The sequence below is a fragment of the Hippocampus bargibanti genome, linkage group LG04 (assembly GCF_051943395.1).
Source record: "Hippocampus bargibanti isolate YZ-2025 linkage group LG04, ASM5194339v1, whole genome shotgun sequence".
Classification (NCBI taxonomy): domain Eukaryota; kingdom Metazoa; phylum Chordata; class Actinopteri; order Syngnathiformes; family Syngnathidae; genus Hippocampus; species Hippocampus bargibanti.
In genome coordinates this window covers 19,727,735-19,850,000 of record NC_142737.1, presented here as the reverse complement: position 1 = coordinate 19,850,000, position 122,266 = coordinate 19,727,735, and the positions used below count along the sequence as shown (strand labels likewise).

General features: G+C 43.3%; 3 protein-coding genes and 1 long non-coding RNA gene across 12 annotated transcripts; 2 read left to right on the top strand and 2 right to left on the bottom strand.

Annotated features, from left to right (window-relative positions):
• The first annotated feature begins 604 nt into the window (after nucleotides 1–604).
• Nucleotides 605–32,682, top strand: LOC148899395 (uncharacterized). Of its 2 annotated transcripts, XR_016114725.1 has the most exons (8): nucleotides 605–1,106; nucleotides 1,197–1,355; nucleotides 20,600–20,800; nucleotides 29,459–29,571; nucleotides 29,916–30,105; nucleotides 31,296–31,501; nucleotides 32,255–32,423; nucleotides 32,544–32,682. It is a non-coding gene; the product is annotated as an uncharacterized LOC148899395 (long non-coding RNA). The 2 variants fall into 2 exon arrangements; XR_016114726.1 differs by lacking the exon at nucleotides 29,459–29,571.
• On the bottom strand, nucleotides 15,946–81,963 carry hmcn2 (hemicentin 2). Of its 2 annotated transcripts, XM_088994614.1 has the most exons (81): nucleotides 81,477–81,951; nucleotides 79,371–79,441; nucleotides 78,941–79,099; nucleotides 77,678–77,800; nucleotides 62,756–62,927; nucleotides 62,558–62,664; nucleotides 62,361–62,481; nucleotides 62,012–62,275; nucleotides 61,758–61,902; nucleotides 60,314–60,435; nucleotides 58,991–59,263; nucleotides 58,515–58,656; nucleotides 58,123–58,250; nucleotides 56,970–57,083; nucleotides 56,732–56,890; nucleotides 56,462–56,656; nucleotides 55,894–55,989; nucleotides 55,663–55,790; nucleotides 55,432–55,576; nucleotides 55,044–55,156; nucleotides 53,550–53,709; nucleotides 53,304–53,463; nucleotides 51,492–51,619; nucleotides 51,079–51,330; nucleotides 49,945–50,028; nucleotides 43,197–43,388; nucleotides 42,991–43,121; nucleotides 42,493–42,637; nucleotides 41,866–41,992; nucleotides 41,632–41,789; nucleotides 41,116–41,394; nucleotides 40,896–41,032; nucleotides 40,636–40,786; nucleotides 40,331–40,549; nucleotides 40,140–40,253; nucleotides 39,860–40,047; nucleotides 39,692–39,788; nucleotides 39,395–39,556; nucleotides 37,286–37,399; nucleotides 36,909–37,105; nucleotides 36,739–36,820; nucleotides 36,515–36,646; nucleotides 36,289–36,432; nucleotides 36,007–36,166; nucleotides 35,462–35,586; nucleotides 35,191–35,374; nucleotides 34,997–35,094; nucleotides 32,505–32,783; nucleotides 32,216–32,406; nucleotides 31,778–31,859; nucleotides 31,413–31,549; nucleotides 31,193–31,334; nucleotides 30,971–31,115; nucleotides 30,149–30,276; nucleotides 29,910–30,066; nucleotides 29,714–29,835; nucleotides 29,473–29,637; nucleotides 28,659–28,766; nucleotides 28,411–28,545; nucleotides 28,193–28,327; nucleotides 27,817–28,086; nucleotides 27,278–27,468; nucleotides 26,982–27,195; nucleotides 26,717–26,851; nucleotides 26,448–26,638; nucleotides 25,584–25,665; nucleotides 25,134–25,304; nucleotides 24,401–24,553; nucleotides 24,122–24,259; nucleotides 23,795–23,916; nucleotides 23,474–23,714; nucleotides 23,317–23,376; nucleotides 23,099–23,218; nucleotides 22,851–22,985; nucleotides 22,042–22,161; nucleotides 21,835–21,960; nucleotides 20,936–21,064; nucleotides 20,564–20,857; nucleotides 19,800–19,919; nucleotides 19,588–19,714; nucleotides 15,946–19,275 (listed from the first exon to the last, which is right to left on the bottom strand). In XM_088994614.1, exons 1-81 carry the CDS (start codon nucleotides 81,733–81,735, stop codon nucleotides 18,897–18,899), a joined length of 12,600 nt encoding a protein of 4,199 aa, XP_088850740.1. In that variant the 5' UTR covers nucleotides 81,736–81,951; the 3' UTR covers nucleotides 15,946–18,896. The 2 variants fall into 2 exon arrangements, with proteins under 2 accessions (XP_088850740.1, XP_088850741.1); XM_088994615.1 differs by lacking the exons at nucleotides 15,946–19,275; nucleotides 19,588–19,714; nucleotides 19,800–19,919; ... (7 more) ...; nucleotides 23,474–23,714; nucleotides 23,795–23,916 and having other exon boundaries at nucleotides 24,121–24,259; nucleotides 24,368–24,553; nucleotides 81,477–81,963.
• On the top strand, nucleotides 66,933–74,493 carry LOC148899394 (uncharacterized). 2 transcript variants are annotated; one of them, XR_016114724.1, is made up of 2 exons: nucleotides 66,933–67,491; nucleotides 72,384–74,493. XR_016114724.1 is itself a non-coding variant. In XM_088994612.1 (2 exons), the coding sequence occupies exons 1-2, from the start codon at nucleotides 67,458–67,460 to the stop codon at nucleotides 72,408–72,410; spliced, it is 1,215 nt and encodes a 404-aa protein (XP_088850738.1). In that variant the 5' UTR covers nucleotides 66,933–67,457; the 3' UTR covers nucleotides 72,411–74,493. The 2 variants fall into 2 exon arrangements, 1 of the variants encoding a protein (XP_088850738.1); XM_088994612.1 differs by having other exon boundaries at nucleotides 66,933–68,645.
• Nucleotides 81,964–84,184: 2,221 nt separating the features above from the next.
• On the bottom strand, nucleotides 84,185–106,425 carry ncs1b (neuronal calcium sensor 1b). Of its 6 annotated transcripts, none has more exons than XM_088994611.1 (10): nucleotides 106,109–106,425; nucleotides 105,392–105,501; nucleotides 104,438–104,559; nucleotides 100,502–100,526; nucleotides 94,349–94,487; nucleotides 92,554–92,632; nucleotides 91,371–91,459; nucleotides 87,747–87,824; nucleotides 87,172–87,279; nucleotides 84,185–85,356 (listed from the first exon to the last, which is right to left on the bottom strand). In XM_088994611.1, exons 3-9 carry the CDS (start codon nucleotides 104,499–104,501, stop codon nucleotides 87,181–87,183), a joined length of 573 nt encoding a protein of 190 aa, XP_088850737.1. In that variant the 5' UTR covers nucleotides 104,502–104,559; nucleotides 105,392–105,501; nucleotides 106,109–106,425; the 3' UTR covers nucleotides 84,185–85,356; nucleotides 87,172–87,180. The 6 variants fall into 6 exon arrangements, with proteins under 6 accessions (XP_088850737.1, XP_088850736.1, XP_088850735.1 ...); XM_088994610.1 differs by lacking the exon at nucleotides 84,185–85,356 and adding an exon at nucleotides 86,432–86,992 and having other exon boundaries at nucleotides 106,109–106,424; XM_088994609.1 differs by lacking the exon at nucleotides 84,185–85,356 and having other exon boundaries at nucleotides 86,432–87,279; nucleotides 105,417–105,501; nucleotides 106,109–106,420.
• Nucleotides 106,426–122,266: the final 15,841 nt, after the last annotated feature.

Here is a 122,266-nt window from a genome sequence, read left to right as displayed (position 1 = left end):
TTTGAGGCCAAACGTTGTTTTCCTTTTTCTTTTTTTCTTTTTTTGAAAACAGTAAATGAATTTATATGTATTAAACCCTTCACAGTTGTTATTATTTTTTTTCTCATTTTAAAAAGAGCATGCAAAAAATGTTTTTCAGTACAGATTTTGTAAAAATAAAGCAACCCAGCTGTATCAATGCGACTTGAGCAACTTCTCAATGGGTCATCATGGATAATAGATTCACGAATTGCTCTTTGTCCCAAGTTATGACTGACCATTTATCAGCTCAGTCTCTGTTTTAAAGAGGGCAAGCTAAATTTAAGCGTGGCTTGGATCTGAATTCAATATGCTCCATATTTTGAGTGCTGAGAGCCAAGGCAGAGAATTTGCTGCAGCTATGCCTCACAACGTGTCCCAGGGCATTACAAACTATGATGGATGGGAGTCAAACGCTCAATACCGAACCATTCCTGGGGGTTGCATTGCTGGAGCTCTTGTTTTCCTGGATGTCCGCCACAATGGAAAAACTCTATTAAGAGCATCCTGGCTACACTGACATTGCGAGGCGGACAAAGCCTGACTAATGATAATGCTAACCAGAGAAATGTTGCTCATTGTTGCTTGGCGTCTTTTTCCCTCATGAGTAAAACATTTGACTTGTGAGGACTACGTCTAAGAAGTTGTAGAATGTGTTTGAGTCATTTTTGTATTTTTCCGTAATGTTCCATTCTTCTGACCTGAGCTAATGGTGTGAAATTACAATTACTTCTCGCGTGTATCGACTGATCTGAGCCTGTAATTGCTCTCCGCTTTCCTGTCCCTGATATATACAATCTTATCCCTTCTCCAAACCATTTTATCCTCATTAGGGTGACAAGGGGTGTTGGAGCCTATCCCAGCTGTCTTTGGGCAGAAGGGGGGTAACACGCTGAACCGGTTTCCAGCCAATGGCAGGGCACATCCAGACGAACACCCATCCACTTCACCTAGCGCCGATTTGGAGTGTTCAATCAGCCTACCATGCTTGTTCTTGGAATGTGGGAGAAAAACGAAGTACCCGGAGAAAACCCACACAGGGAATATGCAAAGTCAGGGAGGATCGAGCTGGAATTGAACTCTACACTGTGAGTTTGATGCACGAACGAACCACTGATCGTAGGTGTGAGTGTCAGCCTGGATTTTTGTAAATTTCTGTGTGCCCTGTGTTTGGCCAGGAACCACTTCAGGGTTTCCGCCGCCTACCCCAGCTACTTGTACTGTAGTCTATTCAGTGCCACCATGCACTTTGATTCTTCCACTCAACGCTGTTGGCAAAAGTGAAGGGGAAATCTTACCAATGCACTTAAAGGAATGAAGCTGATGGATTCTGCGAGGTATTTCAATGTGTCAATATTGTTGAGGGTAATTAGCAATAAAAGTTTTTTTTTTTAAATAGACACTGTTGGATCACATGGTCATAATAATCCAAAAGGTGCTTGAGAAAAGCTTTATATGAAGTGGTTAAGTTATTCGGCACTAAACCATGCTATTTGCCCTTTCCTTTTTTTTAAGTGAAACATGGTCTTTGTAGATGAGAAAAGGAATTTCCTCATGCTGTTCCCACAAAGTCACAATCATTGAACTGACCAATATATCTTGGTAACATAACGAGTGAAGATTCAGAGAAAATTTTGTGTCCTAAACCAACTCATGAAGGATTTATAAATTGATTTAGGTTCATCAAGTCTAGCGTATCATATCCACATCTGTTTAACGTCTCACAAGGGGGCAGAACATTTACAGACAAAAATTATATGACATCTGGAATGAAGGAGAGGATCTGTGTTTCATCTGACTCGTGTTACTCATCAAGTTGTTTAGGGTATTCTCAGCTAAATTAATCAATTTTTGCTCTACACAAGGATTAAAACAACACTGAGTGACGCTGTTCTTCAATTTCATCTCTGCCTTGGCGTCCTTAAATTACAGTATTTATGACTAATATTTCCATCTCTGCTTTGATGGTTTGCCATTGCAGCTCTATGGATTACTCAGCAAGTATTGTGCTCCCTCTGTTGTGACTTAGTTTCTGATGTATGTAAGATATATGTGAATTAAAGCTTATCAGAAAATTGCAATACATTATCTTCATAAACATCACAACAGCAGACAAGAAAAGAACAGTTGAAAACTTTAAATCAAATAACAGCTTGAAGTTTTAGAAGTCATTTTAAAACGGTGTGATTATTAACGTGCTAGCGTGGCTTCAGATTGAAAACAAGGAGAATAAGGGCGCTTCGGGTTCCTGTTTTAAAGTCTGAAACATTAACATTTTTTTGCATATGATACAATGATTTTATGCCGTACAGGAGTATTGACATGAATTTTGGTTGGTTGTTATTTTTGGTTGCTTTTAACTCTGTGCCATGTGGATATTTTCCACTGCTTTCTTTTTGTCAAGCCCCTGGCCTATTGTGTTCTGTCAATGCCCCCCCCCCCCTCCTCCCCCGAGCTTTGACATGAGATGGTATTTCTTTTCCACCGTTCTCACACAACTTAGTCTATGTCTGAATGTAATCACCGATGCAACAGCGACAATTACCTGTCTACTTGGGCAGTGAAACTCAGCCGCAACAACTGCAAGTTCTGGCAATGGGAAGCTTTGGTCTCATGATACAGTGGACACAAAATATCCTGAGGGGCCAGGAACCTTGCTTGCTCTGCCAAATGTTTTGCTTGTTGGTGGCGGGCCAAGTTTGGGAGCTGCTGATACAATAATCCTGACATCCTTATCCTAACTGTGTTGGTATATTTGATTTTGATTTTTGGGGGCTGGAAGGCAATTTGAATCTACAGGAGAAGACATCCTTTGAACTGACATCCTGGAGTTTCGTCAAACTGATTGTGTCTTGCACACCCTGAAATGTTAACTGTTCGTCAGATCTTCGACTTTCAGTATTCAATTCCAGGTTTTGGAATACAGCTTGATCTAGGGGCAAAAGAGTTACTACGAATACATCTAAGGAATTTTCACGTATTTCTATGTTGAACTATAATGCGAGACTAAATGTATATTCACACATTGGAAGCAAGTCCATGTATTTCATATACGTATAACACCTCAGCCGTCAGTCTCAATCCAGAACATAAGCTTTGAGTCTATTAATGGAAAGCAACCAGGATTTGTGTGTAGGGTCTCTTAATTTTATTTTATTTTCTAAATCACATGTTGGGCTCTTACTGCTTTCCGTGTGAAATTTAAAAAAAAAAAATAGTTAGCTTTAGATACTCATCTAGTTTTCCCCACACTCGGCAGCCCCAGGGAGTAATGATAGGAAGCAGGACTTGGCTGGCAGATTGGGAAGCAGGATGGATGGAACTACTGTGGTCACCATTGTGGCAATGAAGTCAGAGTCTGGCCCACATTAAAACGAAACAGACGCAAGCACTCAGACGGCAGCTCCACTCCAGCCAACATGTTTAGAACACATGAAACTATTTCCCCTACAGACGGCATCTCCTGAGAGCAAATGTTTAGCAAGTGTGATGCTTTGTTCGAGTGAGCTGCACAACAGTGAGAGGAGATGTCGTTCGTTCTGCAGGTGGCCATATAAATCCATGTATAGGGCTGTAAAGTGTACCTCAAGCCTCTCATGTGTTCAGTAAATTGCTATCATACGTGTGCAAGAAATATTCTCAAGACGGATAAAACAAATGATCTGAAGGAATACAATGCACGCTGAGCAACTTTTTATTTACTGCGTCACCGAGGGGGGCAATTGCTTTGGGCTTCCTTTCAGCTCCTTCTTGTTCCCATCTTGTTTGTACTGTGGATTGCCATGATCTCATTGACATTTCTGCCCTCAACATTTTGGCCTCTCCACACTGTTTGAACATATCCTTATGAATGATGACTAAGATGCTTAATGAATGGGTGGACGGAAAGGTAACAAGTCAAGACATTAAAAGGCGATTTACCTTTCATTTTACATGATGTGTGTGTCAACTATGCGTTAGTCCACGCTTGTGTATTTTGTCACTGACCTACTTCTTGTGGTTTTTGTAGTTTACTTTTGCTATGGCAACGAGTAAATATTAACCAACCATTCTTTTCATCTGCACGGTAATTTCCAACAGATGATATGATTGCTCTGGGTAAGAAAACGTGAGCATTTATTATTAAATTATTTATTGGCTGGAACAAGCGGTTGAAGAGAGAAAGGCAATGTCATCTGGAACTAGGCTCCATTTTCATTTATTTCCAGACCGCGTGCAGTGTTGACACAGTGTGTTCTATTTCAGATTTAACGTGCGGAAGCATGTAGCTACTATCGCTGCATTTGGTGACTGCGAAGCACAGCCTGATTAAATTTAGATTCTTGGTATGGTGTGACCTAATTTTTCGGCGAATTCTGTTGACAAAAAGCATATGGAAGGGAAGTTGTAACGTTGACAATGAATATCATGTATTCATTGCCTAAAAATGTTCCAAAACCTGCCATGTGTGCACGGCCAATTGGTCATGGAGGCTCAATAAAGTTTCTATCATTATCACTACGCTTGCCTTGTTACTCAATCTTCTCAAAATGAGTTTGACAGCCTCCTGCAACTGTGGCATTACTCATAGCTGAACTGTTATTTTCCAGTAACACCCCTGCCAAAGAAAAAATGTCTTGGACACATCTTCCATCTCCTTGGAAAAAACTGACCTCATGTGTTGGTTCTCTGTCATATTTTCATGTCAATAATGCACTTTGGCCAAAATAACTATGTTTCATGACAACACTAACAAAGCTTGTGAGTGCTTAGACTTAGACCTGCCACCCACATACAAAGCACTCGCCCCAAAAGCACATACATATACAATAGCTAAGTCCCGACACAAGGACCCAAACTAAGTAGGGCTAACAGCTCATCTTCGTTTCTTGGTGGCTACAACACGATGAGTTAACAGTGACCATCTGTCGATTGAGTTATTCACCAAACGTGAATACAATAGCATTCATGAGAGCTCTTTCCAGCCAATTTTACCGTCCTCTTCAGTTTTCATGAACATTTAATGGATGTCTCTGCTTCTGTGCCTTCAAAAATGCAGTTTTGTCGCAAAGTATGACGCTAACGTTGTCTCTTTGCTATCTCGTGCATGTCACCAAGCATATACAGTATTCCATTTGTCAGAACAGCCTTACTCTAGAGCAGGGGTCACCAAACTACGGCCCGTCAGCACATTTGGCCAGGCCCCCTGAACAATACCAGAGATGCTATCAGATTATTTTCCTATTTAGCCTCCAGAAAAATAAAAAAAATCATTTTACAGTCAAAGGTCGGTTTTCGATCATTATCTGTTCCTATTTTAATCAATGTAATCAATGTATGTTTATAATCGTGATTGAACAATACAAACACGCCTGCTCACAACAGAACGCTAAAGGAGTCGGTTACAATGTGATGCGACGCAAGAAAGTGACGTATGAGGAAGTGGAGGAGAGTCCGGTGGTACATTCACGTGCGCTCAGTTTGGCGCTCTATTTGGTCCCAGACCCGTTTTCTCTTGTAAACCCTCCTGTCAAAGAGAGAATGGAATAATGGCGAAAAGGTTAGGTCAGAGAAAAATTGATTCAGAATGCAGGGTATTTAATCTGCAGTGGAAAAACAATTATTTTTATGTTCAATGCAAAGAAAAGGCTGTTTGTCTCATCTGTCAAGAGGCGGTGGCGGTATTCAAAGAATACAATCTTCGCCGACACTATGAATCCCGTCACAAAGACAAGTACGATAGCTTGCATGGCCAAATACGAGCAGACAAACTGTTCGGTTCTAATTCTTGTTTCTCATCTGGTTCGGTGTTCAACGAAGTTCTGTGATGGAAATATCAGCGAGGACGATAGATGGTGAACAAAAAGCTACTTTATTCTAGTGAAACAAAAGGAGAACATCTCTCGTCGGGACGGGAAGTCAAGAGCACACACACAAGAAGAACAAAAGCACAAAAAGCAAGAGCCCTCCCGCTCAATCTAGTTTTGAAAAGACACAGCATCGATCTGTTGTCCAATCAGCTACGGACAAGTATTGGAAGTCACACAGCAGCGATCTGTTGTCCAATCAGCTACGGACAAGTTTGTTGGGAGAACATTTAGACTGAAACTTGATACTTGTTACATTCTGCTTTCACAACTATTCAACTAATAAATTTCATAAAACCATGTAGACTAAACTAAACATGCAACAACATAATATGTACTAAGCTAAACATGGAATAACATAATATGTTTACTAATCTAAGCATGAAATAACGTATCACAAACTCTCAAAGCGAAAAGTGGACTACTATCTCAGCAGAATACATTTGTACGCCAAGCTCAGCGGAAGAAGGCATCCGTCCGGGCCAGCTTTTAGGTTGCTAAGATGATAGCAAGCAGCAGTAAGCCTTTCACGGACGGAGAGTTTGTTAAGAAATGTATGGATGCTGTCACGGAGGAGTTGTGTCCCGAGAAGAAAGATGCATATAATGCCGTAAGTCTGTCGCCGAGTACAATGACCAGACGCGGTGAAGAAATTGGGATTAATGTATATGCCCAGCTGCAGCAGAAGACAAAAGAATGTGACTTTTTTTCATTAGCACTGGATGAGAGCACGGACGTGCAAGACACAGCGCAACTCCTCTTCTTCTTTTCCTTTCGGCTTTTCCCTTCAAGGGGTCGACACAGCAAATCAGTGTCCTCCATCTTTAGAGGTTTGATCCACATGTTTGTTTTGGCCAAGCTTTTACGTCGGATGCCCTTCCTGACACAACCCTCTGTATTTATCCGGGCTTGGGACCGGCACAAGAAGACTTATGTCCCTTTGTGGCTACAGAACAAGCAACTCACTCAGTAAAAGGCTCCCAAACACAAAATGGTCATCGGCACAGCAACATTCAAAAAAGCAAAAACTATACTCACCATTTGATGACAATAATATAATAATAATAATAATAATAATAATAATAATAATAATATAATTAATTTGTCTGCATAACTACCTACTGACAAAAAACTCAAAGCGCTGGTCAATATTCTTCTTTGTTTCCGTTCATCTTTCATCTTCCTTTCATAACTTTGCTGCTGTGAACTGCTCATTTTTATTCGTGGAGTTAGCGCAAACTTTGAGATATGCGAGGAGCCGCCAGCTCCAAAGACCTCCAAAGTCTCAAAGGGACTACAACGGGAGAGGATATTTTTGACCAAGTGTACCAAACCATGGAGAAGTTGGACCTGAGTTACAAAATTGTGATGGTCTGAAAGACGCATTCAAGCCCAACACTCTCACTGACTTCTATGCCGCCCTCCCAAACGACACATATCCAAACATCAAAACGAAGCAATGAAAATGTCCACAGTTTTTGGCAGCACGTATATCCGCAAGAAAAGCTTTTCTCGCATGAAACTGCTGAAATCTCAGATGAGATCAAGATTGAGAAGAACATTTGAATCAGTGCTTGAGACTGGCTATAACTAGAATGGAACCTGATATTCAACTTCTCACCAGCCAGTTGCAAACCCACAGTTCACACTGATGAACATACATAGGTAAGCTCACTTTTCTGACTTGAACGAGTCATTCTGAGCATGAACAAATATAATCATAATAAAATCTACTGGGATAAAATCCATCTTTACATCCATACTGGTAGTGAATGAAATGTATTGTGTTGTGTAGGTGCCATATCACTCAGTTCACTTTTTCAACCTGCTTCCTTTGTGGTTTTCACAGGGAAGTCGATGAGAGAGAGCTGCAAACAGCGGTGTCTACAAGCCTACTGGAACCTACAAAAGGATTATAAGGAAGGAACACAAGAACTTTAAGAGACTGCTCATATGTGTCAGAGAGATTCTGCTCTGACAACTGAGCTGAACTTTTATCTGTTAAGATTGTGCATGGCACAACAGAAATTTAATGTTCTGTGGCTTTTTATTCTATGAAGAAGACAGAGAGAGTTATTTAGTTATTATTTATTTCATAGTGTTATTTATTTCCTGTTTTTCTATGAAGAACCCAGAGAGAGTTATTTAGTTATTATTTCATAAATAGTGTTATTTATCTCCTGATTTTTTTTCTGTGAAGAACTCAGAGAGGGTTATTCAGTTATTATTTATTTCATTAATAGTGTTATTATTTGTTTCCTGATTTTTTTTTCTGTGAAGAACCTGGAAAGGGTTATTTGGTTATGTGTGGCTTTCTGGAAAACATTTTTTTAAGCTCCTCTACGATCGTCACACTTTTTTTGGTACAAACTGACACCGGCCCCCCATCACAGAATGGAAAAGTTATGTGGCCCTGATGGAGAATAATAATTTATCATGTTTAAAAGTGCCGTGCTTTGCTGACCAACTAAACAATGGGCCTACAGTCAAAGTGCAGATGGCCACAGTAAATCTGAGTGGAACAGACACGGCAAGGTGAACTGTCGTCTCCATCAAGATTCTAGAAGGTCCGGCCTTGCACAGAATTTAGGGCTTGAGATACTCCTCTTTCACCGGAGTTATTTACGGCTTAAACATCCTGCACAAGCGCCAGATTACAAACTTATCAGTTTTTGGAAAAGACAACCAATTAAAATGTCTTGTGTTTTATTGCTTGCAGCTGTTGGTGCTCAGAACGCCCAGAGGTGTGGCATTATAATCAAGAAAACTATGTTTACTAATATATCACTGTAATTTGCATATACTCTCAATAAATAGCTTGGCAGAGGGGCGCACAATTCAGACGTATGTCATCTGATGACTGCGTCTCCTGCCGGCAGTGGGGACAATCTTTCTGGTTCTGAGTCTCTGTCCACGGTGTCTGTCTGTCATATCTCTGACAGGCCCTCACAGGAAAAAGTTTGGGGACCCCTGCTCTAGAGCAAGTGTGTCAAAGTCATTTTTCTCCATTGGGCACATTGTAGGTCCGGTTTCCTTTTGGGGCGATTATGAATTTGGGGAAGCCATTAGAATGTTTAATCCCCTCCACATATTACATATAGATTGCACAACAAATTCATGAATAATTAGTTTTCAAATTTGAAGTAAAAAATAATGACTGTTATTGTGGTTTATATGGGCCAATTTGAAATTTTGGCTCAAATTTTAGCAAGCATGATGGAATTTTACAAGCTTGATTTGCTTTTGCGGGCCGAATAAAATAATATGGCGGGCCAGATTTGGCTCTGGGCTTTGACACCTGTGCTCTTGAGAAGACTCGCTCGGCAGAATTGTGGGACCGAGGTAAGGATTAAAGTTGCAGACCATGAAAGCAATACTGGCTCAAAAGTTCAAATCAATTGTTTTGGATGAAATAACAACAGTGCCGCAGTTTGAGGTACCTACTCAAAAACAACTTTCAATCAGAGGGCACATTTTCAAACACAAATGGAACAAAGACAGATTTCCGTTAATTTCTGATCTCTATTCTGTTCACATTTTTTTTTGGGAGGGGGGGGTCATTTATTATATTTGCCATTGTGGCGGGCACTAGGACCAGGCATCTCACCCAGCAGGTGCAGGGGAGGGGGCAGTTCATGTTGCATGTATTGCACTGCTTTTGCTGTTCAGTTCAGATCCACTTGTTAGCCGTTGGAATAAACACGTCTCCACATTTAGTCGTGTGTGCTCATTCTTCAACGGCTACACTGGTGACCCAGACGATGGAAATGTTCATGGCAACGGACGAAGATGTATCTTCTACGGCCATGTCGCCACGACCGGCGCCCAAACTCGCAGCTGCCGCCTACGCCGCGAAGTTGCCCGAGTTCTGGCACAGCGACCCGGCTTCGTGGTTCCAGCATGTGGAAGCACTTTTCCACCTACGAGGCGTCACGACAGATGACCCAAAATATTACATGGTCGTGGCGTCCCTCGACCAACCGACAACGCATCGCATGATGCAACTTCTGCACGCGCCTCCACGATGCGGGAAGTACGACGCGCTCAAACAACTGCTGCTCCGGCGGTTCACGCTATCGGCCTCCGAGAGAGCAGACAGACTTCTTTCGCTTCCCGGACTCAGCGACGGAACAGCAGTGGATCTAATGGACAAAATGCTGTCGCTGTTAAATTCGGATGATGGCGGATTCCTTTTCCCCCACATTTTCCTTCGCCAGCTACCACCCGAAGTGCGCGCCGTGCTCGCTAACTCGACGTGCCTAGCCACCGGCAACTATCGTGGCTTGGCGGAAGAAGCAGATCGAGCGCTTCTGGCGATACGGCGGTTAGCCGTGCAAATCGATCCGACCGTCGTGGCCGCAGTGGGATCGCAGAATCGGCGCGGGAAAGCCACCTGCTATTTCCATCAGCGGTTTGGCGCCAAGGCTCGATGCTGCGCACCCCCCTGCTCCTACGAGACGACGGGAATCTTCAACGCCCGACACCCAGTAGCAGCCGTGGGCGCCAGCAACGAAAGCGAGCTGCTTTTCGTCACGGACTCCTCGTCAGGAAGACGTTTCCTTGTGGACATCGGGGCACAAGTAAGCCTGCTGACGCCCACCGCTGCGGACAAGATGGCAGGTGGATGCGGGCCTGCCTTGTGCGCAGCTAACGGCTCGCCCATCGCTAACTTCGGTTCCAGGTCGGTGACTGTGCGTTTCCACGGACGGGAATTCAAGTGGAACTTTATTGTTGCCGCGACCACAGTTCCCATAATTGGCGCCAATTTTTTTATGTGCTCACGGACTTCTTGTGGACATTGCCAACCGTCGTTTGATTGACGCCATCTCTTTCGCCACTTTTCCGTGTGAGGCCGGAGGGCTCGGGGCATTAACGCATGCACATTATTTAACATCGGGTAACGTTTATGAATGCCTGCTGACCGATTATCCGTCGTTAACCACACCCGCCTTTTCCAATGCCGATACTAAACACGGGGTAGAGCATTTCATTCCCACGGTTGGCCCGCCAGTTTTTGCCCGCGCTCGTCGCCTCGACACGGCAAAATTGGCAATGGCGAAAGGGGAGTTCGCGACGATGGAGCGCTTGGGCATCGTGAGGCGTTCCAGCAGCCCGTGGGCCTCACCATTACACATGGTGCCCAAAAGTGACGGTTCTTGGCGGCCGTGCGGTGATTTTCGTCGGCTTAATAATGTAACCACACACGACCGTTACCCAATTCCGCACATCCAGGACTTTTCCGCACGTTTGGCCGGAGCCGTGATCTTTTCCAAAGTTGACCTCGTTCGCGGTCATCACCAGATTCCGGTACGGGCAGAAGATGTGCCAAAAACTGCAGTAATAACCCCTTTTGGCCTTTTTTGAATTCCTCCGTATGCCTCTTGGCCTGAAGGGGGCGGCACAGACCTTTCAGAGACTGATGGACTCAGTCTTGCGAGGTCTTGATTTTGTATTTGTCTATCTAGACGACATCCTTGTGGCCAGCCCTTCACCGGAGGAACACCTGTCGCACTTAACCAAAGTTTTCAAGCGCCTTGATTCGCACGGCCTTATAGTTAACCCTGTTAAGTGCCAATTTGGTCTGTCCAATATCGATTTCTTGGGGCATCGCATTTCTCCACAGGGCGCCATCCCCTTACCCGCCAAAGTGCAAGCAGTGGTGGATTTCCCCCGCCCGGCCACAGTTAAGGCTCTGCAGGAGTTTTTGGGCATGATCAATTTTTACAACCGGTTTCTTCCTCACGCAGCCGACCTCCTACAACCCCTCTACGGCGCCTTGAGAAAAAAGAAGGCTAACGACCCCGTCGAGTGGGCACCGCAACGAGCACAATCCTTCCAACGGGCCAAGGAAGCTCTTGCGGGTGCAACTCTTCTGGTCCACCCAATCTCAACCGCACAGGTGGCTTTGACTACCGACGCGTCTGATGTTGCCGTAGGGGCGGTGGTTGAGCAGCTTGTGGAGAACTAATGGCAGCGCCTTGCATTTTTCAGTCGGAAGCTGCAAGATAACGAACGCAAGTACAGTGTTTTCGACAGAGAGTTGTTAGCACTCTATCTTGCAACGCGCCATTTTCGTTTCCTCCTCGCGGGGCGCCGGTTTACCGCATATGTGGATCACAAACCACTCACATTCGCCATGTCAAAGGTGACTGAACCGTGGTTGGCCCGACAGCAACGGCATTTGGCGGCCATTTCTGAATTCACAACAGACATTCAGCACGTGGCCGGCAAATGTAACCCTGTGGCCGATTGCTTGTCACGCGCGATTGTGTGTCCAGTCCAGCTCGGGGTGGATTTTTCAGAGATGGCCACCGCCCAATCTGAGGATCCGGACATCCACGAACTCAAGGCAGCAGGCACAGCCCTGAAACTTGAGAAGATGGCACTGTGTGAAGGGGGTCCCGCTCTCCTCTGCGATGTGTCTACGGGTCGCACTCGTCCCGTGGTTCCGCAGGAGTGGCGTCGGCGAATTTTTTATTCTATTCATTCCCTCTCACACCCTGGCGTCCGGGCGTCAGTCAAACTTATTGGGGCCAAGTTTGTCTGGCCTGGGTTACGGAAGGACGTCAGGAAGTGGGCAGCTGCATGCGTGGCATGTCAGCGCGCCAAAGTCCACAGGCACACCCGAGCAAACCTGGAAACTTTTCCAATTCCGGACAGGAGATTTGACCACGTCCATGTGGATCTGGTCGGGCCCCTCCCTCCTTCGCAGGGTTGCACACATCTCCTCACCATGGTCGATCGAACCACTAGGTGGCCGGAAGCAGTCCCCCTGTCCTCCACGACCTCGGCAGATATTGCCCGCGCATTTCTGTCGTCCTGGGTCGCACGTTTCGGCACGCCATCCGATATCACTTCGGACAGAGGCCCCCAGTTTGTGTCCGAGCTCTGGTCGGCCATGGCGCAGTCCTTGAGTGTGCAGGTACACCGCACTATGGCCTACCACCCGCAGTCTAACAGGATGTGCGAACGCTTCCACCGGTCACTGAAAGCCGCGCTACGGGCCGCGCTGTCGGACGGTAACTGGGTCGACCAGCTTCCGTGGGTCCTGCTCGGGTTACGTTCGGCCCCTAAAGAAGACCTTAACGCCGCCCCCGCAGAGTTAGTGCTCGGTCAACCACTCCGCGTTCCTGGTGAATTTCTGCCTGAAGCTTCGGGTGCACCTTCATTCCCCCTTTTGCCAGCAGAGCCCCTGACTCCAGCACCAATTCACCACTGCGTCCCCAAAATATTTGTTCCGTCTGCTCTTAGGTCAGCCCGTTTCGTCTTTGTGCGTCACGATGCCCACCGCTCTCCCCTCCGACCGCCGTACGACGGCCCGTTTAGAGTGCTCGAACACGGTGAAAAGAGTTTTGTGCTCGATATGGGTGGGCGGAGGGAGGGAATTTCAATAGACAGGCTCAAACCGGCTCATTTAGTTGCAGGCGAGGACGTTTCGCCGGCCCAGGCCCCACGTCGCGGACGCCCTCCGAAACCTCCAGCCTCACCGCGGCATGCCAGGGTTGAGTGTCGTTCCCCCACTGAGGTCTCGCCCGAATCACCTACACCACCTAATGACGGACTGCGTAGTCGTTGGGGCAGGCTGGTTAAGCCCCCTGCAAAATTTTCACCTTGACCTTCCTTCTGGATGTTCTGGGAAGGGGGGGGCTGTGTGGCGGGCACTAGGACCAGGCATCTCACCCAGCAGGTGCAGGGGAGGGGGCAGTTCATGTTGCATGTATTGCACTGCTTTTGCTGTTCAGTTCAGATCCACTTGTTAGCCGTTGGAATAAACACGTCTCCACATTTAGTCGTGTGTGCTCATTCCTCAACGGCTACACCATCATCTTTGTTAGCCTCCCGGTAACAATGGTGAATAAAAGTGAGCCATCCGCTGCACTGGAGGTGCATGTGTTCACCATGCATCCCTCCACCATATTGCCCTCAAGGGAATGGCAAGCAACAAAAATGTCTTTTAAATAACTGGTAACCACATTAACTTTAATCTGCCTATAACAGCACAATGGCAAAAATTTACTTTAGTCATGAAAAGGTATTAAAGTGTCATTTTGGTTTTCTATTTAATCCAGTAAGTATGTTGAACACGACTCCTGCTGAGAGCAATCTTAGTTGCAATGCTGTTCAACTCAAACAGTTATTAAAACCAGCAGCCCACGTTTGACAGCGATGACAGCAAAGAGACCCAACAGTGCTCAACACAGCAGTGCGGCTGATCCGTTAAAAACATTTGTAGAGAAACCTACTGAGAAGAAGAGGTACTGAGCCAACTTCTTTTTGGTTTCGAGAAAGATTGAAATCAAAGATATCTCAGGAGAAAAGATAAAATCACTATTCAAATATTCTTGGGGCATTTGGCGTATTGCTCAAAATAGCAAATGTGAAAAGAGTAATATAAAATATTAAATATTTTAATATTAATAATTATGGAAAAAAATATTTTATATTACAACGGAATATAAAATATTCCGTGTGATGCCTAATTTAGCATAAATATTGATAGCGTTCATACGAACTTTTGACACACTTGTACTGCCAAATTGGACCTACAAACTGATTTCAAGACAATTGTTCCTTAAGTGTTGCTTTTTTCCATCTGCTGTACACATTGAAACAGGTACAGTATAGTGTTGCACAATATACAGGAAGGTGTTTTGCCTTAGTATAACAGGTATAAAAGGCCCACACTCCTTGTTTAAATGTCCAGTTTTTGCGATATAACATATTTTTTGCACTATAAGGCGCACCGAAAAGCATTCAATTTTCCCAAACACCAACTGTGCGTCCCAAAATCTGATGTGCCTTATACATGGTGTCCCCATTTCTTTTTATTTCCTATGGCGCTGCTTCCCTGAAAGAGTTCCAATTGCATCAAGTGGTGATTATTAGCAGGAACCCATTGTAGTCTAAAAGAAAGAAACCACAAGCATAGTTAACTTCTGATTGAACAAAAAAGGATCAAACAAGCAAGACTTCTAAAGACATTTAGTCCCTTGTGGATGTGATCTCATTGAGGTTGTGTGCTTTTTTGTTGAATCAATTGTCGTGACAACTTTTGTCTTTCATTTGTTGTTTTTATAATGCCATTTGTACTTACAGTAAGTCTCGTTATATCGATATTCAAGGGAGTCCGAAAAAATATCGATATAACCGGGACTATCGATATATCCGACCCTGTTTGCATGTAATTTTCTCCGTGCGTGAATAGAAATAGTATCGCTATAACCGGGACTATCGATATATCCGATATCGATATAACGAGACTTTACTGTATATGTTTTATGTCATTGTTTGTGACCAGTTTCTTGTTACAGCTGTTGCTGTTGTGTGGGCGCTAGATGAATTGGGCCGAATTGTGGTGTATTGTATTCCGTTAATGAAGCTCTATCTAGTGGATGCATAGTGCACCTGCAGCTACTACTGTACTCTACTTTATGCGTCAGATAATGCAGTGTTCCCCAGAAGTGAGAGAGAAAGAGAGAGATAGAGAGAGCGAGAGAGAGACAGAGAGACCAACAGCACCCATTTGCCACCATTAATGTCACTTATCAATTTTTTTTTTTTTTTTGTTCTTTTGACTTGAGATGGCGCCGCGAGAGAGGGTGGCTTTACAGCAGCTCCTGCATTTTGTTTTTCTACTTATTTTCCTTCACTCTTCCTTTCATCACTTTGCTACTGTGAAATGTAAATGTCTCCAGTGTGAGACTAATAAAAGCTACAGGTATTTTATTCTATTCTATTGTTCATTTCAAGAAATACACATTTCTTTGGGGAAGCAAAATGTTATAGCTGAGTTAATATGGCTGCCCAATTGAACACACCTTATGACTTGAGATGAGGTTCTGTTCAGAATTACACAATGACATGCAAGATCATGTTAAATAGGAGTCAACACACACCTGCCACCATTTATATTATATTATATATATTATATTTTCTGATCTATGCAAAATATAGTTCAGATGTTCCAGTCGGATTTTCTTCACATTTTTGTAGTTGAAACTTAAATCACAAGCCCTAACCCATAGAGGGCTTCCACTACTTCAAATGGATCTCATTATCCACATGAATCATTCAGGAGAAGGGTACAATATAAGTTCCGAGTCATTTAATACACTGTATGGTTGAAGACAGATATCATCAAGTTGGAAAATGTTACATTGCAGTAGATGCCCCTCCAAAATTACCAAAAAAGAATAACAATGAGAATAAGAAAGCCTTTAATAGTCTCACATTTGAGAAATTTGCAAAAAGAGGAGAATTGGTCAGGGAGGGTTCCAAGATCCCAATACTGAAAGCCTTCACACTATGCTAAGCACCATGCAGCACACCGTCAAACACTCAATTGTGGTACCCCTAAAATTTCCACTACTCACATTTAATCAAATGCAACAAAACAGATTATGAAAGATAGAAAATTAGACTGATCAGATTAGAATCAGAAAACCTTTCATCGTCCCACAATGGGGAATTTTGCAATTATATAAGCCACTTTACACTTTACACTTGCTGAGAAAGCAATCAAATGTTGACCAATACCCTCATCTTTTGATCTCAAACCCAGAATACATTTCTATCATGTCTTGAACATTTTAATTCTAACTCATGGCGGTGGTGGATAGTAGTAAATTCATAAAGTTGTTTTCGTTGTTAAAGTAACTCAACTCTGAGTTACGTTTCGATATTTTAATATTTTGCAAAAACACAAGCCTTCCCCCATATGTATTACCTTATTAGGCTCCCATACGTACAAAAGACGCTCAGAGACCAACTTTTCATGGAAATAGTTGTTTCCTTATGACTTTTCCAGAGACCAATCGTTGACCTGGACATCATAGTTCTGCTGTGGAACGTAAAAGCTGTTTGGTGTACCTTGACTTTGCTTTGAATAGTAGGCAGTACAGGCAAGAGCACCGTTGTGCTGGGGCTCTGTTCTCCATCGCCTAATACAAAGCTGATTCAAGTCTGGATGTCCAAGCACTTCATCATGAACAAACACATTATTTACGAAAGACGAAAGGCATTTTCCACATTGACTTTTCATCTTCGAAACAGATGGTTGGCTGAGTATGTATCTGTTCATAGTTATCGTGTCTAGTGCGAAAGGTCATTTCATGAAAGCAAATGTCATTGTTCAAATAAAGAAGCCCGACAACATGCCTGTTGTGCTGTTGATCTGCTTTTTACTAATGACAATTAGAGCAACTGTAAACATGTTGCAACTGTAAAGCAACAAAAAATCAACTTACAATTAATTCCTTTAATAACTTTGCTGCTGTGAAATGTAATTTTTTTCCACTGCGAGACTCATAAAGGCAAATCCAATCCAATCTACCGTGAAAAATGTGTTAACCCAGTTTGTAAGGGGTTAACACATTCATAATTGTTTCACAGGCAAACATGGGTTGCAAATGACCTTTTTTCATCTGGTTTTGCATGTCAACATTGTTTATAATGCAATGTATTAAAGGACAACCGACATCACTTTTTTCTTTCCTAACTGACATCAGAAAAATGTTTTATAGCATCTAAAATACCCAAAACACGCAGTATGTTGTTTTAGTCAAATGCAAAACACCAATAAAAATTACTCAAAGTGTCCAAAATCTACTTCAAATTGAACCCGGAAGTGGAGAGTTTCAGAAGGTCCCGCCCCCTTGTTCGTGGTATCACCCCAAGACGTCTTGCCTTGCTGGAGAATCAAAACAATGGCTTCAGATTCGGAAAAGATGCTTTCTTGTTACTCATCCAGTTATGAATATGATTCAAATAGTTCTGAAGAGGAAAGCATACATGTTTGCAATCGATTAAAGAATTTATTCCGGTCATTTTGATGCATCTGGAGAGAAATGTAGTGACAAACTCTTTAGTACTCACAGTACCAAAAAAGGCAGAGAAGGGTGACAAAGCTCCGTGTAAATTGTTTCCTGGGACGTTCAAATACACTGTAGAAGTCTTGGCCCAACACACAATGATTCACCATCACGTTATTTATGTGTTTTCCTTCTAATTTCTCCATCAACACAGATCAACACGAAGTTTTCAGACAAAACAAAGTACAGCAAAATGCATTGAGGTGATGCAAGGTATGTCCTTTCTCGGTGAGGTGCGTTCCTTCAGTGACGTAGACTCAGGACTCGTCACCAACTCAAAAACAAGACATCCAGAATATTCAGCGTGAGTCTTAAAACGTAAAATATAGCTATATGCGATGGGATCTTTGTAAAATACGCTCAGTAGAAGTCATTTGAAGCGATTTTACAAATTATGGACACAACTTGTCCGGAGACGTCGGTTGTCCTTTAAAGGACTTGCAGCTGCACCAATCAACCCGTAAATGCAGTCAATACCTGCAAATTATTTTCTTTGTAGCACCAGGTGAGTCACATCCTCAATAAAGGTCACTCAAATACATTCAGAAAGGCACTTTTAAACACATATGTACATTCAAAAAAATGCAAAGTACAAAAAAAATGCTGAAGTGCAACACTATTACACATTGTTACACTTGTCTTTTCTGGTTTGTCACTTAAAACGAGTGGCTCAAGAGTCAGAGTATTTATTTTAAAATTGGAGAATAGGAAATTACTAATGTAAATATTGTCCTTTATCATTAATGCTGACATTTTTAAACAGACATCTGCAGTTTCATTTATGTGTCCTAATTAGACTTTACAAGAAACGGTACCACCAGACCTTGAATTACTTAACTGCCAGAAGTGCTCAGTTACTTTCTGATATTTTTGCAAAAACAATTGATGCATTGCAATTTCCATTTTTTGAAATAAGGATGGATTCAAAATTATATGGTCAAGCCTATTGGGCAGAATTATATTTAGTTCCTGTTTCAGTCACAGATCAGGATTCTCTTGTGAATCTTGTCTGACTGACTGTGTCCACCTAGAAAAAGTCTCTGTGTTGAGGTGTCTTTGGAAGGGCATAACGTACCGAGGCGAATGTTTCTGGGAAATTGCCTTTTGTTTGAAAGTATCAAGAAGACTTTTAGGGGCTATTCACTTGTGAGGCACCAGTTGCTCAGTAGGGAAATGCTGAAATGGAAATGTAGATGATGAAAATGCTCTGGGAGGTCACACGGCCCTGCTGTGAAATGGTGGTGGCCTGCACTTTGAGCCGCACCAGTTCTGGCCGATTAAGAATCCGTATTGTGTAGATTGTCCCGTGACCTGCTTCATCCCTGATGCCAAATGCTTGTCCCATCAACACCATTTCGGACTCTTGCTCGAGCATGATAAAGGACGTGTGCTCTTGCAGGATGCCAGACTTTGAGAAAGCGGACAGCCGCACTACGTTGTGATTGGCAGGTATGCCAGAGGGAAGCGTGAGGAATTTGTATTGCAGGATCAGAGGAGAGCCTCCTGTGGCACAGTCTCGGGAGCACGGCTTGTAGCATGTCCTTTTAAAGACGAGACGAGAGACATGTCGAGGCATTTTTGCAGAGCCATTAAATCATTAAATCATCACACACACACACACACACACACACACACACACACACACACACATACATACATATATATATATATATATATATACATACACACACACACACACACACATATATATATATATATATATATATATATATATATATATATATATATATATATATATATATATATATATATATATACACACACACACACACACACACACACACACACACACACACACACATATATATAGTTTTTTTTTTATGGGAACTTACCCTGGACTTCTTCCACGCTGGTAGGATGCAGGACAGGGAGTGTCCAGGCATTGATATCCTCCTCTGGTGTTAAAACACATCTGATTGTGACCACATTGAATGCCTTTCTCCAAGCACTCGTCAGTGTCTAGAGTGGAGATGAAAGTTCACTTATTGTAATTCCGGAAAAGATGAAAGATACTGTATATTATCACAAACTGGTTTTCTAGTACCTTTACAATTTCTTCCATTGGATAGCAGCTCGTAGCCTGAAGGACATAGACACCGGAAACTGCCAATGGCGTTTTGACAATCATGCTGGCATGGCTTCCTGAGCAGACATTCATCCACATCTACAGAAATGACATTTTAGTGATAAGTATGAGCATGCCGAACAAAGCTGATATATTTATTGTTGGTTTTTATATTTTTAGGTGTTCTTTCCAAGGGTGATGACAACAATCAAACCGAATCGATTAAACAGTTTTCAAAAACCATTCGAGCCTTTGGATGTTCATGTGCCTGTCTGTGGTACCCTATGCAACGGCGAGCGATTCTCGTGATAGCTCTAAGAGGTAGAATCAGAATCAAAAAGCCTTTAATAGTCCCACAATGGGGAAATTTGGAGGCTACAAGTGTGTGGTGTTACCAAAAATTGGGACTCAAAGCAAGACATTGCCTTTCATTACTTTCTATGCCTGTTGATCAAAATGTGTTTTCTTGAAACCAGTCCATGGCGCAAACAAGGATTGGTGAACACTGTGTTGTACTAAAAGGATATTAACAACGGCATTCATCAACCTTCTTTGTACTTTCTTTTATCACATTGTAGACAAAATAAAATTCCATGCTCAACTCTAGTTAGTATAATTCAGTAAGATATTGCCAGATTAAAATTTGTTTTGGCCAACAATTTGATATCACGGGTAGTGCTTGCTGTAGTGGCTGAGCACTGTCATCAAACTGAGGACACAGGGAACCTTTGAGAAAAGCTTACCAACACATTTGCCGTCTCTGCTGGTGTATCCTACAGGGCAACTCTGCCTGGTAATACGAGATACCCCAAGAGGACGAGACAAAACCGGCCTGCCGAGGGTTGACACCAGCTGCGGCCGAAGTCTCGCTCTGACTCTAGTTCCATTCGTGAAGAACTGTCCTCTCTCCAGCCCCGCACATGAGCGTCCATCCCCAAGCAGCACAGTTCCAGGGGGACACAAGCACCTGAAGCTGCCAGGTACATTGCGGCACTGAAAGGAGCATGGATTTGGTGTCTGCTGGCATTCATCGACATCTGCAAGTAAACAACAGTGTACATATAATTGTACACATATTTGTGTCAAATATGCAAGAGATGAAGGCAATGTCCTACCCAGACATGGCAGACCAATTCCTTGAGAACGGTACCCTCTGGGACAGAGACACCCATATCCACCAATCGTGTTCTGACAGATCTGAGAGTAGCGACACATGTGACTTCCATCCTGACACTCGTCAATATCTTAAAAACAAGTGAGAAAAGGGACATCAAGCTATTAAAAACAAGACTAGTGAGAGGGGGTTAAAAAGTAGTACTTATGTTGGGTGTCATTTACAGATTTGGAAATTTTTACCAAAATTCCAGAGCGACTGACTACTTTACTACTACTACTACTTTACTACTACTTTATATGGTCCCAGCGTAGTCACACTAACAGAATTTTTATTCTTCAGTTCAACTGAGGGAGAAGAAGAGGGCTGCTTTTTTAATGTGACTTTACTGTCAAAATAAATAATACAAAAAAAACAGTAAAACAGTGAAACATAACAGCCCAGTGCAGTGCTGCATTAATTTTAAGTTTTGTTTGGTTACACCCTCCTGCGGTGTAAACAATGTAAACAACGGTTTGCAATTCCAAATGTAACGTGGCGACCTGAACTAAATTGTACCACTTGTTCGAAATGTGGCTTCATATTTAGTCTGTTCGTATCCTGTTGAGTATCTTAATGTGGAATCAAATTATAGCATTGAAGCAAGTTTTGCTGACATTATGAAGGTGAAGCAATGACGTCACGCTCCCTCTAAGCAATGTGTCAGTTTTCCTGTGTAATTGGACTCTGTTACACAATGTCAAATGCAGTGTCTTTACCCACTCGAGAAAAATGTTTTTCTAAAATTTCCTGGAAACCTTCAACGATAATCTTACATAATCTAACTTCTGTAGACTAGAAAACTGGAATTGCTTTGGAAATTCTCAACAATGAATGAAGTGAGAAAGAGCAGACACTAACCCAGGCACACTCCACTGTCTGCTTTGGTCATGCCAGCAGGGCAGCTGTCGATACACTGGTAACCTCCGTCAGTGTTCTGGCATTGCTGGTGAGCTGGGCACGCATTCCTCATGCACTCATTGATGTCTGTGAAAAGAATTAAGTTACTCCATCATTCAAATGTTAATACCCATATCCAATAACCGCTTTTGTGTTGAAATGGCCGACCGATGCATTGGTGTCCTGACAGCTGGTACCCAGGGTGGCAGATGCAGCGGTAGGAGCCCAAAGTGTTGAGACACTGATGTTGACACGGTGATAAAGTTGACTCTCGGCACTCGTCCACATCTAAAACACAAATCTGGATTCATCAGTCTGCTGTGTAAGTGCCGTAGGTTTAATTTAGAGATTACGGTTCATGATCACACATATAGGAATTATGCCTAGGCACAGGTGTCAAAGTTAAGTCCCGGGGGCTAAATCTGGCTGCCACATCATTTTATTCGGCCCCCGAAAGCAAAAACATTTGGCGCACCCAAAAGCTTTGATTTTCTTCAAAAGATGACCCTGCGCCTTATAGGCAGGGCGTCTTATATGTGAAGTAATATTGAGTTCACAACTACTGTCAGCAGCCACCAACTCCATTTCCCTCTGTAGAAGAAGTAATGCATAACTCCAGCCTCTACTGTAGCGCCTTATAATGTGGTGTGATTCATATTTGGAAACCCTTTCTATATATTTATATATTATATTTGGAAAACTTTGGTGTGCGCTTTATACTCCGGTGCGCCTTATATATGAAAAAAGTTTGAAAATACACCATTCATTGGGGTGCACCTTATACTCCGGTGCGCCTTATACACTGGAAAATATGGTACAATGTGGCCCGCGGCAAAAAAATTGTTTGACACCCTTGCCCAAAGGGATGGATCATATCTACCTACATCTATTAGCTGACAACCATTGCAGTCTCACTCTTTTTATCCATCCAATGAATGTATGGAAGAAAGAGTGAACAACAATAAAAGGCAACTTGCCTTCACAGCTGTTTCCTGAAGTGCTGGGCTTAAATCCCGCTCCACACTTGGCTTGGCAGCGGTAAGTGCCCACTGTGTTGATGCATTTTTGGTTGTATTGGCACATGTGCAAGCCCTGGGCACACTCGTCAATATCTGTTGGGTCCACGTGAAGAACAAGGGGAGCAATTACATCTTAATACAAATTGCAACCTGTCAATGCAGTCCGTGTTGTGTTTCTTAAAGAATATCACGTGTGCTTGTTTCACCATGGCATGCGTTGGTCTCGGTGGAGATGGTAAAACCTGAAGGGCAGACGCAGGAAAATCCTCCCATGATGTTGTTACATGAGTGAGAACAGGGAGACTGAAGGGCACATTCGTCCTCATCTAATCAGAACCACACACTGAATTACGATAAAGTGGAACAATCACATACATTTAGAGTTAAATATCAACAATCTATTCGTGAGGTGGAGGCCAACTACCAGCACAGTATGAGGTTGTGTCGAGGAGAAAGCCTGTAGGACAACTTTCTTCATATCCATCTGCAAGCACAACAATTAAGCATGAAATGTTTGATTCCCCAAATGTATTTACTAGATGCATTTATTTGACATTTTCACCCCAAAAAAATCCTCTGACCTGGTATGAGAAGGCTGGCAGTGAAGTGGAAGTCCAATGTAAGAGTAAGCATATTGTAGACACTATTCATTCCGGAAACCTTCAACAGCTGGAGCAGAGGGCCCTGACGATTCTCCTCACCCTCGTAAATTATGGTGTGATTGCAGCGCAAGACCATGGGCCTCCCTCCCCTGTGGTGGTTCTGCACCGACCAAGAGTACATCTGCCCTTGGCCTGTCTGTACGTAGGACTCATCAAACTCCTACAAGATACACAATTCCATTTTAGAAATTGAGCCAACTGATAAAAATGCTCAGATAACAAGGGGAGTTCTGAACACACCTGGAGGCTCAGATGTGAGGTTGTCAATGACGGAGGAACAAATCCATTGATTACAATGTCAATCAGTAAAACTCCCTCGGAATCAAGTCCTCTGGCAACATGGGTGAGACGAAGGACCTCCCCTGGTTGAAGGAATTCCAAACGATATTTTACACATCCAATTGAGAGGATGCGGCCTTCCAAACACAAATCTGTAACGCCATCTTGTGGTTCTTTTGTAAATAACATGACGTAGAAGTCATTAAAAGCCTGACTGTCAGCACTGTTGCTATGGTGCTGTGATGTGGTGTGGGGTTAGGGGGTGAAGAAGTTGAAACAACAGAAAACCTGTGTCAAATTCCAGCTGAGAGTCCTGCCTGAACTGGCCGTGTGTGAAGGAGTAACCATTCCTCGTGGGCCCGTTCTGCAGCACAGTGGTCCAGTAGATCGGTGCAAAAACAGATACCAGCACCCGCAGCAAGGGTCCTGCCACGTAATCATCAATAAACTAAATTAGAGCAAGACTGGAATCTACGCGCAATCCACAATGAAGCGAGCAGAAAATGATGTCCCCCCTGGTGACATATACTCAACATCAATCTTTTCAGCGTTCTGTGTGCTACGAACCCAGACTTGGCGGAATGTTGTCAAGACGGGCCTGCAAAGTGCTGCTCCCTTTCTCTTTATTATCTGTGATATTGGCCTCGAGGAAGGACACACCGAACTCCCTTTCGTTGACCATGCCTATTAGGCTGCCTCTGGTCTTACGAGGGGCTTCACCTATCATGAGAAAAAAAATACATTACAGATGCATCCGAATACAACGTGGATAACTATGCTTGGAAAATGAGAAGAAGGAACATAACACTGTGTCTACTGTATACACCACATGCACAGATTGCTTGCGCAAATTATGTTATGAGGAAAAAAAACTAATTAGGAGCTCTAAATAGCTCCAACCATGGGTGACATGATAATGCAATTATAGTCGAGGGGCACTTGGTGAGTGTCGGCCCTTTTGCATGAAACAGGATAAGATGCAACATGACTTCTATTGTGCCTTCCATATGTAATACTAGATTGTTGAAGAGATGTACATACTGTATATAGCTGTCCAAATATCATGCAAATACATTGGAAATTGGATTTTTTACAAATTAACAAATCAACAGTTGACCAGCCTCACTGAACCAACATGTATACCGACTCCATTGCGCATCCATTTATAGAATGGCTTTTTTATTTTTTATTTTTTTTTGGAGGGCTGATTTTTTTATTCTACATAATGAGGATAAATATACTGTAGGATTTTAGTTAAACTTGACAAAGGCACACCACATTATAAGGCGTTTAGTTAAACCTGGACAAAGGCCGGCATGACATGTCCTGGAGTCTATACTGGCCCCAATGCATGTTCGTCCACCATTAACTGGTTCCGGGTTGTTGCAAAGTCGACTGCGCTCTTGGGAGCCTTGACCACAGATGCTACTACAAGGACCCCAGTCTTGCCAGTTGGAGTAGCCTCCATTAACTAAGATATAGAGGAAAAATAATAGTTTTCATTCGCAACATTTGAAGAAAATCCAGTCACAACCAAGAGAGCATTGGTGATGGAACAACCTCAAACCATAAATAACATAAATGACCAATGAATAGAATAGGACAGCTTCAGTAACATAGTGTGTGAAATCTGGTGGACAGGAGTTTTACTGTGTGTAATTTGACAGAGAAGATAGGCTGTGTGACAGATCCAAAGGATGCTCTTTCCTTAAACATGGTTAAATTATAATCAAGTCAACTGAAAACTCACTCTGAACCTGGAGAGTAATGGTCCGTTCAGCTGAACCTGCTTCACTCTCAGCCACACATTCATAATCCCCTTCATCTGCAGCCTGTCGAGTTAAATGACAGACAAGTATTGATTAAAGTCGTTCTCTCATAAAAACAAACCATTAGGACCCAACTAAGTCTTTAATTTAACCCAACAGTACATCTGCAATGCTTTTTCCAATGGGAAACGTGACTGCACCTGATCCTACCCGAGATGACAGGGTGAAAGACGGTGTAAGTGTAAACTCTGACCAGATTATACCAGGGCGCATATCTACAAACAAGCCTCCATAATCACAGGTAGGCCAATATTACTAAACAGGAGCCCCCCACCATTGACTCAAAAGCAAAAAGCTTTGTCATCATATAAGGTAATAAGGCATGAAATAACATCAATGGATGGACAAGGAAATAGCGCAATACACTGTTGGCTCGTTGAGAGTTGATGTGACTTGGCAAGGTATTGAAGGGCCAAGTTGAAGAATATCATAGTGTGGGAAGAACTGTCGTCTCAGCTGCAGTCTATGCAATTACGGTAGGGGTCAGGGACATAACGATGTTAGAGGCCAAGAAAGGCAGGCCAGAGTCTGGGAACATCCAGTTCTTTGTTGACTTCCTACTTCTGTTGATAATGCTGTTAGTTTCTCAATGCAGTGCCTCCAATCAGATTGTGTTGGAAACTGGGAAATGCCAGTTAGCCACACAGGGGAAGTCTGAATTGTATGAATGTGTTTACTTTCAGAAAATTAACTAAATAAATAAAAATCACATTCTCTCTTGTAAACGTTGCCAATTCAAACTTGACCAATAAGCAAGGAATAGAATGTGTGAAGTTTGTATTTACAGTGAGACTGTAAATGATCAGTGATCCATTGTGAAGTGGCTGCATGCGGACAGAGTGGCGCAAAGGTTTTCCATTTCGAAGCCAGCGGAGTACAGGCTTGGGATCTCCATGGACCGGACAGTCAAACACAGCGGAACCACCTTGAATGACGGTTTGTGACGTGTGGGCTTCACCCTTCAGCACGGGAGGCTCTAAGAAACACACATAGTATACAGAGATAATCAATCGCATGTTCAGTCAGAGATTTTTGCTAATCAGTCAGAGTTTACCTCTGACGCGGACAAAGGAGAGCGCCCGGATGGAGCCCACGCTGTTTTCCGCGACACACACGTAGGTGCCAGCATCACTCATAGTCACATTGTCGATGAAGATGGTGTTCCTGCCTGCATCATCTTCAGTGGCACCTACAAAATGTGGTGAATCAAACACATTATTTTACTGAGTATTACTCTACATTGGAACGCTATGAAACGTCTTTACGATCGCATTTTGCCAGGGGAGGGGCTTAGCAACACCATTCAAAGTAAATGATACCTTCGTAAGGTTTGTTGTTGACTGTCCAGGAGATGACAGGAGCAGGTGTTCCCTGTGCGTGGCAGGTCAAGGCCAGATCATGTCCTTTGTTCAAGGTTATATCACCTGGTAGCTCTTTAAAGGCAGGCCGCATGTTGACGGACAGATGAATCTCCTGTCTTGTGGAGCCTGCCGCATTGGTGGCCACACATGTGAACATTCCAGCATCTCCTGGCTATGTAAGGAAAGACAAATTAGAGTCATTCATTGAGCCAAAATTGGGCTGACATCGAAGCTGATGATGTTCTACAACTCACCTCAGCCCTCTCAATAATCAGCTCTCCGGACCTCAGAGTGTTAAATTTTCCCAGAATGTTGAGCAAAATGTCGCCATCCTTTTCCCATGAAACTGTGGGGTCTGGTGAACCGTGAGCCACACAAGGTAACAAGGCCTGAAATCCTTGAATGACTGACATCTCTGTTTGCCCAGGAAGAATCATTGGGGGGACTGAAAAACAATCAAAGGACAACTTTACTGTGACTCTGAGTTTCTAAAAGCTTTCATTCCCACCTGTCCACCCTTTCATGTGATTGCATCAAAGCGACTGACAAGGCATCGTTCCTTTCAAAACCATAATGGCTATATGGGTTTGCGTGTTACAATAGCAAAAACATTCTTATATCTCATCTCATCAATGCAGAAGAGGGTGTGAATTCCTCTCTTGCCATATATTTGAATGGCAACATTTTCTTTTCAGTCCGATGCTTGGCTAAACTATAATAATTGCAGCTGATTTTAATCAACAAATAATATGCAGTGCATTTTCATATGAACAAACCAACAGCCTTTACTCACTTTGAATAAGTAGTCTGATATCATGACTGGTTCTGCCAGCCAGATTCTTGGCAGTGCATGTGTATGTCCCTGCATCACTGCGCTGGGTAGAAGTGATCGCCAGTGTACCATTTGCATATAAATGAATATGAGGACTGTCAATTATAGGCCTCCTGACTTTGTGCCAAGTAACTTCCGGTTGTGGCTGACCATCTGCCGCACACTCCAGACTGACTGGTCGGCCCAATACGGCAGTGTATTCCACATGGGGCACACTCAACACTGGTGGAACTGAGCACACACAAGGATAAAAAGAACACGTTATCATCATGTCACGCAATTCGAATACACACGTTAATCATGTCTCGATCGATTTCTGAAAGAAAAAGTATACTACCTTGTAGCACAAGTTTAGTTCTACCCACAGCCACACCAGCTTCATTTTTTGCCAGGCATTGGTACAGCCCAGCATCCCCAAGTGTAACCCGAGCAAACTTGAGGGCGCCATTTGAAAGCACTGCCAGCCTGTGACCTGGAAACAAAATCAAAGCATTTTTGAAAGAAATACAGTATGTCGTTTCTCCTTTCTTACGATTCATTATGTATTGATGTTACCCGCTGCGATAGGAACACCCTCTCTTTGCCAGGTAATGGACGGTCTAGGAAATCCTTGTACTTCACAAGGTAGGACGGTCCCGTGATTTAACACTACTTGTACTTCCTCTGCCATTGGCCTGATTTCTGGGGACTCTATCGGATCAAGATAAAATCAGATTATCTTGTCATTTGTTTACGTGATATGCATTTTTAATCATACACATGATATTGTGTCAGATCCTTGTTGCTAACAAATGGCTACCCACCTTGCACCGTAAGTGAGATGTGTTTATGAGCCACCCCAGCTGTATTACGAGCAGAGCAAGTGTACCTGCCGGCGTGACTTGGTAACACGGCAGTTATCTCCAACACTCCTGCATAGAGGATAGCAGTGGTATATGCAATGTTCACATACAAACAGAGATGGTCTGCAACATATATTTTGTCCAGTGGCAGGAACAACGGCATGCGATCCCCAATAGAATGAAATAAAACACCCCTGACCTGACATAAAAGTACAGACTATGAAAAACAAATGCTACATCATGAATGTCATTTGCTAAATATGTTCACATTACAGCCTACACCTACTCCACTTTGAAGTTGACATTTCATCTCTATGTGATGACCGTTTTGTGGTGTGTCATGACTGGAAAAAAAATAAAGTTCCACTGAGAACTTTTTTGTGTCTTAATTTACCATATTTTCCGGTGTATAAGGCGCACCGGAGTATAAAGCACGCCTCCAATGAATGGTGTATTTTCAGACTTTTGCCATATATAAGGCGCACCTTCAATGAATGAAAAAAGTTATCCAAATACAGTATAATAATGTATATAAATACATAAAAGTTTTCCAAATAAGGCATACCACATTATAAGGTGTTACAATAGAGGCTAGGGTTATGCACTACTTCTTCTACGGGGGGGGGAAATTGAGTCGCTGGCATAGGCTACAGTCATTGCGAGTCCCAAGTGTATTTATCTGCCTCTTAATCGGGGTAATTGACGAGTTTTCTCTGTGTTTTACATGACACTACATGCAATAAATGTTATTACACATGTAGAGACGGTTCCTGACCAGTAGGAAGGATGCGATAACTTCCTCCTCGAGAGCTCAGTCTGGCTCCGCCTTTTGTCCAGGAGACTGTAGGCTGAGGTCGGCCTTTGACATGACAAGGTAACTCCACTGGAGACATTTTCACCGCAGTGACTGTTGTGACATCATCTTCAATAGATGGTGGGACTACAAAAGAAAGGCACATAAATACAATTACTGAATGTTTAACTGCTGTCTAATTGTCTAATCTCAAAATTCATACCTTGGAGATCGACCTCAATAACCCTGCGCTCTTCTCCAACATCATTCACAGCTGTACACTCAAAGTAACCTTCATCTTCATTAGATGGTGATAAAATTATCAGGGACCCAGACGATAATAACCTTTAAAAAGAAGGAATTACGTTTCACTGTTTTTATACTTATCACAGATGTCATTAAAGAAAGTATGTATTTACCTATAGGCACCTGATTGCTGGTTACCATCAAGAGGAGAGCCATTCCTTCTCCAAGACACTTTAGGAGGGGGTATGCCTGTTGTCTCACAGCTCAAGACAGCTCTGATGCCTGTGGTGACCGTCATGTTAAACGGACCTGGACTGATTGAAGGACCCACTAGCACGACACAGAGCAGATTCCAACATGTTGACCCAGGTCACAAATTTCAGTTTCATTTTTCTCTTTTTCTATTATTTACCAAAAACTCTGAGATTGATTCCCCGGTGGTCTGAGCCTGCCTGGTTTGAGGCTGTGCAGTGGTAACGGCCAGCATCGCTCAACTGAACCCCATGCACATGTAAGGAGCCTTCTGGTAACATGGTGTACCTGAAATATTTCATGTTGAATCCTTTTCGGAAAATACATCCAATAAGAGTTTAGTGCAAGTCATTCTCAGTCAGTGTTAAAGATAAAAAGGTTGTGGGCTTCAACATGAATGTGTATGATGCAATTTTATTCGTTGGAATCCTTGGACAAATTCCTGCAAATTAATTAATTGCGACATTGTTTGAAAATGCTTCCTCAAAATGCTTTTTGATTTTGATACTTCAACTAACAACGAAAAAAGAAGTTTGACTATATTTGAAGTATGTACAGTATTGGGTTTATCGTGATCGTTCGTTCCTGATTCATAGCTTTTCAGGGAGTTGATGGCAGAGGATGGTTAAATCAGCAGGAAGCCAGTTGTTGCACAGAATAAGTTAGTTTAATCTTGAAGACCGCGGAGACATTGTGGGAGGTCGGCCGAGGAGGAGGCAGGAAGAGAGAGAGAGAGTAGCGCGGACTGGGAGAGCATTTATATGACACTGTGCGACGCAATAGGATGTGACGTAATGGGATGCAACATCATGTAAAGGAGGGCAGGATATGACGTTTCAGGAAGTCCAAAACGTAAACAAAGATTAGAAAGAGATGTTTAAAGATGTTCGTATAGCGAATTACCCCAACATACAGTACATGGTTTACCAGAAATATGAAATTCAACCAAGCTGTTGTGGGAAAACACATAATAAAGACCTACTTGTTGTTATCGTGGAGGATAGGGAAGCCATCTTTTCGCCACATGATTGCAGGAGTCGTGCCATCCTCGACTTCACACGGTAAAACTGCATCCTGGCCTATATGAGCTGTCACCACTGTGCTCCTCTCCTTTATTACCGGTGGCACTGGGAGAAAGAAGTATGATTAAGGTCGACTGTGCCGGACGAGTTTTAACCAAATATCTGGTAAAAGAGCAATTTACAGAGAATCTCCACAATGAAGAAGAGACTGGTGCTTCCTGCTATGTTGCTAACCACACAACTGTACTGGCCACTGTCATCGGGTCTGACATCTTGTATTTCAAGGTACTGGCCTCCTGCAAGCTGCTGAATGCGACCACCCAGCTGATTGGAGAGAAGAATGTGACTGAGAGATGTTCTTCGAATTCACGAACTGTTTGTGAATGTGTTCACATCGTGTACCTGAATTTCGACCTCATCCTTGTACCACTCTATATCAGGAGGAGGCTCACTGTCAGCCAAGCACTCCAGGGTCAAATGTCCATTAAGCGGTATTGACAAAGTCCTCACATCTTCAGAGCCAACCAGGGTCGGTGGGACTGTAGCATGAACAATGTTTACATAATCACATACTTATTCAGAAAACATTAGATTGTGCAGTTCAAATAATGTAAAACTCATTACGCACAATATGCACTGTAATCTACATGAGTCCACACTCGATATGAATGTTAAAGTATGAAAGCACAATGTGTGAAAGGAGCATCAAGCCTTGTAAAGGGAGGCGTTAAAATAAAGTTGTCTCTTCAATCCAGAACTTCTCTCACCTTGTACTCGAACCCAAAAGTTTCTCCCATCCTCTCCAGCCGGGCTGCTGGCCAAGCAAGTGTACAGACCTGCATCCTCAACCTTGAAGGAGACAGTGTTTGACAGATTGACTGTCTTGCCCAGTCTCAAATTTAGATTGTGTGACTTTTTTATTTGGTTCTAGTCTGCAGAACTGTCCCATAAAAATAGTGAAGCATCATACTAGATTTTCTACAATGCGTAATGACAATTGGACAACAAAGACTAAAATGTGTATATATTCTTGATATATTAACAATTCAGCTGTTTTAAACGCAGATGTCTGCAGATCTCTGAGATTATTTTATTTTCTCTTTCAAACCAGTAATTCTTTCAGCCATGCTCTATTTTTCCTTGGTACAATTATGACCGCACATGCACTGTAGCGTTTGTGGCTGTTAGAAAATGTTGGTGCCTACCTGAATTTTGCTAAGACTGAGAATGTGTCCCGCATCCAGAACGATGTCGTTTTCACCCAGCGGACGACCATCTTTAAGCCACATCAGGGTAGGGGGTGGGACTCCCTCTGCAGAGCACTCCAACTCTAATGGGCTGTTTACTGCAATTGTCAACTCTTCTGGGGTACTAGACTTGGAAATCTTTGGTGGCTCTGCATCAGAGTTAAAGGTGCTTTGTCGAAACACGTTCAGGCAAAAATATAGACAGCATCCAGCCGATTATTATTATTATTATTGTTGTTATTAATACCAAGTATGGTGAGATTAAAACTCTTTGTGCTGCTTCCAGCCTGGTTACTGGCAACACAGCTGTAGAGGCCTGCCTCTGAGGGTGACACATCAGGCAGCTGCAGTCGTGTCTCCTGTCCATCCAGCAACAAGTTGCGGTGAAGTGACATTGGCTGGCCGTCCTTCATCCACGTCAATGTTGGAGGAGGAACGCCACGGGCCTCACAAGTCAGCGTTACGAGGGATCCTTGCACAACTGTCACAGGTTCCACTGGTTCTACATGATCTACACCAGGTGGCACTGTAGAGCATATAACCCTGTGACATACCGAAATGCTACTAACTGTAGTAATAATATAATAAAATAAAATGAAACATTTGAGTGCATATATTATATAACTACTGCACTGCATTTATAAGTGCATTTATTCATGTTGAGTGGTAGTGGTGGTGGTGGGGGAGCTGTTGGTGGGGGGAAATTAGTTTTGAAAGCTGATGGGAACTACAGTAAAGTCTCGTTATATCGATATTGGTTATATCGATAGTACCGCTTATTACGATAGTATTTTCATTTCCCTTGCACGTTTCTAGTCTTTTTATGTATAATTCGTACCGTTTAGTACGATACCCGGTTATTACGATAATCCGGTTATTACGGTGCTCCTTTTCATCCCCCGCCGGCCATTTTTGTTGTTTATATCGATATATCCGTCGCGCCATTGGTCAACTTGGTCACGTGTCTTGTTACGTGTGCCGCCATCGGTCGCGCCATTGGTCGACTTGGTCACATGAGCCGCCATCGGTCGCGCTATTGGTCGACTTGGCCGTGTGACTTTGTCACGTGACACGCCATCGGTCGCGCCATCGGTCGCGCCATTGGTCAACTTGGTCACGTGTCTTGGTTACGTGTCACGCCATCAGTCGTGCCATTGGTCGACTTGGTCAGGTGACTTGGTTACGTGCCCAGCACCCGTGTAGCAGAGCCATTTTCATTTTCAGACGCTAGCTCGTGTGTAGCAGACGAGATTGAAGTGTTTGTGTTAAAAGGTAAAAATGGGAAGCAGAAGATTGATGACTTTTTTAAATTGTATACATAATACAGTAAGATGTAAGCGTTGCAGTTTCCCTGTTGTGTTATGTACATGCCCACTGTACTGTATATGAATGCAATCGTTTTTTGCAACAATGTTTCTTGTTTTGTCTGCTGAAGCGCGATGATTTAGAAAATTATTAACATTCCATACTGTGTATTAAAGGACAGCCGATGTCACTTTTTATTCAAATGCAAATAAAAATGACTTCACGCCAAGACGTCTTGCATTGCTTGTGAATCCAAACAATGGCTTCAGATTCGGATAATATGCTTTCTTGTTACACATCCAGTTATGAATATGTTTCAAATACACTGTAGTTCTGAAGATTAAAGCATACATGTTTACAATCATTAAAGAATTATATGTGCCATTTTGAGGCAACATTGGGGGAACATCTCTCACCCAAAAAAAAGGGAGCTAATGGCCAGCTCCGTTTCTTATATGGCGCTTGGCTGCCCTCTTTTGGCGGCTTTTGTTTAATGCAGTTCGGCGCAGGATCGGATATATCGATAGTCCCGGTTATATCGATATTTTTTCGGACTCCCTTGAATATCGATATAACGAGACTTTACTGTACTTTGTAAATGAGTTCTTGGTAGCTGCATGGTTGTTGTGCATTAAACATTAAAGGACAACCGACGTCACTTTTTTGTTTCTTAACTGACATCAGAAAAACGTTTTATAGCATCTAAAATACCCAAAACATGATATTTTTATTCAAATGCAAAACACCAATAAAAATGACTTAAAGTGTCCAAAATCTGCAAAAAATTGAGATGCGAATTGGGCCTTTTCAGAAAGTCCCGCCCAATTCGTGACGTCACGCCAAGACGTGCTGGAGAATCAAAACAATGGCTTCAGATTCGGAGAATATGCTTTCTTGTTACACATCCAGTTATGAATATAGTTCTGAAGAGGAAAGCATACATGTTTGCAATCGATTAAATAATTTATTCTGTGTCATTTTGAGGCATCTGGACTGTAATGCAGCGTCCCAGAAAAGAGGCAGAAAATGGCGACCAAGCTCCCTGTGAGGAATTAATCAGCCCGTTTCCACAGCTGATAAATTCCTTATATGGAGCTTGGTCGCCCTCTTCTGGTTCATTTTGGTGCAACATGACGTTTTCAGACCAAACAAGCACAGCAAAATGTATTGACGTGATGGAAGGACTGCTACACTGTGTCCTTTTTTCGGTCAGGGGCGTTCCTTCAGTGACGTCACGTACGGACTCGTCACCAACTCAAAAACAAGACTTCCGGAATATTCAGCGCAAGTCTTAAAACGTAAAATATAGCTATATGCGGTGGAATCTTTGTAAAATACGCTCTGTAGAAGTCATTTGAAGCCTTTTTACAAATTATGGACACAACTTGTCCGGAGAAGTCGGTTGTCCTTTAAATGTGTGTGTACTGATGGTACCTTGGACCTGGACGTCATAGCTAAGCTCAGCAAGACCAGCTCGACTGCGAGCTATGCATGTGTAAACTCCAGCATCTGACAAGTGAACGGGAGAAATCCTAAATGAAACAAATGGACAGTCAGCATCAAGTTAATCGACAGTAGTAGTAGTAGTTAGCAGACAACATACACAGTAATTAGCACTGCAGACAGACCTCAGTACTGAATCACCAGAGATTAAGCGTGTATTGGGTGATAAAAGTAGAGGGTGTCCATTCCTGAGCCAGCTGATCTGAGGTGGAGGATTTCCATCAGCATGGCACTCAAGAGTCAACACACTATCCTCTATAGCCTGCACCATTTTTGGTTCGATGGTCCCGCCCAATATGGATGGTTGTACTGCAACAAAAAGTAAATAAATAAACAAACAACAACCGATACGTAATGTTTAATCGAAAATGATGGCAGTTGAATGTTAAAACTGACCAAGAACAAAAAGTGTGAAGATCTTGCTCTCCTGGCCAGCAGGACTGACAGCCAAGCAGGTATACGTTCCAGAATCCTCAGGACTAAGCTTTCGTAAAGTTAATGTGCTGCCATCAGGTGTCACACTAATAAATAACAAGTACAACATAGTTTAAATGCTGTGAACACCGGAATAACATTATCATTATTATCATCACTGCCTCGCGATGTTCTCACGGTCAAAAAAATGGTTCTTTGATACGCTTTCATTTATCATAAAGGTGACCAAACATATATATACATAACATACACAACATATTTCCATACCAGATGCTGTTAATGTTCTCCATAAATAAATCAATTGGTTTCTCAACACATTTATCACCTATGCTTACAAAATTGGATGCTAATGATGTTTTTAGTTTATTCCACAAATTTTAGGGGAATGACAACGATGAATAGATTAGGCTGTTGTAAAACAAATTGAGCTACTTTGTGAATGCAAACAATGACCTCATCAAGTACACTGTTGTTCTGTCAGGGAATGTAGGCTGGAGTTAACTCACGCAACGTGATGTGTATCTGACTCTTCCAAAGTCAAGCCATCTTTAAACCAGCTAAGGTGAGGTACGGGGTTTCCAGCGGCTTTGCACTCAAGTGTTGCGTCTTCTCCCATGGGTGCACTCACCTCGGATGAATGATCAGACTCCACAATAGTTGGCAACACTACATCGGAAAAAAGACAACTGGTCAATTCAAATAATATTTTGTTCTGTCATGGATGACACTTTAATTTCATATAATAATGTATAGCCATTGTTTTAATACATGAATGTCAGTTTTTTTACCCTGCACTGTGAGAACATAATCCTTTTGTTCCTGTCCTTCACTGTTCTTAGCCACGCAAGTATAAGTTCCCGCATGAGACAGAGTAAGAGGTCCCAATTCAAGGCGATTCCCCCGAATAGACCATTGCCACTGCTGGCTACTCTCTGGAAAGAGACAATTTTTAATTTTACGCTGGCTGATACTTACAGGAACTGTCGTATTTCAATTTCTTTGTCAAAGTCTAACCAATAGGTGTTCCATCCTTGAGCCATGTGATGCTTGGCACAGGGACGCCTGAGGCCTCACATCGAAGGGATACGTGAGAGCCCAGGGTGAAGTTTAAGGCATCAGGAAGAGGCTCATCAAGGACAGGTGGAACTGTCAAAATAAAAGTGGGCATGATGGTTAAAACAATGACCACAAAACTTGCTTCACTGTAGTCGTCCGTCACGCAAAAGAGATATTCGCACCATGAACTGCCAGTGTGAAAGTCCTGTCGACCTGTCCAGCCACATTGGATACTTTGCAAGTATAGGTGCCCCCGTCCGCCACCTGGGAGCAAACAATTCCCAAAGGAATTATTTCTTGTGTGAGAGTCAAGTTTGACAATTTGTGTTTGAAAGCTAAAAGTTTTCCTGACCTGAACTCCTGTGATCTCCAGCTGATGACGATCTGTCTGCAGTCCATTGCCTGGAACTAGTTGGAGTCCATTTTTATACCACGTGACCTCGGGTTCAGGGACACCATGCGCCTCACATTGTAGGGTTACAGAGGAGCCAAGCTGCGGGGTCAGCACATCTGACTCGGCATCAAGACGAGGCCTCAGCGTGGGCAGGACTATTGGTTTGCATTTGGAATGAGGACATGATCTCATTGTGATTCATTGCTAGTTGTCACGATTTACTTTCTGGCGATATATTCTCGGTCACAGCTGTGGTCAACATTTTTTATTTTTTATTTCTGAGACAATGCCTTGAAATGTGATCATCTGTTTATGAAGCCGATGTGTACACTCACCACGAACACTCAGGAGGAGACTCTTTTGGTCCTGGCCAGCTGAGTTGGAGGCTGTGCACACATATTGCCCTGCATCCTCCACTCTTGCCCTTGGCAGTTGAAGCATCTGGCCACCTGTATTATTATAACATGTTAAATACACGTTGTAATTGTTCATGAACAAACATTTGTATTGTCTTGACTACCTGGCTTCCTATCAAATGTGAAAAAGAGTATTTTCTTACTTGCTATTTCCATTTCCAACCCTGCTACAGTGAGACCTTGGCTTACGAACTTAATTGGTTCCAAGACAGAGTGTGTAAGGTGAAAAGTGTGTATCCCTTTTTTTTCATAGGAAACCATTAAAATGAGAATAATCCATTCCCAGGTCTCCATAAAATATAATTTTCAACTAAATAAGCCTTAAAACTACACACAACATACCTTATTCTATGTATAATAAATGTGCTGTTGTATTGTAATAAAAGAAATATACTGCACTGTATAATAAAGTCACTTTATTTACATTTTTGATGGTCGTTGATGGCTCTTAATTGACACCTGTTGCTTTGTGACTTGTAAGGTCTTACAAAACCGAGGCATCACATCATCATTCATCATCATTTGCTGCTGTGAAATGTAAATTTCTCCACTGCGAGACTAATAAAGGCAAATCCAATCCAATCCAATTATGTTGATGATTCTCATAGCCACAGTATTTTCTGGATGGAACTGTTCAATAAAAGCCTGCACATCATTTCACTTAGCAAATCAAATCCTGTGTGTTGAGGACCTCATTATGGTCAGCAACAAGCTTCTCGAGTTCATCTGCATCCACTTCACATCCCATGTTCTGTCCAATGGAAACAATGTCGTCCAAAACAACAGTCATGAGGATCAAATCCTTCAAAGTCCCTCTCAAGGATGCATGCGGGCCACAAATTCTTCCATGCTGCTTTCAAGGATTGAAGGGTAACATCATGCCAATCCTTTTCTACAAGCTGAACACAATGATACACATTGAAATGGACTTAGCATATCGTGTTTCTCAATGATCTCCTTCTTCTACTCGACTGTAATTTTGTTTTATGTCTTCTTCGGCTGAACACTTAGCCTGTGGTGTCTTTTTCGGTCCCAAAAAACCAAGACTATCTGTAAAAAAACTCCTTGGAGACGATCAACGTGTGTGTGTGTGTGTGTGTGTGTGTGTGTGTGTGTGTGTGTGTGTGTGTGTGTGTGTGTGTGTGTGTGTGTGTGTCTCTCTCTCTCTCTCTGTCTCTCGCTCGCTCTGGATCGACGTGTGCATTCAGAGGATGGGGGTGTGGGAAGGCAGGCCGGCTGGGGCGCTGTTCTGTCATGTGCTTTGGTGTTCTTCCGCGGAAGATTACTCCGCCAGCCGTGGTGGAGGGTGTATCGCGAAAAGTAGTGTGTAATCCAAGGTTTAATTTTCATAAATTTAACGTTCGTAAACCAAAAAGTTCGTAAGGCAAGGCGTTCGTAAACCGAGGCCCCACTCTACTTGCTTCCCTGTTACTATGATTACAGTGATGGGTATTGTACACACCGAATAAGTCATGTAATGAAAATTGCACCAATGATCTAAGATGGGCCATTTGAACCTTTAATAGCTTATGATCTATTACAGTAAAGTCTCGTTATATCGATATCGGATATATCGATAGTCCCGGTTATATCGATATTTTTTCGGACTCCCTTGAATATCGATATAACGAGACTTTACTGTATTTGTATATATGTAGCAGAAAATCAGAAATGTGGTTTGTTTTTCAAAAATTGTTCCGTAAAAATGTCCAATGACCCATATATTTTTGAAAAGACATGCAATTCGGATTTTTTTGGCCAGATACCAGTGAAATGCATGTGTAACTGTGTAGCCTGGGTACAGGAACCGCATCGATGTATGCACTGACAAGCCCTTACCCCACATCACCATGCTCAAAAAATCTATATTCAACAATCATCAAAACATTCATGATCCTTGGGGTGCTTTGGCAAGCTGTATCATATTATCCTCTCAAGAACAAAAGCAAACAACAACAATAACAACAAAGGGATAAAACGTACAATTGAAACATTATTATCGACTATTTTTTGGTTCTTGGACCTAACCTGGCAATATGTGGATACCGGTGCTGAAGTGGAGGATCTGCCCGTCTCTGGTCCAAGTGATTTCTGGTGGGGGGTATGCTTGGACGTCACACAGTAATGACACCATGTGACCTTCGGTGACACTCAGCTCTTCCTCCTTAGGGCCTAATATCTTTGGTGGTACTGGAACAATAATAACAACAAGAAAAACATACATACTGTAGACATGAGTTACTGAGTCACTGTCAAAATAACTGATTATCAAAACTCAGTGACACTGAATGCAATGGGAAAAAATATATACATGTATATTTTTACCTTGAACAGTTAGACTGAAGAGCTTCTCAACTGACCCAACTTTGTTTTCTGCAACGCACAGGTACCCAGCCATGTCTGAAACCTGCACACTGAGGAGCTATATAAAGAGGAGTGTTATTCCTCAATCATAATTCCACCTCTTGGCTGAAAGGGACAGCATTGGTTTACCTGCAGTTGTGCCTTATCCTCACTGATAAGATGCAGTGAATCTGTGTGAACTGGCTGTCCATCTCGAAGCCACGAGATGGTCGGGGATGGATGCCCAGTTACCTCACAATGGAGAACAACAGTGCTGTTGACCACTGCTCCTATTTCCTCCATAAACTCGTCCGATGCCCCCGTGATCACAGGTGATACTGACAATTTCAAATGGCGGAATTGATTGTTTTTTTTGTCATTTATTTTGTAAGTTTCATTGCAACATAATGAGGCAAATATTCATGCTTACCCAAGACATCCAGTTTAAAATGCATTTGGTCCTCTCCAGCCTCATTGACAGCCTCACAGGTATACATTCCTGCATCCTCTTTCTGCACCCGAGCAATTTGTAACACCTGCCCACCTGAGAGGACAAACCGAGATGAGCAGCTGGGTCTTTCATAATCAAAAGTGAGCTCACACAATGACCTCTAACCTGACCTGGTATTAATGTTGCTCCGTCATCGCTGGTGAACCTCTGTCCATCTTTGTACCAATTGAGTTTGGGTGGCGGTATTGCATTACTTTCACAGGACAGGCTGATGGGGTGGCCGAGAACAACTACGCGCTGCTCCACCATGTCCTCATTCTCTTCATCCTCCCTATCCTCCACACCCCAAGCTGCTTCTCTGTTAGTCACGCGGTGGAAGACCGGAGGAACTAAACAAGTGACACCAAGTTTTTTTTGCAAAATTTAGAGCCATGTTCAACTAGTATGTGATGTAATTTGATACAACATAACACACCTTGGATGGAAACATGGAAGTCTCTCTTATCTTCTCCTGCCGAGTTGGTGACCACACATGTGTACTGACCTTCATGGGACAGCATTGCATTCTCTAAGTGTAGGTAGACCCCGCTCTCCTGGATGCCAACATGGTTGTTTCCTGTCAATATCTTAATAGTTTTTAGAAAATGAATTAGATTACAGGATGAAACATTCAAGGTTATAAAGCTATGAGGTCTCTGGCACAACAGTGATTTGGAAATGCGGTATCTCACAAACCTGTCCATCTTTGAACCAGGCAATTTTGGGCTCAGGGAAGCCTTTTGCAAGACAGAAAAGAGTTAAACTGCCATTGATTCGTACTTTCTCTTCCTGAGTGCCTAAAGATGTTGAGTCCCTCTCTATTTGGGGGGGCACTTGAAAGGGAAGAAAAGCAAAATCAGACTTTACAGTAACATTTAACAATTTAGCAACTTAGACATGTGGAACAGCGTCCTACCCAGAACACGAAGAGAAAAGTGCTTGACAGCAGTACCAGCTGGATTGGAAGCTCGGCAGGTATAGAGACCTGTGCTGTCACCTTGTGCTGAGCCCACCATTAAACCCTGCCCACCTTGGGTGTACGTCAGCTGGGGGCTCGACACAATGGGTTGGTTGTCTTTCAACCAGGTGATACTTGGCAGGGGTGAACCTTCTACATCACAGAGAAGAACTATCGAGAAACCCAGCACCACTGTAACATTCGGGGTCTCACCGGGACCCTTGATTGTCGGAGGAGCTGCAAAGAAATCAAACTTATCATGCAACATTTGAAATATTGAAACGTAAAACCAACATTGAACACTTTTGCAACTATAATCGCATCCTCAATGGCATAGTAATCTTTTTGCTCGCTCTCATTTTGTGTACAGTACTGTAAACACAATAATAAATGCACTTAAGGATAACATTATACATCACTAGATTTAAAACAAGCTTCTCATAATTATGTGTAGATGAGAAAATAAATGGAAACCTTGCACTGTTAGTCTGAACTGGCGCATCTGTGTCCCTGCATTGTTGCTTGCCAGACACTGGTAAAGTCCTTGATCTCTCAACCGGACTGATTTCACTTTCAGCACCTGGCCTTCTGCCAGAAACTCCACATGTGGATCTCCATCACGGGATAGTACTCTGAGAACAGAAAGAACCCATTGAGGATATCATGGCCTTGGAGTTATTGAGGAATACAACGTCCGAAAATGCTTACTCTCCGTCGCGACTCCATTCCACTTTGGGTGCTGGTCGCCCACTAACTCTGCATTGAAACTCTAACTCCTGGCCAAGGACGGCTGTTATATCCTGTCGTTCTGATGTTCCTGAGATCACTGGCGGAGCTGCAACAGTAGATTAACACACATCAAAGGTGTGATTCACTGAACTTTGAATGTACAGAGTATTGGTAACTTCACAAAGGGTGACTACTTTAGTTCGGGAAATATGAATTATTTGCTTTGTATACACTGGAAACAATAACAGCAATAGGCAGAGCAGCAGTATACACGGTGACACAATGTTTGAAATCCAGTGAAGCTGCTGTATCAATCCATGAAATATTCTGGTAGGAATAGAGTGTAATGCAATACAACATGCAAGGAAGCAATCAGAATATGTATACAGTACTTTATTAAATAACCATGATACCATTGCTGTAAAAATGTAAATAAAATGAATGAATATGATTTTTTAAATACATAACACAAGTCATATTTAAGAAATTAAATTCCGCAGGGCGCTAATGTCAGGAGTGATCAAAGTAAGTGATAATTTTTCACCAGTTTTTCACCAAATCTCTGGCACTTAACAAATTGGCAAGGTTACTGCATTGTGAGCTCACCTTGCACTAGAATATGATATTCTCTTTGTGCCTCTCCAGCAGAGTTTTGAGCAGTGCAAGAAAATAATCCTGCATGTTCTGGCTGGACTCTGTAGATTCTGAGCAGACGGTTCCCGTTTTGAAGATACAACCCAGGACCATCGACCTGGATAGATGAAAAGAACCACACTTTATCCCACGGTCCTCACCGTCCTCTTATATTGGAAAGTCGGGTATGTTGCAGGGCAGGCATGTCCAACTCCGGTCTTGGAGAGAGAGCTACTGTCCTGCTTGTTTTCCATCTCTCCTGGTTGCAAAACACCTGATGCAGGTGATCAGCTCATTAACCATCTTTGAAGCGGCATGAGAACGATCCTGATTATTTGAATCATGTGTGTTACTCCTGGGAGAGCTGGAAAACAGACTAAACATGGGCCCTAGCGCACCGAGGTTGGAATCCTGTCGTAGGGCTTGTGTCTGTTAATGCGGATCAATGCGACACCAGTGTCACAAACTCACAGGATGACCATCTTTCGTCCAGGTAATTGTAGGTGAGGGAATACCAAAGGCATCACATCCTAGAGTGAGGGGCTGCTTTAAGGTCACAGTCAGGTTGTATGCCTGGCCATCATCTTGGATTTCAGGAGGAACTGAAATAATACAGGACAGCAGATGATTTCTCTTGTGCTAGGCACTTCCGGATAGAAGTGGGTAAAAGGTCTTACCATTCACTTTCAATCTGGTCTTCCTGTCAACAGAGCCCGCCTCATTCGTGGCCACACACTTAAAGTCGCCACTGTGATTGGCAGAAGCTCGGTTAATTACAAGAGCTCTATCCCTCATCACAGAAAACCCTGATTGTCCAGGACGTATCTCCAGGCCATTCTTGAACCAGCGCACTTTGGGATGGGGAGAGCCTGCAATACAGAAATGGATAACATTTAAAATAATCCTCTGAAAATAAAAACAACAACCATTTTTTTATTCTCCATGAGCATTGGACAACTTGCCCACCACCAAAATAAAAAATAAAAGCATGTATCTTTTAGAGAGCAAGGATTGGCTCACTTTTCCAGAATTCAATGGTCCCTTGCCTTAAAGCAGGTTTCAGAATCAGAATCATCTTTATTGCCAAGTATGTAGAACACACAAGGAATTTGTTTCCGGTCGAACACGCTGCATTAGTATCATCAGCAAAAAAATTGCAAAGAGGCACTATACAATTCCATTTGGGCTACTGTTCAAAGAGTTAATGGCTTAGGGGAAGAGGTTGGTCTTCCTCACAAAGATCGATCATCTCCAACTCCGCCGCAGCTTAATCAGTGAAGCCATCATTGTTTCTTTCACATCTATGCCACGGGTTGTCTTTTAATGGCACAATATCAAGGAGTTATTCTTTGATAACACAATCCTTTTTCACAGACCGTGCAAATATTGCCAACTGATGCTTGTCTTGTATGTCACAACTTTCATCCAATGCGACACTAAAGTACTCACACACTTGAAGGTCATAGTGCTGTGATTCAATAGCCGTGCTAATGTCTGATAACTCATATTAGAGTCTAATGTGATGTAATGTAAGGCAAGAGATGCCCATTTCACACTAAGATCAGAGCATTGTCATCAAATGGTGAGTATAGTTTTTGCTTTTTTGAATGTTGCTGTGCCGATTACCATTTTGTGTTTGGGAGCCTTTTACTGAGCGAGTTGCTTGTTCTGTAGCCACAAAGGGACATATGTCTTCTTGTGCCGGTCCCAAGCCCGGATAAATACAGAGGGTTGTGTCAGGAAGGGCATCCAATGTAAAAGCTTGGCCAAAACAAACATGTGGATCAAACCTCTAAAGATGGAGGACACTGATTTGCTGTGGCGACCCCTTGAAGGGAAAAGCCGAAAGGAAAAGAAGATCTTTTAGAGAGCAAGGCAGGCATCTCAACGTGGGCCCATTTTTCTTTCACTGCCAGATAGAAATTCAAGTGTACCATGACAGAAAGAAATGACAACCAATATGTAGTATTAAGGTTTAATGAAAAATCTGTCCGACTGTTATCGAAATCTATAACCCAATGCTGAGAGCACGTGTGAATCAGCAAAAGTAGTTCAAAGGCACAATACTCTGTCTCAGGAGCCTGACACAGATAATTTCTAGAAGTTAGTGGGTAAGTTAGTGGGAAATACCAGACAGTCACCAGACGAACGTTGGCTATCGATTCATCTCATGATTCCACCCACCTGTTCCCGCTGCTGAGGGTTAACCTGGCCGCTGCCTCTCTCTGGTTGTTGCTGGTGTATATCATGTCGCTTCTCCATCTACCTGTTGGACGGCTGCAGAACTCGGCGGCGGAGCTGCTCAAGTTCCACCGGCTCAAGTTCCACTTCCCGGAAATCGCTCGTCACCCTTTCCGGAGGTATACCCCACGGATCACGTCGTGGCTTTCACCTCGATGGCTCCAAGGATATCACCCCCTGTGGTCATCCGTCCGCCAGCCGCACAGAAGGAGGAGCCGCTCCGTCGATCACCGTATGTTAGCCGGCCTGGGTAGGTCGGCTAATGCGTCTCGAAGTGGGGTCGCCACCAGCGTCAACTTCGGCCTCCTCAACGTCTACTCGCTTACGAGAAAGGGGTGTCATACCCAGTACATTCTAAGTGACCGTAAGCTTGACTTTTTCTGTATTAATAAGACCTGGCAAACGACGGGAGACTTCTCCCAGCTCAACGACGCGACTCCGCCAGGCTTTGTTTACATTTCTAAGCCCCGCCTCTCAAGCCGCGGAGGTGGTCTCGCGATAATTTACCGCGAGAACTGGAAAGTCCTCCAAGTTTCACTGCCCTATCATCTGAATGCCTTGCATGTAAAATTTCCGGACCCTCTCCCACAATCATAGCCACTGTATACCGTGCACCAAAACCACATTGTGACTTTCTAAAAGAATTCTCTGATGCCTTCACACCCCTCTCCACTCTGTCACCAAATGTAATTATTCTCGGGGACTTCAACATTCACATGGACAATTCCACTCTTCCCCTTACCAAAGACGTCACCTCCTCACTTGACAGCTTTGGTCTGCATCAATTCGGGGATTTCCCCACCCACATAAAAGGCCACACCCTGGACCTCATTTGCATGTCTGGCCTTACCCCAACTAACTGCACAGCAAATTAACTTTCTATAACAGACCATATCCTGGTTTCATTCAACGTTTCCATCACCCTCTCCCCAAACCACCCCGCATCATCACATATCACAACATCAAGGACATAAACACTGCAACCCTCGCCGAGATGATTGCCACCCTGACTCCGGACTACAACTCCTCCCCTGATGAACTTGTTTCCCGGTACAACGTGGACCTCACAAACATCCTCAACCCCCTTGCTCCTGTAAAGTCCCAGTCTGTCCAATTCACCCGGTCCGCCCCCTGGTTCACCTGGCAACTGGAAATGCTTTACAGGAAGACTGGTCTCACTACTCACAAGGACATGTACACAGCTCACCTCACCCATTATAAGGACTCAATCTCACGCGCAAAATCGCAATATTACTCTGGACTCATTGACTCAAATCCTGGAAACACACGGGACCTCTTTTCCCTTGATCACAAAATCATACACACTCGCACTTTTATTCCTCTGATACCTGCAACACTCTGTGCAAGTTTTTTAGCGAAAAGATCAACAAAATCCATCAGCACCTCGGCTTCTCTGTCCCCCCCTCCCAGCCTTTCTACTCCTTCCCAACTCCTATCCTCTTTTGAACTCCCCCATCCCTCTATAATCTCAGAAATAATCACCAAATCCAAGAATTCCTCGTGTCAGCTCGACTCCCTCCCTACTATCCTTATCAAGTCCTGAATACCCTCTCTTCTCCCATTTATTTCAACCATTATTCACTCCTCATTATCAACTGGAATTGGAATCAAAACCCCAGCTGTTACTCCAATCCTGAAAAAAACTGGCTCAGATGCAAACGATTTCAATAATTTACGTCCAATTTCCCATCTTCCATTCATTGCCAAAATCCTTGAAAAAACGGTTGCCTTCCAGCTTCACTCTCACCTCACTCACAATAACCTTTACGAACAATTCCAGTCTGATTTCCGCCCCCGCCACAGTATTGAATCGGCTCTCATAAAAATCACGGATGATCTTTTCATGGCAGCCGATGCTGGTTCACTCTCCATCCTCATCCTTCTCGACCTAACCGCGGCTTTTGACACCATTTTCCTCCCCCATCCTGCTCGACAGACTTTCCACCATAGGCATCACCCCCCCCCCCCCCTTCTTCGCTGGTTTCACTCCTATCTCTCTGATCGCTCACAATTTATCCAAATCAACTCGTTCACCTCACGGTCTTCTCCTGTGTCCTCTGGTGTGCCCCAAGGGTCTGTCCTGGGGCCCCTTCTCTTTATTACCTACCTTCTTCCTCTTGGCAATATTTTCCGCAAGTTTGGCATTCACTTTCACTGCTTTGCGGCTGACACCCAACTCTACCTCTCCAGCAAACCCGACGCCTCTCTTCCACCTTCATCTCTTTCACTTTGCCTCTCATAAATTAAATCCTGGCTTTCCCATAACTTTCTCAAGCTTAACGGTGAAAAAAATGAACTTCTCCTTGTCGGTACCAAATCCACCCTACACAAAACAAACAGTTTCTCTTTCACCATTGACAGTTCAACCGTGTCTCCCTCCCTTCAGGTCAAGAGCCTGGGTGTCATCCTCGATAGCTCACTATCTTTTCACTCCCATATAAATAACATAACTCGGTCTGCATATTTCCACCTCCGTAACATCAATCGTCTCTGTCCCTCGCTCACCCCTCACTCCGCTGCTATCCTTATCCACACTCTCGTCACCTCCCGCATCGATTATTGTAACTCACTTCTCTTCTGTGTCAATCAGAAATTTCTCCATAAACTCCAACTCAAAAATTCTTCATCCCGGATCATCACTAGAACCCCCTCCTTTCACCACATCACCCCTGTCCTCCAGCAGCTCCGCTGTCTCCCTATTAAACATCAAATCAAATTAAAAATACTTCCGTTTACATTCAAAGCCATCCATAACCTTGCCCATCCCTATCTGTCTGACCTGCTTCAAATCTCCATTCCCTCTCGGTCCCTCAGATCCTCATCCTACCTTCACCTCTATGTGCCCTGTGCCCGTCTCACCAAGATGGGATGCAGAGCTTTCAGCCGCTCTGCTCCCAAACTCTGGAATTCACTTCCACCCAAAATCCGTAATATTGACTCACCTATTTTCAAGTCCCACCTCAAAACCTATCTATTTAAAATTGCTTTCAATGTCAATCTGCTATTTTATTATTTATCATTTTACTTATGGTTTTATTGTTGTGTGCTTTGTTTGTATTGTTTTTATTGGAAAGTGTCCTTGGGTGTTTTGAGAGGCGCTTGAAATTAAATGTATTATTATTTTGAGTGAAAGGCAGAATGGGGATAAGGTGGGGGGATGAGGTACCGATTCTCGTCGCAAATACTCACAAGGCAATCGTTGAGAACACAGTGCAGTATCCAGTCGACTAACCAAATGATCTGTCTATTTGCAGAGCGGTTAAGGATGGAGACATCATCTATCCTCAACCCTCACAAATAATTCCCATGAGTCATGCAGGGAAAAAAGTCATGTTATCATCTGGTGTCTTTCTGGACACATGTTTATGGTTAAGGAGCTCGGAAGCAAAGTTATCTCATTGCTAGAATTAAATACAAACAGATGTTCTGTTTTGCATTAATTGACTCTCAAATTTATTTGGAGTGACCGATATAGACTGACTGATACCCATCATGTGTGTCTGAAATGATTACCCGTTAAATGCAATGCTCTTGTGGGTGATTTAATAACACCTCTCAGGCAAAACTGGGCTACATCTTTGTCATCAAGGAAGTTATCTGCTGAAGAAGCTTTTACTTCCTGCAGCCGAATGCCTGTTTCACATTGATGCGCAGAGAGGTAGGTGCCTTTCTGTACATCACGGTGCACCTCAGACATGCCGCATAAGCCCTTTATCTGCTTGTTGTAACCTGTTATTAGGATTCCTTTCCCAGCAGGCCCGCATGCAGACCGGAGCACATGTGGCTAACGGGTGCAGCAGGCAGGCGGATGCTCCAGCTGTTTTTTCATATTCAATACCGCCCTCCAATTATTCATTTGAGGGTTATCAGGTTAGTACAGAACAGGAAAATCACTATTAGCATTTATTTAGATATTTTTGTTTGTTTACTTTTGCATGAGCTGTCATATGGTAAATATGCACTAGTAATTCTGCTGATGAAAACTACCTGCAATGTGTTAGCAAAAACAGTAAACATATACCAGTGTTTCATAATGATGAACGTTTTTTTCCCACTGTATTGCACTACAATGACAAAGAAAAAAAGACTACTGGTTTCTTTTACCCAAAATATATTGATTCTTCTCCTAGATTACATTTCTAATGCAGGGCAAGAGAGACAGTTTGCTGATTTGAGCCTTCACCCACTTTTCAACTCGCGGTACATTTTGGGGCCCAAGTGGGCAGAGTGTTGTGAAGTCTCTTCCCATGGGTTCGCCATTTGTGGGAAGTGCTATTGGGGTCTTGTGCCATGAGAATTGAGCAGCGGCCGGAGGCTACAGAAACTCGCACTAGGGATTTGAAACGTCACCGCTCTGTCAAAGAAGGAGCACAAGATGGTTTACGAAGATGGGAAGTCCTGACTAGAAAATAAAGATAATGGGTCTTGCCTGCATACAAAGTCTGGGTTCTCATACCAGTCTACTCAAGTATGGTTGGACTATCTTCCACTCTGGGTGTTGCCCACAGAGAGAGGACCAAGCAGGTGTGGATGTACTATTGCCCCCAGACTCCGTAAATTTACTTTGTGGTTCAAGGTAGTGGGGTCATAGTAGGCCTGCTGCCCTTTTGCAATGAGAGGAGCCAAATGAGGTGGCTTGTGCATGTGATCAGGGTGCCTTCAGGAAGCCTTCCTGTTCAGGGATTACGGGCCATCCCAATTGGAGTCCCCAGGTACGACCAAAGACACACACTCGAGGGGCTATGTCACCTGAACACCAGATTTCTCTGGAAGGGTCGGATGAAGTAGGTGGGAAGTCCAGGCTTCCCTGCAAAATCTGGTGCTATTGCGACCCGACTCCGGAGAAATGGAAGAAAATGGATGGATAAAGATCATCGTGATGTTACTTTCATATTAAATTACTTGGATTACATTACGTGCTACATTTTTTTCCACTAGAAAAAAAAGTCACATTTTTAAAGTAACCCGCCCAACCTGTGTTTTTGTGAGGGATGGCGAGCTCACTACCTCACACCTGAAGCCTAATTTATTCACAAAGAATCAGAAAACAAAGTGAACAGCGTCTCTGAGGCAGAGTACTAGTAAAGTTATTTGATGCGTACAAGGATGCTGCAACATCAACAGTACTAATGAATGACAATGAATATTTAATTTTGTTGTTACCTTCAGCTGGGCAGGGGATGATGACTTTGCTGTTAGCTATTTTCTCCATGACCGGATCTCCTGGTTCTGCAAAAGACGGGGGCTCTGCGGAACAAAAACATGGGTAAAGGCAGAGTATCAGACTGAGAAATGGTTGCAAAAGTCAAAATGGCATCACGGCAGACCAAGGTTTCAAATCACACTTTTAATGGATTGGATTTGCCTTTATTAGTCTCGCAGTGGAGAAATTTACATTTCACAGGAGTAAAGTGATGAAAGGAATGAAAGTGCCTCACCAAGACCCAAACTTCAAATGAATTTATCAATTACATAACACCATATTTTCATATGAACTAACCAAGTATTCATTGGAGCAAACGTGAATCAAGATACATTTTCCAAAGCGATTAAGTTCCTGCATGGTGGGCAAAAAATGACAGCATTTTACTCTTTTGATGTCCCAATAAAATTCAATGTGGAGCTTATTTTGAGGTTGGAAAATGTGGCATTAGACATGTACATCATATTGTACTGTTTACATTTATAGTATAAGTCAACACAAGCACAAAAGATATAACAGACAGACAGACAGACAGATAGATAGATAGATAGATAGATAGATAGATAGATAGATAGATAGATAGATAGATAGATAGATAGATAGATGGGTTGAGTGAACGCTGGTGCACGTGGCTGCCGCTGCTCACCCACAGAAAAACTTATCTTGTGACTGAAAAAGTGACCTTGAGAGTTTTGAAAGGCGCTTATAAATTAAATGTATTACAGTAAAGTCTCGTTATATCGATATTCAAGGGAGTCCGAAAAAATATCGATATAACCGGGACTATCGATATATCCGACCCTGTTTGCATGTAATTTTCTCCGTGCGTGCATAGAAATAGTATCGATATAACCGGGACTATCGATATATCCGATATCGATATAACGAGACTTTACTGTATTATTATTATTATTATTATTATTATTATTATTATTATTATTATTATTATTATTATTATTATTATTATTATTATTATTATTATTATTATTATACTGTAAGTGGTTGACTCTGAATCCAGACTTTTTTAAAAAATGTGGTTTTCGTTTGTTTGTTTTACTTGAGCTGTAAAAGGCTAGTAAGTAACAGGAATTCACCAAGAATTTCCAGCATGATGTCTAAAGTCTCCAGTCCAGCGCTGTTGCGAGCCACGCATTGGTAAGTTCCTTTGTCAGCCATGATGACGTGCTGGATCTTAAGGGGTGACATGTCCTTGATTCCAACAGGAAGACCATTGTGAAACCAATTGACCTCTGGGCTCGGCTCCCCCTGGACCACACATGGAAGCGTGACTGTTTGTCCCACTAAGGCTTTCAGTAGCGGGGATGCAGGCTGAATTCTGGGCTTGGCTAAAGACAAAAGAACAAACTTGACATTTGTTCTTTTATATCTTTTCATCATGTCAACAGTTCAGAAATAAGTGACATTATGATGAATTCTATCAATATGAAAGTGCTCTCAAGGAACATGTTATTGTTTCCAACTTTGTCATAAATCCCCACAAAGTTACCTTGGATGTGTAAATTGTAGCTTAAGGACACATTGCCAGCTGGATTCTCTGCAGTGCACGTGTACAATTTACTATCAATGAGGCGTACATCAGTGATCTTCAAGGAGCCTGAGGGCAAAATAGTGAACCTGGGGAATGGTGAAGAGCAGAGAAATGACACAATAAAACACACCACTTAATGATTCAAAGAAGATGCCTTTTATAGTGATAGAAAGAAAGCTAATCTTGTTTGAACAAAAAATGCTTTCTTTTGTTTTTAGCAAGAAACACTTGTAACTCTAAAAGGTCTGTTTGGAACAAAGATTCTTCCTTGAATGCTGTTGTTTTTTGTTTTATTCAAGAACACCTGTTAACCTTAATAAATAAAAACGTAATTTAAAAAATGGCTGCCCTGAAAAAAAATGCAAGGTCTAAAAAAAGTTTCTCGAGGGTCAAGCGATCTCCCTTGTGACTTTTTACCATCGTCCAAGGTAATTACAGTGTAAAGGGGCAGCCAGAGTTCAAGTTGATAAAGTCAATCTGGGAAAAGTCACAGAGATGCCAATATCCATACAATTAAAAAATGTGTTTGGTCAATCACAATGGCGTCACACGTTATCTGATTTAACGAAAGGCCTGATTGTGATGCTAGATGCATGGACATACATGACTGGGATATCTGCTTGAGAAAGGAACATGCCAAATTAGCTATCAGTTTGCTTTTCAGAGACTAACAAAAAGTATGTTGATGGCTAAAACATGACCAGCGGTTTGATGTTTAAAGGGGGTTAAAGGCTGCTTGGTAACTTGAAAGGTTTGTGTTCGTCTGAACTGCATCAAAGTGGAGTTGTATAAATGCAAAATACACACTTACATAAACAGACCTCCCCCAGTTATGGTAGATAAGTGTTTTTGCTAAGCAACTGAACTATAAAACAATAACATGTTTATTTCAGTGGAAAGCAAAAAGTATCTTGTTCTTCCATTTTATCGCAGTACACCAAGTCCTCCAGTCATGTGAAGAAAAGCAGTGACATTTATGGCGCCGAGTGACGTGCTTTGTGCAAAATATTGCTTTGCGGGGTTCGACAAGCTATCGCAGACAGGACAGGACAAGACAATGTGGGAACTGATGGGTTTTGAAACACAAGACCCACCCCTCTCTTTTACATGATGCAACAATCAGCACCCCGTTGGTCTCTTCAGGAGAGTACAGCTTGCATAGTATCTGCAGTGGCTCCATTTACAGCCCATGTGGGGGTTGTTCACAAAGGCATGTTATCCTCATCAGCCAGGGCTAGCAAAGAGTCAGCATGTTGTTTTATTGCTAAGGCACCCCAGGGATTCCCAACTTCAGGCAGACAGGGCTTGTATCTCTTCCCTGTCAGTTAGCTTTCATCCCCTCTTCCTGGCATCCCCCACACCACCACCCACATTTCCTTTCTTCCCGGCCGCAAAGACAAGCCATACGGCATTTGAGTCACCGTTGCTTACACGTCCCAACGTCATCTTCCTCTCAACCTATTTAGTCGGAGGGTCTGTTCACTTGCCTGTGAACTGAGTCTGGCAGCCTGTCTGCAGCCCATGTGACCACACATGAATGTGAGCCATGAGGGGCCAGATGTTCCACCTCAATTTAGTGAGTAAGTTAAGCCTTGACATAGGACCCCTGCAGACGGTTGGCCCCTCTGACGAGCTGTGCTTTAAAGGGCATCACTAAAAACTTGGTGTAATGAATGGCAGGCATAGATCAGACTTAAGGCGTGCTGAGAACCTTTGTCTTTCACTACACATGACGCTGTTGCCACAGGGTTGTGAAAACCTTCCACTTACCCTGCTGTGACAGGGGGGATGGGGTGACCGTTTCTGTTCCAAGTGACAAGTGGTGTCGGACTTCCCTGGGCCTCACAAGGTAGAATTACCTCTGCTCCCACCTCTGCAGCCATTTTTATTATGTTGTCATGGTCACTTGCACCCACTATCTTCGGTATTGCTGTGAAAAGAGAAATAACTGTGAGTCTTGCCTCACCTGGAAACTACTTAACTCGGATGACGGCGATAGATATTTATTGGCCTTACTGTTAACACTGAGTTGGATTTCGCGACTCGCATAACCCACAGAGCTAGTGGCAGTACACACGTAGATCCCTGCATCGTCAGTGGTTGGTTGAGGAATGTGGAGGTATCCATCTGGGTCAGTCTTAAGCAAGGAACCATCCTGAGGTACAGGTTGTCTTCCCTAAAAGCCACTGAATGCATTAAAACCACAGCACTCCCTTTTGTTTGTAACCCAACCTTTGATGTTTCATATAATTACAAGGCTCCCTTCTAACCTGCTCCCTGACTCCAGAGTGAACATCCAAGAATTCAAGCTACTGAATTTGCACTTGGTTTGAACAGCTTTTACAGATTTATCCTTATCTGGCAAGTAGACTGCGGTAAGGAATTTGACTACGCAGCACGCTGATAAAATTGTTTCGGAAAAAGCAAGAAAGACAAATAAATCTGGCTCAAAGCCCTAATGTGACATTTATAAGCCTTTTTACAGCCTTTATGTTTGACAGACTTGAAAGCTGCTTAAATGATAGCGGCGGTAAGCAAAAAGGATATGCCTGAGCACTTTGCAGTAATGGGTGTAAAGAGAACCCGAATAGTTATGGGCGAGTACAGCATAAACAAATGGATCTAGATTGGGATTTTACACGAGGCTTGTAAATGCCGTCATCATGGGGATAATTAACAGCGCATTGGAATGAACGTTGTTATATTGACCTCATTTAAATCTGGCTCTTTTCAATGTATTCATTAGCAAGTGCGAAATTGTGTGTGATTATGCACATGCAGTGCATTGGAACATATAGTGAGCATGTCTCCCTCACAGTCAAAGGATGTAGGGTGAATCTTAGCTCGGGGTAAACATATATTCCCCTCAAAAGCATCCAAGGTGTGTTTCAAACCTAGAAACCTTAACTGTGAGGCCAATGTGCTAACCACAATATTGACTGCGCTGACAGAAATTAAGTAATAAAATACAATTAGTCAAATGTGCCTAATTTTATATTAACAATAACATGGCAAAGAAAGATGGTGTCCGAAAGCAGTAAACCACTATTTGATATGTTGGGAATATGTGCTCCTTTAATTGCATCTTTTTTTCTGTGGCTGATTCGATTCAAGGTCAGAGACTGGACAGACTCTCGCAGACGTAAGGAAAAGACAGACACTCTGGACTGATCCCCAATCGACTATAGGGATTCTGTGAATGGCAAACAGCAGCTTACCTCAAGGTTCATGCTTGTGCAAAATGGTCATGCCATTAACAACATATGGTCAAAGCTCTCTCAAAGAAAGATTGGGGAATTCTCTGATCTGGATTGCAAAACGTTGCAAAAATACTTAACTGACAAATATGACGAGTGACTCTGGGAAAATCATGTTTGAGCACATTGTAGAAATAAAAGTTTCAAGTCAGCAATGCTACACTGCAGGCTCATTTTTTTACAGGAAGGCTGGCAAGGCACGTAGGAACCAGATTGAGGAATACATGTAGTCAGAATAACAGAAAAGTCTTACCTTGGACCAAACCACAACTGGTTTAGGAATGCCACTTGTCTCACATGATAATGTGATCGCAACGCCTTCGTTGGCTATGTAGCGGTAGGGCCCAGCTTTCATTTCTGGGGGCACTGTGAAGAAAGCAGGCCACAAAGCACAGCTGACTATTTGCTCACACATCTCAATGGTCTTACAAGGCTAACTGGATCGGCGCTTGAGGCATTTATTCATTACGCCGCTGATGCATCATAATCTGGCGTGTCTGTCATTATCCTCTGATGAGCCCCACTGCTCAAAGCAAATGTCGACAGCAGGTGGTCAGGCTCCTGAGTTACAATGCTTTTCTATCACGACTTTACTTCAAAGGTATCTCGACTCAAGAGTATGAAAACAGAAGACTACTTACCGTGGACCTCCAAGATGACTGTAATATTCATAGAGCCTGCTACATTCACTGCTGTACAAACATATGCCCCAGAATCCTCTGGGACAGCTCTTTCAATGTACAAACTTCCATCACTTCTCACAAATATTCTCCCGTTCAATTGAACCTTTGCAGATTCACAAAGACACATTACATAATCTGTATAGTACTGTATATAGTTCCATAATCAATCTGTTCTTCACGATATCTTACATGTTTCCCATTTAGTGACCACTGTCTTTCTGGGAGTGGTATGCCTTCCAGCAGCATACACGGGATGCTCAAAGACTGCCCGATGCCAGTCGTAATGATGGGGGCACTTTGCGCTAAGAGAGGGGGCTCTGTAATTGAAATTGATGAATAAACATAATTAGGTTTAGGCGTTTGCACTTGGCAGGGATACAGTCAGGCGCAAAACCAAAATTATACACTAAACAAGCCTACCCAGTCCAGTGACACGAACTCTGGCCACAGCTTTGATGGTTCCAAACTGGTTCTGGGCCTCACAGGTGTACAGACCTTCATCATCCAGCCAAACACCTGAAGTAAATTTCAACATGAATGATGTTTCAAACACAGCAACATAGCACCCCCGACACCACAGAAACGAACAGACTTCATGAAAAGTGCTCTGATTAGTTTGTTTAAGCTGTTTTGGGGATTTTAAAAACAGAAACTTCGAGATTCCCGACTTTAGCTTTGGTGCCTCACTCAGTCTTGCTGGGAGATGAACAAGTTATTCAGATCAGGGGTTAAGATTCTCGAGCCAAATTTGAAAGAGCCGGTGACTGGACATTCAACTTTAAAAATTGAGAAAATGTGTTGTTTGTGTCTAGGTACCTTCATAAAAATAAAGTGGTGACATACCGTTGATCAGGACCATTTGATCGACCAACATCAATTGTACCGTAATTTGTTTTGTTTGCTGATGGGAAAATCAGTGACACGTGACACATTCTAATCATGCAGATGAAAGTTTAGGATAAAGAGCAATGCACAATGAGTAACTCACTCTGAATCCGAAGGAATCCATTCTCCAGTTGCATTTTTCTACCGTGGTTGTCTGTCCTTGCAAGAATCTGTCCACCATTTTGAGTGTACCAGGTCACGGTTGGTTGCGGAAAACCTCGAGCGGCACAGGGAAGAGTGATATTTTCCCCTACATTAGCTGCCATGTCAACCGGGACATCAGAGAACAAAGGTCCCACTGTGGTGCAAAAACAAGTAGTCAGAGATCAATTTTCCTTGAGTTGCCTTGCCTTAGAGGTCAAGCTGGTCTGACCTCCAACCTGCAGACTGACTGTCCCAGAGGATGTCCCAGCAGGGCTGCTGGCCACACAGGTGTATAGACCAGCATCTACATCCTGTACCTCTCGAATGTGCAGGTTCCCGCGGTAGACATCCTGCTCAACGAAGGGGGCGGAGCCCACTTTAAGTTCCCCTGGAAATCCAGAATAAAATCAAGCCTCTCTTCTTCTTTTGTTTTTCAATATACTCAACCAGGTTATACTGTGAGTTACCTTTAAACCAATGCACAAGGGGAAGAGGGACACCAGTAGCCTGACACTGCAGAGTAGCATCATCCCCGACAGCGACAAGTAGGACCGGTTGCACCACTGTTATGATAGGCACCTCTGAAGGAAAATAGTGAGATTCAAATGTGGTAAAAGTGCATAGTATAATGTATCTAAAGGCTTCCAACACTCCACAAAGGATCTTTTTTATTATAAACTTAAACAAGTTTGTAGTTTTCCACTGTAAATAACTGAATGTTAAACTTTCACGTATTTCGTCTTATTTCAACTAAAAATAAAGGGTCCAGCAGCATCAGAATCAGAATCATCTTTATTGCCAAGTATGTAGAACACATCCCTGACAAAGTTAACTGAAAATTGAAATCAACAGTTCAAAGAAGGCAACCCACTTCAAAATGATCTTTTATTGGCTATCACATTAAATAAAAATTAAAAAAACGAATGTTGACAATTAGTCTTCCTGATAACCAGTTTCTCCAAAATCAATGGTACGAGTACCATACTTGGAGAATCACCAATGTCATGTATTCATATATATAACATATACAACATTGAGATCCAGTGTGGTGGGCTGTTTCAGAAAGTCCTTTGGTAAGGACTTTTTGCATGCATGCTGCTTTAAGCTTATTATTTGAGGAATGGTGAGCTAATAAGAACTGACAACCGGATCCAAAGTTCTGTACCACGGATATCAAACTCACGGCCCGAGAGCCAAATCTATCCTGCCAAATAATTTTGTGTAGTGCACCAATGCAAATCATGTGTATCGATTTGATGCAGTTCACCACAATCATAAATATTGTTTTCAACAGAAAGTGCCCGGTGGACAGGAGGTTAGCGAGTCGACCTCACAGTGCAGAGGTACCGGGTTTGATTCCAGCTCAAGCCTTCCTGATTGAGGTTTCCATGTTTTCCCCTTGCCTGTGTGGGCTGTCTCCCATTTTTTGGGGAGTATGTGGGGAGACATCTCCTTTAACTGATAGCCGTTAATGTAGTAGATGTGTGTAAAACAAGGGATTTTTTGAAGAGGCCACATTATCTACTGTGCTTTACTTGAAACATTGTTAAAAGAATAATTGAAATCTAAATACACTGAGGAATGTATTCTTAGCAACAGACAGAAGACATACATGGATACCTGCATAAGTAAGTAAGACAGACTGTGAGGCAGTCCCAGCCAAATTGCTTGCCAGACATGTGTAGTTCCCAGCATCCTCCGGGATAGCCCCTGTTATGGTCAAAACTCCTGGCTGGTCTCGATTCAACCTGCATCACACCATTGGCAGAATTCATGACACAGTCTCACACTGATTACATGTGCAGATGTAGTGAAAAACAAACATTAGTTTGTTTCTCTTGAGTATCAAGAAATGTTGTTTGCCTCAACATGCACATAAACAGTACTTAGCAAAACAATCTTTATACCAGAACAATGATTGCAGCAGAATGTGGCAATCTCTCTTGGAGTAACAGCGGAATGTAATGAGTCCTTTGTGCCAGAGGTGTTGAGTGGCTTGAGAGTCCTCTTACCGCGGCCGATTAGCAAGGAACGTGTTTCCATGGCTCCAGAAGAGCAGGGGAGGGGGAGTTCCGGATGCTGAGCAGACAAGGCGGATTTCATCCCCCCGGGAAAAGACCTGGATCTGGGGGTGAAGTACCACAGAAGGTCCCTCTGCAGTGCAACGAGCCCCCCAAAAAATACAACAAAACACCGACAGTTAGTCGGGACCTCGTTGATACCATGTCATTTATTATTAAGGCAACTAAACAAATAATCTAGCCCAGGAGCACTGTTTGTGAAATTCATCAGCAAAGTCAGAGGTAATGCCACAACAGAAACCACACATTTTAACGTGCATCATGAGAAATATTTCTTGACAAGGTTGCGGCTAAATCTGTCTGTAGGACGGCTCAACCTGTAATGGAAACCAGATGACGGCGTCCTGACAGGAACCAGGAGGCTAAATATTTAAACAGATGCACATTGGAGTGTGATCGTAAAGTACCTGGGACGAAGAGCCAAACAGTGGTTCTGCTGTCTCCATGGGCATTTGAGGCTACGCAGTAGTAAGCCCCAGCATCCTGAAGCTGCACATTGCTAATCTGCAGGGATGAGTTAGACAGCAACCTCACCCTCCCCAAACGAGGTCGGATGGCGCGGCCTGCTCGATGCCAGGTCAAGTTGTAGCGCATGGTGCCCTCGACCTTACAGGTCAACACAGCCACGCTTCCAACTAAAGAAGTCACATTGACTCCTGTCTTGAGTACAGGCGGAGGCTCTGTTTTGTCCGAAAAAAGATCAAATATATTAAGCTTGGAACAAGAAAAAAAATGATACCAGTGCAATATAAAAAATCATGTGGAAAGTGATTTCAAAACTTGACTTTCCTGTGCTTGCACGATAACGGGAACTCAGATAGGTTAATTTGTTTCTATAAATTGCTACTACACAGGATGCGGGATGACATATTTGGTTGCTTTTTCAGAGGACGTGAAGGATGCCAGAATACAAATCATAGAGTACCACACTTCCATCAGACAGGGCGATCAGAAGTCCTTATTTCATTTTTACATTTTTGAGGACCCTAAAAAAATTAATCCAACTAGATGTTTTAAATTGTCCTGTATTGCATTCTTAAATTATTATTTCTTTATTGCACAATCACTGAATATAGAAGTACTTCAGCATCATTGACTGGCATCTCCTTTGATTCAGAATTTCCCCATTGTGGGACGATTAAAGGTTTTCTGATTCTGATTATTTGTCCACTATCACATCAGGCATTCATGATTATAATATAATAACATTACGTCTGTGTAAGCTCTCAGTCGTACAGGAGTGGTCCATCGATGAGAAGGTTTCTTCAGCCGTCATCTGTACAAAAGTGAAGGTTTCGGACGTTTCGCCTCCTATCCAAGAGACTTCGTCAGCGAACTAAAGTCTGACTGGTCGTATCGGCCACACCTATCATAGCTGTGTCCGGCGCCACTAGGTCTGGACATTAGGGATATATAAATGGGGCCGATACGACCAGTCAGACTTTAGTTCGCTGACGAAGTCTCTTGGATAGGAGGCGAAACGTCCGAAACCTTCACTTTTGTACAGATGACGGCTGAAGAAACCTTCTCATCGATAATAACATTAATAAAATAGTTGTATATTTACTAATATTTATGAGTTGTGGATTAGGTTCAGCAATTGGTTGATTTTTTTCTGAAATGTCATGATTTTAACTACGCAACATAATAAAACATGTACTGCACAAACCATGTTTAGCCAAACTGAGCTGTACCCCGACTGTGGCTTTGTCATAATCATTGTTCAGTACCTGCAACAGTCAGCTGGGTTAAGGCATGTCCTTGTCCTGCACCACTTTGTGCTATGCACTCATAGAAGCCCTCATCCTCTGCTGAAGCATGCTGAATCTCCCATGATGCAGTGGCAGATTTCCTGATCCAAAGAGAAGCTTGGTTCAGTCACTGAGTATGACAGTAGCAACAAGATCTTTCTTCTTGTCATATTCTGTTAAAATCTCAAGCACACACAGGAATTTTTACCGCAAGTACAGTGGGACCTTGGCTTACGAACTTAATTGGTTCCCAGACAGAGTGTGTAAGGCGAAAAGTGTGTATCCCAAAAATTAATTTCCCTTAGGAAACCATTAAAATGAGAATAATCCGTTCCCAGGTCCCCATAAAACATAATTTTCTACTTTCTAATTTTCTGAGCCTTAAAACTACACAAAATATACCTTATTTTATGTATAATAAATGTGCTATAGTATTATGATTAAAGAAATAAACTGTACTGTACAATAAAGTCATTTTATTTACCTTTGTGATAGTCGTTAATGGCTTGACGGAATGGAGTGTCCGGTTTCGTCAGCATTAAACACTTGATGAGGAACATAGGCACATAGTGTACAGCTGACTTGTGCGGGTTATTTGTGGAGCCTGATTGATGGGATATTTAACCTTCCAGTCTAGACTCTGCTTTTGAACTATGGGTCCAAATTTCACTGTTTTTCTATCCATTTTCTCACCATTTTACTTGTTTTCCCCCCTTTCCTTTTTTTGGTTCAAGCTCTGTCCTCTCCATTTCGTGTGTTTGTGTTTTCCCTCTCTCTGTCTGCCTGTCTCTTTAATGTTTAACCCCCCCCCCCCCCCCCCACACACACACACACACACACACACACTGCTGGGTTCTTGACCAATCACGTGGCTTTAACCGAAGACGCCATTTTGTTTTTTGGAGAATGGCTTCACTCTCTCTGTCTGTAACCCGATCACCCACTGCTGCGTTCTTAACCAATCACGTGGCTTTAAACAACGACTGGGGGCGGGGAATAGGGGACAAAAAAAGTCCGCTGCCATTTCCTTGTTTGGAGAACGGGCTCATTCACGAACGACACATCACTCATTGTGGCAGCTCCGTGTGTATCCCGAAAAATAGTTCGTATGCCAAGGTAAAATTTTCATAAATGTAACGGTCATAAATGTAACGGTCGTAAACAAGTTCTCACTGTAAATCTCAGGTAATTGAAACCAGAGCATTGAACTAGACATATGGGCACATTACTAATTGATCAAGACAAGTGAGTATACACTCCATGATCTGATTCCCTGTGACATATGAGGCAATAATGCTACCCAATTCCAAGCCTGCTTGCTGCCAAGAGTATGTGTGGCAGAGATAAATTTTCTTATTAGAACTGCAGAAACCTCTGAAAGGAGAATTCAACAAATTCTCCAAAGTTATACAAGAAAAATTACTGGAAGAATTTCTCTGCTCCCAGTGTCCTTCCACTTCTTGTGAATCTTAGCCTGTATGGTATGTCGCTCTCCACTGAACAACGAATCATAGCAGGCTGCATGTAGACACCCTTCACCACATTAGGCATTGTCACAGCTGGGGGAGCTACACAAGGGAGGAAACAAAGGTTAAAGGCCGATCTAGAGATTTATGAAGTGTGAGAACCTAAGCAGCATCGCCAAGGAGACATGTGCCAAGGAAGGTAGAGTCTTACTTGGAACCATGTTGGTGTACGAAACACTCGACAGTCGTTGGAAGCGATAGCCCGCCTCATCTCTGCCTGTTGCTTTGATGAAGAAACTCTGTGAAGGGGTTTGTATCTCTGGGACACTCCACAGCCCTCGTTGCCCAAGGTCAGAGGGCAAAGGCACCTGGATGGTGCGGAGGGAACGTCCCGAGCCAGACATAAGCTCGACATGACTCAGGTGACCTGGTGGTTTCAGGCCTGTGCATTTCAGCAAAACATATGCTGGTAGTCCTGTGAAAGGTACACAAATCGATCAAACATTCATTACCTGAGTGTTTTTTAACAGATGAATAGCAAAGAGAAACACTCGCGGCACCTTTTATTGGCCTTTCCCTAGTATGGTTGAACTCTTGAACAGGAACACTTGAAAAGCCAGCACGAAAATCCAAATTGCTGACTCCCGTGACCCTCAGGGTATGACGACCACTACAGCTAACCTTTAGGGTGAAAGCAAAATTGATGAGCTTTGTCATAAGATGTAGGGAAAAAGTAATAAATGATTCAGAGTGGCACCTTCAGGTTCCATGCTCCAGGCATGGGAAACTTCAGGTTGACAATACGAGCAGAGTTAGGAATGTTCAGAAGCTCTTTAAGACCATGCTCAACACCTACTACATGGCCTGCAGAGAGTCGATAATACAATTTTAGCTGTTTGATGTTTGGAGACACACTCAGCACCGTTCATTTGTCTTGAACTGTTACGATGTATACCAAGTGGATCTCTGAGCTCAATTTGTGGAGAGGGCCCGCTGAGTGACACAGTGACCTCACGGAGGCTGGGGTCAAAGGGCACTTCCCAAAGGTTCTCCTGGGCACTGTCGTGATTTGAGGACAGTAGATGGACCTTCATCGCCTGAACAGTTTCCTCAACCCACTTCAATACCTAGGAAGCATAGAAAAACTCAGTAAGAACATGACATTTTCATTCAGAGACATAAGATGGACCTGCAGTCTGTCAAACATTATCTGTGAAGGTTCCGCTCTCAATAGGATAAAAGCAAGAAGGACATGATCATGACCTTTCCCAGAAAGTCTGTTCCCCGCCAAAGCAGCGGTCTGCTCGCTGTCTTTGGACTTTTTCATTTTAATCATCACAATTGAATTTCTCAGATGTTTTTTTTAAATAGCTCCACTGCCAATAGAGTAGGCCCAAATTGTGTGCATTTTCAAGTCTATATTCTCATGAGAATGTCATCTGCACCACAGCTATTATGAATCATGATGCTTGTACAGAAGCAGAGAAAGTAGTTGTCTCAGTGTTTCACAAATCCAACACTTTTTACTCGGTCTGTTGTAGGTAGGCATTTCCCATGTGTCTGCTGAACATATTAATTATATTTGTTCCCCAAGTTGATTTAAAAAGGTCTAAAACAATGTGTCATGGCCCAATTTAATTCAGAATCAGTCATCCCAGATGCTAATAACCACCTTGTAGCTTCCCATAAAAACATCTTATGCTATAGAGTTACAGTTTGGACAGGTGATTTACTACAAGTCCCTTTTGTTCTTTGATAAATGAAAACAGCAACAGCGAGAAAAGAAACACACACTCAATTATCACGGTCTCATTGCAATTGCCACAAAGGACCCTCTGTCCTCCAACTTCTAAATGCTTAACCAGCAACCGCTGTGTTGTATTTGTTCTGACTTTATATAGTGACGCATTGCAGTTACGCTGCAAGAAAAGAAAACTGCAGTGGGCCCTTTTTGAGAGGAGCCAAATGCAACAAACACATTTGTAGACATTTATAGAAAACCCCAAAACAAGTAAACCTTTGCTAAGATAATCATTAGGACTACATGATTATGTCTATGATGTCTACCTTTTGCTGACAGCAGCTGGTTCGTCCCGATATTTTACAACTGGAAACAGCTGTAATGCATGCCATATGTGCAGTCATCACCTACAGAGCAGGAAACTGCTAAGAGGTGACCTACATCTGGCCCTGAATGGTGTCTATAGCCTCCACAAAAGAGCACAATAGGAGTGTGCATCAGCCACACATCACAGATAAAAACAAGTGGAAGGCACACATGGGAGTATGACCGTCCATGCAACAGTGCTCATCTGAAGCATGCTGAGCCCCACAGCTACCCCCTGTTGCAGCTTGTGGAATGCAGAGGATCAAAAGTCATTTGAAACATCATCTAAGATGTCTCAGTTGAACAATTTTGCAGGGCTCTCACAAAGACTCAATTTGCTATTCATAGAAGCATGTACCGATGTGCTAAATCAACTGTTGGGACTCCATTGAATTTCATTGACCCCATTTGAAGAGCTGTCAGTAATACAATTGGTGGTGCAGCTGTTAAACCAGGACAGCTTGAAATCACACCGCTTGCTGGGCAAAGGGCAGTTTTGTTCTTGTCTGGGTCTACAAACGACACTCATGAGAATTTGCAAGAACCAGTCCCACTTCAAATCAAGCTTATTAGTGGGAATCAGTCCCAGATGGACCCTAGAGAGGACTAATTGATCTGCTAAAACACCTGCCAAGACCTTTTATGTGAGTCCACCGGTTTTGCAGTAAGGCCGCCTTTGTATTGCACACAGAAAAATGACCTGAGGATAAGTATAACGGTTAAAGAGGTTGAATTCCTCTGTCAACCTAATGAAAAAAACATTACAGCGATTTTACCAACTTCTTTAACACAAAAAAATGGGTATGTGCAGAGGAATCAATTAAATATTATATTATATTTTGGTTTAAGCAGACCATCTTTATGCCTGACCAGTGGCCAGGGCTTCCACTGACAATTCCAACATTTTGTATTGAGCAACAATATGATCATAGCTGCTCTGTATATGACACTGAGTTATGTCGTGCTGAAAGTTATTATTAATGACTGGTCAAACTGCAGTACTGTAGAGAATGTAAAATGTAGAGCTGACAATGAGCTGCTGTGAGAAGCCAACACAAGCCGCATCGGGCAGCTGTTCGATGGAGGAAAACCATGACAGATCATATCCGGGGATTAAGGAGTATTATAAGATTGCTCGACACTCTCCCGTCATGGAGACCATAGACTGAGACCCACTACTTAATAATGATTTGGACACATTTTATTAAAAGCCTGTTCATGGTTTTGGGGTTAGATGTGTTCGAATAACTCTAGTTGATGGGGTATCCCACTAGGGTGCTCGCAGGTCCCGATCCTACATGTTTTAAAATTGCTGCCTCCAACATAGCTGGTTTAAATTTTCCAGATCATTATTAGATTTCTGCAGAGCTTGCTGATAAGCTGTTCACTTGATTGAGGTATATTGGAGGAGAACAGCTAAAACAGTGATGAAAAGGTTTCTTCAGCCGTAATCTTTACTTTTTTGAAGGTGTCAGATGTTTCGCTCCTCATCCGAAGAGCTTCGTCAGAGAACTAAAGTTGTGCTGGTAATTCTGGCCCTATATATATCCCTATTGGACAGAGGTGGCGGGGCCAGACCTCTGCTCTGATAGGTCCCTGCTCTATGAAGCTCATACAGTGGTTCACAACCACTGGGGCATGGCCCGGTACAAAGCTGAACAAAGTTGAACAACTCCACATCAGCCTATATTATTCCATCCATCCATTTTCAACACCACTTATCCTAAAGAGGGTTGCATGCATAGCTGGAGCCTTACCCAGCTAACCTTGGGCAAAAGGTGGAATGACCACTGAACATGTTGATCACAGTGCACATCGAGACGAACAACCATACACACCCACATTCACACTGTCACTGAGTGGGAACCAACCCATGCTGCCCGGACACAAGTCTGGTGAGTGTACCAGCTCACACTCTTGAAAGAATTAAAAAATATTGCAACAGTTGGTGACCCCCAAGTTACAAGGCGAAATAATTTGCCTTAATTGACGAACCAAGACCTGTGAACAAGACTTCATGAATTTTTAGATTGATGTTTACATGGAATTAGAACATGTCAAGATGCTTGTACCAAAAAAAAGTTACATAGTGTTCAGGTATAACAGCTCAAGTCTTTTGTTCAGTGCAATAAAACAAACCAGTACAGTACAATACAGTAACTGACATACAGGAAAGGAACTCTTCCTTTGGGCTGGGTTATTGAGTCCTGTATGTTTGGTTACATGAATGCATGGCTTGACGGAAAACAGACCTACCTCTTGCCCCCACTAATATTTACCCCACCCACACTAACACATCCACACTAAAACAAGTTTGAGGTCACAGTAGGTCACCAGATCACAGAGCTGTTGGCAGGGGTTCCGCACTGCCACACCCACTGTGTTGGCAGGCAGGATACCAGTATCAAATGTAAAGGAAAGACAGGCCTCTTTTGTGTCCGCCTAGGAAGTGAGCGCGACTGTCCGAGGCAGTTGTCTGATATTCCCAGCATGTTTACCTACGTCCATGGCAGTCGTTTTATTACAATATAAGAGGGTAGAACTCTGAGGCTCAGAGGTACAATCCTTACAACACAATGGATACAGTTTAGGTTCAATTCCTGGTGTTATATTTTCTCATTAGCCCTCCGTATGGCGAACAACTTCATTGTCCTACATCTGAGAAAGACAATTTCCCGTGAGCCTATCAAGAGTTAAAATGTTCTATAGCCAATCAAGTGTAAAAACTAATGTTTTTTTTTATAATTTAAAGCAGATTCTTTACTTACAGACAGTGTAGGTGCTCAAATACCTGACACCTGACAAATTAAAGAAAAGAAAAAAAACTACATGTGTTAATTATACCCATGCACACTCAAAGGACAGATCTTGGTACACCCAAAGGACAAAATACACCCGGAAAATAAATGCAACTCAATATATGAAATCCCATGCAAGCCGTGCAATAAATCATACATCGGGGAGACAGGAAGGAGTTAAAATACAAAAAAAAAGAGCACAAGAATGAGTGTGAGAAGGAGACAGTGTGACAGGTTGTAAATTATCGTATTTCCTATTTTGGTTACATTCGCGTAGTTCTATTGGTTTACAAATGATATATATCGAAAATGTTTATTTAAACATGGAACGCCTGCTTCGGTTAGTGTTTCGTGTCGGACCGATTTAGATCGTTGGACCGGAAATTGTTGTGCGCATACGTTTGCATTAGATCGGGGCATTCGAAGTAAACCACTGTTGAGTCAAGACGTATCACATTTCTTGTCTTGTGGTTTTTTCTGGATCCCACAACACCGTATCTCCCTTACTATAGTGGAGAGCGCAACATTTTGGAGGCACCGCTGGGATATTTGCGTTCGAGTGTTGTCTACTCGCCGTGGGTAGAAGCTCGCGCCGAATATCCCCAATCAACCCAGTCGGAGAGGCGTCGCCGTTTACTGGTTTGTTTCTACATGTGCTCTGGTTGCATCTCTGTGCGTACAGCCACCACTAGAGGGCACTGGAAGACTTTGAAGTGAATCCGGCCAGTTGAACTGCGTCTACCCTCTCGAAAATGGCGTTGGAGGAATTACAGTTGGACATCAAAGGCAAGTTATTTGGACTGAATTTTCAACAGTTGTCAGAGTTATGTGCTGAAATCCAAATATCTGGACTGGAAAGAGAGCAACTTACAGGAAAGACTCGACGCCAACTAATTAATATTGTGTCAACCTATATTGAAAGAGCTGAATTAGAGCTAGAAGATGGAGGAATGTCAGGTTTGCTACGTGTAAAGGACTTGATGGAAAGTATAAAAGATTTTGAACTAGGAATAGCCAAACCAAGTGAAAAAGGTCGGGATGCAGTGCGAAAGAGAAGCATAGTGCCCCCAGACACTGCCCCCTGGCGCAAAGATTTCAAAATATCTGGACAAATAGGTGAACTGGGACAAAAAGATAAACTCACATTTCCTAATTTGGTCAGACAGATAGAAAGTGGGCTCAGTAAAGGCTACCAGGGGGATGAGATCATCGATGCAGTGGTTCGTGCCATAACACCAGGTCTGCAGTTGAGAAGCTACCTCGAAGGGAAAGAAAATCTCACCCTACCTTCTTTACGAAGGATTCTCCAATCTCACTATCAAGAGAGAGGAGCCACTGAATTGTACAAGCAGCTCTCATCGGAAGTGCAGACTAATAAAGAGTCCCCACAGAAATTTCTACTGCGTGCAATGGATCTTCGTCAAAGGATTCTTTTTGCATCTCAAGAATCAGGGGTGAAGTATGATCCCACGTTGGTCCAGAGTTTATTCCTGCACACAGTTCTGACGGGGTTACAGAGTGACAATGTAAAGAGTGACATGCAACCTTTCCTCCTGCTAACCACCACATTAGATGAAGTACTGTTAGAAAAATTAAACATGGCATGTGCAAATGAAAAAGAGCGACAGGAAAAAAAGAAAAATGCTGCTGCACGGGTGACAACGCTGAACACTGTCCAGTTAGATGACACACCAGTCCCGATTGGGAAGAAGACAGTCTTAAAGCAGAATACTGTTACTGTGCCGAATGAACTCCTTTCAGAGATCAAAGAGATGAGGTCAGAGATGATGCTGTTAAAAGAGCTGCGTGCAGAAGTGTCCCAGATCAAAGAGACTATTCAGAAACCAACAGCCACTTCTCAACCCACCAGCGGAGGACCTGAACGCCTGCCTGACCACTACCCTGAACAGGTCGCCTTCACTCCACCTTCACAATATCAGGTAGATCCACCAGCCAGGCACTACTACACCCAGCACTCCCCATCAGCTCTTCAGCAGTACCACCCAGCACCAGGCCCCAGGTCGATGAGGGGGGCAGCACAGTTCCAGCAGCGGTTCGCCCCTCAGCAGTACTACATGCCCCGTCGCCCTCAGCCCAGGTGTTATTCTTGTATTCAGACAGGTGAAGAATATTGTCAGCACTGTTTTAAATGTGGAAGTAGTGAACATTTCAGAGCAGGCTGCAAAGCACAGAACTCAGCTCGGAACCATGCTTTAAACTAGAAAGGGTTACCCCAGTGGGACATGGTGTGACCACAGAGACAGATAGGTCCCAGCGTTACAGTGGTGCTATGAAAATGGAATGTAAGCCCCACACATGTGGCCCCGTTCAGAAGAGACATAAGCAGTCATTTGTCGAGCGTACAGATAAGAAACAGTGTGGCAAATTACCTTCGGTCAGGGAGTTAGTGGGGAAGAAATGTCTTATTCGGTGCTTTTTGGGTAACAAAAGGGTTGAAGCACTCTGGGACTCGGGGTCCCAGGTGTGTGCTGTAGATGAGTTATGGAAACAAACGAACTTACCTGACGTGTCATTGAAAAATGTGAATGAGCTTATTGACCCTGATAACACTCTCAATATTGTGGCAGCTAATGGAACGGATATGCCTTATGTAGGATGGCTTGAGATACCATTTAAATTTGGTGCTAATGATCCAGGGCTACTTGTACCAGTATTAGTACTAAAAGGTGACCAGCAACAGTGTCCTATCATAGGGTTTAATGTCATTGAGCGTCTTGTGTTAGATAGCCTCTCTAATGAGTCACAAACAGGGGATACAGAAAAGCTCTTGAAATCGGTTAGACTAGCTTTTCCCCACCTTAAGCGCAATAAAGCTGCCACTTTCATAAAAGCAGTTAGTCTGGGACAAGCACATGAGTACCGTGTAAAAACAACAAATGAGAGATTCACTATAGCCAGGCATAGCTCACTTATTATTCCATGCAAAGTACAGGCTAAGCCAGGCATGGGCAAACTACGGCCCGCGGGCCGCATACGGCCCGTTATGCTTTTTAATCCGGCCCGCCGAACTTGCCCAAATTATAGTAAAAACAGTGTCTGAAACTCATGACAAAAAGTTAGCAGACAACAGGCCAGATAACTGAAAAGTTGCCTGCCCCATTTTTCACAACTTGAAACACAATGAGACAACTAATCACATTAAAAAACATTGTCACGAAGTATAAAGTTTTTTAAATCAAGAATGTACCTACTACAAATTCTACCTTGCTTAATTTACGGTAAATGTGCATGGCTGTAGATTTTGCTGTAGTAGTCCATTCTCATTGTGGTGCACAACGCAACGTTTGCATTGCTTCCTACGAGCCACGAAGCCCCTTTCATAAGTCTCACGTACACTTTACAGTCACGGTTTGATATAAATTTACGTTTTATAGCGTCACACATGTTGTTAGCTTCTTTTGAATCTTCTGGGCTGAGGTTCTGTGCATCTATTTTGGAAAATGACTTTATAACTTTATAACGCTTGCGAAAGTCCGGAAGAAAGAAGCAGGCTTCTGATTGGCTGCCGTGCCGAGTATGCAAATTTCAACTGCAAGTAGCCTATGTCTGTGTGCTCGGCGATCGTACACGTGTATTGTTTGTGCGTGAGGGCGAGGGCGTCAGTGGAGAGTTTGTAGAGCGCGCGGTGAGGACAATCCATCCATGATTTGGCGGAATTTAACACAAGTAGGTATTATTGAGCTTGAATATTTCGTTGTGTAATATGTTTTGAATGTTGAAAGTGATTCCATTTTTCAATAAATGTTGATTTCTTTAACTTTGCCCCTTCGATGAAAACTTCAATGAAAATAAAAACAGACGCGATCTTGATAAATCACAGTGCATATGTTATTTTAATCTCTTTCCATTTCCACCTCCAAGTATCTGCGAAATAGTATGTAAACGCCATATTCTTTGAGACAAATTTATTAACTGATCAGGGATATTATTCACATTTGAAATACATCGATGAGAAGGTTTCTTCAGCCGTCATCTGTACTTTTGTACAGATGACGGCTGAAGAAACCTTCTCATCGATGGACCACTCCTGTACGACTGAGAGCTTACACAGACATTTGAAATACAGTTAATAAATTGGGTTGTAGTGTTCTTACTGTGCTATTAGGTTTGTACACACTGCATTTAAAGGACAACCGGCACCTTTTTTTTTGTTTCCCACTGAAAAACGTTTTATAGCATCGAAAATACCCAAATCAGGCAGGCTGATATTTTTAGTTCAATGAAAAACACCAATAAAGATGACTTCAAAATGAATCCGGAAATGGCCAGTTTCAGAAGGTCCCACCCCCTTGTTCGTGACGTCACGCCAAGACGTCTTGCCTTGCTCGAGAATCAAAACAATGGCTTCAGATTCGGTGAAGATGCTTTCTTGTTACTCATCCAGTTATGAATATGATTCAAATAGTTCTAATGAGGAAAGCATCAATGTTTGCAATTGATTAAAGGTGTCCTCCAATATCAATTCGAGCCGTCAATGACAGCAATGTAGCACCCAGAAAATGCAGAAGATTGAGCCCAAGCTCCGTTGGAAATGGGCTAATTTGTCAGCTGGGAATTTGTGTCAGCGAATATCAAATAGTTGTCTTGGTGCAACACACAACCATTGCGTTATGTGTTTTTCTTCTAATTTCGCCATCAACACGGATCAACACGAAGTTTTCAGACTAAACAAAGTACCGCAAAATGCATTGTGTGTCGCTTTCTCGGTCAGGGGCGGTCCAAACGTGACGTCACATGGGGATCGTCATCAACTCGAAAACAAGACTTCATGAATATTCAGCGCGAGTCTTAAAACGTAAACTATAGCTATATGCTGTGGAATCTTTGTAAAATACTCCCAGTCGAAGTCATTTGAAGTGATTTTACAAATTATGGACATAACTTGTTCGGAGGCGTCGGTTGTCCTTTAATTCTTTAGGTTTAGTATTTCCGGCCCAAACATTCCCTCCAAATGCTCGTGGCCCGGCCCCTCTGTCAAATTTTAGAACCCAATGCGGCCCGCGAGTCAAAAAGTTTGCCCACCCCTGGGCTAAGCCCTTTAAGGAAGATGTTACATTGGTTTTTGAGCCAAGTGAAAACCCACAGTGGCCAGATGGCCTCGAGCTTTGTGACTCGTTGGTCTCAGTAAAGGCAGGTTCCATCCCTAGGATAGTTGTTAGTGTCCAGAACCCTACTAATCATGATATTAGGTTTCCAGTAAAGGCTATTATTGGTACAGTGCAGTCAGTAGGGTCTGTCTACCCAGCTAACATATTTAAAAGGGACCTTCCTTCAGCGGTTGTCAATGAGGTCCATGTCCAGAATACCACCATCGCTCTCAGTGAGCAGTGGGACCCCCCAATTGACCTTTCTCATTTGGACGAAGATAAAAGAAAGACCGTTCAGCAGATGTTGAGAGAGGAATCGGCATCATTTTCAAAATCGGACGACGACATAGGGTGTGTGGAAAACCTACAAATGGACATTTTGTTGAAAGACACTGAGCCCGTTTCAAAGACATATATGTCTGTCCCAAAGCCAATGTACAGAGAGGTGAAAGATTATTTACAGGACTTGATAGCGCAGGGGTGGGTGGAAAAGTCCACTTCCTCCTACTCATCCCCTGTCGTCTGTGTCAGGAAAAAAGATGGTACACTGCGCTTATGTATTGATTACAGAGAGCTGAACCGGAAAACACACCCTGACCGGCACCCCATCCCACGGGTACAGGACGTGGTGGATAGCCTTGGGGGTAACACCATCTTCTCGCTGCTGGACCAAGGCAAAGCATACCACCAGGGGTTCATGTCCAAAGGGAGCCGACACCTGACTGCCTTCGTGACCCCTTGGGGCCTTTATGAATGGATTCGAATCCCGTTTGGACTCATGAATGCACCAGCAGCGTTCCAGCGGTGTATGGAACAATGCCTGGAGGGGTTACGGGACGAAATATGTGTCCCCTATCTTGATGACATTCTTGTTTTCAGCGGGACATTTGACAACCACGTTGAGGACGTTAGACGAGTGTTGCGACGTCTCAGGGAAAATGGAATAAAACTCAAAGCCCGAAAGTGTGACCTCTTCAAGCCGGAAGTGAGGTACCTCGGCAGGATTGTCTCTGCTGAGGGTAGCCGAATGGACCCGGCAGATACAGCAGCAGTGCGTGCCCTGAAAAACAAGCAGCCAGGCACTGTCTGAGCTTCGAGCCATTTTGGGACTATTAAGCGATTATAGGCAATACATCAAAGATTTCTCTTGTATCGCTAGTCCCTTGTATGCTTTGCTTAAAGCCCCTCTGAATGTTGAGACTCAGCAGCATCAAAGACAAAAATGGAAAGTGAGACATAACAGTGTGTCTTCCAACACACGTATTGAGTGGAGTGATGAGCATCAGTCAGTGTTAGAGCAGCTAATAGACTGTTTAGTTCAACCACCAGTTTTAGGTTTTCCTGACTTCGCGCATCCTTTCATTTTGCATACAGATGCCTCTAACCGGGGTTTAGGTGCTGTGTTGTACCAAAGACAAAATGGCAAACTTCGCGTGATAGCCTATGGCTCTCGGACATTAACTGCAGCTGAGAAGAATTATAACTTACACTCGGGCAAGTTGGAATTTTTGGCGCTTAAGTGGGCGATCACAGACAAGTTTCGTGATTATTTGTACTATGCACCATTCTTCACTGTGTATAGTGACAATAATCCACTCACTTATGTACTGTCGACTGCTAAGTTAAATGCAACTGGGTGCAGGTGGGTCGCAGAACTTTCTGATTTTAATTTTACTGTTAAATATCGTCCCGGTAAGGAAAATGTTGATGCAGACAGTTTATCTAGGATGCCCCTTGATATGGTAACATATATGGAAGGATGTACAAAAGAAATGTCATATGATGCTGTGAGTGCTGCCGTACAAGCGGTTGACCAACAGAACGAGTCTAGTGCAGCTTGGTCTATGGGAATCTCAGCTACGTGTGCCGAGGTGTCACTAAACACACCGATAGCCCCATTGACTGTTGGACAGATCAAGCTAGATAAAGAGACTGACCCCATTATAGGACATATTATTGGATACAAACTGGCGGAGACGAAACCGCTAGGTACTGAACTAAGAAAGCATTGTCCTCAAGTTGTTTGTCTTGTGAGGGAATGGGACAAGCTACACTTTAATGACAGAGGTGTTTTGTACAGAAAAACGGCAAACAGAACCCAACTACTGCTTCCTGAAAAACACGAGGTGACAGTGTTAAAAGAGCTGCATGATGAAATGGGCCACCATGGTGTAGAAAGGACTCTTTCCCTTGTAAGGGATCGTTTTTACTGGCCCTTTATGCAAAAAGAAATAGAGGACTATGTACTGAGAGAGTGTGTGTGCCTAAAACACAAAAAGCCCAACCGTGAGACCAGAGCCCCTCTCACTAATATTGTGACTACTCAGCCTTTTGAACTTGTCTCCGTTGACTTTTTGCATCTCGACAAATGTAAGGGTGGTTATGAATACGTGCTTGTGCTAGTAGACCATTTTACACGTTTCGCTCAAGTTTATGCTACAACGTCCAAATCTGGCAAAACAGCGGCAAACAAAATCTTTAATGACTATGCTTTAAAGTTTGGGTTCCCCCTTCGAATTCACCATGATCAGGGTGGTGAATTTGAAAATCAACTTTTTGCTCAACTGAAGGAATATTGTGGGGTTGCGGGTTCAAGGACAACCCCCTACCATCCACAGGGAAATGGACAGGTTGAACGATTTAATCGAACACTGATCCAGATGTTAAAGACACTGACAGAGAAACAAAAGAGTAACTGGAAAGACTCACTAAACAAACTCGTTTATGCTTACAACTGTACCAAAAGTGAGGTGACAGGGTTTTCACCTTTTTACTTACTTTATGGACGTTCACCACGTTTGCCAGTTGATATGTTGTTTAGTTTGAATCCAGACTCTAACCAGGGTGACACCAACCAGAAGGACTATGTGAAGAAGTGGAAACAGGGCATGGAGGAAGCGTATGTGATCACTCAAGAAAATAACAACAAAGCTGCTGCCAGGAGTAAGAGACTATATGACAGTAAACTAAAGTATTCTACCCTGTTGCCCGGTGATCGTGTTCTGGTTCGAAACTTAACCCCACGCGGAGGTTCAGGCAAACTGAGAAACCACTGGGAGGATGTTGTTCATACAGTGGTTCGTCAAGTCAGCCAAGACATTCCAGTTTATGAGCTGAAACCTGAGAGGGGGAAGGGCAGATCTAGGATACTCCACCGCAATCTCTTGCTGCCATGTGATCATTTGCCATTAGAGACTTCACTACAGTCCCAGTCCAAGGAAAAGTCCACTCGGCAACGACCGAACAAGATGCCGGAAATGGATCCGGAAGAGGATGATGAGGAGGATGAGTATTATCCAGTGTTGCATCGCCAGAGCACCCGACCAGACTCACCAGAACCGCGGGACGTGAGCTTTGTGGAGACAACCCACCATGATGACAATCAACTGGGGAATGAACTGCCGGGGACAGAGCCGGGAGCTGCGGAAGTTGACCAATCTCAGGAGGGCAACATTGGTCCGGAAAATGATCCGCCTGTGACAGTGTGTCCCCCTTTTCCCCAGCCACCCCCCAGTAATCCTGATATTGGGGGAAATCAACGGCCACGACGAGAACACAGGAGACCCAAGGTATTCACGTATGATCGCCTTGGTTCGCCATCTTGCTACAATGTAGGGACAGTACCATATCATGGTGAACAGACAATGCCTTGGATGTATGGCGCACACCCCTATTATGCCACGAAATACTACAGAAATGGTTAATCGACACTTCGGTTTAATAGAACAGTGAGATGGAAACAAGAAGACCCCGATGAGCCCTGTATAAGTAAAACGGAATGTATGAAAAGAGTTCCAGTCTGTGAATTGTTGATTGTTATAATGTAAACAGAATGTATGAAAAGAGTTCCAGTCTGTAAACTGTTCATTATTATAGTTCATATTTGGATGCAGTTCATAATACCGTGCGTCATTGTTTTGGGCACGTCGTCCAGCGCATTTATGTATTTACTAGTACATATGTTGGAGACAACATCTATTTTGAGGGGGAGTATGTGACAGGTTGTAAATTATCGTATTTCCTATTTTGGTTACATTCGCGTAGTTCTATTGGTTTACAAATGATATATATCGAAAATGTTTATTTAAACATGGAACGCCTGCTTCGGTTAGTGTTTTAGATCGTTGGACCGGAAATTGTTGTGCACATACGTTTGCATTAGATCGGGGCATTCGAAGTAAACCACTGTTGAGTCAAGACGTATCACATTGCTTGTCTTGTGGTTTTTTTCTGGATCCCACAACACCGTATCTCCCTTACTATAGTGGAGAGCGCAACAACAGCAACAATACAAACAAGAGCAACAAAAGAACAAGCACAACAGGAACACCATAAATCAGCCATCACAGACCACTGCAAAAGAGAAAATATCATGGACTGGGAGAAGGCCAGAGTCATCTGCACCGAAGAAAACAAACATCAGTGCTGGATCAGGGAGGCCATTGAATCCATTGAAAGCGAGGACCAAGGACCATCAACAGGGATGAGGGAGTTTACATGCTCTCTACAACCTGGAGCAGTATCCTGGAGGGACGGACGGACAGCGGGCGGCGTGACTTGCCTGTCAGATCTGACAGGTAGGTCACGCCCTCATAGCAACACCAGCTGAAAATGGCGCGTCACAACAACATCCGTAACACTCTGACGAAGGCGGAAGTAGACGCCGAAACATGTCAGGTATTTGAACACCTACACTGTCTGTAAGTAAAGAATCTGCTTTAAATTAGATATGAAGTAGACAGGATATGTTTTTATGCTTAAATGATCATAAACCTAAAGAAAAACTGTGTGATGGTCATTTTAATTTCAGTAACTTTAACATATGGTTGCTCCTACACAATGATCAAAATATATGGCTGCCATGCCAGCACATACCGTATATAGATATCAAGATGCTACGTTAATTGTGCTGGTCAAATAACACTAATATTAAGCCCAGAAGATAGGAAAATGAGAAAAAAAACAAGGTCAAAGCCAGCTCTTTATAATATGCAGCAAGTGATGCATCAATTAGCATTATGCCAAGGTATACTGTACATTTTGATATATTTGTATCTTTGTGCAGTGGTGTTTTACCTTGGCATATTACAGTACATGTATAGAGTTGCATAAAAATGTGGCTTCATGTGTATTGGACATTGATTATTCATATAAATACACAGAGGACGTCTTGAAAAAGTATGAATAGGCCCTGGATTTCTTCACATTGTGTGCCATTACAATCACAACATCGGTGTATTTGCATAGCTTTTACAACTCAAAGGTACACATAATTATGGGGTGGAATGGTGTCAAAATTTTAAGTGAATATGATGGTGACAAGAAAAACTGTGTGTAACCATTAAAACTTTGTTGCTGTGAAATGTAAATTTCTCCACTGCAAGACTAATAAAGGCAAATGCAAATTCAAAACTGTATTTGGATTTGAATGAAACATGACCAAAAATCAAAGAAAAGAAAAAAAAATACATGCGTTAATTATACCCATGCACACTCAAAGGACCGTTGTGATATGTTGTATAATTAGAAGCAAAGCATCCCAAAAAGTTCCACTCCTGCCTCAGGCAGGGTGCATTGATTTTGACTATCCAAGCAAACATCCCTTCTGTAAACGGACTGACATATAAGGCTTCAGAATCAGAATCAGAATACCTTTATTCGTCCCGCAATGGGGAAATTTGCAGTCCACAGCAGCAATTGAAGAGGGATGGGGTTGGGGTGGGAGTGAAAGGATAGAAAACAAGATATTCTAAGCATAACAAAATAAAAATGTCAACTGTATACTGTGCAAATGTAGATGTGCAAAAACCGTTCTATAAACAAGACTGTACATAGTGCAGAATCAAGAAATGCGATGCTCTAACCTCGTTGACCTGCTGCTTGTCCAGATGAAAGATCTGCCCTGAGGATGTCGCGGCAATCTCCTCGTAGGCCATGTAGCCAGGCTGAGAGCGGTCACCACAGTCTCCAGTCAGCACAAAAACCACCTGGCAATGAGAGAAGTGAAACGACAGTTAGTATTTGTACAATTTAGTTTCAACTTGTGTTTTCTTTTATGTTGTTGAATGATCTAAAATTTCAATTAAAATGTTCATGTTGGCGGCCCGGTAGTCGAGTGATTAGCATGCCGACTTTATAGTGCAGAGGCACTGGATTCAATTCCAGCTCCAGCCTCCGTGTGTGGAATTTGCAAGTTCTCCCCGGCCGGGTCTGCGTGGGTTTTCTCTGGGTCCTCTGGTTTCCTCCCGCATTCCAAAAACACGTATGACAGGCTGATTGAACACTCCAAATTGTGCCATGGTTTGAGTGTGAGCATGGATGGTTGCTTGTCTTTGTGTGCCCTGTGATTAGCTGACAACCGATTCAGGGTGTCCCCCGCCTACTGCCTGAAGACAGCTGGGATTGGCTCCAGCACCCCCCGCGACCCCAGTGAGGATAAAGTGGTTTGGTGAATGAATGCTTTCATTCAGATTCTTTCGTTAAAATTCCAACTCATATGAATACCAGAGCCAGAAAAAGACTTATGAACCAAAAGAACAAGTGTCTTCATTATTTACTTGGCTTTTGGCTATGATAAGGAAGGCAAACTGCACTCAAGAGGAGGCCAAGCGCTCAGATACCCAAATGTAGGATACGGTGATGTGGAAAAGGGGCACTTTAGAAGTTTCTGGTTGGCAAACTGCACTCAAGAGAAGGCGAAGGGCTCAGATACCCAAATGTAGGATACGGTGATGTGGAAAAGGGGGGCACTTTAGAAGTCTCTGGTTGCCAATACATTCACCTCCAGTTTGTTTCTTAACTTGGTCATGGCCTGTACCGTAGCTATGTCTTATCACCTTGTGAAAAGTACAAACTCCATATCATTACATTCATGTTGGTGCATAAGCCCAAGAAAGTCAAATTTTGGGGGTTTCTGACATTTCTTGTTGACCTTGTCTTGTCTCAAGAGTTTGACAACCTTGCACCCATCCATGACTGAGATGCTATATGCATTCTTTGAACTTGTTTCAGTTGTGCCCAGAAGCTCACACAATAAATCCATTTTTTGTTTGAGATTTGTTGACAATACAACAATGTGAACTAAACTTTGAGAGACTGAATTGGTCATATCACAATGTATTGTTTACCTGGGATTGACGGAGTTGCACGAGCTGAAGAACATCCCTTTTCAGACGATAGTCTTTTGCTCTAGCATCAGTGAAGACATAAATGAAAGATCCAGGAAGAGAAACCTCCAAAGCTTTCTTAATGGCTCCAACACTCATCTCAGGGCAGTCACCTCCACCCTATGGAAGTTATAGTGAGAATAATGTGTTTTCTCAAATACCAATGGAGAAGATTACTTATTCAGAAGTGTTCTGTTCAACTTCAAGTCAGGACATCATCAGTGCAAATTTAAAAAGATGAATCAGTGTGCAAAGATTCTAACTCGGCAGCCACACATACCAGCCAGGCATATGACAAGTAACTAAAAGTACACATCCTCTTCCATCAAGCCTGAGATAATATTGTGTTATAGTAACGGTGCAATAATCGCTGCATGTGTTCCCTTCCCACCTGAACAAACAGCTCTTGAAGATCCTGCTGGAACTTTTTAGGGTCAGTGGTGATGGAGACCGGACCGATATCTGCAAGGATGTAAAGATCATCAAGGCCAACATTGACATACAGCTGACCAAAGTTTTGTAAGGAAAAGGGGGGTTGTTTTCCCTTTTGCGGTTTCACATTATTTGACTCTTCAAAATCACTGTTATTATTCACCCCAAATGTGTTTGGCAGTGTTCATTGAAAAAAATAATGGCAGCTCCGTCCCTGAATAATATAATGAATTGATTGTTTCAGAGAAGTGTACGACAGGTGAACAGCTCTTACAGCATGATCATTTCTAGTCTCAAAATGACTAATTCTTGTTCAAATGAATTATAGTAAGAAGGTGGGTCAGTATGAAAACGGCTATAAAAATGAAACTGACGTGCCTACTTCACATTAATTCTCTGATAAAAATAAATAAGTTGCACACAAGTCATTCATTAATTGAGTAACTCTTTTTTACAATGAGTTATTTACTCACACCGTCAAGTCCTGTATTCATTTGAAGGACTACTTTTACTTTTGGTTGTGTCATATTTTTTTAGTACAATTATTTTTATATGAATACAATTGTTCTACTAAGATTCCAAATAGAGTGCAATTAAAAGAAGAAAATTAACATGAGCAACAAGAAAGTAAATCTATTACATTTTGGCGGAACCTAGCACGTCAAAAAGAAAGGTTTTGTTTGCTTTAACTCAGCCAGAGTTTGTGGATGTTGGATTTACAGTATCTGCCCAGTTTTTGTAAAATTGTGTGAAGGGACACCACATTAAAAAAATACCCTGGGACAGGTCATCACCTTTTGTCACAGTCCGCTGAAATAGCTCAGAGGCAAGGAAAGTGTGATTCCGTCTTGCGACTGGCTCCAAGTCAAACGCTTGTTCATACAGAAGTTCCACAGATTTTGTTTCTGGCCATTTAAGAATGTTAACGTGCGCAGAAAATAGCTTCACCGCCAGCCCTCTCCATGCCTCTTACACGAAGCAAGGTTGTTTTGCACCAGCCTTGAATAATATTTAGCCCCATTTGGGTGACTGAGTGAGCCTGGTGAGTTGTATCTTGGAATGATGACACAGTAGAGGTGTATCAATCTGTACTTCGCCAATCTCATTTATTTCCTCAAAAATATAATCTGCGCTCATCCTGAGAGTCCATAATGGCCTAACAGCACCATTGCACCTTTTGTAAGCCACCACTGCAATCCGAAACATTTACAAGGTCCTCACAGGTAGACCACATAACAAGAAAAAACGAGTGATGCTAAAACAAACCACCAGTACATTCCCCCAATCACCAACATCACCACCTCAGGCTGCCTTTACTGGGGGGATGAGGTTTTTTTTGTTACTGGAGGATGGTGGATATAGGGCGGGCTGGGGAGGGTGATTGTGGTAATTACACACAGGCAGACAGCATATGCTTCTCATCAGAACCTAAACACCCTCCCCCATTTGGTACTCTGATTTTCAAGCTTCAGCATTTCCAATATACATAGACTACTGGGAAGGAGCAAGCAGCCTTACCTGGCGCAACTATTTGTTGAGTTTGACAACTTAAAATGTCTGTTACCAATGGATCCACAAAAAGTGATATTGGAAGACTAAAACGTGTAACAGCGAGTTTTTGTTATTTATAGTATTGTCAAGTAATGCCATATAATTAATCTTATTTATCAAATGATATTTAATGTAAAATTTGTATTCCCCAAACAAAAGAAAACGCTTAAAACAATCCTAATGATGCTATAATATTGAAGACTTAACAGGCACGAACAAGAATGTTTTTTGTTGTGGTTTGCAGCACTTTAATGACATGATCATAGTGAAGACTGTTTCAAACACGGCATAAAACACCACCCATACTCATGCAACCACATATTACATCTAGCATAACCTTTAGTGTTGCAGCAATCGTTCAAAATATGTCTATCCGTTGATTTGCTGTTTTCTCATGTATTTTAATTAACAAAAACACATAACATAAGTCAACAGGGTTGACGGGCTACATTCAGAGTTTGTTTATGCACACAAATCCTATCCAATAATTCATTCGGGAAAATGACAATGATACCTGGATCGTGGAACGGAACCAGCACAAAGTTTTTGATGGGTCTGGTCCTTCGGTTGAGGGTCTTCTCCAGGATCCTCGAGGCGCCATCGATCACCTGTTTGAGGTCGTCGTACATGGAGCCGGTCACATCAAATACGAAGGCCAGGGTCGAGGCGCTCCCATCGGACCCGCTGCTCTCCTCCAAAGCGGGGGATGCCCGCAGCCTTTGCACGCTGCTATATAGCACCAGAACTAGGCACGTTATCAAGACACCCTTCATCCTTCTTTTTTAATTCGACTGCATCCGTCTGCTGGAATAAGACGAGTCCCCGGGGAAACGCGTTCAAATGTTTAAAAGACGTATGAAGGAGCAGGATTGTGACTACTTTAAAACAACAATAAACCTGGATCGAAATTGCATCTAAATGCGATGTCAAATAGGTCCTGAGGCGCACATGCGTGTGAAAAGTTTGAAGCTAAGTGTGGAGAGGCTGACTTGTGCGACACCCTGGAGAGACTGTGCTCTGACGCTCCGAACGGGGGCGGGGAGATGTTTGAAAAAGTTCCTGCAAAGACCCAACCTGACTTGGATGCGTGAGTGCGTGTAACTTGACCCCGCCGTGACTTGCAGCCTTTAACCCGATTCAGCATGCCCCTTCAATCTATTGTACGGGCCAAACTGATAGATAATACCCGTGCATAATCACCACGAGGCCAGTATTTAAACGTTTTCCAGTTTTTGAGACATTTTTACATTCAGTGGAATAGGTGTACATACCCGATAGTCCATGCTGGACATTCCATAAGAAGCCACACTCACATGATGATAAATCAAGCGTTGGCTACATACATTTCCTTTACAATATTTGCTTTGAATTCATACATATGGTACATACTTTGGTAAAAACAAAACCTAGTGGAACAGTAATGAGATTAAAGGTGTATTTTGCAGCACATTCATTTCGCTGTGATGCAACATTTGTCGCTATATTTCTAGGAGAATAAAACAATTACTTTATTTTTAAAGTGTCCATTCATGAAAAGTCATAAAAGGGCAGGTCCGTGCAAGCCCAGGTTTGAAAAAATGCCACATTATTCATTCATTCAGTCACTACGTAGATACACTAAGATGAGTGTTGACCATATCCTGACCATTACATCTGTTACTTAGAATTGCACCCTTACACTCATGTGAGAATATTCTAATATTTCATAAACTTAAGAAGTATTGTAATATGACAGGACACGCAAGATAGCCATTTAAATGCATTTTATTATGTGCTCTCATACTGATCAATGACAGGTCAATGGCATTTGTCATTCAGTAAATTATTTGCATAAGGCATGACATCAGTGACAGTGCTAAAATGGAAATGCGTCAACAAGAAATGATTCAGAATTGGTAAAGGCATGAACATATGCTCTGGCTTTAGACAGAAGGACAACTACAAAGTGGAAAACAGCAGTCAAAATGCTTGCTAAAGCTTTACAACGAGAATTGGGGTGTATTGTGCCTCTCGGCAAAATTGAATGATTGTAATGAGCCTCAATTAAGCCATGACCTTTGGCGATGATGCTCAGCCGTTGCACTGCTGACACGAGACACTCATGCTCACAGGGAAGTGAAAACATAATAGTGTTCACAGGTTGCGAACATAGTAAAATAATCTTTAGAAAACTCCTTGCTCCTTCAACACTGTTCCACAAATAAAAATTGGATTCTCAGGATAGGCCACTCAGAGCGTGAGAAAAAAAAATCCCACAATTGTCATGAAAAACAGTGCAAAACATTTCAACAACTTTGATAAAAATAAAACTTCATTGTACTTTTAGGAGTTGAAAACTCCAGAATACAGCAAAGCAGGAACTAAATTATTATTATAATACAGTAAAGTCTCGTTATATCGATATCGGATATATCGATAGTTCCGGTTATATCGATACTATTTCTATGCACGCACGGAGAAAATTACATGCAAACAGGGTCGGATATATCGATAGTCCCGGTTATATCGATATTTTTTCGGACTCCCTTGAATATCGATATAACGAGACTTTACTGTACTATATTTACATATTACAATGCACTGCTTTGTAACGTTAAATTAGTGCTCATTCTATCACCATGTAACACGCTTTTACATGTTAAACTATCGAGTTCATAATGACAGCATAGCTCTCTACCTCTCCTTAGGAAAAGTCTGGAAAATCCCCCAAAGGATCTTGTGGGACTTTTGGCAAGGAATGGAGATGGCTGTGACGTTTGCACAGAAGCACACAGAAGCAGCATAAGCATGTTGAAATGACAGAGGGCTTTGCTGCCAGGTTTGAACGGCATCGGAAAATGTGTTCCCAATCCTTGGACACACAAACAAGTGTCTGCCGATTGTCATTCCACTCCTTGAAGAGCAAGATTGATTGTTATTGTATATATATATATATATATATATATATATATATATATATATATATATATATATATATATATATATATATATATATATATATACAGTAAAGTCTCGTTATATCGATATTCAAGGGAGTCCGAAAAAATATCGATATAATCGGGACTATCGATATATCCGACCCTGTTTGCATGTAATATTCTCCGTGCGTGTATAGAAATAGTATCGATATAACCGGGACTATCGATATATCCGATATCGATATAACGAGACTTTACTGTGTGTGTGTATATATATATATATATATATATTAAAGTCTCGTTATATCGATATATATATATACAGTAAAGTCTCGTTATATCGATACGCAAGGGAATTTGAAAAAATATCGATATAACCGGGACTATCGATATATCCGATCCTGTGGGGGGGGGGTGCGTAAATGCGGCATCTTTGTTATGGCATGTCATTTCATCATTGGGTTCATGGATTGCGTATCTAACATGTTTTTTGTACAGTAGTGAAGTGAAAAATAAAGTTGTGCATAAAATAAAAACGTCTTTACACTTTTTAATGACTATTTCCTTTCAAAAATGCAACCAACCAATGCTAAATCGTCAAGTTCTATTCACACGAAGCCACGAACGCCAGCATGTACAATCATATGAAAAACAGTGATTGTTGCAAACAATAAAGATATCTGGATGCAACACAATTAAATACTGTACATGGATGAAAAACCAAAACTGCAACGTTTACATAACTTACGTGACGTTCGAGAGTGGCTGAATAGAATGCCGGCGCGCAGCTGTGACGTTACAACAGCTTTTTGACTGACTCAAGAAACACAAAAAGTGATGTTGGTTGCCCTTTAATGCACAGTATGGAATGTACAGTCATTTTCAAAATCATGACGCTTCAGCAGACAAAACAACAAACATTGTTGCAAAAAACGCTTGCATTAATGTAACAGTACATGTACATAACACTGCAATTAGTATGTATGTAAGCTATTTAAAAAAGTCATCAATTTCTTCTGCTTCCCATTTTTATATTTTAATATGAACACTTCCATCTTGTTTAACGTTTCTAAAAAACCGGATGCATTTTCTACGGATTCAAAGAAAGATCGCGTGTCCGCAACCCCTTGCAACGCTTTTGTCGAAGTTGCAAAAGGTGTGCATTCAGTCGCTTCTTCTTCATCAGCATCATCATCATCACGGGAATCTACTGTGGCATACTTGGCTTTGACCTCCGCTGCGATATCCGCATCTGATGAGTTTGGGAATGTCGCAATGTCTTTGTCGACTGCGACATACGATGCAATGTCGGCGACTTTTAGCTTTTCAGCCAACACTGCAAGAGGAATGTTGTCGTCATCCTCTTCGTTAGCTGCAGATGTTTCCTCACTGCACCCTGGATTTTCAAATTTGCAGTGACGGAAGCAGTTCTTGATGGTGTTTTCGGACACCGTGCTCCACGCTTTGGAAATTGCTCTGATGGCATCCAAAACAGTCCATTGTTGAAGACACACGAGCAGCCGTCTGATACACACGAGCTGCCGTCTGAAAATGGCGTCTGCTCGGGAGAGCTGCTCACGTAACAAGACACGTGACCAAGTTGACCAATGGCGCGACGGATATATCGATGTAAACAACAAAAATGGCCGGCGGGGGATGAAAAGGAGCACCGTAATAACCGGATTATCGTAACAACCGGGTATCGTACTAAACGGTACTAATTATACATAAAAAGACTAGAAATGTGCAAGGGAAATGAAAATAATATCGTAATAAGCGGTACTATCGTTATAACCGATATCGATATAACGAGACTTTACTGTATATATATATACAGTAAAGTCTCGTTATATCGATATATATATATATATATATATATATATATATATATATATATATATATATATATATATATATATATATATATATATATACAGTAAAGTCTCGTTATATCGATATCGGATATATCGATGGTCCCGGTTATATCGATATTTTTTCGGACTCCCTTGAATATCGATATAACGAGACTTTACTGTATATATATATATATATATATATATATATATATATATATATATATATATATATATATACATACACACCGCTTATTCCTCATTAGGGTCGCGGGGGGTGCTGGAGCCTATCTCAGCTGTCTTCGGGCACGAGGCGGGGGACACCATGAATTGGTTGCCAGCCAATCGCAGGGCACACAAAGACGAACAACAGTCACTCTCACACTGACACCCAGGGACAATTTGGAGTTGTCAATCTGCCTGCCATGCATGTTTTTTGAAGTGCGGGAGGAAACCGGAGGACCCGGAGAAAACCCACGTGGGTCCGGGGAGAACATGCAAACTCCACACAGGGAGGCCGGACCGGTACGCGAACAACAACCTACAACAACCTCTGCACTGTGAAGCCGGTGTGCTAACCACTCGACTACCGCCATATATATATATATATATATATATATATATATATATATATATATATATATATATATATATATATATATATATATATATATATATATATATATATATATATATATACACACACACACACACACACACACACATATATATATATATAGATAGATAGCGCACACAAGGCCCGGGGGCCAAATCCGGCCCGCCACATCATTTTTTGTCAGCCGCTAAAAGCAAATCAAACGTGAAATTCCATGATGCTTGCGAAAAACCTAACCAAGTCATATTTTTGGATATAAACCACAATAACAGTCATTATTCTTGACTTCAGGTTTGAAAACTAGTTATTCGTTAATTTGTTGTGCGCTCTATACGTAATATGTGGAGGGGATTAAACAATGTAATGGATTCCCCAAATTCATAACGGCTCTCGAGAGGAAACCATAAGTACAATGTGGCCGGCAGCAAAAAAATGACTGACACCCCTGGTCTAGAGCATGCAGGATAATCACCTCAATGGTGTGTTCAAAATATGCATTCACTCGCTCACTTCACAGCTGACAAAAGGCTGAACGCGATGTCAGCAACAATTGGCAGAGGGTGGTGGATTACACGAGGCACCGGAAAAGGCTCTTCGCTCGGCACCAAAAGACCGTTTGATTGCCAGCAAACAAGTGGGTCGCCTGAATAATTCATAACAACAAACAGAGCAGAAAGCAGCTGCTTTGCTTTGGATTGAGGCCATTCACTGATTTTTTTTTTCTTTTTGGCTCAAATGACACAAAGATTTCATCATATTGAATAGCCGGAACTTCCCCTTGACCAATTGTACATGTGGCTTGCACATGAATACGCCACTCACCTTACTGTCTTAGACTAGACCATCGTAGAGAGACAGTGCTTGCACAATTGAGGGGTCCGCCTTGGAGCCCTCTTGAAACTCTTGTAAAGTCAGTTTCCCGTCTGCATTCTGGAAGAGGAACATGAGACGCAGGCGCCTTTACCAGAGTATAGCCAGCAGGGGGCAAACAAGGCCCCAGAGCAGACAACCTTGCTGCTTTTCAGTGCTGATGGACTTTTGCTGTCTCAGTGGGCTTGGACTGTTTCCAGTTTACTGACACAAATCACAGTGCTGTTAAGACACGCCATGCAGGTCTCAGCTCATCAGTCACACAAGACAAGTCACACCTCAGTCACACCTGAGCTGAGAGAGTGGACACTGGCACTGAGGGACAGTGTGAAAGGAGATTACCATATAATGTTGACAGTAGGAATGACCCAGTGTTAGATACAGCTTGCAGCTCTAAATTTAAGTGTCCATCTCAGTTCCCAGGTGGTCGTCACAACATTTTTGCTAATGATAAACAATACACACACATTCATCTTACTTACTACACTCAATGCACATTACATTTCCTGCACTATAGAAACACTAACCTTGTCCATCATTGCAAAAATGCGGTCCACTCGCTTTTCTGGTGTGTTTTCTTCTTCTGGAAGCTCCACTGTGTTTCCCTAAAATACCATCTCGTTACACTGACCATTTCAAAAACTATCACATAAAAGTACAGTATCCTCCTCAAAAGATTGTATAATTTAAAGAGAATAATCATAAAAACTGATAACAGAAGGGACTTTACATATTAACTCTGTGTTGTGCTTTTTTGCTGACTTTTTACACTTCTTTTCCACCATTTAATATTTACACAGATGGAAATAGCAGTATGCTGTTCCAGTGCCTCTGTTCTTACTGTTATGAGGTTCGAGGTTCAAATCTCTGCTCTAGATTGTGCTGTGTGGAGTTATCATGCACCCCCCCTGCTTGCATAGGTTTTCTCCAAGTACTTCAACTTCCTCCCACATTTAAGAGGCAAGGCATGTTACGCTAATGTATAATTAAACCCTAAATGGTCTTCAGATAGTTAGGTTAAACTGTTGCGTGTCATTATGTTCCACACAATTGGCTGGAGACCACCAATTCAGCGTGTTGTGTGCTTCTCTTCCAACGTCTACTGGGATAGGTCCCCACTTACACACGGCCTTAAAGTACAACCGCCGTCACTTTTTTGTTTCCTAACTGACATCAGAAAAACGTTTTATAGCATCTAAAATACCCAAAACACGCAGTATGATATTTTTATTCAAATGCAAAACACCAATAAAATGAATTAAAGTGTCTAAAAAGTGCTTCAATTTGAAACCGGAAATGGCAAGTTTCAGAAGGTCCCGCCCCCTCGTTCGTGGAGTCACGGCAAGACGTCTTGCCTTGCTCGAGAATCAAAACAATGGCTTCAGATTCGGAGAATATGATTCAAATAGTTCTGAAGAGGAAAGTATAAATGTTTGCAATCGATGAAAGAAGGTCTTCTTGGTTGTTTTGATTACCCAAGACTGATGTGTAGTGTCACAGAAAATGCACAAGATGGGGGCAGAGCTCCTAGGAAATAGTTTTGGTTTGCAGTTTGGATTTTTTTTCAACAAATATCAAAGAGTTGTCTCGGTGTAACATACAACGATTCACCATTCCGTTATTTATGTGTTTACCTTCTAATTTTGCCATCAACACGGATCAACACGAAGTTTTCAGACCAAACAAAGTACCCCAAAATGCATTGAGGTGATGCAAGGTATGTTCTTTCTCAGTCAGGGGCGTTCCTTCAGTGACGTAGGGTGAGGACTTGTCACCAACTCAAAAACAAGACTTCTGGAATATTCAGCATGAGTCTTAAAACGTAAAATATAGCTATATGCGGTGGAATATTTGTAAAATACGCTCAGTAGTAGTCAATTGAAGCCATTTTACAAATTATGGATACAACTTGTCCGGAGACGTCGGTTGTCCTTTAAAGGACAACCGACGTCACTTTTTTTGTTTCCTAACTGACATCAGAAAAACGTTTTATAGCATCTAAAATACCCAAAACACGCAGTATGATATTTTTATTCAAATGCAAAAAAACAATGAAAAGGACTTAAAGTGTCCAAAATCTGCAAAAAAATTGAGCTGCGAATTTGGCATTTTCAGAAAGTTCCGCCCCCAGTTCATGACGTCACGCCAAGACGTCTTGCATTGCTGGAGAATCAAATCAATGGCTTCAGATTTGGAGAATATGCTTTCTTGTTACACATCCAATTATGAATATGATTCAAATAGTTCTGAAGGAGAAAGCATACATGTTTGCAATCGATTAAAGAATTTATTCCGTGTCATTTTGAGGCATCAGCGGTGGGAAATGTCGCACCCAAGGGAGGCAGAAAATGGTGACAAAGCCGTGTAGGGAATTAGTCAGCTCGTTTCCACAGGCTGATAAATTCCTTCCATGGAGCTTGGTCGCCCTCTTCTGGTGGCTTTTTGGTGCGACACGAGGTTTTCAGACCAAACAAGTACAGCAAAATACATTGACGTAATGTAAGGACTGCTACAATGCGTCTTGTTTTCGGTCAGGGCCGTTTCTTTTGTGACGTCACGGACGGACTCGTCGCCAACTCAAAAAGAAGACGTCCTGAATATTCAGCGCGAGTCTTAAAATGTAAAATATAGCCATATGCGGTGGAATCTTTGTAAAATACGCCCAGTAGAAGTCATTTGAAGCCATTTTATAAATGATGGACACAACTTGTCCGGAGACGTCGGTTGTCCTTTAATGAGTACAAGCAACATCAAAAGGAAAAGGGATGGATTGATGTCAATTGCAGAGCGAATCGTTAAGAAACCCTTTCATTGTGTACATCCTGCGAGAGTGTGACGAAAGAAAAAAATGTGTCATATCGTGTGACAGGATTAAGTGCGGAGTGGATGTTTGCAGCGATACAATCTCATCTCATCTCATTTTCCGTACCGCTTATTCCTTATTAAGGTCGCGGGGGGTGCTGGAGCCTATCTCAGCTGTCTTCGGGCAAGAGGCGGGGGACACCCTGAATTGGTTGCCAGCCAATCGCAGGGCACACAAAGACATACAACAGTCACTCTCACACTCACGCCTAGGGACAATTTGGAGTGGTCAATCTGCCTGCCATGCATGTTTTTGGAGTGTGGGAGGAAACCGGAGGACCCGGAGAAAACCCACGCGGGTCCGGGGAGAACATGCAAACTCCACACAGGGAGGCCGGACTGGGACGCGAACCGGCGACCTCTGCACTGTGAACCCGGTGTGCTAACCACTCGACTACCGAGCCGCCCTGCAACGATACAATGCACCCTCAAATAGATAAATGTTCAACTTGGGAGTGTGATGTCAGAAGGCTAGTCCAAAAGGAGAGGCGCTGGTGGAGTGATTTATTAAGAGCGCTGACAGCAACAGACCAATCAGCAGGGAAATTATACATGCTACTTTCTCGTATGCTTGGAAGAAACCATTTCCAAATTTGAGCAGGCTTGCATCAGAATGGGATAGTCATGTATGCTGCCGCAGTGATGAACATCAAGAAGACCAAGTGCAGTGTGAAAATGACTTCAGGCTTCAGCGTGTCCCGAAGAAGTTAAAATGCTTACGGGGGATTTCTGTGCCACGGCCGTTGCAAATAATGTTATGGGAGGCGACTGCAGATGAGTGAGTCGATGGCCAAGTAGGTAGAAATTTTGGAATGGAAATAAAACAGTCCAGGCAGGAATTAGTTATTAAATTGAGCTGTGAGAAACCAACTAGATGTATGGGATGCATTGTCACTAGTTTTATGTTTATAAAATGTGCAGTTAAATTTGGTTTTAAATGTGTGTTTATGTGATTAAAAATAATGAGAGCACAACACACATTTGTACACCCTCTTCATCTTCAAGATGGCACCTATTGAGCCACTGCCTCTCCAACAGCGCATACACCCGCCCTCCCTTTCAACTTTGCTGCTGTCGATTGCAAATTTACCCATGGTGGGACAATGAAAGGCTTTCTTATTCTTATTATTCTGATTTTTATTTGTGATTAAAATGAGGTACTACAGTGCTTAATTTTTTTTTTGTGATATACTTTTTGTGATATACTGAAAATCTTTTGGGAAAAAATGAAACTAGTCAGCAAAAACACAAGAGATTATTTTTGATTTCTCTCTAATTGGCCAACTTACCACCATTTGATAAATAGCATCGACTATGTTCAGCATCTCGTCACGGGTGATGTAGCCATCATTATCTAAGTCATATAGCTTGAAAGCCCCTGAAAAGAAAATTAAAGTACAAAATTAGGTGGTTTAAAACAGCTCGGAAGCTCAGTCAATAATATTGACCAGTCAGCAAAATGCCATTTTTCATGAGATACTGTAACCACAAAAAATTTAAGTATAAAACAGGGGTCGGGAATCTTTTTTACTAAGAAAGCCATAAAAGTAAAATATTTAGAGATGTCTTTCAGTGAGAGCCATACACATGCGCACACACACACATGCACGTACACACACACACACACGCACGCAAACATGCACACAAGTGCGGCCACTTATCACCAAAATGTCAGAATGTATTATTTAAAATAACTGTGATAGCACTCACTATTAACATGAATGACTTTCTGTTCCTCGTAATTGGTAAAAATCCCAACCAAACGATCGGAATGAAAGTCAAATTGCTGGGTCCATACGCGAAGTTACTGCTAGCTAGCCTGCACACAGCTCATTAGCTTCCACACTTGTATTTTGCTGTCTTTCACAGAAGTATATTGATGCTAACGTTAGCATAGGGCTTGTCATATTGTTTCATTGAAATTAGAATCAGAACCTTTTCTCGACACAAAGGCGAATCCTTAGGTCCATTCAACCTGAAGTGTACGATACTCGTCATTTTTTTTACTCGTCGGGCTTCTTTAAAAGGGGCGTTTACCTGTTTCAACTTCAACGCAGTATCATCCAATTAAAATTGCGCTCTCCGCCAACCTAGGTCAGTATCATCCAATCAAAATTGCGCTTTCCGCCAACTGCAGCCCAAACAGGAAATGAACAGCGAAAAAGCGAGAATATGTATTTAGTTTTATCGGCGAGCCAGATGCAATCTTCAAAAGAGCCACATATGGCTCGCAAGCCATAGGTTCCCGACCCTTGGTATCAAACATAAAAAAAATATTAGGCATAATTGTGTTTCTCAAATGTTTTAGATGAAGCATTAAACCCAAAAAAAGAGAAAAACAAGAACAGGCCAGGAATTTAAAGCACATTTTGCAACAAAATTCACAGCAAGTCATGTGTCAACCGTCAGTACAAAATATCCAGTTCTAAATTATTTAGAATTTCAATGACAAGAGTACGGGGTACTTCTTACATCGAAGTTTCTCATCCAAAGTCCCCCGAGAAGTCACAGACAACGCTTGGATGAACTCTGAGAACTCAATACGTCCATCCTAGAAAAAGTGAGAAAAAAAGATAGAACTCTTATTTCACATTTACAATTGTTAAAACAGATGTCCTTGCTGACTGCTGTACAAAACAGGGCCAGACGAATGCTTCACGTTTGTTGCTATTTTTGCCCGCCACCTAGCTCTCTCAAGAGGCAGAAATATGTCACCAATGGTCATTAGTTGGAATGGATACCAATGCACCACAAGTTTCAAAAGTTAGCCTTTAGAAACACACAACATATGGGTTCTAGAGAATAATCCTGTCAGGGTTTTAAAGAATATGGTTGCCACTTCATCATCCTTGACATAGTGGAAATCTTGGTCCTTGAATTACTACAGCTCATGATTGATGCAGTTTTGTATTGTACATCATTAAATTGTACCCTTAGACAGAAAGGGTGGGTTCAGAACGACTCCTCACTCAAGTTATCATTCAGTGGCACTGTGACACATGAAACAGTGACCATCTCATACAGTATAAAGCGGCTTCCTGTTAGGGCAGCAGTCAGACTCACTTCCTGGCTTCATTCTTCTTAGAATTTCGCTGTGTACTATAGATCAGTGGTTCTGAAATATGATCACCGGGGAAATGTATTTTCCTACTGTTGCAAAGTCTGAACCCATCATTGTAGAATCTAATATTTTAAAGAACATGATTTCATTTTAAAAATAACCTCTAAATACAGATGAACAGAATGTACATTATATTTTCATTCATTCATCTTGCTGACCGCTTAACACTCACAAGGATCATGAGGGGTGCTGGAGCCTAGCCCAGCCGTCTTCAGGCATTAGGCGAGGGACACCCTGAATATGTTGCCAGCCAATCGCAGGGCACACAGAGACAAACAACCATTCGCTAGCACACAAGGGACAATTAGGAGTGTTCAATCAGCCTGCCTTGCATGTTTTTGGAATGTGGGAGGAAACCCTCTCTGAGCCAGGGAGAACATGCAAACGCCACACAGGGATGCCAGGGCGGAATTTGAACTCACGACCTCTGCACTGTGAAGTCGGCGTGCTAACCACTCGATACCGGGCCACCCATAATATTTTCATAAGTTGTTGAATGAGTTTGTTGCACCGCCATAAACGTATTACTTGCCATGGGCTACTTAATTGGTTTATGGAGTAAAATTGTGGATAAAGCGTGAAACAACTGCATTCCACATTGCTTTCCGAATTTGCTCCTTGTACTGTACAGGATTATTCAAAACAAGAAGAATACATGGTAATTTTTACTCGCTGTCTGGCGCACTTTTGGGTCCCGACCCATGGCCAGTGAAGCCCGCTCAATTGCTTACGACCCTTGGTGACGATTACAAGCAGAGATGCGCATTGCATAAGACAAACAAACTGTTCATATCAGAGCATTCTTCAACAATGGCGTGCCTGGTGGCAATACGGGTCATAGATAAACATCAGGCAACATCTTATCTTAAAGACACACAGCAATGTGGCACAAAGCCAAGAACCCCGCAGGGTTTACCAATCAATAGGCAGATGTTCAAACACAATTTGGCAGTCCAACATTTTAAAGGTCTCTATGGATTAGATTAGTGCATGACAAGAACAGTATGTACACTTTGTCCCAACGTAATATAATATGCTTCAAAGTTCTGTAAGAAGATATGCAACTATGGGTAAAAAAAAATATCATTTTCATCCAAGCAAGTCTAAGGGGTCTCCTTGCGTTGCTATAGAAAACAGATTACAAACCTTATTTTCATCAAACACGTTGAAGACAAAAGACGCAAACTTTGTGGGATCTCCAAAAGGAAAGAACTGTTTGTATATCTTCTGAAAGCCCACAGAATCAAGCTGTCCGCTGGGACAGTCTTTAATGAAACCTTTGTACCTGTCAGGAAAACAGAAATGGAGACAAAATTGAATATATAGGGATTAAGGCAGAAAACAAACTAACGGGTAGAGTAATCATGATAAACACATCTTGTCTGCATTAGAAATGTAGGAACGATTCATAGGATGAAAAAGGTGACATGAAAAGCTACAGTGAGACCTCAACTTACAAACTTAATTGGTTCCCAGACAGAGTGTGTAAGGCGAAAAGTGTGTATCTCCAAAAAAAATTCCCATAGCAAACCATTAAAATGGGAATAATCCGTTCCCGGGTTTCCATAAAATATACTTTTCAACTAGATAAGCCTTAAAACTACACACAACATACCCTATTCTATGTATAATAAATGTGATATTGTATTGTAATGAAAGAAATACATTGCATTGTATCATAAAGTCACTTTATTTACATTTGTGATGGTCATTGATGGCTTGATTGAATGGTGTTGGAGGTCAAAGGTCAAAGGGAATTGCTGTTTGGAAAGAGGCACATTACATGAGGACTGTAATTAAAGAAATAAACTGTGCTGTAAAATAATGTTTTATTTACCTTTTTGATGGTCGTTGATGGCTTATGGAAGGAGAGTCACCTTCCATAAGGACTGTTGGTAACTTAACCTCTGGTGTGGCTTCTCTTCTTTTTTCTTTGGAGACTCCTCATCATTTTTGCTAACTAAAAACCTCTTAATTGACACCTGTTGCTTTCTGACTTGTAAGGTCTTACGAAGCTGAGGCATCACATTATTGTTCATCATGTTGATGATTGTCATAGCCACAGTCTTTTCTGAATGGAACTGTTCGGTAAAAGCCTGCACATCATTCCACTTTGCCAACATTGCCTTTATTATGGCGTGCATTAGCCGTGCTTTCTCGCATAAAATGGCTTTACTCACGCTGTCGCCGGATAGCTGCTTTTCGTTAATCCAAATTAACAGAAGTTTTTCAACTTCTTCGATTGCCTGAGACCGTCGCTTTGAGAGCACGGAAACACCTTTTGCAAGAGATGCACCTTTGATGGCTTTTCTGTTCCGGAAAATGGTAGCAACGGTTGACTTAGCATAGCCGTGCTCGGCCACTAAATAACACAAACGCACACCTCGTTTGCGTTTTTCAATTATCTCCTTCTTCTCAGCGACTGTGATTTTATTTTGTGTCTTTTTGGGCTGAACACGAGCCTGTGGTGGGTTTTTTTTCGGTCCCATCATAGTAAAATTATCAGCAAAAAGCTCCATGTAGGCGATTGACGTGTGCATTCAATGAGAGGGGATGTGGAAAGTAGCACCGGCTGGAGCGCTGTTCGGTCGTGTGTGTCATGATCTGGTTGGCGACCAACGGGGGGCGCTGTCGGCCCCGCCTGCACCTGCACAGGTGCTGGTCATCCCGATCAGATTGGCGATCAGCGGGTAGCGACGTCAGCCCTGCCGGCAGCCTCGCAGGTGCTGGTCGTTAAAATCAATGACACTTAAAAGGACACCTGGCACGATCATTCGGTGCCGATTCATTGTTTGTTTGCTGCTTGGTTGCAGCATGCATCGTGTACGTGTTTGTTTAACCTTGGCGGGCTTTTACTTTTGGTCTTCTTTTGCTACTTTGTATTTTTTTCCATTCAGATCATTTTGATGTTTTACATTTTGTTCCTGCTGACTTTATTTTAATACAATTTGTCACACAACCTCCTGCTCCCTCCTGCCTGCTTTTTGGGATCCGAACCCGCCATCACCACCTTGCAAACCGTGACAGTGTGCTTCCGCCGAAGATCACTCCGCCAGATCCGAAGGTCGTGTGCTTGATGGACCAGCCGTGGTGGGTGTGTATTATGAAAATAGTGCTTATTATAAGGTTTAAATTTCATAAATTTGACGTTTGTAAGATGAAAAGTTCGTAATATAAGGTGTTCGTAAGTTGAGGTCTCACTGTATTAGTGTCCTTCACAGATAAGGCAATCGGCCTAACCCAATAGCAATCCTAGAGTGGTTTTCTGTAATCAAATTACTCCCTCATCTTCTTTTGATCATATAAATGTATCACAGATAAATCTCGGCGATTCCCCTTAACCTTGGAAATACCAGCACGAGAGAGCGACTTTCTGTATGTTAGACTAAATATAGAAGCAATTCCTAAGCAGTTTCAAGTGCAATTACTCAAAGGCACAGAACCAAGGCAGGCACACTGAATAATAACTCCATTACAGGCAAATAAATGAACCTATACTAGCAGTTACGCAATAGTTAACGAGCCAAGTTCAACATTTTGTTACTTGCCACCAGTGATCTCTCTTTGAAAATGTGCCCAATTCAAGACCACATTTACTTGAAGGTGGATAAATTACATTTACTGGGAAAGGAAAAAAAGTTTGACACAAAGTCAAAACGGCAGCAGGTTATTGAAAAAATATATATAATTTGTACATTGTCACCAAGGGAGCTCTTTTAATTCCAAAAACAACAAAACTATACTTCAATTGTTTCTAATTTACTACCATTTGTTTTACTTTCACCACAGATCCTCCTGTCCATTTTCAGAATGAAAATCAGATTTATTGGCCATGTATGAATGAGAGGAACCCAAGTACAAAAGTGATTCTACAGGGAGAAGAAATAAAGAAGGTGGAGGATTTTAAGTACTAGGGGTCAACTGTCCAGAGCAATGGAGAGTGTGGAAAAGAGGTGAAGAAGCATGTCCAGGCAGGCTGGAACAGCTGGAGAAAAATGTCATGTGTGATAGAACGGTTTCAGCTCGGATGAAAGGAAAGGTGTATAAAACGGTGGCGAGACCAGCCATGATGCTTGGACTGGAGACAGTGGCATTGAAAAAAGACAGGAAGCAGAGCTGGAGGAAGCAGAGATGAAGCTGTTGAGGTTTTCTTTGGGAGTGACCAGGTTGGATAGGATCAGGAATGAGAATATCAGAGGGATGATATGAGTTATCAGACATTATAGCACGGCTATTGAATCACAGCTGCACTATGACCTTCAAGCGTGTGAATATTTTAAAAAATATATATTTTTAAATAAAGTTGTGACATACAAGACAAGCATCAGTTGGCAATATTTGCACGGTCTGTGAAAAAGGATTGTGTTATCTAAGAAGAACTCCTTGATATTGTGCCCTTAAAAGACAACCCGTGGCATAGATGTGAACGAAACAATGATGTATTCACTGATGAAGCTCTGGCTGAGTTGGAGATGATCGATCTTTGTGAGGAAGACCAACTGAAACCTGCTTTAAGGGAAGGGACCATTGAGTTCTGGAAAAGTGTGCCAATGGAAAAATACCCCAATGTCAAGCCGGCTGCGCTTAAAATACTGTCAATGTTTGGGTCAACATATGTCTGCGAATTTGTGTTTACTACCTTGAAACGTGAAATCAAAGCATCGATCCGTTCTGACTGACACTCATGTAAAAGAATAGCTTCGAGTGGCAACAACAGAATGCAAGCCAGATTTAATGAGATTTGTTCACGACAACGGATGCCAGAAGTCCCACTAAGCAACATGCACGCTATTGTAAATTATTATATTTTTGTTTGTGGTTGAACTAAATTTGTGTATGTAAGACAGTGTTCTTTGTTGGAAATGTTCCTGTGGTTATAGTACTCTGGGAGTCAATTTATGATATATTTGTTGATTTTGTATTTAAAATGTGATATTTATAATAAATCTGGCTGAGCAGAGGTCTGCGTGTGTGAGGGATGGGGCAATGGGGTGTTCATGTGTGCCCATGTTTATGATGTGGCTCTTTGCAGTAACATAGTAAGAAATGTGGCTCTTAGTCTCTGGGTGCTTGGCCACCCCTGTATTAGAGGCTTTGGAGAGAAAGTCAGAGAGGCCAGACTGAGATGATTTGGGCATGTCCAGAGGAGATAGAGTGACTATATTGGAAGAATGATGCTGAGCCTTAAACCGCCAGGCAGGAAACCGAAAGGAAGACCTATGGTTTATGAATGTTGTCAAAGAGACATGAAGGTAGCTGGTGTGAAAGAAGAGGATGTGAGATGGAGGACACTGATTTGCTGTGGCGACCCCTAAAGGGAAAAGCCGAAAGGAAAAGAAGATGAAAGGAATCTCCTTTCACAGTTACAACCCATCCTGGGGAGCATAAACGCTGTTGAACATCCAGATATTTGTTTTCATTCATTCATTCATTCATTCATTCATTCATTCATTTATTTTCTGAACCACTTTTCCTCAATATTGTTACGGGGTTCTGGAGCCTATCGCAGCCGTCTTCGGGCACAAAGCAGGGGACACCCAATTGCAGGGCCAGACATTTTAGAATTGAAAAGAAAACAACGCGGAAGAGGACACCAGGACGCCAGACTTGGGGCAAAAGGCGGAACACACCGTGAACCTCTCACCAGTCACTGAGCACATGCTGTCTCAAGACAAACAACCATTCACACCCATATTGACACCATCACTAATTGGGAACTGGATTTTCACACACACAGACACGCGCACACACACAACCACTCACACACACACGCACACACACACACACACACACACACACACACACACACACACACACACACACACGCCAGTGACTTTTTTTTTTTACACGTATAATGAGAACTCAGAGAAACGACTTTGTCAGCAGAGTGTCAGCCTGTCTTCACAGCCTTAACCAGAATCACCTTCACTTGTCAAAAGCATGAACATGTATTCAACATCCGACTTGGTGACAGATGCTCAGCCCACACTTGGGTTTGTGATGCACTTGCATGGGCTTGGCAGAAGTAAAAATGAGCACAAGACGCTGATTAGGATCTTCGATGGACATCATTTTTTCTTGGACCTCGCCTTCACTTCACAAGTACTGATTTCAGGTGAGTATGGGGAATACTCCTTCTGTTTCTTTGCTGGATAACTAGAAAGGGGAACTGATTCCCTGGGAAGGACAGTCATCTTTCTAACCCTGCTAATTCTTGTGTCTGCGCATGTGCTCTAATTACAAGCCATCTGGCATTTCCCCTGGTAAAATACTCTCTCATCCGTCACCCTCAGCGGTGTTGATTGCTGCTAATCTCCAAGTGACAATTCATGCAAACTTTGCTATGTAAAAACATTGAGTGATAGTGAGCTTTCTTCAGAAGTAAGTGGAGATTGAATTCTGCCCCGATGCACTGAAGCCAAAGGCAAACTGCCTTTGCTCCATGAACAGTGACTGGATCTCATAGGCTGCACTCTTTTCAAGCGCACTGAACCCAATTGCGAAATGCAAAGCCAAAGCAGAAGAATATAAGTGAGAACATTGGAGAATGCTTCATTGCAGAGCTCCTTTTTATCACATGCACCATTGTTTGTTTTTTCGTGCCCCCCAACAATAGTCCATAAGCATTCAGCAAACAAATAAGAGGACTGCACTCATTCTTGAATCATCAATGTAATGAAGGTAAATTGCATTCTACCCCTGCGCCACAGGCAGTCAGATAGTTCCTTCACAATTACATTCAGAAATTCACATCCCCGCAGTAACAATCGCTCTCACCAATGTTGTGTTATGTCTTTTAGTATGGGGTGACTCTTTCTAACATTTGTTATTTTGATCTATGCAAGTACAGTATGTCAGTCTGTTGGCTCGAATCTGACAAAAGATGGGGGCGCTGATGGAAGGAATTGTTGCCAGACACCTTGACAAGTATCGGGTTTTCCCATGATTACATCTTAAACGTCAAATTTCTTGATGGGCCCGTCATTCTTTTCTTTGAAAAGATTCCTTGTCCAAATGGAGCAAAGGGTAATCACACATAAGCGTCACCAAGCCTGAAAACTATTCATTCTCAGGAAGGCTTTGGATATTCCATTTACAGAACAGAACAGTGAGGAAGACGTCTACAAATAAGTAAACTCTTTGGGCTCTGAAAAAGATCAACATGCAGTTTGATTGTTGCAGTTATATAAAATTCAATACAAGTCACACTTGATAAATGTAATACATTCAAGCAAACAGAAAAAAATGCAGTTTAAAGAAATACTGTATGTTCTTAAAAAAATGAAATCCCAGACTTACCACTGTTGCACCTCTTTTTCTGTAACTGCAAGAGAAATAGAGTGGAGTTAGCTTGGGGACAACATGCAAAACACCGTAAACCCTTTCTGGGACAGTGGTCACTACAGTGGACAGCCTATCATGTTATCAGGTTACTGGTTATCATTATTTGGTGCATGAAAGGGTAAAAGATCATTGTTTTGGACAGTGTGTCAACAAGTACTAAGATGAGAATAGCAAGCATCCCGGTCACCCTGAGTGGATAGTTATTAGAATATTTTATCACATCAGAACGTTTCACGAATGTCCAAGTAAACCCTCGAAATCCGACAGGAGTGCAAATAAGCCTGAGCCAAGAAAGGGTCAGCCATAGCATTAACAAGAGGTCACTTTTAAAGGCTTGATAACTTTACAGCATATTTGTGTATCTACTTATTCTTTCTCTTTTCCACTGTTTTTCACAACTTCGCTACTGTGAATTGGGAATTTCTCCAACATGAGACAAATAAAGGTTATCGCCTGTCATTAGTCATCTCATATCTTGTGGCTGCACAGGCGCTATTTCCTACTGATATACAACAAACAAAAACCCTTGGAGATTTACAGTCTTCAATTGTGTCCATTTTCATGAATAATCATAGAGAGTCCCTCTGCCAACCACACAACTGCAAACTACGACTGGCATCACAGAAAAGGAGTCAAAATGCCAAATTGTGTGGCTTTTGGGTGTGATATTCAATCAAAGAGGAATGAAGGGGTGAACTTAGGGAAACAGTGTGATGATGGGGGTGGTAGAGTCCATCGGACCAAAGACCTGTGGCTGTGCTCTTGTCATTTTAAAACCAGATGCATTCATTCTTCCTCAACCTCAATTTGTGATAGTACTCACTGGTATGTCAGGCTATAATTGACAGTTAAAACCAAAAGCAGTGCCTAACAAGATGCCTAAACATCCACAAGTGAAGACACAAAGTGAAACCACAAAATACTAATGACAGGAGGCACTGGATACATACCTGGGCCATGATTCTTCATCAATAGCTGCAACTACAGACAACCCGGCCTGTCCCCCCAGCAACCAAATTTGCAATGGAGGAAACAAACAACACAAAGAGCCAGTCAAACAGCCTGCAATCTGTTAGTGTATCATGTTCACCGCTTCTCTTTTTCAACAGGTATCTGCATTTAACTGCCACAAACGCACCGCCACAAATGACCAACTTCAGCTTCTCATGTTGATGATCTCCACTTTCATCACAGGCGTCTTCCACAGGTTCCACAAGTCTATACGCTGGTTCGAATTGAAAAGGCTCAACAAAGGAGCTCATCTGTGCTGGCAGATCGCTAGGACTGGTAAAAACATTTGCCTGCAACCATTCTACATCACAAACCAGATTGTGTTGTGCAACAATGGCAACACATGAAAATAAGTTTTTCTTCAACTCATTCACTGCCATTCCCAAATTTATTCGGGTTTTGGTTTTTGTTGTGGGGGGGGGGGTGCCAAGAAAGCGCTGGTCAGCTGTCTGGCAATGTTTTTTCCTTCCACGAGGGGCAGCATTTGACTTTTGTACAGCTGCCCCCACTTGCACCACACATTACTCCAGACCCATATAACTTGGGAATTAACTGTTTTTTTTCTGATGAAAGAAAAGAGTCTAAGGGTTCTTACGCTGCATTGAATGTTTATGTAGTTCTAATACTCAATATTGGATTGGATTTGCCTTTATTAGTCTCACAGTGGAGAAATGTACATTTTACAGCAGCAAAGTGATGAAAGGAATGAAAGTAGAAAAAACAAAATACATGAGCTGCTGGAAAGGCAGCCACTCTCGCGGCGCCGTCTTGAAGTCAAAAGAACAAAAAAATGATATAACAAATAATATAACAGCACAAAGCCACAGAGAGTCATTCCTTCTTAAGCACTCTCTGTACCCTCTTTGTTACATGAAAAGTTCTCGTGAAAGAGGAGAGGATCAAAGCGTCTTTCCACCAGTGGATCAGGGACATCATGGTGGAACGTGCACGTCGACTACAAGCTAAATGTTGAAAGCAAACGCACAGCTTTTATATTCTGTGGGTCCTGGAATGTGAAAATGACAAAAACCCTGGCACTGGAGTGGATACATTTTTGCACGTCTGGCAGTGAAGGAGTTAATATATTAGAGTTGGATTACGAACAACCAATTAAATCATAATGATTCTTGCTTGTGTGAGGGTGAATATGCAGGGGGCTGAATTAGCTAGCTTTCATCTATAAAACGGAACTAGAAAGGCTTCATGTGCCCCTAGCATTGAGTGTCATAGTCAATCGCACGCCTGTCAGCCGAGATAAACTGCCATTATAATGCCAATGCAGTCAAAGATGGACGTAGTTCAACATGGCTATGATTTACTTTCAAAATGTTATATAAGCCAGTCAGAGCCAATGTGCAATAATGCAATCCGTCCAAGCAAGACAGCGTGGGGCCTCCTTGGCCGGTTGGCCCTGAAGGGTCGGCTCATCCCCTTCCCGCTTGTACGCTGTCACAGTAAGCCTCTTCATGGCTCTGACAACACAGAAGACGCATCACACTATTAGATAGGCTAAGCCGACACCCTGGAGACATTTTAACATGACTGCTGGTGTTACTATGTGATGCCAGACTGAACAATAATTCTCGGCCTAATCTGGTATCTCTTTAAATGCTCTTGCCCTGTTAGCTTTGGCTGTACGATGTCTTTGTGTTTACTTGATAAAATTGTCTCTCCTTCCTAATCATACACTAGACAGTTGTAATGATGTCAACACAAGCTATTGTTTTCCAGAAGAAAACCGCACCCTCCTTTTTTTCATCACAGCAACAAAGAGACACTCGGACAGAAATTTCCTCAGCTCCCAATGTGTCAAAAATCAAAGAACAAAAAGATTATGGAAATGGAGACAGATCTTAACAATAAGGTAGCAGGCTGAATCAACTTAAGATTGACGGGAGACTAAAATCAAGAAAAAGATAGGATAAAAATCTGGAGGAGTAAATCTTGTCGCTCCTCTTTGAGATGCTAACCAGATAAGATCCTAATTGCACAATTCCCTTCCCTGCACAAAGAGGGCAATTAGTGGATTGAGCCAGAGAGTATGGGTGAGCGAGAGGAATAGAGTAAAGAACAGAAGCAAACAGGCCAGCCCAGCATGTAGCCACGTCTTCCTCCTCAGTAATTTCCTGCCGCAGCAGCCCTCCTTGCCTCTGCTGTGGAGAGTGCCACTACGCAAATAACACTCTCATTAAGCAGCCAGTGGATATCAGCCCCCACTCACACCTGCACACTTGACAACAATGAGAATAATAATAAAACTAATCAAGATAATGATGTCATTTTCCAATAATAGCTGACACAAAAATGGGGTCTTTCAGTCTATACGTCATTTTGGTCTTTATCAAAGTCTGAGTGAAAACCAGGGGATAGCATTCATGTTCAGTTTTTATTCCAAACGTTGAATGAAAAAAAATATTTAAGAGGAAATATTGCATGTTTATACTGTGGGTGAGTATGTCTGGCCAAATGTAATCATTTCTTTTTACACTATAACAGTATAGTAATCTCATAGTATTTATTCCTGCACAATTCCAATAAGTGTAAAGGTACATTACATTACAAAAGTTGCTAGACGTGTATTTAGTCCTCCTGCTCAACGAAAGCATCAATTAAAAGACACATTTAACTGAGATCCTGACCCTTCCCAAATTAATTTGTTAAAGATTGCATTATTTTTTTCCACATCTTGAATCACATCTGTTCGATCCACTTATAAAAAAGCAGTGGGAACAGGCTATTTGCTGAAAAGTATAGTGTGAGAGGAAGCCATAACAATGCACATTCTGCACTTTTACTTTTATACAAGCTGTCATTGCAATTAGAAGCACCGGCAGGAGTTGCTCCTGAAAGACAATCAAAAAGAGAGCAGAAGATACTCACAGTAGGTTTTCCTTGTCAATTCCTCCACCACCTCCGGCTTGAGTTTGCTATTAGATTTACCCATGATTTTCAGCTCTCATCCACACCCTCAAATCCACCCGGTATTACTTCAGTCTGCTCTTCTGCCAGAAACATAAACAAAGGAAAGTCGGTTAATGCAAATGCAATGTCACCAGTGAAACCAAGGAAACAAAATTGTGTGAGGTGTGGTGCAGACGGTTCAATGCAACTCTCGCCAAACTAAGTGACGATAGCACAAATCAGAACAAAATCCGCATCGAGCAAAAGGAAGGGCTGTCAGGCTGCTGCGATATTTTAGAGCATGGTGTTCCTGCCCAATCCTTCCCAGCAGTCCGGGGGAGCTGAGTGGCGCTTGGATGTCTTGCTACCTTCATCCTTGAAAGCAAGTCACCACTTGGCGGGTGAGTGAAGCACACTCCCTCGTCCAACATTCAGATGTCTCAGATGTCTGGTTCCCCCCAACACACACACACACATGCGCACACGCACACACACAAACACATACAAAGACACAACAGAGTAGACAAGGAGGTGTCTCAGAAAAAACATCAATCAACGTAGAGAGCTTGACATAGGAAAAATACCAACAAAAAACTAAAATAATCTTGTGATCATTTTCAGAAAACTAAGACGCCAGGTTGTGCAATGTTAGAAGCACCCCCTGCTCTCAAAATAGATATGACAGTTATCTATAAAACTCCTCGGCAGATTTGAAGAGGGGCAGTTCTATCTTCCTTAAATCTGACTCATAATTCTCCCCCGTTGCTGCTTTCAAAACAACACGGTATGGTGATTTCCTCCTCTTTTATGAATACAGCAGACAGGAGATAAGAGATACTAGATTTTTTTTTTCTGGACCAGAGGTCCGATGTTGGGATGCATTGATGCACGAATGCAGCCCCTCATGAACTAAATACTGTCGTGTGCAGGCACCTTCACTGCAAACATCTGTATGTACCAATGGCCAGTGATGTCCTGTTGGGGCAGGTCGCGCTCGGAATGACCATCTTGAGTCCTCACGAGTCCAGGGCTTCAAGGTACGACTATGCACACGAACACAGAAAAGAGTAGCAATATATGGGTAAGAAAAGAACAGGAATGGATGATGATGATGTGGTGAAAATTAGTCGTATGGTGACTTCAAACCACATGCTTCTGACTGGAACGAATCTTAGAAAAGCTCGAAACAATTAAACAATCAAAACGCAACGAAAGACGCGTATTGGCGTTCACATTAAAATTAAAGTAGTCAGTGTCAATTAAATGAATACCCTAATAGAAACGGGTTACAGGGAAAAAAAACTCAACTCGTTAAGGCGTGCATGAAAATCGAATGACTACAATTTAGCAGCGATGAGCAAAGAAATATTATAGTTACATATATGTAAGTATATTCACGGATGACGTGGCAAAAAAACATTTTCTACATCTTGAGCGGCTGCGGCCACTGCGGCTGCCGGCGAGATGTTGCTTGGCAATACCATAGCAACACACCGTTTATGACTACAGTACAACAGTCACTGCATGTTTAGCTAGTCATTGTGCTCAACACGTTTATTACAAAAATGCAATCTCGCCAAACTACCAACAGGTCATAAAACACAAATCATATGATTCAAAACCAGCTTTAGTGAACAATAGGCTTTTTACCTGAAGTACAGATGAGGAACAGCGCCGTTCTGTCAGCAAAGAAAAGAGGAAAAATGAAACGCCGGAGCTACTGCCTCGCGCATGGCCGCGTGTTATGCTGCTCCAGCTCTCCGCCGACGGTGAGTGACGTTGGCTGGAGCTTGCTGGCCTCTGTGCTCTCACATTCGTGACTCAACCACGTGCACGTGTATAAACCCGCGCGCGCGTTCCTACGTGAACGTGTGTGCGCGAGTAGGCGCGCGTGTGTGTGTGCGCGCGTGTCCATGCGTGTGCATGTGTCCGCGTGTATATGTGTGTGCGTGCGTGCGCGCGTGTGCGTGCGTGTGCGTGCGTGTATGCGTGTACTCGCCCGTGCTTGTGTTTATTAAGTTTGCTCCAAACTTTTTCTCCTTTGCATTCAGCATACTGTCACATCTCGTCGCCGTCCTGGGCGCGCCCCGCCCCTCCTGTCACCTCCTCCGCTGCTCCCGGGAGACGGCCCCTCCCATCATCACGCACCTGGGTCCCCACAGCTGATTGTCATTCCCTTGATTGTGCCTTCTGACTATATCTACCGATCGCGCCATTCAGGCGCCGTCGGAGTATTCTGAAAGCCACCCTGGACTTCCGTGCCGTCAGATCAGCTGTCACCGATCTCCCTCACTCACCTCATCCTGCTGGCCTCAGTAAAGACTTTTGTATACGAGTATCTGTCTCGCCGTGTATTTCAGATCCACACTCCCCGCTTTCCTTTCGTCACTCGAGCCAGCCCTCGAGCCAGCCCTCGAGCCTCAAGTGACGTAACATAATACTCCGACCAACTATGGATCCCGCCGGCGAAGACAGATATCTCGCCGCCCTCACCGAGCAAGCGGAGCGTTCAAGCCAGCTGGTCCGTGCCATCGCGGAAATCAGCCAAATTACCACCATGCTGGCTCAACGCTTCGAGGCGGCTGAGGCACGCATTTCCGCTCTCACGACCAAGTCTTCCCCGCCCGTGAGTAGGCACGCTCCTCAATTTCCCCTTCCCTCCCGCTACGCAGGCGAAACCGGGCGCTGCGCTCAGTTTTTAATGCAGTGCACGCTCGTGTTTGAGCAACATCCATACGCCTGCGTTAGCGATGAGGCGAAGGTAGCCTTCATCACCAGCCTGCTCACGGGAGAAGCCGAGACGTGGGTGCTGGCCATCCGAGAATCCCGACCGGAGCTGCGCACCTCGTACCCGGACTTCGTCGCCGAGTTACGCCGGGTTTTCCATCATCCGGTGACGGAGTCCGAAGCGGAGGGGAGATTACTGGACTGCGTCCAAGGGGCCCGTTCAGCCGCGGAATACTCCGTCGACTTCCGCATCCGGGCCGCTGGCAGCGGCTACGGCGACCGAGCGTTGAGGGGGGTGTTTCGTCGCGGATTGAACACCGACCTCAAGGACGAGTTGGCTACCCGCGACGCGGGCACCACCTTCGACGACCTGGTCGCCATCGTCATCGGCCTGGATCACCGCCTTCGGGAGCGACAGAGGGAGCAGCGCGGCCGACGGCCCAGACAGCCACGCAGCCGGTCCAGATCTCCCACACCCGGCAGCGAGCGTGTGCGGCGCCTGGAGGAATCCCCCGAACCCATGATCGTAGGGGGGGGGGAACGACCACACTACCCCCGGGGCTCGTCGCACCCAAGGCCCCCAGGCGAAGACCTCAGGTCCACGCAAGTCCCCGTCAAGACGGCGACCACAGCGACCTCTGGAGGTCAAATCCACTACCCCCGTTACGCGGTTGGAGCTGGACAGCGAATTAATCGGCCCGTCCAGCTCCCAAACCGTGCGGGCCCTAGTGGACTCTGGGGCCGACGGGTGCATCATTGACCCCCAGCTGGCGGACTCGTTGGGCTGCCAGCTGATCGATCTCCACCCCCCAAAGGAGATGGTCGACCTGGACGGCAGACTGTTAGCCCGAGTCACCCACCTCACGGCCCCGCTCAAACTCCGGGTGGCGGGGAACCACGTCGAGCACCGCCAATTTTTAGTTATGCCCTCCCGGAATGCGCCGTTGGTATTGGGTCTACCCTGGCTCAATACCCACGACCCGTCTATCTCCTGGGAGGGTCCCACCATTCAGGGCTGGAGCCCCTACTGCTACGCCAACTGCCTACGGTCGGCTACGGCAGGGCGAGACGCCTCCCACGGTGGACCGCCGGAGGCCATCTGCCTCAAGGGCGTGCCACACTGCTACCACGACCTGCGGGAGGTGTTCAGCAAGGACAACGCCCAATCCCTGCCGCCCCACCGACCGTATGACTGTGCTATTGACTTGCAGCCAGGGGCTCCATTACCGGACTCCAGACTTTTCCACATCTCACAACCGGAACGGGAAGCCCTGAGCACTTACATAGACTCCTCCCTCGCGGCGGGACTCATTCGGCCGTCACGGTCTCCGCTGGGCGCAGGGTTCTTCTTTATTGACAAGAAGGACGGAACCCTGCGTCCATGTGTCGATTATCGGAGTCTGAACGACATCACCATCCGTAACAAATACCCCCTCCCCCTCATGGACTCAGCCTTCACGCCCCTTCAGTCCGCAACCATTTTTTCTAAATTAGACCTCCGCAGTGCGTACCACTTGGTCCGCATCCGGGAGGGGGACGAATGGAAAACTGCATTTAAAACACCATTAGGACATTTTGAATATCTGGTGATGCCGTTCGGACTCACGAACGCTCCCGCCGTATTCCAAAATCTGATCAATGATGTGCTCAGGGACTTCCTCAATGTTTTTGTTTTCGTTTATCTGGATGACATTCTTATTTTCTCTCGTTCTGCAGAGGAGCACCGGCAACACGTCCGACGGGTCCTGGCGCGGCTCCTGCAAAACCGGCTCTACGTGAAGGCAGAGAAGTGCGAGTTCCATGTCCGCTCTCTGTCCTTCCTAGGGTTTGTCGTGGAGCGGGGGCAGCTCAGGGCCGACCCTACTAAGACTAAAGCGGTGGTGGAATGGCCGATCCCGAAGACGCGCAAACAGCTTCAGCGGTTTTTGGGGTTTGCCAACTTCTACCGCCGCTTCATCCGCGGGTATAGTCAGAAGGCACTCCCCCTCACTAACCTCACGTCCTCAAAGATCCCCTTCAGGTGGACGCCCGACGCTGAGGGGGCATTCAACCGCCTCCGTCTTGCCTTCACTAACCCCCCAGTTCTGCGTCATCCTGACCCGGATCTCCCGTTCACGGTCGAGGTTGACGCATCCGAATCCGGAGTAGGGGCCGTCCTGTCCCAGCGCTCTCCCATAGACCAGAAGCTACGCCCATGCGCCTTCTTCTCCCGCCGGCTCAGCCCCGCCGAGGCCAACTATGACGTCGGCAACCGGGAACTGCTGGCGGTCGTCCTGGCCCTTCAGGAATGGAGACACTGGCTTGAGGGAGCGAAACACCCCTTCACCGTCTTCACGGACCATAAAAACCTGGCGGCCATCCGGTCGGCCAAGAGACTAAACTCTAGACAGGCCCGATGGTCACTCTTCCTCACCCGGTTTAACTTTTCTCTCACCTACTGCCCAGGGTCACAGAACACCAAGCCCGATGCCCTATCCCGCATCCATGAGCCGGCAGAAAGGGAGGAGACCACCACCAACATCCTGCCGGCCCAACGCATCCTGGGTGCCCTGAGGTGGGAGGTTGAGAGAAAAGTACAGCAAGCCCAGGGGACGACCCCCATCCCCAGGGGCTGTCCTAAGGATCGCCTGTTTGCCCCCCCCCTCTTCGCACGGAGGTGCTCGTCTGGGGGCACACCTCCAAGATAGCTTGTCACCCGGGGGTCAACAGGACGATCCAACTCATCTCCCAACGGTTCTGGTGGCCGGGGTTCCGGAGGGACATCACCCTCTTTGTGAAGGCCTGCCCGACCTGTGCCTGTGGGAAAGCCTCCCATCAGCCCCCGGCAGGACTCCTCCGGCCGCTACCAGTACCGTCCAGACCCTGGTCCCACATCTCCGTTGACTTCGTGACAGGCCTCCCCCCCTCCCGTGGCAAGACGGTCGTCCTTACCGTTGTGGACCGATTCTCCAAGTCGGCCCACTTCGTCCCGTTAACCAGGTTGCCGTCCGCCATCGAGACGGCTCAACTCCTGGTTAACCACGTCGTCCGTCTCCACGGGATTCCGACGGACATCGTGTCGGACCGGGGACCGCAGTTCGTGTCCAAGGTATGGAAACGTTTCTGTCGGTCCCTAGGGGCGTCGGCGAGCCTGTCGTCTGGATACCATCCCCAGACCAACGGACAGACGGAGAGGAAGAACCAGGACCTGGAGGCGGCCCTCCGGTGCGTGTGCCTCCACAACCCGGCGTCGTGGGCCCTGCACCTACCCTGGGTGGAGTACGCCCACAACTCCCTGGTCTCCGCAGCCACAGGTCGGTCCCCATTTATGTCCGCCTGTGGCTATCAGCCGCCCTTGTTTCCCACTCAGGAGGGCCCGGTGGAGGTCCCGTCTATTGAACATCACCTCAGACGGGCCCACCGAGTCTGGAAGGAGACCAGGGACGCCCTGACACGCACCGCATCCCGGAACCAGCGGGTGGCGGACCGTCACCGGAGACAGGCACCCAACTACCAGGTCGGGCAGGAGGTGTGGCTGTCGACGAGGGACCTTCGGCTGGCAGGGTCTTCAGCCAAGCTGGGCCCACGCTTCACGGGTCCCTTCCCCATCGAGGCCATCCTCAGCCCGGTCTCGGTGAGGCTCCGGCTGCCACCCACCATGAGGATCCACCCCGTTTTCCATGTTTCCCTCCTCAAGCCAGTGGAAACCTGCTCCTTAGCCCCCACGCCCACCCCCCACCTCCCCCCCGGATGTTGGCCGATGGTCCGGTCTACACCGTGCGGGAGATAATGGACTCCAGGCGCATGGGCAGAGGAGTGCAGTACCTGGTCGACTGGGAGGGCTATGGACCGGAGGAACGACAGTGGGTCCCACGTGCCTGGATCCTCGACCCATCTCTCATCCGGGCGTTCCATGCGGCTCACCCCTCCAAACCTGGTGGGCCGCCAAGAGGCGTCCGTTGAGGGGGGGGCACTGTCACATCTCGTCGCCGTCCTGGGCGCGCCCCGCCCCTCCTGTCACCTCCTCCGCTGCTCCCGGGAGACGGCCCCTCCCATCATCACGCACCTGGGTCCCCACAGCTGATTGTCATTCCCTTGATTGTGCCTTCTGACTATATCTACCGATCGCGCCATTCAGGCGCCGTCGGAGTATTCTGAAAGCCACCCTGGACTTCCGTGCCGTCAGATCAGCTGTCACCGATCTCCCTCACTCACCTCATCCTGCTGTCCTTTTTTTATGCGTGCCTCAGTAAAGACTTTTGTATACGAGTATCTGTCTCGCCGTGTATTTCGGATCCACACTCCCCGCTTTCCTTTCGTCACTCGAGCCAGCCCTCGAGCCTCAAGTGACGTAACACATACTGTATTTATTTATTGCAACCTTATCAGTGTTTAACAGTGTTCCACTTAAATTATGAAAATGTGTGTTTCTATTTAATTTTTAGAAATAATGGACTTGTTGTCGTATAATCGGTGAAAAGGGCAGTCTGCGGCTGGATGGATAGATGGCTTGAGCTGACGAAGAGAAGAAAAGAGCATCAGCCCAGATGTGCATGTGGAACACTGAGTTGCGGCTTGGAATTGAAGCGGATTTATTTGGGACAGGAGATGTGAGCCAATCTCTTTTTTTTGTCCGTGGATGCGACCGCTTCTTGTTTACTTTTAAACTTAGGGTGGAGCAGACGTGTGCACATTTTTCAGCATAACGTCTCTGATCCACTGTTGATAGGATGATTTGATTATCTCCTGTCTCATCTATAAACTTCTTCTGACAACAAAGTGGTTGAGATTGCATGACATGTCTCTGTCTTAAGTGCTGTGTTGAATTATTTTGTTATTTTATGTTAACTGTTCTGTTGATGGTGGCATGGGTACCTGCAGGGGCTCCTCTCTCAACTGTGGTTAAGAGGCAAATGTCATCTGGAAAATACACTATTTGACAATTAAGATGGCATTATATCAGTCGAACGTGCTCTGATGGAACAAGATTTTATGATTTGATTTAGTACTGTAGAGGCACCCAGCTGTCAAATTCATAAAGTTCGCAGACGACACCACGGTCATCGTCTCATCAAAGACGGCGACGAGTCTGCGTACCGACAACAAGTGGAGCAGCTGGAGCTCTGGTGCAGCCGTCACAACCTAGAGCTGAACACGCTGAAGACAGTAGAGATGATCGTGGACTTCAGGAAACATCCATCACCACAGCTGCCCCTCAGACTATACAACTGCCTCGTGTTAACCGTTGAGACCTTCAAGTTCCTGGGAATCACAGTCTCCGAGGACATGAAGTGGGAGGTCAACACCAACTCCATCCTGAGAAAGGCCCAACAGAGGATGTACTTCCTGAGGCTGCTAAAGAAGCATGGCCTGCCACAGTAGGTGCTACAACATTTCTACACGGATGTCATCGAATCCATCCTGTGTTCTTCCATCACCGTTTGGTTCGGGGCCGCCACAAAAATGGACAAAATCCGACTTCAACAGACAGGACGGCGGAAAAAATCATTGGCACCGCCCTACCCACTCTCGAGGACGTGCACACTGCAAGAATCCAAACAAGGCCGCGGAAAATCCTACTGGACCCCCCAGACCCTGCCCACAACCTTTTCCAGCTAACCCCCTCAGGCAGGCGCTCCCAATCCTTCCGCCACCAAATCCAGCAGAAATTTAAACAGATTCCTCCCCCATAGCCATTAACTCTTAAACAGTAACCCAAATAGAACTGCATAGTTCTTCTGCAATTTTTTGGTGATGATACTAGTGCAGTGTGTTCTACCGGAAACAAATTCCTTGTGTGTCCTACATACTTCGCAATGAAGATGATTCTGATTCTGGTGTAGCCGTATTATAAGTACTACTGGCACAAGTCTCTCTCCTAAACATCTGCCTAATTTCTTAAACAAAGAATATACAGGGGCGGCCCGGTAGTCCAGTGGTTAGCACAGTGCAGAGGTCGCCGGTTCGCGTTCCGGTCCGGCCTCCCTGTGGGGAGTTTGCATGTTCTCCCTGGGCCCGCATGGGTTTTCTCTGGGTCCTCCTGTTTCCTCCCACACTCCAAAACCATGCATGGCAGGCAGATTAGCCACTCCAAATTGTCCCTTGGTGTGAATGTGAGAGTGACTGTTGTACGTCTTTGTGTGCCCTGCGATTGGCTGGCAACCAATTCAGGGTGTCCCCCGCCTCGTGCCCGAAGACAGCTGAGATAGGCTCCAGCATCCCCCGTGACCCTAATGAGGAATAAGTGGTACGGAAAATTGATGGGTGGAAGAATATACAGTACTGTTACGTTGCATCCACTTCCCTTCATGAGAAATTAACACCCCTCAAGTATCTTCTTCCTTCCCCACCTCGGGAAAGTCTTTGAAACCTGTCAAGCTCCTCTGATGTGAAACTTATCACAGGATTTCTGCATAGCAGGGCAAGTGTGAATCTGCCTGCCTCTCATTACATTATGATCATAAGATCATTATGATGATAAGCATGTGTCTGCTTGCTTGCTTTACTTGCTTGATGAAGGCGTAAACTCTCAGGAGCCAAAATCGATTTGTAATAGTTGTACAAAAGAATAAAAACCTCTGAAGGTACTGTTCATCGTCTCAATGCTGCATTTGGATAACCAACATCCTTACATTCAAGCACATGCGGAAGAAGGGTAAGGCTGAACGGCTCCCCCAACAGTACATTCTTGAAGAAAATGACTCAAATTGTATGAAATTTGACGATGACTTGTTTTTTTCCACGGTGACTTGTAACTTTGGTTGGTTTTGATTTGAAGGTTGTGAAATGAGACTTATACTTGTGGTTGTTTACTCACTTGACTTCCAGGCAGTGGAACTCCAAGCGTGGGTTCAGTTCTCACTCTTTCATGGTGTGAACGTGAGTCTGAACAATTGTCTGCATCTATAGTAGTCTGTCTTTTGCCAAAGTCAGCTGGGATTGGCTCCAATTCCCTACCAACCTGAACAGGACAAATTGTTTTGCAAATAAATATTTAGCAGACATAAATCAAAATATACAATAAATCTTGGATTAAGCAATACTTTTCAGGATACACACGGTGCGTCGCCCCACCACGGCTGGCGGAGTAATCACAGGCTCGTGTTCAGCCGAAGAAGACACAAAGCAAAATTACAGTCAAGGAGAACAAGGAGATCATTGAGAAATACGAATGAGGTGTGCATTTGTCTGATTTAGCGCCCCGGTACCGATATGCTAAGTCCACCATTGCTACCATCCTTCGCAACAAAGCTTTACACAAAGGCTTTATTTACTCGATGCTTTCACGTGACTAATGACACCGAACTTGTCACGTGCAAATTGACAGCTGGGGCGGAGCCGCCGCTCCTGACCTCCACCAGCTGCTGTTAATCCCCTAATCACCGACACTGGGACATTTTAATGAGTCGCTGTCTCCAGCTCCGGATGATTACGACGCCTCGCGCCTCGCCAGTGTCTTGCACAAGAGTTTGCTTAGCCCGAGGTGATTGTCCTCTTGAAGGCAAATCAAATTATCTGTGTTGATGACCTCATTATGGTCAGCAACAAGCTCCTCGATGTCATCTGCATTCTCTTCGAGTCCTGTAGGTGCTGGCAGAGATTTTATGACAACAAAAGGCGCGAGTCCGATGATTCCACGGACGCGGAATAAAACGCGACAAAAGAAGGCGGGCGGGGCGAATAAAATGGCACACTCGTCTAACTATCACCTCGTGCAAAGCAAACTGTTGGACTTGCCAGCACAAGACATAGCGATGCACCTTCGTCGTAATCATGTCACTGGTGAGGTGACAGTGACTCGTTGAAATGAAATGAAATTGAAGTGTTGCGAGCGGCGGCCACGCCGGAGCTGTCAACTCGCACGCGACAATTTAGCGTGACTATTGACACTTTGTTCCGGTGTGTGTGAAAACACTAGCTCCGATTGGCTTACCATGACACATGACTCTACTCTTCAGCCAATCACAATCACTTCTATCGCATCTTGACAGGGGGTGCGTTCAAGTGTAGCAATACAGAAACGTTGGCAAGTGTTTGTCCCTGCTCATTCAGTTAGACCAGGGGTCGGGAACCTTTTTGACTAAGAGAGCCATAAAAGTAAAATATTTAGAAATGTTTTTCAGCGAGAGCCACACGCACGCGCGCGCACATACAAACGCTCGCATGCGCGCGCGCACATACAAACACTCGCATGCGCGCGCACACACACACACGCGCACGCACGGCCACTTTTCAACAAAATATCAGAATGTATTATTTAAAATAACTTTGTGATAGTACTCACCATTAACATGGATGTTTTTCCGTTCCTCGTGTTTGGTAAAAATCCAGGAAAACGATCGGAATGAAATTCAATTTGCCGGTCCAGAGGCGAAGTTACTGCTAGCTAGCCTGCACACGGCTCATAAGCTTCCACACTTGCTATCTGCAATCTACTTCTCGCAGAAGTATGTCGATGCTAACGTTAACATGGGGCGTGTTAAAATGTCACTGACATTCGACTGTTTCATCGATGGTATTGTTTCATTGCAAATTAGAATCAGAACATTTTCTCTCAACTAATGCTCCGGTGCATTCAGGCTGAAGTGCACAAGTCGGGCTCATTTAAAGGGGCGTTTACCTGTTTCAACATGATGGCCACTATCATCCAATCAACATGGCGCTTTTGGCCATTCTAGGTCAGTGTCATCCAATCAAAATTGCGCTTTCCGCCAACTGCAGCCCCAACGGGAAATGAACGATGAAAAAAACGACAATATGTATTATAATATGTAATATTTATCGGCAAGCCATATGCAATCATCAAAAGAGCCATATCTGGCTCGCGAGCCATAGGGTCCCGACCCCTGAGTTAGACAATGCTTTCCAAACAGCCTAGAGTCATAAGAAGTCGTGCGCTATTCTCGAACCTGAACCCTCCCCAAGTCTTGAATGACAAATAAACAGAGCAGAGTAGACGTGTACGGCTGGTAGTTTCTTCAATTTATTCATAGTAACGCACCACATTTGAACTGAGGCTGAACACGAGCCTGTGGTGTTTATTTTCCGGTCCCATAATAGTAAAATTATCAGCAAAAAGCTCCAAGTAGGGGATCGACGTGTGCATTCAATGAGAGTAGGTGTGGAAATTAGCGCCGGCTGCAGCGCTGTTCGGTCGTGTGCTTCCGCCGAAGATCACTCCGCCAGATCCGAAGGTTGTGTGCTTGATGGACCGGCCGTGGTGGGTGTGTATTATGAAAATAGTGCTTATTATAAGGCTTAATTTTCATGAATTTGACGTTCGTATGATGAAAAGTTCGTATTATAAGGCGTTCGTAAGTTGAGGTCTCACTGTATTTCTTTCATTACAATACAATAGCGCATTTATTATACATAGAATAAGGTATATTGTGTGTAGTTTTAAGGCTTATTTAGTTGAAAATTATATTTTATGGAGACCTGGGAACAGATTATTCTCATTTTAATGGTTTCCTATGGGAAATTAATTTTTGGGATACACACTTTTTGCCTTACACACTGCCTGTGAACCAATTGAGTTTGTATGCCAATGCCCCACTGTAGCTTGGCAATCCACCAGGGGATACTCTAGAAGTGATCACAGTATGTAATTTTCTGCTGCTGAATTTCATCACCCTTGGCAACAAATTGCAGGCAGGAACGTGTTTCTGAGGAAGTTTCTGTCAACAAATTTAACTGGGACGATACAAGAATGTAGTAAAACTGACTAGCAGTTGGAAAGGTTCTTGAGTTCATTGATTTTCAAAGCAACGATTGAGAAACATTGATGAATTTGAAAAACTCGTGTTACGTGACTTTTCACTTTAGATGTTGTGTTTACTTTCAATGTTGTTTCAAAAAAATTAATCAGTGTGACAATTTTATAAATAAATGCTTGCCCAACTTTGAACCAAAGGAAGCCAGAGATAAAAGATGTGCTAAATTACAGCAACAGACTCCGATATGACTGCCCTGACAAGATATGAAAATAGCAGAACCAAGCCCAGTGATCACTGTATTGAAGATAGGATATCACATCCATCCGTTCAAGTGGGATTTATATTCCAGAAAATTAATTTAACATCACTGTAACAAGGGAAAAAAGTCAGAACGGGAATCCTCATCATCCAAAGAATATCTAAATATAGTTGAAGTGAACACATGAATCTTTTACCAGACAGATTTTTACATGACAGATGGAGAGATCAACAGTCAGGAGCACATGAATGAGAATCCTTTTACGTACAAGGTAGAGCCACTCTACTTAAAATCATCTCAAAATGAAATACTGAAAAAGTTGGACTTTAGAGAGCAAACTTTCACCAGCCAACAGTCCTTCGAGATGTCAAGTAATACACCATTTGGCAGGGAACCTCGTTACGAGTGAGAGTGTTTTGTATTTAAAAAAAGAAAGAAAAAAAGCTTCTCCTTCAATACTGGCAGTGATGTGTAAAAATCAAAGTTGCCCAAACTGCAGACCACCAGATAATTTGTTTTGTATTGATTCGATTTAAAAACTCCATCTTTGTTGCAAACAAACACAATTTTCCTGTGACATTATCTGTTTTGCCCGTTGGAGTATCCCATATGGCTCTTAATATATAATTTATAACATTATAAATATACAATCTCTCGTCCACCCCTCAACATACTTTGCCGTAAGATTCCAACCACTCTTATTACTTACAGTCGACTGCAATCTGTCAATCCAAAAAGGCATTTAGGTCCAGCAATGCTGGTGTAATGCCAATGTCACACCGCTGTTGATTCTTGTTGGTCAGATATCTAGTTCAGTGATGTCACATGGGGATTCAATCCAAAATTTATGGAGTTGGATAATAATAATAATAATAATAATAATAATAATAATAATAATAATAATAATAATAATCAAATAACACCACTACTACTACTACTACTACTACTACTACTACTACTACTAATAATAATAATAATAATAGTAATAATAACAGTACTACTACTAATAATGGCGGCCCGGTAGTCGAGTGGTTAGCACACCGGCTTCACAGTGCAGAGGTCGCCGGTTCGCGTCCCGGTCCGCCCTCCCTGTGTGAAGTTTGCATGTTCTCCCCGGACCCGCGTGGGTTTTCCGGGTCCTCCGGTTTCCTCCCACACTCCAAAAACATGCATGGCAGGCAGATTGACCACTCCAAATTGTCCCTAGGTGTGAGTGTGAGAGTGACTGTTGTATGTCTTTGTGTGCCCTGCGATTGGCTGGCAACCAATTCAGGGTGTCCCCTGCCTCGTGCCCGAAGACAGCTGAGATAGGCTCCAGCAACCCCCGCGACCCTAATGAGGAATAAGCGGTACGGAAAATGAGATGAGATGAGATAATAATAATAATAATATTTTTTTGGGGGGGTGAGAGATGGGAGAGAGGCACATATAATTCTTTAATGATTGCAAACATGTATGCTTTCATCTTCAGAACTACAGTGTATTTGAATCATATTAATAACTGGATGTGTAACAAGAAAGCATATTATCCGAATCTGAAGCCATTGTTTGGGTTCACAAGCAATGCAAGACGTCTTGGCGTGTAGTCATTTTTATTGGTGTTTTGCATTTGAATAAAAAGTGACATCGGTTGTCCTTTAATACACAGTATGGAATGTTAATAATTTTCAAAATCATCACGCTTCAGCAGACAAAACAAGAAACATTGTTGCAAAAAATGATTGCATTCATATACAGTACAGTGGGCATGTACATAACACAACAGGGAAACTGCAACGCTTACATCTTACTGTATTACGTATACAATTTAAAAAAGTCATCAATCTTCTTCTGCTTCCCATTTTTACTTTTTAACACAAACACTTCAATCTCGTCTGCTACACACGAGCTAGCGTCTGAAAATGAAAATGGCTCTGCTACACGGGTGCTGGTCACGTAACAAACTCACGTGACCAAGTCGACCAATAGCGCGACCAATGGCGTGTCACGTAACCAAGTCACGTGACCAAGTCGACTGATGGCGCGACCGATGGCGTGTCACGTGACCATGACACGTGACCAAGTCGACCAATGGCGCGACCTATGTATCGATGTAAACAGCAAAATGGCCGGCGGGGGATGAAAAGGAGCACCGTAATAACCGGATTATCGTAATAACCGGGTATCGTACTAAACGGTACTAATTATACATAAAAAGACTAGAAATGTGCAAGGGAAATGAAAATAGTATCATAATAAGCGGTACTATCGATATAACGAGACTTTACTGTAATAATAATAATAATAATAATAATAATAATAATAATAATTATTATTATTATTATTATTATTATTATTATTATTATTATTATTATTATTATTATTATTATAATAATAATATTATTATTATTATTATTATTATTATTATTATTATTATTATTATTATTATTATTATTATTATTATAGTTATTATTATTATTATATAGTAGTGGTAGGATCATTATTATTATTATTATTATTATTATTATTAATATTAATATTATTACTTGTACTTTTATTATTATTCGTAGTAGTAGTAGTAGTAGTAGTAGTATTCTTATTCTTATTATTATATTATATTATATTATATTATATTATATTATATTATATTATATTATATTATATTATATTATATTATATCCTGTACAACTGAGAGCTTACATAATAATAATAATAATAATAATAATAATAATAATAATAATAATAATAATAATACGTCTATGTAAGCCTTACACAGACGTATTATTATTATTATTATTATTATTATTATTATTATTATTATTATTATTATTATTATTATTATTATTGAAAATCCCACTCAGGATGGAACAGAGGAACAATAGAAGAGGATGAGTGGGTCAGTCCCTTAGCTTTTACCGTGTAAGGCAGGGGTGCTCATTACGTCAATCGCGATCTACTGGTCGATCGCGGAGGTAGTACTGGTCGATCGCAGCGTGACAGTATAATAAACATTTGTCAGCCTATCAAACGTCCCGTCACTTGATTGACATACAGGGCAACCATTCAGAACTGAATTTTTACCTTTAGGTCGCCATGCATGCGTAAACAACGGCGCTAAACGCAGCAAAATTTACAAGCTAGTCAGCGAATTACCTCAGATTTTAAATTCTAGATTTTAGATTCTAAAACATATGGTGATCAAAATGAGTGAGAAAGCGGGACCAAGTAAGGGGGCAAAACATATTACTTTCATAAGGAATGGGAAAATGTGGAGCGGCATTTTCGGACTGTTCATGGAAAATACGACATTGACTTCCCACCGAAAAGCCAGCTGTGAAAGAGAACGGTGGACGAACTAAAATCCCAGTTGTCCAGACAGCAGTCATTTTTCACTCAACATACTTCAAAAGCGAAAGCCGCCACCAAAGCATCGTTCCGGGTGAGTCACGCCATTGTTAAAAACAATAAGTCCTTCCAAGACGGAGAGATGGTAAAAGAAGCATTCGTTGAAGCAGCTGACTCCTTGTTCAGAGATATTATCTTCAATCAAAGCTCTGCAGCTGTCAAGACATACAGTTACACGGCGCTGTGAAGCCATGGCTGAGGATTTAACCCAGCAAATGTGGAAAGACATCGGAGATTGTGAGTGTTGTCACTGCTGAAGTCCAGGGCTCATGGACAGTTCTGTAACTTACTCACACAGGAAAAGTACCCCAACATGAGGAAATGTGCTACCTCCTTGACTGCGATATTCGGCTCCACTTACTTATGTGAGTCAGCCTTTTCCTACATGAAGATCATTAAGTCCAAATACCGTTCCACCATGAATGATGAACATTTGGAAATGTGCTTGAGGCTGGCTGTCAGCAGCTACTGTCCGGACTATGCATCCCTGGCTGATTCAATTCACTGCAAGTCATCAATGTAAACTCAGGTAATTACAAAAAATGTTAATAGTTATTTATGATGTTATGTATATGTAGTTATTATGTGTGTTGTGCAATATTGGCTTATTCAGTTATGCAAGGTACATCAACATACATTGTACATACAACGAATCTGTGGCGTCACCGGTGCGCACCGCCGCTTTAATGTCTTTCAATTCCTTGATTTCCTTGATGTGCGTCTCACCCTGACGTATGTCACACGCTTGAAAATGGTATAAAAGCAGCTGTCGTGGGACAGAGAGACTCAGACTCATATCGGACTCAGACCCGGACACACACCGCTCGCAGAGACCTGCTCAGCATCGCACGGAGTTTCACAGCACGACTTGCTCGACTCCACGCCGCGATCAAGCTTTGCGCGTCACCTGCCTGGGAGATTTGACAACGAACCTACTTACAAATAAAGAGACCCATCAAACTCTTTATTGGCAAGCTAGCCAGGAGCATTTTTTTCCCTCCTCCTCAGCCCAATCAACTCTCCGAATGGAAAGAGACCAGATTTCCGCCGTCTCCCTCAAACTCCCGCCCCCCTGGCACAACGACATGGAGCTCTGATTCCAAGTGGTTGACTCCCAATTCGTCAACCGTGGCATCACCCAGGAGACCACCAAATTCCACTATGCGATCGCTGCCCTCACTCCGGAGTTGGCTGGCTGTGTGCGGCGAGTCATCTTCGATCCTCCGGCTGAAAATCCTTACTCTGCCCTGAAACAGGAAATCCTGAGCCAGACCACCCTCACGGAACACCAGAGGTACGTAGCCTTGAGGCATGACATCGAGCTGGGGGACAGCCGTCCCTCCCAGCTCCTGCAATGCCTCGAGACGTTGGCGGGCAACAGCCTCAAGGACCAGACTTTCCTGCGGCATGTCTTCATAGAGAAGCTGCCCCCGAGGATCCAAGCAGCCCTGGCAACCACACCACCCGACTCTACCTTGCAGGAGTTGGCCGCCCTCGCCGACAAAGTCGCGGAGGCGTACGCAGGGCAGCCTACCGTTTCTGCCATGCAGCGTCCTCCGACGCCAGGGCCCTCGACTGATGCTCTGCAACTGCTCGTCGACGAGATGCGTGCCCTGCGAACAGAAATCCGGGAACGCAGCCACAGTCGAGAGCGCCGCCGTAGTCGCGGACGCCGCCCCATTCGAGAGCGCAGCCCAAGCCGCGACCGGAACCCATCCAGCGCGGACCCCGACCTGTGCTGGT

What these genes read in the sequence shown, in the direction of transcription:
- LOC148899394 (XM_088994612.1), top strand. Translation starts at nt 67,458, where the DNA reads ATGGCGTTGGAGGAATTACAGTTGGACATCAAAGGCAAGTTATTTGGA. An exon ending in CTCCACCTTCACAATATCAG is followed by an intron (nt 68,646 to 72,383) that starts GTAGATCCACCA and finishes TATTGATTACAG; the next exon opens with AGAGCTGAACCGGAAAACAC.
- hmcn2 (XM_088994614.1), bottom strand. Translation starts at nt 81,735, where the DNA reads ATGAAGGGTGTCTTGATAACGTGCCTAGTTCTGGTGCTATATAGCAGC. An exon ending in CTACAATTTACACATCCAAG is followed by an intron (nt 51,331 to 51,491) that starts GTAACTTTGTGG and finishes TTTTGTCTTTAG; the next exon opens with CCAAGCCCAGAATTCAGCCT. An exon ending in CAATGGAAGAAATTGTAAAG is followed by an intron (nt 19,715 to 19,799) that starts GTACTAGAAAAC and finishes TCTCCACTCTAG; the next exon opens with ACACTGACGAGTGCTTGGAG.
- ncs1b (XM_088994611.1), bottom strand. Translation starts at nt 104,501, where the DNA reads ATGGGTAAATCTAATAGCAAACTCAAGCCGGAGGTGGTGGAGGAATTG. An exon ending in ATTGACAAGGAAAACCTACT is followed by an intron (nt 100,527 to 104,437) that starts GTGAGTATCTTC and finishes TTTCTCTTGCAG; the next exon opens with TTACAGAAAAAGAGGTGCAA. An exon ending in ACGTGTTTGATGAAAATAAG is followed by an intron (nt 92,633 to 94,348) that starts GTTTGTAATCTG and finishes CACTTTTTCTAG; the next exon opens with GATGGACGTATTGAGTTCTC.